The 144,179-nt window shown below is 39.5% G+C and overlaps 8 protein-coding genes and 1 pseudogene across 14 annotated transcripts in view; 5 read left to right on the forward strand and 4 right to left on the reverse strand.

The window, feature by feature from the left end:
• LOC105043517 (probable serine protease EDA2) overlaps positions 1 to 18,066 on the forward strand; it is a 25,713-nt gene extending 7,647 nt beyond the window's left edge. For both annotated transcript variants that reach the window (XM_010921093.4, XM_010921094.3), the window contains 7 exons: positions 1,420 to 1,531; positions 1,666 to 1,762; positions 7,023 to 7,117; positions 10,353 to 10,427; positions 12,799 to 12,882; positions 13,204 to 13,302; positions 17,841 to 18,066. In XM_010921093.4, coding sequence (XP_010919395.1) covers positions 1,420 to 1,531; positions 1,666 to 1,762; positions 7,023 to 7,117; positions 10,353 to 10,427; positions 12,799 to 12,882; positions 13,204 to 13,302; positions 17,841 to 17,866 — 588 coding nt within the window. In that variant the 3' untranslated portion in view covers positions 17,867 to 18,066. The remainder of the gene's footprint in view (positions 1 to 1,419; positions 1,532 to 1,665; positions 1,763 to 7,022; positions 7,118 to 10,352; positions 10,428 to 12,798; positions 12,883 to 13,203; positions 13,303 to 17,840) is intronic.
• A 1,028-nt stretch (positions 18,067 to 19,094) lies between these two features.
• LOC105043516 (fructose-bisphosphate aldolase 1, chloroplastic) lies at positions 19,095 to 21,119 on the reverse strand. The gene is made up of 6 exons (XM_010921092.3): positions 20,828 to 21,119; positions 20,446 to 20,715; positions 20,240 to 20,349; positions 20,067 to 20,157; positions 19,705 to 19,974; positions 19,095 to 19,611 (listed from the first exon to the last, which is right to left on the reverse strand). Exons 1-6 carry the CDS (start codon positions 20,996 to 20,998, stop codon positions 19,333 to 19,335), a joined length of 1,191 nt encoding a protein of 396 aa, XP_010919394.2. The 5' UTR covers positions 20,999 to 21,119; the 3' UTR covers positions 19,095 to 19,332.
• Positions 21,120 to 33,825: 12,706 nt separating this feature from the next.
• LOC105043515 (protein CHAPERONE-LIKE PROTEIN OF POR1, chloroplastic) lies at positions 33,826 to 41,102 on the reverse strand. Its single transcript, XM_010921090.4, is given in 6 exon segments — positions 33,826 to 34,182; positions 36,125 to 36,284; positions 36,287 to 36,568; positions 38,454 to 38,557; positions 38,674 to 38,844; positions 40,899 to 41,102. Coding segments are annotated over 5 exon segments (801 nt in total). The 5' UTR covers positions 38,778 to 38,844; positions 40,899 to 41,102; the 3' UTR covers positions 33,826 to 34,031.
• A 14,448-nt stretch (positions 41,103 to 55,550) lies between these two features.
• LOC105043514 (zinc finger CCCH domain-containing protein 19) lies at positions 55,551 to 87,802 on the forward strand. 3 transcript variants are annotated; one of them, XM_073255774.1, is made up of 11 exons: positions 55,551 to 56,153; positions 56,247 to 56,326; positions 59,730 to 59,917; positions 76,331 to 77,249; positions 77,415 to 77,542; positions 79,861 to 79,920; positions 80,012 to 80,062; positions 80,199 to 80,269; positions 84,319 to 84,467; positions 84,563 to 86,791; positions 86,866 to 87,802. In XM_073255774.1, the coding sequence occupies exons 1-11, from the start codon at positions 55,687 to 55,689 to the stop codon at positions 87,651 to 87,653; spliced, it is 5,130 nt and encodes a 1,709-aa protein (XP_073111875.1). In that variant the 5' UTR covers positions 55,551 to 55,686; the 3' UTR covers positions 87,654 to 87,802. The 3 variants fall into 3 exon arrangements, with proteins under 3 accessions (XP_073111875.1, XP_010919390.1, XP_010919391.1); XM_010921088.4 differs by having other exon boundaries at positions 86,884 to 87,802; XM_010921089.3 differs by having other exon boundaries at positions 86,888 to 87,207.
• A 1,218-nt stretch (positions 87,803 to 89,020) lies between these two features.
• LOC105043567 (uncharacterized) lies at positions 89,021 to 93,634 on the forward strand. Of its 2 annotated transcripts, none has more exons than XM_073255776.1 (2): positions 89,021 to 90,231; positions 92,918 to 93,634. In XM_073255776.1, the coding sequence occupies exons 1-2, from the start codon at positions 89,228 to 89,230 to the stop codon at positions 93,333 to 93,335; spliced, it is 1,422 nt and encodes a 473-aa protein (XP_073111877.1). In that variant the 5' UTR covers positions 89,021 to 89,227; the 3' UTR covers positions 93,336 to 93,634. The 2 variants fall into 2 exon arrangements, with proteins under 2 accessions (XP_073111877.1, XP_073111876.1); XM_073255775.1 differs by having other exon boundaries at positions 89,029 to 90,231; positions 92,855 to 93,634.
• A 2,556-nt stretch (positions 93,635 to 96,190) lies between these two features.
• On the forward strand, positions 96,191 to 103,850 carry LOC105043513 (uncharacterized). 2 transcript variants are annotated; one of them, XM_010921085.4, is made up of 5 exons: positions 96,191 to 96,478; positions 97,548 to 97,717; positions 101,408 to 101,462; positions 103,359 to 103,428; positions 103,522 to 103,850. In XM_010921085.4, exons 1-5 carry the CDS (start codon positions 96,313 to 96,315, stop codon positions 103,637 to 103,639), a joined length of 579 nt encoding a protein of 192 aa, XP_010919387.1. In that variant the 5' UTR covers positions 96,191 to 96,312; the 3' UTR covers positions 103,640 to 103,850. The 2 variants fall into 2 exon arrangements, with proteins under 2 accessions (XP_010919387.1, XP_010919385.1); XM_010921083.3 differs by having other exon boundaries at positions 96,196 to 96,478; positions 101,408 to 101,471.
• A 978-nt stretch (positions 103,851 to 104,828) lies between these two features.
• Positions 104,829 to 114,318, forward strand: LOC105043512 (protein FMP32, mitochondrial). Its single transcript, XM_010921082.4, has 7 exons — positions 104,829 to 105,441; positions 105,525 to 105,656; positions 105,744 to 105,803; positions 112,894 to 112,970; positions 113,065 to 113,121; positions 113,751 to 113,817; positions 113,907 to 114,318. Exons 1-7 carry the CDS (start codon positions 105,274 to 105,276, stop codon positions 114,024 to 114,026), a joined length of 681 nt encoding a protein of 226 aa, XP_010919384.1. The 5' UTR covers positions 104,829 to 105,273; the 3' UTR covers positions 114,027 to 114,318.
• An 8,979-nt stretch (positions 114,319 to 123,297) lies between these two features.
• Positions 123,298 to 126,373, reverse strand: LOC105043511 (cytochrome P450 84A1). Of its 2 annotated transcripts, XR_012140714.1 has the most exons (3): positions 125,176 to 126,373; positions 123,563 to 124,296; positions 123,298 to 123,446 (listed from the first exon to the last, which is right to left on the reverse strand). XR_012140714.1 is itself a non-coding variant. In XM_010921081.4 (2 exons), exons 1-2 carry the CDS (start codon positions 126,094 to 126,096, stop codon positions 123,664 to 123,666), a joined length of 1,554 nt encoding a protein of 517 aa, XP_010919383.1. In that variant the 5' UTR covers positions 126,097 to 126,373; the 3' UTR covers positions 123,443 to 123,663. The 2 variants fall into 2 exon arrangements, 1 of the variants encoding a protein (XP_010919383.1); XM_010921081.4 differs by having other exon boundaries at positions 123,443 to 124,296.
• A 7,702-nt stretch (positions 126,374 to 134,075) lies between these two features.
• Positions 134,076 to 136,187, reverse strand: LOC105043510 (cytochrome P450 84A1-like; annotated as a pseudogene).
• Positions 136,188 to 144,179: the final 7,992 nt, after the last annotated feature.

Raw genomic sequence — 144,179 nt, forward strand, 5'->3', positions numbered from 1 at the left:
ACTGTCCAACTTTATCAGGTTGACCCTCTGACCTAGCAAGCTGATATTGCTATGCAGTTTGACTACCCGCTTTCATCATTTGTTCTGGAGGTCTTTTTGCAAGAACCGGCACTCTGCAGCCTTTATGTTCTCTTCCTTTTACTCAACCTTTCATTTTAGGCAAATATCCCAGGCATGCTTCTAATTTTTCTTCTAAACTTATGTTTCAAAGACATTAATAGGGGTTTGTTTCTTAATATGCTTAGCTTAACCTGCTCAAATCATTTTTTTCTTTGTTAAAGTTAGTTGCATATGGGGTTTTCAGTGCTTAAGAACTGTAAACAAGTTAAAATTTTAAAAGAAGTGGTCTTTACACACTTTCAGTTTCTGTAATCAAATACTAATAGCATGTAACCATATTGCTAGAAGCTCAGTGGTATGTGAAACTTGATGAATTAGACATGATGCACAAGGTCTTATATGCTAAGCTTCGAATGGCTTTTCCACGCTTTAGAGAAGTAATAACACTCTACACTCTTGACCTGCTGGCTGCTAGTAACATTATTGGTATAGATGAAGTTCCACTGGTTCTGTTTATATTCATCTTTTCTATTCAAACAGGCAGAAGAAGGAAATTCCTTCTACTCGCTCAAGAAATACCTATATATATATATATATATAATATAATATAGAGAATTGCAAAAGTAGGGCTCTATACCCATTTTGTTTTCTTTAGCAATAAATAGAATTGCTATGTAGGTCCTTATTTATTCTAGTGAGGTCCATCAGGACTTCTCTTCTAGTTGGGAGAGGTTACAACTTTCCTTAAATAGCTGTGACTAGTGAAAACAGTACTAAAAAGCTAAAATCTTCCATAAACTAGATATTGACTTCTATATTAACTTTGCCTTCTTTTGTATTGCCTAATGGCTCCCAGATTGAAAGACATGGTCGATCAAAATCTTACTCAAAAAGAAACTTTTATTTTGACCTGCCTTTTTGATGCCCCAACGTCATTGTAAGCCCATGTCCATTACATGTGACCAACCCCATGAGCATGTTCGCACTCCCATAGTACTCGTTGAGAGCTTTGTTGTACATCATCATGCCAAAATAGATGCCATATGAGAAAGTTTTGACCTCTGGAAGTTACGGTCACAATCGAGTAATGGATGTGGCAGATCTTCCTCCAAAACCCTGTCCAAGCCTACTTGATGTTGCTAAAATGGTCCACTGCAGATTTGGTGATCCTTGTAGATCATTTTCCATGCAAGTAATACTAAAGCTTCGTATTCTAGCCTAATGATCAGACATCTTGTTATACAGATTGGGCTTGGCTAAGTTATCTTTCATTATATTTTTCATAGTGTAAGCACTTATCAGAAAGTCTTCTTGTTAGCATTTTAAGCTACATCAATCTATTATTAATTGGTCATGCAGGAAACATATGCTAGCTATGTGAAAGATTATTACCTTGGACAATTTGGGGCATCAGTTTTAACTTACGATCAGCAACATTTGAAGAACACAACTCCTGGTGTAGAGGAGAGTGGTAATATGTTAACCTGGGTATTGATTTGGCATGTGTTGCTATGCAAGTAAATGCGGACAATTTGTTGTAAATATGTGCACCATTTTGATTAGCTTTGGCATGTTACATCTGTTGATTATATGTTCTTTTGCCAGCTGATAGACTGTGGTGGTTCCAAGTTTGTACTGAGGTTGCATATTTCCAAGTGGCACCCCAAAATGATAGTGTCCGTTCTTCAAAAATTGATACAAGGTACAGTTTGTTTTAAATTGTTCATATATAACTTCAATTAATTTGTATGATTTAATAGTATTCTACATTTCCTCTACATATGCTGATCTTCTATTATAATTTCATTACTCCAGAAAAAACCCTATATAATTTGTTGGGTTTTTAATTATTTAATAATTAAATAACCTGATTAATTCAAAAATGATAACTTGGTTTCTTTTAACATTTGTATCCATATCCTTCAGATATGATAAAGTTTTATTACCTTAGAGTGACAGATGGAGAACAAGTAAAATGGACACACTTGATATATCATTCTCTAAACAGTTGAAAGAAAATAAAGAAAATGCAAAAATAAATAAAAAGATGAAATATAAGTAAGAATGAAGATGGAACTAGAGGTCTGGAAAGGACTGATCCTAAAATATGCTGTGATGGGGGATGAGTGGGAAGTTTTCAGATTTGTGCATCACAAGCCAGATTGTAGATAGGAGGTTTGAGGAAGGAAATGATTGTTTTAACAGACATTAAGAAAAAAAAGGGAAAACCTACAAGAATCTGTGTAAGATGATGGTGGGGGGGGGGGGGGGGAAGCAAGCTGAACCAAATAAATTCATGCCTTGAGATCGCCTTTGGAGGATCAAAGTGCATATTTGGAAGGAAATAGGCCGACTATATGGTACATACATTAATACGATGAGTATGGTCGTCAACCAGCAAATGCCACATATGGAAAAGTAGCAAATATATTGCAAGGTCCATGTATATGAACTTAATTATATTTTATGTATGTCCACCATAGGGTACCAGGACATTTTATTTTGTGTGCATGAAATAATAAAGGTTGCCTTAGCCCTTAAGGCTAGATTAGAGAGGTTCTTGAATCTATCGTACACAGAGGGGTGCTTTAAGTTTAGGGTATTGTTCAATTGCCTATGTCTTTGGTATAACTACAAGTCCTAATGTCCTACAATGTTGAATATTCCTAAAACATTGAATAGTGTGCGATGAAACATTAAATGATGCCAAAAACTTCAGCTGAACTTAAAAGGCTAGTAAATAGCAAAAAGAATTAGAATAACTGGTAACACAAGACTTCATTATGAAATTAAATGTCTAAAGATCATCTCCAATTATGATTCTAGTGCTTCACATGGAGCAGCAAGTAACCTTCTCAAAATTGTAAGATTGGAAGCGGTACTATGGCTGCAACATATTCATCGGTTAGATGGCAAAGCATGGAGGAGGCTGCCTAATCTAGATGTGATCTTTCAAATAGAGGGATCCATATCACATTAAAAGGAAGTTTTCATGTAGCAACCTTCATCAATCCTTAATCTAAGTGTCTCCATACTTTAACATCTTATGGTTTCTAAGTATTGTTTGGAAGGATCCCTCACGAGTGCGAAATACGGATCCCCCGCCAAAGATCGCTAACCCAGGTGACAATATCGACACTGCAATAGGAAGAAAGAAGATAAATAAAAAGGACACAATTAGATAGGTGGATCAATCCAAGACTTACCTCCACGGGGCATGTAAGCTTTATTATGAAAGAAAATAAATACAAGAGGAGATCACACACTCTTAACTCTTATAAATCTCTCTCTTTCAATAAGAAGCACTCAACCCTTACAATACTCTCCAAGAACCCCAAGAAGGACTTTCTGGCCGCTCTCTATGCTCTATAGCCGCTACACCTTTCTCTCAACCCGTGTACCCCTTTTTATAGGGCCTCAAAACTACTTTGGATCGAAATCAGAGTTATATTAGGACTCAAGAAAACCCTGCAAGCTCCCATGGTCATCTGATCGCACCTGCAAGCTCTCCTGACCTTCATATCGCGCAAAAATACCTCTAGACCATGTGTGGACCGTGCCTTGTGTGAACCGTGGCCTTTTCGTGTGCGCTGCGTATCGCACGCTCGTCCGTGCGTGCATGCGTGAGCTGCGTGAAAATGCATTTGGACCACAGCGGTCCATGGGGAGCGCGTGGACCGCATCTCCTCCCACGGTCCATGGTGGACTGTGTCACAGACCGCGTGGGCGTGCACCTGGGCTGCACGCACTACAGCGGGCCTAAACGCCCGCAGGTGCGCCTGCAGGCCTACCGCCTGCGTCTGCGTGCCTGTGGGCTGGGCTTCTCCTTCTTCGGCCGCTATGGATCGAATTTGAGGTTCCAAAACAAGTATTTTAATGAATATTCAAGAGGTTGGAAGATGGCAACTAGTGATTATCGAACCAATCTGAATTGGACAGCTTAACCCATACCAAATCAAACCGATACCAAATTGGAATGGTTCAGGGGTTCGCTTTGGTTTAGTTATAAAATCTTATACAACTAGCCCAATTCGATTATAAAAATAGCTCACAATGGTTATAAAAATGGCTTATGATGGTTCGAGTGTTCGCCCCCTCCTTTGCTCACCGACCCAAAATCTCTCTCTGAATCCCTCGGCTTCGCATATTTATTAGGGGATTTTTGGATCTATGGATGGATACAGAGGGAGTAGATCTAGGGTTTGGCGGATCGTGCTGGGGGGGTGTTCCTACGGTTTGTTGAGTGATTCCAAGAGATTCCAAGAGCTGATGGACGAATTGATCATGCCATTGGATGATGATTTACTCAATCCCCCATCAGCTGTCACCAATAAGTCTTCCCCCCTTCCTCTTCTCTCTTCCTCTCTCCTTTTCTCTCTCTCCCCCTCCCTCTCCCTATTTTCAATATGCCCCAGAATAGCGCAGTATAGACCCATACCGTATTGAACTGGTTGTCAACCAATACGACCTCTAGCTTTGTTCGGTGAACTTAATGGACAAATTTTAACTCTTAGAATAAGTCATGAATGAATAGGAAAAAAATGAGCTTGCAATATCATGATAAGCAACCAATGAGTCAGTCTACATAATTGGCCTCTAGCATTTTCTTGATGCTCATGATGGACTTGAATTACCAACATGCTTTGCAAATAAGTGTTGGCAAATGTAGAAAAGTGTAATATCCACTATGGAGGGCAATATTAGAGTGCTAGCATAGATTATAATGGTATTAAGCAAAAAAGATCATGGTAGATACTATCTCTTAGATGGAAATCTAGGTTAGCAATCTTGGTATGGGACTATATTTTAGTAGGAGACCGGCACGATATTGGTATCATATAATACCAAGTGTTGGTATCATGGAATGTTGAACTGTGCCAATTGGTTGGTTCAGGGGGTACCAAATCGGATGGTTAATTACTAACACGATTCATTCATTCAATACAAGATAGGAGCCTTACCGCATCAATAGAGAGGAAGGGAGAAGAAGAAAGAAGAGAGAGAGAGAACGAGGCCGAGAGAGAAAGAGAGGAGAGGAAGAGGAAGGGGGGAGAGAGAGAGGCCGAGAGAGAGAGAGAGAGAGAGAGAGAGAGAGAGGGCTCAAAAGCCCCCATCAGAAATTCAATACAAGGAACCCCTTATTTTGTTTCGAAACAGGGGATCCCTAGTTAGAGAATTAGGGTTTTTGAGTTTTCAATTAATAATATTTTTTTATTAATTATTGTTAAAAATAATATCTAATTCAAAAAATCTTTGAAGTTAAATTTTAATTATGGCTGGTGTAGCATCTGATAGAAGGTACCACATATTTTTTTCAGCCCATGTAAATCACTAGTAGCCTAATTGATCTAGGAATTGCATTAAATTTGATCTTTTAGTTGACTAGCAATTGATATGCTAAAAACTGATCAAATTGCTGTTAAAAAAGATAGCAGACAACATGCTATACCCTGAGCATTATACTAATTTTTCAGACCTAACGTCTTCATTATTTTTATTGATTTTTATGCAAAATTATATTTTTATTAAAAAATGAATATCAAAAATCAAAAACTTTTAAGATTAGTAGATCTCACTAATATCTATGACATAAAAAGAAATCATGCCAAAGTTATTTCACATTGCATAGACTCACTAAGATCTACGATATATCATGCTATCATGCCAAAATGCAAAATTTTGCATAATTTTTTCTTATTTTTTAAATCTATGCCCATTTTTGGAGATGTAACCAAAACAAGGGAGAGAATGGGTATGGAAACTATCTTGCTGAATGTTGGATATACGCTTCCTGCTCGCTCTTCTACTTTCTTCCTGTCTTTATCTCCTCTCTTTCTCCTATGCTATATTGCTCACTTGTGAAACATAGATAGAAAGGACATGGTGATCTTTGCCCCCTTAATTATTGGGGGACAATGGCTTAATGGGTGGGTACTAGGCCCTTACTAGGCCAAACTCATCAAAATCAAGCAGTTTCGGGTGGTTTAGCTCGTAATGACCAATTCACACCAGTTTGGGCTTAATATTTGTACCCAGACCACAAACTGTCTCGATTCATGGTCGATATGGTATGGAGGGAGTTGAGCAGTTTGGTCTAGTACAACATTCCTTGGTGGAAACCCCTGGCCTGATCCAATGAGCAAATATGAACCTAACATGAAATTAGCATGTTTTGGTTGGGCATAATCAAGTTTGAGTCATAAGTGGGTTGACACAACTAACCCATTTACTAATCGATCTAGGTTTGGGTTAAGATGCTTGATGGGCTTGACCCTAAATTTCACGAATTTATAAATTAATATATAGATAGGAAATTAGTGGATGGGCATTAGTTAATAGATTAATCATGTTAGTATCGGATAAATGTATCTGCATGGGTTTAAGCATTTTGAGTCAGGTTAGCACATTAACCAAGTCATATTTGACATGACCTATTTATGAAACAGGGTTCTGTTTGGGATACATGCTTAACAAACAAGTTGGTTTTGGTTGGAATTATCAATCTGTTTGTTTAGTGGGTCAGGTTGGTCTCCATCTAACATAAACCTGACCCAACTTGACCCATTGCCACCCCTACTAATCCCTACCAAGTATAGTGATATACGTAAGTTTAGCATTCTACACCTACAACTACAATTTTGTTTTTCAAGAATTTAGATGTTTATTTTAGGACATGGGTTAGCTTTTCTATGAAGGTGAAATTCTTTTCTTTGGGGTTTAATGCAATGTGGCAGTGATTGTAATGTTTGTTTCAGCAAGACGGCAACCTAATCCAGATTGTAGGGTCCTTGTAATCTATAACATGAATCTCAGAGAAAGATGATGGTTCTTACCAGTTTTGCTTTGCAAACAAAGCCAAACTCATGTATTTGATTTGATGCCAAAAAGTGTTAGAATGGTGAGAGGATTCTTTGTCTATGTATCTGTAGATTCTGTACCTTAATTTTTCTTATAAATTGTAGGTACCATTTGGATCTCTGCAAAAATGTTTTTGGAGAAGGAATCTATCCTGATGTGGACATGACCAACATATACTATGGAGGCACAAAAATAGCTGGTCAATGCTTCTGCCATTTAAATTTCTGTTCTAATTTATGCCATTCCTTAATTCTAATGGATCTTCTAGCATCCACTATCTTCAACTCTATACGCTGGACATATTGTTCTATGACAATCCAAAATTTCACATGGTAATGGATACAAACATGATATTTATTTAAATTACAAAACCGATTATTCTTGAAATTCTTCTAAGATTTGATTGTGTATCCACTAATACATCAAAATATGCTTTGAGTATTAAGAATTTGGGATAGATGTAGAAAATGTTAAACCATGTCAATCAACAATGACTAATTTCGATAACTATATGCTAAAGATTGAACTATTTACATTATTGTATATCGGCATTAGTTTTCAAAATTCTGGAGGAATCTCAGTTTCAGAGTACATGAAAAACTTACACAAAGTCGACACATAATTTATTGCTAGTTTGCAGGTGTGTGATAGAGGGAAGCCAACCTGTAAAGTTCTTTAGTTTTCATAGATTTTAATATATACCCATTTTTGAATGATGGCTATATCTATCCTTTAAAATGGTAATATCCCATAAATGTTTACCATAATTTATGTCAGCACACCACTATTATTGAAGATGATGATCTTGTTTTGCTAGTTGCAACCCATCTTTATGTGCGCTGGTTGACATTGTTGTTTGTTTATCAGTTGCTTTGTTTGTTATAGTGAGGATTAATCTTGTGTAGTCATTCATGTTCTTAAGTGGCCAAAATAATTACTATTATCCATCTCAAGTGGCCCTGACATGGTCTTGCCCATGGTTTGCCGTACCATCCGGTATGAGATGTACCTTACCGTACCAGGAGGAAACTGGTATGAAACACCATTTCGAGTCGGTACAAGCCCCATACCGAGGCATACCGATCCGTACGAGTTATGTATCAATTTATACCGACCCAAACTAAGGTGTACTGAGATAAAAATTGAGAAAAATGGTTTGGGAGCTATTTGGGCATAGGATGCATACTGTACTATACCAATCATACCATATGAACCAATAAGGTATCGATACGATATCCGTTACCGAGATAGTGGACCTTGGTCTGGCTTCTTGGCTTAAAAAATACTAATTAGACACTGAAGATTGCTAAAGATACAACTTATATATCTTGCTTAAATCAAAATTTAAATTCAATAGCTTATTATCATAACTAATGTAAAAAATACAAGTTTTAGAAAAAAATTTGCAGTTGGAGATTGGCCAGATAGTTGTGATACAGGCAAACCCTGTGGTTGATGAAGTTAGCAATGAGAGGGATCGTGTACTTGCTATGTTACTCCTGAATAAGCCTTAAGATGGACTGGCAAGCTGATGCTGACGTTAGCAGTCCTCAAAATCTCTAATTGCATTAGTATCAAAAAACCTCTGGTTAACCAAAACAGATGAAAGCTCAGTTGTAATTTCACAGTGCTTAAGAAGATAAATCAGCTATAAAGAGAACCATGGTAGTATCAATGACAATTACAATCCAAGATCCAAAATATTAGAAAACGATCTCTTCAAATACTCAAACTTCATGGTGGCGGAAACAAATTCCTACTGTGAATGTTAGAGGAAAATAATAGTATTTTCAGTATAAAATGAAACAAACTAAAAAGAAATGAGCAATACTGAAGTACAAATTCTCACACAACCACCAAAAAATCACATGTGATGGGAATGATTCAAGGGACTTGATAATGATGTCCATTTAAGAAACCAATAAAAGGCGCATGCATCCTTTTCATCACAAGGAAATAAATGTGTTAATAGTTGGAAAGATATTTAAAGATCAACTATATTATTAAAAATGTTGACATCTCATTGATTTCTCAAATATGCCCATGAAATTGATCCTTTTATTAAAAAAAAAAAAATGAACAGCTGGCTTAAACTACCAAGTCAGTCAGCAAAATGAACAATTTGTCTTTCACATTGTTGCATATATTGTATATGTTGTGCTATTTAAATTTTATATACTGATCCCTGCTCCTGTAGGTTGCAGTATAGACATCAATAGGTTGGTTGAGTTGGAGACACCTTGGAAAAATACATTATATTTTATGTCTATGCATTACCTTCTTAACCCTCAATTTGTGCTCTGTTAGGAAGACATGTCCTTGTAACCCCTGAACTTAGGCATTTCCTGTTACTTCTATAATGCTGAATGATGAAGTTAAAATGAACCAATATAGTAAATCAAAGTCGAAGTTCCACTGCATTGTTCAGATGATGGTGATGGCCAACCAGTTCTTTGGAGGTGAAGGTTCTGTAAAGAATAGTGTCACTTCAAGAAGAAAGTTGATGTCCATGTATCCGATCTAGCAGTGGTTAGGGATCCTGATTTTGACAACAATAAAGGATGACCACGTATAATATTTTGTCATCTATTATTTGGTTAGAAGAGGAGAGAAAAAATGAGGTGTTAGTTCATTTAATGGTTGACCACCGCCATATCTAGTGAAATGAACCAGAGCCATTGCCCTCCTCAGAGTTGGGAACCTTCTGGGCAGCCAGTGGAGAGTACATCAGTAGAATCAAGTTACAGTCTAACGAGTTGGATCAAACATGAATTATACATGAAGTATTACAATGAAGAAAACATCTGATTTATTCCAATTCTGGGGATTCTTCATGGCTATCTGGATCTAGCACATGATTGACAGCAGCTTTGGAGCTTCGGCTGTTTAAAAATTATGTAGATTTCTGCATAGTATAGTATATCTCATTTTTCCTTTTGTTTCTCATGGTGCATGCATGCAAAATGTCATTAGCATGTTTTCAATTTGAAAGTATCAAAGCACATGCACCGATGCTTTTTTTGGTGGGAGGAGGGGGGGGGGTTGGTGAAGGAGGAAAAGAATAGAAATAAGTTTCAATGTTTCATAACTAAGGGGTTTATTATGGATAAAGAAAAGGACTAGTCTTCTGTTTCATTCTCTCTCAGGCATGTTTTATTGGAGAGATGGTCATGGACTAGTGTATTTGCTAAAAAGGGGAGTATTTGTGAAGTACATAGGCTTCACAAAATTTAAGGCTTCTAACTGGCGCATGATTTGGGAATTTCGGTTTTATATAATACAGATTCTTCATGAACATGCATAGCCACATCAGATAACTTCTGTTAGGTATATGTTGCAATTTCAAATTGAATTGTGAAATGAACTAATTCATCCTTTCGTGGCACTTATTTGTCACACTTGAGCTAATGATATATTTCCATATAAATAAGCAGGTTCGAGGATCATATTTACCAATGGCTCACAAGATCCCTGGCGCCACGCCTCCAAGCAAACATCATCCCCAGATTGTGAGCTTATATAGTTCCTTGTTGGCAACTTTGTACAGATGTTATCTTAGAAATAGGGCTTTCGCTTTTTGAATCCAGATTCACTCTTTATCACATCTACTATTTATGTTTATTTTCATATAATTTTTTATACACAAGATATCTTTAAATTGTTGTCTGAGTTCTGTTTTGGCATGTCATACGGTTAATTCAGTAAGTTCCACCAAGTTATATGTCATGATCCAAGAACTTAAGAGATAATTTAGCAGTAATTGATGTTATATTACAGTTATGTTTTTTTGGAGACGAAGCAGTAATTATAAGTGGGACGTGACCAATTTTACATGAAAGAAGAAAGAAAGTAAGCATTTTGTAAGACCAATAATTCAGGATATAAATTTCAGATATTTAAATGTGAATGTCTCTAACTCATACAACAAAAAACTTCCTTGGAAAGCTTGCAAGCCAGTGTCCTGAAACCATATTAAATAGCTAAAACTCCCTCCTCATGTGGCTACTTCATTTCTGCCATTATAAGATTCTATGAAAGCTTCATTATTCACCATAAGTAAATCTCCTTTTATATATTAATTAACTTCCTTCTATCCAAGAACATATTGAGTAATGTATCCATAAACACCCACCATCCACTAAAGCATCCATAAGCACTCCCACACACCCACCATTGCACCCACACTAGTCCCCATTCGCACCTACATGCAACCAAACATACACCAACATTAATCCTCTTTTACACCCATGTACACCAGCATACACACTCGATCCCTATTGCATCTACTACACCCTCGCATATGATCACTTCTTCAATCTCTTAAATTTTTAGAAACAAAACTTCCCATCTACATCCTAACCAACCTAGATCTCCTTGGATTCAGCCTACCCTATGCCCATGGGGATGGATCACATGTTATCTAGCCCACCATGCACTCCACCTAGATCCTGACTACCTCTAACAATTAACAATTAATATTCCTTTTCCCACACTTACCACCTAACCTCATCATACAGTGTTTTACATATGGAATTCTAACCTAATAAGCTAGTCCTATAGAATGGTTAGGGACTCTCTCTCATGACCATCTCTCACAGCCTTCACTAAAATTAAGGAAACCCTGCTGGAGCAACAGTGTGCTTCGTGTTTCCCTCCACACTATGACTCAATTTCCCATAGATCCCCTTCCCATTCACATATCACGAAAATGTCAGACTAGGATTCCTCCTAATACCCACCAAAACCTACAATAAGAGACTCAAAGCTTAGGTTCTCTTCTTCTACCACTTCTCCACACCGTTTAACCATGGCTTCGACCACCCCATAACCTCCATTATTCGTAGATCCTACTCCTACTTCCAAACTGAGGAAGAGGACCTCCCCCTCCACTTTTGTTTGGGTATACTAAGCTGAATTCGTTGAGGAGATGGCCAATGTGGAGCCTGGAGGGTAGGTTATGTCATTCTTGACCATCTTTTTCTCCACTCTTCCCACTCTCTTCTTTTCTTTGTCATTTTTATTTTATGTTTGCTCATTTTAGCTTTTCTTTCAAATCAAACCTAAACTAGCTTAGGGAAAGGGGCTCAGAGGTTCATCTTGGACCTTCGCGTAGCTTAATCTAGACACTACCTTTTTAATTCCACAGAGTAGACTAGTTCTGAGGGTTTTCTTAGGTTTTTCACTCTCTCCAAAAAGACTTAAATAGCGACCTAGGCTTCCTCTTCAAGGTTTCAGCATCTCCAGTGAACTGTTTTGATTCAATTTTCACCAGGATGTATCATGATCAAACTTCTTTAAAATGATGCTTCTGCACCGACTTCCATATGTTTCCAACCAATATTAGTTTCCTTTTCTCAGTCAATATATTTCGTCACATCTAATCTTAATTCCATAACAAATGTGATATCTATCATTTTATCATTTTTGAGTCCCTGAATCAAGTAATTTTGGAAATTCTATAACTAGAATATTATATTATGTTTATTGTGATTATAAATATACATCCTACATATAGCTGCTTCCTTCCACTGAAACTTGAGACCTCTACTCTGCATAGTTCCACTAACTCCTGATTCAGATAGTATGTCAGACTATATAGAAAAGGTAAAGTTTTGAAGTACTTTACCATTCGTAAATCATAATCAAAAGAAGATGTTGAAAGCTCTAGTCTTCTTATATCATGTGACTTACTCTTATTGTAAGGATAAGTCTTTCACCTGTGTTGCATAATCGAAATCAAGCCATATTAATGCCTACACTTTTGTTTACACATAATCTGAGTTGTACATTTTTTTCAGATGTTAATATTGATCGATATAAATGCTTGGACGAATTATTGTCAACTAATGTTTGTCTTTGTGACTGTCTTATGTTGTCCAGTACCATCCTACTTGATCAAATGCCATAATTGTGGACACGGTACTGATCTTAGAGGTTGTCCCCAGTCGCCTCTGAGCATTGAAGGTATAATTATCTTCTCTATTTTTGCTGCTTTCAAGACCACTTGCATACACCTTTTCTGATAGGAAAAGTTTGCCAACATGTTCAGATTGCATTGGGGATCCCAGTGCTGTTGCTTAGATGACATGTGGGATCCTGTTGCTTTTGTGTTTGGGATCTCTGTAACAATTGACTTCCAGAACAAATATTTGTATAAGTTACAGTGTTCCATCTTAGGACAACATTTATGCTTGATGATGATGACTTGCTACTTGAAAATCTGCTGAATAACCTCATCAATGGTTTGTTTCTGACTGCATTGTCTTACACATGTATATTTCTTAGGTAATGCTGAAAACTGCACTTCTCCTGAAGCAGTCCAGAAAGTGAGGCAGCAGATGATAGAAGATATTGACCTGTGGCTCTCAGAGTGCCAAAGTATAGGTAGGAATTCTCGCTGATTGTGATCAATTCATAACCATAATGAAGGTTCATTCATAATAGTACATGATGCCTACTCCACAACTTATTTCTTGGATTGATTTTAACTGGGAATCAGTAGACAAAGAGCACCTATTCATAGATTATGAGTGTCTCTGACTGTACAACAAAGTGATCAACTGTTCTATGTTTTATTTCTCTGTGTTTAAACTTCTTTTTAGTTTTTGCATAGTTACAAGTAGACTCTCTTAAATATTTGCATTTCTACTGATATTTTGGGTCATAGATTTTAATCTGCTTTAAGATTGAATATAGAAAGTTTTAGATTGAGGGATCATTTTTGTTTTCATTTGCCTTGTATTGCTTGGGTTTTAAAGCGTGATGAAATTAATTAATTAAAATACAACACCCTTCATAGTAACAGAGCTCCAATTTTGCCAATTTGCTGTTAGCCAACCTTTGGTTCATTTTTTTGCAGTTTAATAAGATATATTTCCAGTAAAAGGTCACTTACACACCATTTAACCCAGACAAAGATGGGCACAGTATTAATGATACAATTCATGATTTAAAAAAAAGAAATCAAGTTCTTTAATCAGATATGAAATGGCAGCCATCATGCTTTTTCTACATGCATCTCATGTGCCCAACACTAATGCAGCAGAACAAAAAGGTGCATAAAATTAAAATGCTTTAGAATATTCTGTGATCATCAGATGGTGCTGGTGATATATTGGAAAATTAGGGAGAACATGTAACAGTTAAGAGTCCCAAAGCTTGTAGCTATCAGTCAAAAACCCATAAGTTTCAGCTGAAATGTTTCGACCCGAATTTCACAGATAGTTATAGACTGTTTCATGGTAATGCATGCAAGAAAATATTTTTCAATCATTAATGGAGCATAGACATAGGATAACAATTATTACAGAATATCAGAATAATGTATAAGCATGATGTTTAAACAATGTATTTGTTTTAACCACCCAAAATTTTATTTGGTGCGTCTATGTTGTTATATAGTAGACATTAATCAACTATGTGTGTGTGGTTATTGACACGATTGAGCCAAAAATCAACTAACAATTGCCTAAAGTCATAGTTCTATAGCATGGTTTCAAAAATCACTGAAATGGGACAGTACATCCAGTAGTGTAGCATTCCAGCACAAAACCGGCACTAGTACAGATTCCAAGACAATAAAATAGCTATATCGGTGTGATAGTCCTACATCGGTTGTGGAAAAAATGGTTGACCAGTATAAATGACTTAGGTGATCTATTACCAACAACTGGGCTTAAGTATTTTTGGGCTGCGTGGTTTAAGGCCCAAACAAGTTGTTGGGTCAGTGGTCGGTGTGAGGCATGATAGAGTGGTATCAGAGCTTAGATTATGATCATTTGGGGACTATGATATAAGTAATTAGGATTTGACAAAATGGTATCAGAGCCATTCCCAGAGGTACTATCGTGTGGGGCCACGTTGGAATAGACTGCATCTCGGTGATGTACCCTCGATCCGATGGGGGGAGATTGACCATCGAGGATGGTGACAACAGCATGGTGGGCTTGCCTCCGGAGTCGTACATGGATGTATACTGAAAGGGGATACTGGGGCCAAGTGGGCCCTGATGAGGGCGTCAGGGATTTAAATGGGGGGGATTGTGATAGTCCCACATTGGTTGTGGAAAAAGTAGTTGACTAGTATAAATAACTTAGGTGATCTACTACCAACAATTGGGCTTAAGCATTTTTGGGCCGCATGGTTTAAGGCCCAAACAAATTGTTGGGTTAGTGGTTGGTGTGGGGCGTTACAATCGGTATGTACTGGCTGTACCAGTCTATATAGGTGCATACCAGTGGTACCATATTGGCCATACCAGTCGATATCGCCATTTTTCAATTTTTTAAAGATCTGTTAGTTTTGACGCATTCCATTGATACCATTACTATAATGATGTCATACCGTTCCAATGAAAGAACGTACAGCATTATGTACCAGTATTTAAAACTTGGTATCATGAGACGCATTTGTATTTGTAACATATGAATGTATATTGGACTAATAAGTTTTGGGTTTATATCCAACAAATAGGATTTGAGTGCAAGTCCTATTAATCTAACAAGTTAAGGGTTCAAACTTCATTCTGTTGGTCATAAATACCTAAAAACCATAATACATATGTTTAAGAGGTTTCTTGTGTTTGTTTTAAAATGCTTGATTGGGAACTACATGTACCACATCTGTTTCCCATATTTGTTCTCAAGACTTTAAGGCAAAAATAAACCTACTGATTAGAATGTCATGAGGGTGCTTGTTCTCTTGATTGTGATGTGCATCTTGGTGATGACAAGTTGGGTCCCATAGAATTGAACCTTATGAAGCACACAGGTTAGTGAATGCCTTCCCCAAATGCAAGCTTGCTTTTAATTGTTCAAGTTATTCTTTCCTCCATTACAAGTACAGGTGGTAATTATATTAATTAAAAGTAAAAAATGTGTTCATAAACAATAATCTCATAGAGCAAGTTTATGAGACCTTCCCCAGGTTTTGAACTTTGAATGGGGCTGGGCAAGATAGCATGTTCAAACAATATATCTTTGGCCTTGAGCAATCTTCTTGTGCTTGTTTGGGCCACTGAAGAAGCGATTGCATGCTCCGCAAACTGATCCCTGGTCATATATGTTCATCCCTTGGAGTCAATTAATTGATTGCAATTTGAATAAAGTTAAATAAAAGTATGTGGTACTATTTTCCAAAGTATGGTCCAGGTGATGTAAAATAGATATAAAAAATTAAAAATATCATTCAAAATAAAATTAATCAAATTATACTTGAGGTGAAGAAAGTGAAGAAGGAGATGTACTCAACAATTTTCTGATCAAGAAAATAATGCTCAAATATAAATTGAAAGAGCCTTAATGAGTAAGCAATCTAATAAACAAATCTAGATTTAATTCCCTTATAAAATTCATAAAGTTATCAACGTCTACTGAATGAATGCTTTTCTGGTATTATACTAGAAGATGTTACGGGTCTTCTAGATATAATGGTGGTGAATAAGCTGGTTGTGGCTTGCAATTTGATTTTTAGATTGTGTGGATGATTTTAGTGATTGATCATTTTGTTTATGATCAGCCATTAGATGAAACAAATAGAGAAACTAACAAAGAAATAAGATACCTAATGTGGATCATTTTTTCTGTAGTGAATCTTTCAAACCTTGCTCTTAGACCTGTCATTCAGACTCTTCAATATGTCTGACTAGATTGTCATATATCTCGTTCTCTTATCCAAATATATAGGAAGCATCCTTGTAGATCTTCAACAACTAGATCTGCAGAATTGAGCACATTTCATGCATCCTTTTGACTAATTGGTTAAATATTCATAAAGAACATCTGTCGAACACTGCCATCCTATCAATCCATTCTAGCAAACCTGGATTAGATTTAGACATTCCTTCACTAAATCCTAATAATTTAGTGTGGAACACCTCACCTCCTCCACACCACAACACCCCCCCCCCCCCCCCCCCCCATCTCCTGGTGTAAATCTTTGAAGTTACCATCACCGATATTGGACATTAGATACAGCAGTTGGATGCCCAAAGTTCTGAAAGTGTTGATGGTATCTGACAACTATTAATTAAGATAATAATTTTAAGTCAGACTAAAGAAAGAGAAAAGAAATGTGTGTGTGTGTGTGTGAGAGCGAGAGATTAGGTTAAGTCCTTGATCCAGAGGAACAACAAAATATAGGATTGCTATCATACTAAAGAGGAAAAGGAACTTTTATATCTGAAAGTTTATATTTTTTTAAGTTATAGCAGACATGACCCTTTTTATCCTATACGATCTCAGTTTTTCCTTGTTTAAGATAAAAAACATTTTCTGCCTTATCTCTCTAGAAATCATAGATGTAATTAGATCAAAGTAATATTCAGCCCCTGACATAAGAACAGAAGGCAGAAAGTGTGAGCATCGTAAATATCTTTCCTAAATATATAAACCCGTGGTTTTTAGCTTAAGCCTGCGGCAACTTGTTTTTTGGTCTTTCAAAAGTGGTTAGAGGAATTCTGTAAATGTAAAATAAAGAAAATTAGTAAAAAAAAATGTATTATCTGTTTCAACACCTAAAACATCTCATTACAATTGAAAATATATTATAGCACCAATTTAATATTGATAATGAAATTTGAGCCAGTAGCTGCAGCTAGCCTGATGACATGGCATGGGATAAGAGGTCTAGTAGCGGAAACAAGTAAACCAATGTGTTACTCCTGTAGGATTCAGGACACCAGCAAGTAGGAGACAAACCTGATCCAAGCGCAGATATGCCCTGGCAAGCCCTCTCCATTAGACCACATCATGATGCACATGCTAAATATTTCAACCCATGTTATATATGCGAGTGAAAATTCTAATTTCTTACCTTAATATTATTTTGTTGTGTACTTGCATACTAGCTAGTCAAATCAGCAGTTTTTACCCCCGGTATTTTAAGGACATGATGATGATGAACCTGATTTGTTTATATGGCAGAAGGAGGGATGATTTCAAGTGCTTGATTGCTTTCATAATTCAAGTTTATTCTGGAAGCCTAATTCTTCTTCAGTGATAAATTGAACTAGAGAGGAAGAATATATTTGTTAGGTATGCTGCATAAATCATATATCTGAGTGATTAATGATGGACTTGCTCATCTAATTTATGTATTCGCAGAATATTTCTTTGCTCGCAAAATGGCTAAAGTCTTATGACCTTGTAATTGTTATGTCTAAAATTTTATTTGTATAACTAATTGGAAGTATCTAACTTAAAAGGAAAAGAATAAAGATACCAAGGGCCTTTTTATTATTTTTGCCGAGAAAAGGGTTTCCTTATTATTAAAAGTGATGACAGAAAAAATGTTTGGAACGTTGGAAGATCAAAAAAATCTTTGTTCAAGAACCTTTAGTTACGGTTAGAACACAGGTTACGACAAGGCAAAAGACAAGCAATCTAACGCAAGAACGATTTTGGTGGAAGCAACTAAGAGAGAGAGATTACTTGTTTACGGATTGACAAGGTCCATATAAATATTTAAACAAAGTTTTGAAAATCTTATGTTGAAGCTCAAACTTGATGCAAGCTCCCTATTCCGACAATAGAGTGGGAGAAGAAACTTGCAGAGAAGCCTCGTTGAAAAACGAGGCTCCCTTCGCGAGGGAAACATTAGTTTAGTTTTTTTCTGCAGATAAACAATAAGCAACTTCTGTTTCCGTAAAATGATGAAAAGCTTTTCGGGATTTGCTTATATGGTAAACTGAATACTTTTTTGCGTGCTCCCAAAATGAATTTGAGGTGCTAGATCCCCATATTCTCAGCATGTGGTATCAATTCTCTGAACAATAAATATCATTACACTATGTTAATCATCCTACTCTAGTGAATCTCCACTTAAATGGTGCGGGCTGAAGCTCTACATGGGTTGTTCTTTGGGTTGAAGTTGTACATGGCTTCTAGTTTTCTTACAATCTAGATAAGCAGCTCATCAACCGTTAGCTAGCAAAGATCAGAAGCAAAAATAACTTAATCATGATGCATCACCTATTACCCTGTGCAATTTTCAACATACTACTGTTCCTCTATCTCCACCTGGCTCGTGCTCTCAGACTAGTCTCTAAATCGACAGAGCAAGGATGGTAGATACCTTTAACTTTCAGAATCCAATGGGTTCAATGTAGGGACTCGGACGGGGTTTTTGTATTTAAAGTCTGCGACTAGTTAATTATTTCGATCCATCTATAGGCTATGTTTCATAAAGCAATGCAGTTTTATAAAACTACAGCTCGTGTTACTAGACTGGTTGCGCTGCTGCAATTATACATAAACACTGCATTAGCCTCGCAGCGAAGAATTTATGTAGTGGCTCAAGGAATGATGGGGAACAAAAATAGCCTTCCATATCTATGTAGTATAAGCACGAAGAGAGGAAGGTAGCAGTCTTATTCTTTTTAAATCTGTCGAGAGGGGAAGAAGGCTGGGTCAAAGCTTAGTAGGTGTAGCCCTTGACGAACATCCCTTTCTTGGATTCCTCCGACTCGCCCTCGCCAGTGTACTTCCCGAGCTGCGCAAGGGAGTTAGCCTTGGCACGCACCAGCAGTGTCTCCTGAGCTGCCTTCACATTCTCGGGCCGCCCTCCCCATGTCTTCAGGCAGGTGTTCTGAAGGGCTCTTGCGTAAGAGAAGGACACATGCCATGGGTTGGGACTCTGGTTCATGGCGTTCAGGTTCAGAGTCGCCTCCACCTCCGATTGCCCGCCCGACAGAAACTGGCATCCACAGCCATCCAGTTGCGTTATGATCACAAGTCATGCAGAAAACGCTCGAGGAGTTTAGACATTTTAGAGGGACGAGAGACTTGCCATGATTCCGGGGACGGCGGGGGGAATCCTCCGGTGGAGGAGCTTGAGGGTGTACTCTGCCACCTGCTCTGGTGTGGCCCTGTCCTTGCACTCGGCTCCAGGAGTGACCATGCTAGGCTTGAGGAGGATCCCTTCAAACATCACCTTGTTCTCCGCCATGTAGTAGAAGACCTCAGCCCAGACCTTCTGCGCCACCTCGAAGGTGCGTTCGATCCCGTGGTCGCCATCCAGCAGGATCTCCGGCTCCACGATTGGGACAAGGCCATTGTCCTGCAAAGCAAATCCATCCCATACAGAGCGCTCGTGCAGAACATGATGCATAAAAGACTGAAAGAAGAATTCTACAAGTAGAAGACTATTACCTGTGCAATTGCGGCGTAGCGAGCAAGACCCCAGGCAGCTTCGTTCACAGCGAGGGCCGAAGGACCATTGGGAATGCTCACCACCGTCCGCCTATTCGCACAAGAATAGAGTTTATGGATAGCTTTGCATGGAGAAGGTGAGGGGATGAGGTGGGGTTGATGCAAGTTTTTACCATTTGGCAAAGCGAGCACCTTGCTGGTAGTAAGCGGCGGTGCGGGATGCGAGCCCGTCAAGACCTTGGCACCAAGATTCGTCATTCGAGCCAGCAAGAGGCACCAGACCCTGGAACCAGAAATCCAAAGCAATTGAATCGTTTGAGAGGTTTTATGCTGTGAGGAAGTTGAGTTCTTTGATCAATTAGGGAATTTGGTCGCTTACCTTGTCGACCTTGATACCGGGGACGATGTTCTGGGAGACAAGGACGTCGACCATCTTCTTGCCATCAGTGGTGGATTGGTAGAGGGTCTCCTCGAAGAGGATGGCACCGGAGATGTAGTTGCCGAGGCCGGGGGCGGTGACAAGCAGGGTGCGGTAGGCCTGGCGGTTGGCCTCGGTGTTCTCCAGCCCGATGGACGCCAGCCTCTTCCCGCACGTCGCGTTCGACTCGTCCATGGCCAGGATACCACGCCCTGGTGAGGCAATGGTTTTCTAAGCCGTTCGATGGAGCAGTACAGAGACATCAGAACAAGGATAAATGCTAAATTGCTGGTACAGGGAGCAAAAAACAAGTTGGTCATGAGGTGTTCGATGATATGCTTACCGCGGTCTTCACGAGCTCATTGGCGTAGGAGGTGGCGGCGCGGACAGTGAGGGAGGCGGCGGGGTGGCACTTGATGGTCACGGAGGCAGATGGGTGGCGAAGAGACTGGCCCTTCACCCACTCTGACTTGTTGATGACCGGAGAGGTCTTGAGGAGGGATGCCGATGCCATCAAAGTCTTAGAGAGAGAACTCCTTCACTGCGCTCTGGAGGTAAGGTGGATGGAACTCTGGAAGGCAGAGAGCCTCTGCTGGTACCCTCTCTCTTTGCGCGATGAACACGGAGGCATGGGTCTTTCTTGGTGCTGCTCCTCTTGATTTATAATTTGAGGCTGCCACCAAGAGATGGGCCATTTGAGGCTGAGATGAGCTTGCCAATGGGTGGTCACCACCTGTGTGATGCCTCACACGTGGCAGGTGACGGACAAACGTTGAGAGGTGGGCGATCGCGAGGGCTTCTAGTGGGGTGTGAATTTGTGGATTTTGTTCTCTCATTGCGGCTTTCCAAGTTCGGTAGAAGTTTTCTTTGCAAAGAAAATATCGATAAGAAAATTCCAAGCTCTAAACAAGCCAAGCTCAGCTGCTCTAGGGACCGATGAGAACTGGACTGCATGTTGGTGGGCCTGTCTAAAAATCTAATGGACGGTTAGGATTCGTTTCTTATTTCGAGTGGACCCACTGCGATTGGCCTAACCGAGATTTTTTTTTTTCTCTTTCTTTCTTTTAGGGGCCTTTAGCTCAACCCGGACCGTTCAGTTGGGTGTGGGGTGTGGACATGGACCTTCATTTGGTTTAGTTCTAGGCAAGCTGCTTAGAGAATAGTCAGGTTTTCATTTAGATTTGGCATTCTCGTGACCTCGTCTATTGTTCCTGTGGCAGCAACAGCAGCAACAAAGTATTCTCCATTTGGATAAGTTAGAGGACGACTCTAGATGGACAGGATTTCCATTTACAAGCTCGTGTATAGTTTTCAAGAAGTTTTTACCAGTTCATCTCAATGAACAATTTTTACTGCTACCTCTCAAAGAACGAAACCCAACTCCGGCTTGGCACAAGACATCCCTGTTTTCATCACTTGTAAATCCACCACAGCCACAGCCTGAACCTTATACAGAAAACCAGTCCAAATCAGAGCTAACCACATTAACTGGACCCAGAGTGTCCATGGCCAGGCCGAACACCTGAGGAGATTTTTAAGCAGAATCTTATATTGTTGGTTTTCCCTACAGAAAAAACTGGGGGTTTGGGGAGACTAGGGAGTCCATTCCGGTGTTTTGGAAGCTCTAGCTAGGAGCCTAAGGCGTATAATTTTTTTGCTACTATCCTTATTTTTACTCATGGTTCTTTCTCAATTATTTTGTGATGGTCATGGCTTTGGCTTGAGCTCAGAGATCGGGGACCTTGGTGTCAACGGTTAGAGCATTGCCAAGTAGGCAGATGTATGCAACAAGGATGGCCTCATACCACGTGGGACAGGTGAATGCCAGAGGATTTCACGTCCCAAGGTGTTAGCGATCTAGGAAGCTGTCCTTTATCTTAGCCTTCATTCCTTGATTCCTCCAAGTATCGTTCCATCTCGGGCCAGAGACAAGACTTCTAGAAGAAACTGGCCATTTCGGACAACGGATCCCAGCGGAAAATCAACATGAGAAAAAGCAACACTGCTAGCCATACCCATAATCTTGGAGCTTTAAAGATCCTCATGGATGGTCCCATGGAGATATTTAGCTGTTATACTTGCTCTTACGGTCTTACTCCGATGGATAGCCAGTAGTCGATCCGAATCCAACTAAGGACTGTGTCTATGAGTGGGCAGCAAATGTTGGAAGATAATGTGCCGTCATCGAAAAAGATGCACACAGTCAAATCAAGACAAGACGATGATGTAGATGAGAGAGAGATGTGCTGGATTCCGCTCGACGTCGGGAAGAAGAATCTACAAAACAATCCTGTCGGAGATGACTTCGATGAGGACCCTCCGAGCTCAAGTTAGTGAGGTGGTTCGAAAAAAAAGATGACAAAATCTCGGGATCGCAAAAATAATGTGCGCATGCCCCCTTATTTGAGAGGTCCCCGCTCACCTCTATTTATAGAGGGAGCAAAATAAATGGTGAAAAGACAGATGATCATGTCGATCATGTCCTATCGTACGGTGCTGTATGGTGCCGCATGGGCATCTTTAAACGTGATGGCGAGCGTGCCTTCTACTCGGCACGCTTATGACGGCGAACACTACCGGATATGGGATATAATTAATGATCCCGTGGGCATATTTAATGAAATCATATTTTTCCATCACGAGCGCAGCTAGCCGATCAGAATATGGTGTCTGAGTGATATGACCTTAATGTGGCCTGTCAGAATCGTATGATGACCATATTCGGTGCTCAGCTAGTCGACTGAGATCCGTATTGTCAAGTCGGCAGAATGGGATCGTCAGATTGCCTTGTCCTCGATTGACGTAGTCGACCGCTAACCAATATGAACTCGATCATAGGCTGAGCGCCATGGGTGCCAGAAGCCGTGGGTGGCATATTAATCTTAGTCGGACTAGTGCGACCAGGAGGAGCAACTTTAGTCGACTGGGAATCCACATCGGTGCCCAATGTCGACCTTGCGGTCGAGACTCGTCAATCCGAGTTGGATTGATTGAAGACGGCTTGTCGGTGAAGCTTCCTTAGTCAGCTCAGATACGAGAAGTTGGGTAGTCAGCTAAGTGATGGAGATCTACCCCAACACTTTTCCTAACTCTCGAGTCCGACTTTGTGGTTAGTCGGATGAATGAAATTCATCTTCGGTAGATCCGAGTTGCTTTTGCCGACTGCCACTCGATTGTCGCTTTATGGGGTGATCATTGTCTTGTCTTTTCGTAGGACGTGCAGCAGTGCCGTCCCATCGTGGATTGCATGCAATAAAGCCACAAACTTGAGATGATCCTTCGTATTAATGATAGGAGATCGATTGGCAGGACAATAATGAGCAGCGTACCTGAGTCGTCCACATGTCATCTGCTCATTAGTCCAATCCGTGATCACATGGATTGAGCCGACTTAGCAAGATCTAATGGTGGGGAGTCAAACGTAGTCTGATTGGGATTGTTTAAACAACTACGTAATCGTTGACCTCTTACCAATTGATTCTGAGTAACTTTATTGAGATCAAAAGTGAATTGTACGAATTGCGCTAGTTTCAATTTTGATTTGCCAGCTACTTATTTCATGACTTTAATTTGAGTTGCGGATTAAGCTAAAAGTGGATGAGAGAGAGGCTTTTCTATGCTCTCTATGCTATGGTCTTCCCAATTGACTAATCTCAGTTCAAAGACAGTGGAAGGATCCATCCATCAGCTTTTCTATCTCCACAGCTAGACACTCTAAGATCTTTTTCAAATTGCTCCTATTTCGAGTCAAGAGATAGATAAATAGACACATTCTATTGCACTAATCGGGGCGTGTTCTCGATTTGAGCAGCTGAGAGGGATTGATTTGCAACTTCGGTTGAGATTATCGCCACATGTCGTGATCTCCGAGTTAGGCGTGGTACTCGACGTCGATCCTAACCGTCGACGGGACCTATAAATAGGGGTCAATCCCCTTCCATTTTCGGTTCCATTATTTTCGCTCCACCTCAAGTTCGTCCTTCTCCTTTCTTAGCAGAGAGCTTAGCCACTAGCGAGTCATCCCCTCCGGCATCGGTCTTCCGTCGCCGTCATCGTTACTGTTGGTCTCCTTTTCTTTCTTAAAGATTTTCTTCTTAGTCATTTTCTCTTCCTTTTTCGGTCTGTTCTCCTTTTCATGGCTTCTACTGGTAGAGAGTTTGGAGATAAGACTCCGGTCAGTGACCAAAATTCTTGGGCTCCAGCCGCCCAGAGGGTGATCGAGGAGACTGCTCGGGATGAGCCCGATGAAGCATCTTCTCGGGCACTGGCCGAGTTTTGGATTCCAAGAAGTATGAGGACGAGCTCACTAATGCCAGCGCGAACGCGTTCCAGCTCGGGTTCGTGGAATGCAAGAAGCAAGTTTGCCGCCTCGTGCCCAAGATAGATTTGAGCTCCATACAACCTGATAAAGAATCAGATGAGTCGAGCGATGAGGAAGTAGAGGCCGAGGAGGACCGTCCCCATCAATTTTTTAAATTTCTTGTGTACTCTTTTCGGTTTTCAGCCATGAATCTTCTCTTTCTTTTGTAACGAACTCCTCCGAAATGAAATGAAATCTTCTTTTCTTTAATTTGTGAATTGTCCGATTTGATTCTTATGCATGCTTTCCTTCTTCTCTTTCATAGCAATCGTTTCATAAAATTGACTAAGTAATGAAGTCGGTAAAAAAAAAGCAATGCAATCAGTTAGAAATGGCAGGCCGACTAAGTCACGACCGAACTAATAGATTGATAAAATCTTCTAAGTCCTGTAATCAGTAATAAAGCAAAATAGTTGGCAAGAAGCAGCAAATCGAATAGATCGTAGCTGAATTAATGAGCTTGAGAAAATTCTCCAAGTCAGATATTCAGCTTTTGTAGGCGAACTCAGTCAGAGTGAAGTCGTAGTCGTAGATCGTTCACCGCAGATTATCCCGATGTATGGGAACTTATGGAAAGTTTTAGGACCAATAGATCCTTGGCTAGTTGGTGTTGAACCGACTTACTGCAACTTATTTTCGTCGATCGTATGACGAACTGCAGCCCATTTGCTCATGGCCCTTGGCTATTGCGAGTATAGTGGCAGTTGTCGAACCATGCAGCTCCAATAATCGGACATTAGCCGATTAACGTAAAGATTTCGTCTTGATCTCGCGTTCAATCTGGTGCTGTAGCTTTCGACAGGCACACTCATGGTTGAGGGACCCATCCGTTGTTAGGAACGGACCCACTCCCAACTTCGGTAGTCAGGTATGAGTCGACTAACATTTTTTCGGGTACAAGCCGATAAGAGAGTAGTTGCATCATAGTTTTCTGAGAATTTGAACTGTAATGCACATAATATACAGGAAGAAATATCTCTTTATTTGATGAAGGCATTCTTATTGATAGTACATCTATAGATTCTCGACGTTCTAAGTTCGAGGGATCTCGGTGCCATCCAAATTTTCAACTTTGCAGCCTTTGATCGCAGGACTGTCGAGATTCTGTAGGGATCTTCCCAATTTAAAGATAGTTTTCCTTGCTCGATGGGCTTGAAAATTTCTGCTCTTCTGAGGACTAAGTCTCCTACTTAGAAGATTTATGGCTTGACTCGGAGTTGTAATATCGCACTATCCTTTGTCATAGGAGGCCATTCTTAATCGAGCTCGTTCCCAGAATTCTCGAGTAAATCCAAGTTGCTTGTCTCTTGTCCAATTGGTTGATTCGTCGTAGTGTTCCACCTGGATTGAAGGTAGGCCAATTTCAACTGAAATTATGACTTCAGTTCCGAATACTAACTTGAATGGAGTCTCTCCAATCAGGATCCGAAGAATTGTTTGTAAAACCACAGCACACTGTGAAGCTCATCGCCCAGCTTCCTTTAGCTTGATGGATTCTGATTTTCAAGCCCTGAAGAATCATCCTATTGGTCACCTCGCTTTTCCATTAGATTGAGGATGTCCACTGAAGTGAGCTTGTATATAATATGATACTTCGCACAGAACTCTTCAAACTTGGCATTGTTGAACTGTCAGCCGTTGTCAGTGATGATCACTCGGGGTAGATCAAATTACAGATGATAGATTTTTATAAAAAACTAGTAGCTTTCTACTTCGATATCTGTTCTAGTGGCTCAGTTTCGACCTACTTGATGAAGTAGTCGATGTCTACTACAAGAAATCTTCTTTATCCACTGACAGGTAAGAACGGATCGAGTAAGTCGACATCCCATTGGTCGAATGACCAGGATGCCGAAATGGCCATGAGGTGGTTGGATGGAAGCCTCTGGATGTTGATGAACCTTTGACATTGGTCATATTTCTGCACCAAATCGTAGGCATCTTTCTGCATAGTCGGTCAGTAATATCTTGTCGGAGAATTTTATAGGACAGTGATTTGTCCCCAAGTGGTTGCCATAAATGCTTCGTACACCTTCCGAAGAGTATAGTCGGTCTCGAAAGGTCAGAGATACTTAAGCAAGGTAGAGACACTGACTTTCTATAGAGTTGATTGTCAACGATCACATACTGAATTGCAATCTCTTTAGTCGGTGTGCCTTAGTAGGATCATTGGCAAAGTTTCATCCGTCAAGAAGTTGATGAATGGGTCAATCCAACTCGACTCCTATCCGACTTCGACCTGACAGACTTCTTCCTCCGAGTCAATGCTCAGGCTTTCAAGATGCTCGATGAAGATTTTTTCAAGCTCTCCATAACCAAAAGTAGTGAGATGAGACAGAGAGTCGGCTCAGACATTCTCAGAATAAGGGATGTGGAAAATTTTGAAGTGATCAAAATATGATCGTAGGGACTTAAGCCTTTGTAGATATCTGGTGAGAACAGGATCTCGGACCACATATTCTCCTCGAGACTGTCCAACGATGAGTTGCAAATTGATGAATACCCATAAGCATTTCACACCGAAATCTTTAGCGATCTTGAATCCAACTATTAGGGCTTCGTATTCCGCTTGTTTGTTTGAAGCCTTAAAACCGAATCGAAGAGCATACTCGATCACCATTCATCAATATTGGTTAAAATCAGACCCGCATCGCAGTCTTGAGCGTTTGAAGCTCCATCAATGTGTAGAATCCATACAGGCTCCTGAGTGTCTTCCAAGAGTTGTCTTCGACTTGATCATTGTCAGTTAGGGTACACTCGACAATGAAGTTGACGAGAATCTGAAATTTCATCGATGTCATTGAGACAAGAGAAAGATCAAACTCAGTGAGCTCGATGCCCACTTTGCTATTCTCCCCGAGGTGTCCAATTTATGAAGTATAATCCTCAGGGAGAGGTCAGTTAAAATTTTCACTAGATGGGCTTGAAAGTAGGACTGTAACCGTTGAATAGTCATTATGCTCGCAAGATGACCTTCTCAATCCTAGAATATCTTGTCTCGACGTTGCGAGCACCTGACTTATGTAGTATATGGGCCTCTGCACTTTGTCTTCTTCTCAGACCAGCATCGAACTGACGGCTTTTGAAGTGGTCGCCACATACATAAGTAATTCGTCATCGATGCTGGGTTTCATCAGAAGTGGAGGAGAGCTAAGTATTGCTTTAACTCATCCAAAGATTTTTGACACTCCTCCGTCCAGATAAAGTCTTTCATTTGTCCGAGGGTCTTGAAGAAAAGGAGGCACCGTTCCACAGATTTGGAGATGAATCAGCTTAAAGATGCGATACGTCCCGCCAATCTTCGAATGTCCTTTCGAGAATTAGGAGGCTTCATATCGAGAACCGTCTTAATCTTCTCAAGGTTGGCCTCGATGCCTCTCTTTATCACCATAAAGCTGAGAAACTTTACTGACGTGACATCGAAGGTGCACTTAATCGGATTTAGTTTCATCTGGTGCTTTCTCAGGGCGTCAAAAGCTTCAGCCAAGTCACTGATATGGAGGATAGCTTTAGTGGTTTTCACGAGCATGTCGTTAATATAAACCTCTATATTGCATCCGATATGATTTTTAAAGATTTTGTTGACCAACTTTTGATATGTTGCTCCGACGTTCTGGAGGCCAAAGGCATGACTTTGTAGCAGTACAGACCCTTGTCAGTGATAAATGCTGTCTTTTTCTCATCCTCGGATGCCATCCGAATCTGATTAAATTCGAAGAAGGCATCTATGAAGCTGAGCAGCTAATGTTCCGATGTCGCATCAACTAGCTGATATATTCAGAGGAGCGGAAAGCTGTCCTTGAGACAGGTTTTATTCAAGTCGATGGAGTCCATGCAGATCCACCATTTACTGTTTGCTTTCTTGATCATAACTACATTTGCGAGCCAATCCAGATAGGTTGCCTGATGGATGAAGTCCGCCGCCAATAACTTGTTAACCTCTTCATCAATAGCCTTCTGTCGTTCTAAAACGAAGCTTCTCTTCTTTTGCCTCATCGGCTTATAGTCGGAGTCGATGTTTAGTCGGTGGACAATAACTTCCAGAGAGATGCCTGACATTTCGGAAGCAGACCAGGCAAAGACATCGGCATTTCTTCTCAAAAAATCGATCAGCTCCTCTCGTAGTTCCTTGCTTAGTGAAGATCTGACTTAAATAGTTCTGGTCGGATCTCCACCGTATAGAAAAACTGAGATAAGCTACTCCACGGGTTCTCTCCGGCTTTCGATTTCTCTCTGGTCTAATCCGTCATCGATGAGGAGAGCTTCAGCTGGTCTTTTTTCATTGAGAGTAGTTAAGTAACATTGTCGGACCAACTGTTGGTCTCCTCACATCTCGTCGGATCCATTCTTTATCGGGAAGCACACGAGCAGATGATAAGTTGAGATGACTACTCGAAGCGCATTCAATCCGGACCACCTCAAAATAATATTATAGGCAGATGGGACCCAAGCTACAAGAAAGTTGATGTGAATGATCGATTGTCGAGATGGTTGCCCGATCGTGACAGGAAGTTCGATCTCGCCCTCTACTTTGATCGAGTCACCAGTAAATCCGACTAGAGGAACATTAATAGGTTTGAGGAGTTTAGCAGAAAGCCGTTGCATTCGAAAGAAATAGTCATAGAAAATCATGTCAATGAAACTTCCATTATCGACAAGACATCTTCTTATATCATAATTAGCAATTGTCATTGATACAACTACAGCATCATTGTGGGAGTCTGGACTCTCCGCAAATCTGCTTCAGTAAAGATGATGTCGTTATCGGCGCACTGACGCTTGGAAGTGCTTTTGCAGTCGTCTACCCTCCGGAGTCACGGTCCCACCGAGATCATGATGATTATGCCCACTGTTGGTCGAATGTGAGGCTCCTCCTCGAGTTCCGGATGAGGTGGGTCAGAAGGTAGCTGCATAGGTCGTTCCCACGCATACTTCCCGAGATACCCCCGCCTTATCAGATTCTCGATCTCATTTTTCAGTCGGTGGCACTTCTCTGTGTCGTGCCCATGGTCGTGATGGAAGCGATAATAGTGCTTCCAATCACGAGATTTCATCTTCATTGGCCGAGGTTGACGAAGGAAGCTTTCTCCTTCTATCTCCATCAGAATCTGTGATTGAAAAGTAGTCGGAGGAGAGTAGAAGTCATACCTACCCATAAAATTTTTGGACTTCTGGCTTACTCGAAAAAGTGGAGCCTCCTTCTCGGTATGGATCCGATTAGGTTCTCCGAAGCCTCCTCCTTTCCTTGCCTTCTTTTTATGGTTCTTTCCTCGAATTGGCGTCGGTCAGTCGCGACTTCTCGACGTGGATGTATTTCTGCGCACACTCGAAGAGTTCGACGTAGGACCAAGGGAGCATCTTGTCTAGAGAGTAAGTGAACTTGGCATTCCGAAGTCCCCACTTCATCGTCATGATGGCCGTCATCTCATCGAGGTCCTTGACCTCTAAGGTGGCGATATTGAAATGCACCACAAATTCCTACAAGGACTCTCTGTCCTGTTGCCGGACAAAGAAGAGACTGTTAGTAGTTTTGGGCACTCTCCAATTTATGCCGAAGTATGCCACGAACAGTTGCTTGAACTGTTCAAAAGAATTGATGCTTCTTGACTGCAGGCCTGAGTACCACGCTCGGACGATTTTTTGGAGTGTAATCGAGAAGGCAATACAGAGAAAGACGTCAGATGCCCCTTGTAGAAGTATGAGGACTTTATAGTTCTCAAGATGGTCGAGTAGGTCAGTGGAGCTATCGTACGGTTCAATTTACGGTATTTTGAACCGACTAAGAATTAGCTCGTTAAGGATCCATCTTGAGAATGGTGGACTCATACTGATGTCGAATTTGTTGGTCGGGTCTCGATGGATGGTCTGGAGTCATTCTAGATGGTGATCTATCTCTTTCAGTTTTTGATCATACTCGTCCAGCCGTTGTTGCGACACATCGGGATACCGCGAGTAGCCTGGAGTGAAACCTTCCCCAAAAGAAGAAGATCTTGACAGAGACCGCAGCCTCTTCCCCTTGTACTGAGTTCACCGAGGGAAAAGTGGAGACCGACGGTCATCAGGATCCGCATGCGAAGCACGTCGAGACTTCGAATGCGGTTGTCGTTGGGCGGGTGGAGAACTCGCTCGACGAGAATGCCGTGTAGAGTGGTGGGTTGGAGATCGCGGACGATGGCTGCGCCTGGAAGGTGCATCATATGGTGCGAGCTCCTCCAGCTATCGTTGTTATTGTTATTGTTGTTGTTGGAGATCTTGAACAGCCTCCGTCAGGTTTTTCACCTGCTGCATGAGGACAGCAAATTAGGATCTGTCATCATCGGTAATTGTGAAGCACTCGGCTCTCCACAAGTCACCGGGGGTGTCATACCGCGACGAGCGTTGAACAGAACCAGCAAAGACATTCTGTGCCTTTATCTTGGCCATGAAGGTCCTTGAGAGAGAAGATTTTTCTCTGCTCTATGCACCCCCTTCTTGGTACACTAAATTGTTGTGGCCTTACTTCAGTGGATAGTCGATAATCGATCCGAAGCCGACTAAGGGTTGCGCCTGTGAGTAGACGGTGAGATCGTCGGAAGATAACGTGCCGTCATCAAAAAAAATGCACACGGCCAGAGCCGAGACCAAGGGCGATAATGTGGATGAGACAGAGAGAGATGGTGCTGGGCTCCGCTCGACGCCAGGGAAGAAGAACCTGCAAAACAAGTCCCGTCAGAGGTGACTCCAGTGAGATCCTCCAATGCTCAAGTCAGTGAGGTGATTCAAGAAGGAAGAGTGATAGGTCTCTGGATCGCAAAAATAGTGTGCGCATGCCCCCTTACCTTGAGAGGTCTTCGATCATTATATTTATAGAGGGAGCAAAATGAATAGTGAGGGGACAGATAATCATGTCAATCATGTCCTATCGTACGTTGTCGCATGGGCATCTTTAAATACTGAAGATGGGCGTGCTTTCTACTCAGCACGCTTATAACGCGGATGCTATCGGATGTAGGGTATAATTAATGATCCTGTAGGCATATTTAATGAAATTATAATTTTCCAACATGGTGCGCAGCTAGCCGACCAGAGTATGGTGTCTGAATGACATGATCTTAATGTGGCCTGCAAAATCGTATGATGGTCATATTCGGTGCTCAGCTAGTTGGCTGAGACCCATATTGTCGGAGTCGACAGAATGGAACCATCGGTTGCCTTATCTTCGATTAGCGTAGTCGGCCGCTAATGAGTATGAACTCGATCACAGGCCAAGCGCTGCTGGGTGCCAGAAGCCGTGGGTGGCATATTAATCTTAATCGGACTAGTGCCGACCAGGAGAGCAAACTTTAGTCGGCTAGAAATCCACATCGATGCCCATGTCAATCTTGTCGGTCGGGACTCATCAGTCCGAGTTGGATTGATTGAAGGCGGCTTAGTCGATGAAGTTTTTTAGTCGGTTCAGATACAAGAAGCTGGATAGTCGCTAATGACGGGATCTACCCCAACACTTGCATAGCTTTGTATTTCGCAATTAAATAAGATAATGTAAGGACACTTTGCATCACCATTGGTGCAAGGCCCTAAACCCCTGGAGCCCAACTAGCTTGGCATGCCTTGCATGGCTCGCAGTTCCATCCTATCTTCGCCCAGGGGACATAAAGAAAATTCTTTGTACACCACCTTCGATACAGAAAATTCTATGTGGAGCACACCACCTCGCGGGATTGATTCATGTAGCTATCACTTCCCAACATGCATTTAATGTCTACAGTCTTATTTTTTCATTTAAAATTTTGAATGATGAAAATATCCCCTCTTTGGATAAAATTATGACATCCTATGATCATATTATGACATGATCAAATTATGATTTCCTACAAAGAAGTCATAATTTGATCCTAAAATATCATAATATAGAGGAATTTTTATTCAACCATTTCCAACGTACATTTAATGTTTGCAGTTTCGTTTTTGCGTTTGAAATTTTTGAATGACAAAAATCCTCCCACATCTAAAAAATTATGACATCCTATGTCATATTATGATATCTTATGATGAAATTATGAATTCTATATATGAAGTCATAATTTTTTTCACAGCATATCATAATAAGCGAGTAATTTTGCTATTCAAAATTTTAAAATTTTTAATAAGGAAAATACCCTTCCCACTTTATGACTTCTAGAAAAAAATTATAACATCCATGTAGAAAATCATAATTTGACTGTAAAATATTATAATATCATCATAGGATATTTTTTTTTTTTTTAGAAGAAGAAAAACATTTTGTCATTCAAAATTTTAAATAAAAAAATAAAACTGCAGGCATTAAATACATATACTGCAGGCATTAAATATGTATTGAAACGTGATGGCTACATGATCCAATCAGATTAGGTGGTATATTTTTTTACATCCGAGGTGGTGTATAAAAAAATTCTCTACGGTAAATCTTGTCTTCTCAAGCAGCATCCGCAAAATGGGAGCAAAAGAAAAGAGAGCCTTAGACGCTGAGGAAAAATTATTGGTTGGACCAAATGATAGACCAGTTCAACCATAAAGGCACGCACAAACACATCTATATTACTTCATTTTTCTCATCTTTTTTTTTGAAAAATCATTAGTTAGAACAATTCTACCATAAGTATTTGGATCATTCAATAATAAATCAACACATTATCTATTAATAAAAAAAGCTATAGTGTTATTCAAGCTTGATTGAAAATTTTAAATGCAAGCTTGATTAAATAATTTCTGGAGGGTCAGGTGGAGCAACATGGCCATAGGTCCCAAGAAAAAAAAACAGGTTTGAACTTTTACTGAATTTGTGGATTGGGAATTAGTAATTTCTTCAGCTTGCCAATGGGAACATTGGTTTAGTTCCCTTTCGGCAAGTTGCAAAGAAAACAAAATGGACACCAACAAATCTACAGTTAAATATAGCAAAATGACAAACAATCTGCCTGGAGGCCACAGCAATCCATGCATGGACAGAAATCAAAGCCTACAATACAAAATGGCTGCCTTTCCCATCAATTCACAGGTAGCAAGTCATACACTATGAACAACGAATATACTTTTCCAAAGCGTCTATCAAATATTAAGAAAGCATGAAAAGTACCACATTTCAGGGAAACTCACGGTAGCAGTCAAGTCATGATAATTTGCCTCACTGACTTCAAGAACAAAGATTCGAATGGCAGAAGAATTTCTACTTCACATAGGTGGAAGACACCCATAGAAGTATGTAGCTTATCAGAGAAGTGCTGACCTCCAAACTCCGCGGACCTTGAAGTAGAGGTGGAACGACAGAAACCATCAAGAAGGTGCCCAACAGCCATGAACCAAAGAAAGCCCCAATCCTGAAGGAAACCGCAATATCAGATTTAAGAGAAAGAATCTTAAAATAATGACCAAAGACAAATGCATCACAATTTAATGACATAACCGGTTCAACATTTACATGGAATCTTGATCTAGCTAGAAGCCTAAGACTAAAAATCTAATTAATATATTCCAGCATCTCAAGTAATTTATCAGTGGCAGATAAGATCATTATACACCTAAGCATCGGCAAATCAATGTATCAATCTTAGATTTATGGTGGAGAATCCCTTGAATTTAAAAATACACCAAGAACATTTTTGTCTTTAAAAGGAAAAGCTACAAAGACATATAATGACAACAAAAAAAATAGTGTTCTTTTTCTCTTGCAAAATGACTGTGTAATTGCATGCTCTTTTTTTCTTTTATTTTTTCTTTTTTTTGATTGAGACGGACAGTTCATACAATAAGAGTATAGGTACATCCAAAAAAATCAAAAATAAAATATTGCTAAAAACTCTTGGAGCCGCCGCCACATCAGTCCAACCATATAGCTTGATGAGGGTCACAGCATACTATTCCCATCCACTACTTTTAAAGATTCAAACAACTGTATTAGCTGCTCTTCCAGACAGTTTAATTTCCAAGTATCAACTCTCTGAATCTGTTAGCATTATCCCCTGTCAACTTTAAAGACTGAGAAGTCCAGTGAACCTTGAGGGACCTCAAGTTTATTTTGGATAACCTCCACAGAATCTGCACTTCTTTACCAAAGTTTGGCCAACAGTGAAAGTGATTTGTTCTCTGACTACAACATTTCTTCATGTCTGATCTTCTGTCTGAGGGAATGGAACATCAATGATACTGCTCCCATTTTAATATTCACAAGCTCCAAAGAACTACAGATCACTACAAATATGAGCCCTTACAATGTCTTGCTTAAATTTTATCTTGAGATCTTGTGCTTTGCAAAATGATTAAAAGTCGGTATTGAATTAGGACATAATTAGGGATAATCTACGATTAGCACATGGGTTGGTGCACTCAATGCATCAGGATGACAAGCACACCTGATTGATTGCAATGTGACATGGAGAAAGCTTCCTGACTGAATGAAGTAGAGCATAATAGCCTTCAGCAAGGGGATTACTAAATTGCGTCTGCAGATACTCCTATATGGTTAGCATGGCAAGTGTATCACTAGACATGGATCTGCCTGCACCCAAAGTGTAAGCCATAAGTTGGATGTGTGCCATACCAAAGCTGAACTCCAAGTTGCCTAGCTCCTTGCCTGATCATCGAAACTGAGCCAAGATAGGAAAAAGAAAAGTTCCCGAAAATAGTTCCAAGCCCTTGAATTTAGACCACATCTGACCTAACTTATCAAGCAGGCAGGTCATGTCCGGGTCTATATGATAGGCCCTTAGACATTTATAGTCGAGTCACCATATATGTGAACTTAATAAACCAATACTGAAACAGAAATTATACAGTTTTCAGTTACCTGAAACTGGTTGTCATTTAACTCATTTGTTGTTAGTTAGTAATTGCAGGTTGATATGCAAAGAAGCCATTCCTATAAACTTGTGTGTTATTCCATGCTGAGGAGTTGCCATATTTGAGATAGCCTCTGTCCCCTTGTATCATCTACTATAATCAGCAGGGAACTCCAAGAAGGGACTGAAAATTCATAAAATCCCTTGTGATATAACCACTTGGTATATTTACATGCAAGACCCACTCTTCATGATTCAGATAAAATATTTCACAATTATACGTTTTTAAGTGTGCATGCATATGCTATCAACATATTCTTGAGAAAAACACTGATACAAACAAAGAGGAGACTGACTGAAGAGACCATTCAAAGGAATGCTACATATCTAGTGACTTCATATGGTACTAAATTTAACATATGTGAGCATGTAGCTGCAAAGCAAGAACAGAAATCTATGTGTGCTAGTGAAAGAGGAAGCATACCCATATAAGAAGGCTCGGAGTCGACTCTTAAGCCTCTGGTATATGAAATATATGGTTACTATAAGAGAAATGGCCACTTGGAGTGTTGGCCCTTCTTCCGTTGGAAATAGAACAGTGAGTATCCCGAGCACTATGAATGCACTGGCTGTCTTTAAAATACATTTGTCGATGGAGCTTCAAACCTACTTGCAATGGCCTTGACAACACGTGATTGAGTAACTTCCCTTATTTTTTTGTTGATGTTGATTTTTGGGTTTTTCCTCTCAAGAAAGCTCTGCATGATGATTTTGTCATGAGCTGATTCTATTGCATCAACACTAGGTTTGTGTCCAGCATATTTATTTATCAAAAAGTTCCTGGCAGCTTGAATTTCTTCTTCAGATGCTTCCCTGCTAATTCCAAGTCGTTTGTATGGGTCCTTCACATCAATCCTGGGGAAGATAGCTGAATGAATATGAATGATCAGGAAAGAAATTAAGAGAATGATGAAGGGACATAACAGATATTAAATCAACATGTAATATTCACTAAGAAAAACAATACAAGCTGAATAATGTGTGCAGCAGCAGCAGCAGCTGATTGAATGCAACCATATTAAAGGCCTTTGGAGAAGAAATTTAGGGAACAGAATTTTTGAAAAAATGATGTAGAGTTTAACTATTACACAAGGTTACTTGCCATTGAATACATAATGTACAGAACTCTAGGCTTACATTTACACCAACCATTACAGACTATGTCGGTTACATATTCAAATCATATCTGGTCAATTTTTTAAATAGAAATATGATTTCTTACCACAACTAATTTCTGGTCACTGCCAACTAAAATTTAGCTTGTTGAACTCTTTTACTTTTAGCCATTTTTTCATCAATGTCTTCTGTGGCACCACCTAATCAGCAAATTTTCTGGGCTGCAACTGAGAAGCTTATAATCCCCATGTGGATCCCCCGCAGACCAATAAAGGTGAGAATCTAAAGCCCATAAATCAGCAAAAGACTTGTCTAGTTGAATGTCTGTGGATGAGTGTCAGCATTCAAAAATCAGCTCTCATGGAGAATGGCTTTCAACAAAGGGATCTAATTGGGAGGGTACATATAACATCTGCAGGACTTTCTCTCTCTCTGAACAGGTACGCCATCTTTATTGTATTGCTATTGCATTCTAATATGAGGCTGTCATCCCTAGTGTGAGAGGGTAAGCTCAAGGGGGGAATAATACTAAAAAAGTTGGAATTGGACTCTTAGTTTAGGAGCCATCGTCTTAACATGTCCATCAGTTCTCAAATTGTGATCATAACTTTCTTACCTCTATTTGTATACAACATGATGACCATCTGAGATGATCATAAATATAAATTTTGTTAACAAGTAAATTTTTCTTGGTCAAGATGAAAACTGTTAGTCTGTATTCAGGTCTTATGGATGCTTATACTTTGAAGTAGACATGCTCACTTACCAGGTCAATTTTCAATGATCATCAAGTTCGCTAGACAACTAGTTTATTGTCCACATAGCCAATCAGCGTCATATAAAGCTTCAACTGAACAACTGTGACTAGCACTTCAATCCTGCACACAATCATTATCTTCTGTAGTTTTGTAGTTCACCTCCCCGGTCTACACTCTAACAACTATGTTATAGTTCTGGGCATCATTTGCCCTCTTTCAACCATGATCACTTGTTAACTTTCTCGAATCATCTCTTCTCCATTGAAATTGTGAGAATGCTTATTGCTCATTCATCAGTGGTTTCCATTTCTCTTCTTAAATTTTACTTGTCTTGAAGAAGACTGAGCAGGACATTTTTGCAATAAATGTTAGCACTAAATGGTTGGTATTACTTCTTAAGTCATTTGGCTTCAGTGTTTACTTTTTGATATCAATTATACTGTTGGGATACATGCTTTCATTTATTATAACCACTGAAGTGTTACTTAAACCACTAGCAACTCAATATCCCACATTACACCATGAATAACTAGATAATTCATCATTTTTTGTTCAGCATCAATATATCAATGATAAAGCCTTCTTCATCCACTGTACATCTTGTCAACTGCTTTAGGAAGTCACAAGCCACTGAATGCATCACGCATGGTTCAAAGTATTTAATGAATATTGATAGCAGACCACGACCCTCCATGACCAATGAATGCATCATTGTATCTTCTGAATTTTATTTGATCAAGGTGCAACCAAAAAAGTAGATTATTGTTCATAACATATCTTGAAGGCTATACATTTCAAACTTGTAATGCGATACTCACAATACAAATAGAACAATAAAGGTCAAAAAGCAATCAAGAAGATGCATACAGGACTTCTTACCAGTTGAATCATCAGCCATATCACCAAATGATGCATATATTCTACTCCTGATTTTGTCATTTCTTGTAGCTGAATGTTTATGGACCAGAGGTGTTAAATAGTTCCTGCAGGTAAAAGGTAACATCCCTTGGAAAGTCATCCAAATGATCGAGCTCAAAAATTTCTTAACAAAAATAAGCTAACAAGGATTCACAATTATAAATAATAAATCATATATTACCTGTCTATACAGGATAAATGCTTCACCCTTTCCCAACAGCTCCTGCTTTTAGTAAAAGGTGAAGCTAATCCATGTAATGAACTTGATTTTCTTGCAGATACCATACAAGAGGAAATTCTTGAGGGACTACAACTCAAGCCACATGCAGCATCTTGAAGTATAATCAAATAGCTGCCACCAATGTGCTAGGATAAGTTTTCAGAGATAGACTGAAAGGAGGCAGCATTAAAAAATTCAAACATTTTATTGATCAATTTATGTCTTCAACCCCTTAAATCATAATTAGGATACTCATGCATGAAAAAGTCAGCAAATATTCCACATCTATGAGTCAAAAAATAATAATTGTTACTGACAAAAGCAACAAACAAAAAGATCATAGGTATGCAAACAAGAAATACACCATATCTACTGAACCTAGTACTCTGAATCAACAGAAAAAGATGGTTCGATTAAAAGTGCATTACAAATATAAATATTGTTGGGGAAAGCATATAAATGTAAGGCATTATATGCATCCAAATCATAAAACACACACATTTTTGGATTATAACCACAAAACCATTTATTTTCTTGGACTAAACAGATCGAAGTAGCATGCTTATGCTTATGATAGATCCCATCATAAGTTCACTGGCTAGTGGTTGTGGATTAGTAGACAAACTAAATATAAAAAGGCTGATACAGTTGGATACTCAAGATATGGAAGTAGCATTTAAAATATTTCATAGATAATTTGATCACCTAGGGTAATTGCAATTGAAAACTACAGAAACTGCTATGCAGGATTAGATTGCGAACTAGATTAGAAACTTGCTAGCAAATTTTGGTGAATGAAAAAGAGAGAAGGTTTCATATCAAGATACCAAATGAAGTGATTTTGAGGTTCTAAAAGGTGTCAAAAAAACAAGGTTTTAGGAATGGCAGAAATTAAATAAAGCTGAAGATTAGGGATATGTTTGGCTAACACATGATTGACAAATGTGGATGCACAAAATCAAGTTGAGTACTCCCATTCTGCTCTATCTTTTCTCTTCTCCTCTCAGCCCTCTGTTTCTTCCTTTTATTCTTTCATATCACCTTTTTTGAGGATATATGTCAAAACTACCTTCGGCTCATATCAGTGGACTTAGAATCCTGAGAAATTCCATAAATGTGCAAGTTTATTAAAATCCTGAACTCATTCTCCCTTTCAAGAATTCCTTTGAATGACCATAAGAGAAATCCTCTTGGAAGATTTTACATACACGCCATCATACGAGCATGCCCTATGTAGTGAGTGATAATTTAGCAAATAGCATTTCCACATTCTATCAATCAAACCCTCTCTATAGAGCTACTAAAACAAGCAGCAACCTTTCTAATATCAAAACAGTGCCGTGCTGGAGATTGTCCGGAACTTTGAACGAACTACACTTTATCACCTTCTGCTTCCAAGACGTCTTCACAAAAACCTTGATGACAAGCAGACTATTAATATAAAGGAGCTTGTTTAGAATAGTGTAGATAACGTAATATGAGATACTTGTAATGTTCCCTCGCATTATTATGAGTAATATTCCCAGCAGTATTTTTCTTGGTACAGCTTAATCCATTGTGATCTCGACAACAAGAAGGAAGGACCAGACAAGGTAAATTGTTGAGAGGAGCCATTTCCCTTTATAAAAAACGCCGTTCTTGGTAACACTTCTGGGCTCCAGCTAAACCACGAAGGTCGCAATAGCAATGTCAGGAAGGTACGAATCACGGATACTAGATTGCATATATTAACTTGGAATCGATCATCATCTTCACAGGTACCTGATGCGATAGTGACTCTCCTCGATCACGATTTTCTTTTCTACTGATATACAAAAGATGACATTTTAAATGGTTTTCCAGGAGAGACCAGAATGAGGAGAGAGGGGAAAAAAAAAAAAGAAAAAGAAAACGAAGGCATGTATCTGACTCCCTACAATTTAAAGAAATAAGCAAAAAGAAGCATGTTTGAAGCATCTCAAAAAAGGCTCACAACATTGCTTCACGACAGCATCTGAGAATCAAAAGCTCCATAAGAAAATGCCAAAAAAAAAAGGCAATAAAGCGAAATAGCTTCCTTAATCATAGAGGGTTTCTCCATGGCGACACCCACATCCCAGCACAGTCCTTCTTCCGTTGAACATCGAAGGAAAACGCGATTTGAGGGAGAATTGAAGTGGATAAGGTTATGGCTTAGCAAAGCGCACCTGTGGAAACCCTAGGCGAACATGTAGAGGGTTAAACAAAATTGGGAGTCCCTTTTCGCGAAAGGTGTACTCGCTTCTTCTTCGACCACTCTCCGTCCGCCGGCTCGGAGAGAGCGAGGGAGCACCCGCACGACTACCCAGCAGAAGAGGGGCAACGAGAGCGAGAGCCGAGAGGGCATATGGGTCGGGTTGTTGGATTGCCTCGCCAAGGGCAACTGATAGGCTGCAAAGGGGCTAGGTCAACCCATGGCCTGACCCGACCTGACCCAACTAGATCCAACCTAACCTATGTTTGAAGGTACCTGAATCGATCAAAAATTAGGCCTGATTGGAAAGGAGGGTAAGGTCAAGGATTTATAATTTCAGATCCAAATCTAACCTAACCTCTCTTGTATATGCCCAAAATCTCAAACCATATAAAACTGCCTTCTCCTTACCCCGAATTATATTCTTCAATAAATATATTTTCTAAGATAAACTCTCATCCAGACTAGTTCCCCAGTGTCCATCCTAACAACCTCCTTCTATCTCACCTACTCTTGTTTGATTACGTTTAAGCATTAATTTTTTTAAGAAAATAAATTCTTGAGAATGTTATACAAAAATACAACCAAGATGCGAATTAGTATTTGCACAATGTTCTCAGATATATAACTATTTATTCTTTGAAAATTTTAGTTTGTAAACTTGCATCTTGTATGATTGTCTTAGGAATAATAGTTTTATTTCATCAAATTAAGAACATATTTGAATGAAAATTCATGTTTAATCTGACATTTGTTTAGTTTCATTAAGATTTTTAGAAATTTCATATTTGATTATCAATTATTATACTTTAGTTGTGAGAAATGAGAGACAAATGCTTGATTAGGATTACATACGTGACCTAGCCTGCTCCTAACCCAAACTCATTTTTTTTGGATTGGGTTTGGATCATGCTTGGCCTTAACTCGATTTCATAGACCCATTTGGGATCTAAAAGTAGATCTAAGGTCTTGTTCATGAGTTTGATCGCACCCAACCTGGTTATCGATCAGGGGGTCTATGTCCAAAATCAAGATCCAGAAATGAAATTAAGTGGACTCAAGATCAAGTATATCTTTACTTGACCCAACCTATTTGTAATCCTACCAACAAGATTGTAGAAATTGACCTAACCCAACCACGACATGATCCTATTTAGATGGGGTTAACACTGGAAGATTTTTAGGATCGTCACCAAGACCAACCCTAGGTCGTATATGAACCCACTTCAGATCCAAATAGATCTACAGGTTGAATGTGTATCCACAATAGACTTGTGAAACTTTTTGGGTTGACGGTCTACGTGAAGTTAAAGTCTCCTCAACCCATACCAAAATTTGAAATGGGATTTATTCTTATAAATTCGGCCTAAAATTTGCACATGAAAATTTACCTCATGTGAAATGTATACTTTTACCCCGACACCACTTTAGAATTATGTCATTATTAACTGATTACTAAGGGAGTCAAGGGATAAGAGATTCCAATAATGGGACTTGCTTGGGACTTGATACTACCCAATTTAAACTTGGTGGATGCTGGATGGTGTATGGGTTGCCACATATTGGAACCTAACCCATAAACCTAACATGCTGGGGCTTAATCCTCTCCTCCTCGAACTCTGACACAATTGAAACATTTTTGGAGAGGAAGTGGATCACATTTAGACCCTACCTTCAATTCAGATAGAGATGCAAATGGATCGGATCAAATCGGATCATGAGTGACTCTGATCTAATCCGATTCTTTAATTGAGTCTTGATATTGGATCCAGACCCAACACAATAGAAAATTAGGTTGGATCAGATTAGATTCATGATCAAATTTTTTGATCCAACAGATAATTTGGATCAGATCGGATCTATGTATAATCCGATTCTAATCCATAAAATACCGATTCAAATTCGAATTGGGTCTGAGTTGGATTATGAATCAAATTAACTAACATGCATCAACTATAACTATTCAATCGATTTCCATGAGTGAAGTTGAATCTGATCTTGCAAGTTTGCCATCAAATGACACTCGCGACATAATAATTTTTGAAGTGGTCATCAACATATGATCATTATATCATAGGAAATTGCTAAGATGTACCTCATGTACAGATGGAAGCTAGTCATAGGATACAATTGAAAGTAAAATATCTTTTTTTCTACTAATCCTCTAAATTTTTTGAATTGAAAATGTTATGTAGGTTTGATGCAAAAGATTTCTCGTAGAGATAGAAAGGAAAGAAGATAATATTTGTTGGGGACTCCATCAGCTTGAACTAGTGGATGCCACTCAATTATTGGGGTAAAAAAGAAAGAAGATAATACTGTGTAGATGGGTAATCTGTTGTAATTTGTGTCTAGTCTATGCTTCCATATAATAGATTTGAATCATATAATGGGTTCGGATCAAATCGGATCATTCAGCATAAGATCCACAAAAATTCAAAAATTCAAATGTGTCAGATCGGATCAAATCAAAATTTAATAAATTCAAATTCGATATGAAAAATAGAACATATCTGATTTTATAACTCGATTCGGATTCACAGATCCTTTTAAATGGTTCGGATCGGATCTCTGTGGATCAGGTTGGATCGAGTCACTGATCAACCTGATCTATTTGCAACCTTAATTTCAGAACCTGTTGGTATCTTCACCCAACACTGTTTGGTAGCATTTATTGGGTCTCCAGTAAAGGTCAAATTGTTGAAATAGATTTCAAGTGTTCATGTACAAGATAGACATTGGGTGGATTTTTTTCTTTCTTTCTTTCATTGGATCAAGTCAGCTTGATTGGGTCTTTGACCTGTTGGTTGCAGTTTGAAATATGTAAGAGTCGGGATAGGTTGTGTTAAATGGGTTGAGTCGGTATGAGTGGGGTTGGGTTGCAATGGCATGCGGAGAATAGAAAGATGCAGGTTGTTATAGGTCCAATCAAAGATGTCTATATAGGACATGTTTGATTTAAGAAGCCTTGACTTGGTATGAGTTTAGGCGAATGGGGGTTAATATCACCAAAATCGATGAAAAGCAACCATTTCACTTATTGTTGACGGCACAATCCTACTATACTAGCTAGCCAGTTAGCCGCTTGGTTCTCTCTACGTGAACAATAAATATTTAGCCATCATAGAGATTTACTAGATATCACAAAGAAGGGAGTGAATTGAGATTGACTCGTCTCCTTTAATGCTAGAATGGTACATCTTTCTTTTAAGAAAAAATAAAAAAATCCCATTTCTTCAACATTATTTCTATTTTTATTTTTCTACTATTATAATGAGAACTCTTCCATTTCAACTCAACCTCAATTAAGCACTCTATTGTTTTAATATTTTATTGATATGATAGCATGCACTCTCTCCCGGGTATTTCATTGAACTTCTTTCCCAATATTGGAATCTAATATTTCATTATATAGTTCATTTTTTTTTTCTAAGGGGTAATCCTTAATATTTTTGTTCTTTACAAAGTCATGTACATTTCAAGTGCACAATACAGTCCATTAAAATAATCATAATTTTTTTTTGGAAAAGAATACGAACAAAAGATGTGAAAACCCATAGAGATCAATAATCATGGTCAAGGTAGGGCTTGAACCCCTAAATCCAAGACATCCGACCCTTAATGATTTTAATTACTAATTATTCATCATCTCAACGTGTTAAATGACCTCTCAATTGTTTACAAATCTAGTATTATAATAATAATATATTCTGATCAAACTTAGGTTGAAAAAAATAGATAACAATAGTTAAAATCATGATCATATTTCATGTTACAATAAATCATCACATATAAATATGTATGTGCATGTATAAAATTGCCATATGATACCCGACCAGTTTTTACATAGCAAAAGTAGCAGTTGCTATCATATAAATACCTAGTTTTCAGCACTGATGATTTTTTTCATATAACAAAACTTTTATTATTATATTTGTTGGGTATAAAATACCCCCAGCCGAAGTCCTCCACAGAATCAACGGCTCCGTCAACAAGGCCAACCTCAAAAGAAGCCTCCGCCTGGACTCCCACGGGAGCCGGGCTTCATCTTCGACGACCAACGGCTGCAGACAGACTGCGTCCGGACTCCTACGGGAGCCGGGCCCCGCCGACGACTCCAACAGCTCCAAACGGACTGCGTCCGGACTCCTACGGGAGCCGGGCCCCGCCGACGACTCCAACGGCTGCAGACAGACTGCGTCCGGACTCCTACGGGAGCCGGGTCCCGCCGACGACTCCAATGGCTGCAGACAGACTGCGTCCGGATCCTTACGGGAGCCGGACTCCGCCGATAACTTCAGCAACAAGTGTGCTCCGTCCGGACTCTTACGGGAGCCGGGCTCCGACCTCAACGTCAACTGCTGGTAAGTCCCGTCCGGACTCCTACGGGAGCCGGACTTCACCTTTAACTTTGATTGCAGGGAGGCTCCGCCCGGACTCTTACGGGAGCCGGGCTCCGATCTCAACTGCTGGTAAGCCTCGTCCGGACTTCGACGGGAGCCGGACTTTGCCTTTAACCTTGATTGCAGGAGGACTTCGCCCGGACTCCTACGGGAGCCAAACTTCGTCCTCGACTCCAAACGGACCTCGCCCGGACTCCTACGGGAGTCGAACTTCGTCCTCGACTCCAAACGGACCTCGTCCGGACTCCTACGGGAGCCGGACTCCGCATCTGATTTTGATTGCAGGGGACTCCGCCCGGACTCCTACGGGAGCCGGGCTCCGTCCACAACTTCAGATCCGAGAGGGTTCTTCCCGGACTCCCAAGGAAGCCGGGCTCCACCCACGACCCCAACCACAAGGAGGACTCCGCCCGGACTCCTACAGGAGCCGGGCTCCGCCCACAACTTCAGATCCGAGAGGGTTCTTCCCGGACTCCCAAGGAAGCCGGGCTCCACCCACGACCCCAACCGCAAGGAGGACTCCGTCCAGACCTCTATAGAGACCGGACTCCGATCGCTGCCGAGCTGCAACCGGCAGATCCGTGCCCCCAGACAGGTTACAATAACAACCATGATCCTGTTCCACTTCCTGTAGCGGATTCCGCGCGGCTCCATCACTCCCTGTAGCGGATCCACTACTCTCTGACAGGCTGTGACAGTGGCCACGATTCTGCTCCACTCCCTGCGGCAGGTGCTGCGCGACTCCACTACTCCCTGACAGCTAGCGGCAACGGACGCTGCTCCACTACCTGCAACAGGCTCTACGTGGCAGGCCATAGCAATAGCCACGAGTCTCCTCCACTATCCTTCGCAATAAATTCTCCTGACCATGGGCGGCTCACTGCCAGACGGTTACAAACGCCACCATCAATCCGTTGCCTCCTCCGCCTATAAAAGGGGACCCAGATACGTTATTCTATAAGCTCATTTCTTATCTCAAAACTCTGCTAAATTCTCCGTTCGAGCACTCCATTCTTGTTGAGACAGAGAACTGACTTGAGCGTCGGAGGGTCTTGCCGGAGCAACCCCACCTCCGGTTTAGACTTCCTTTGCAAGTCCCGACGGCGACCGCGGCTTCCCCGACTCCAGCTTCTCCGGCGCAAGCAGATTTTTGCACCAACAGGATTGGCGCTAGAAGGAGGGCGTAAACCTTCGCGGTACCCTTGTTCTTAAAGGAGTGCTCAACGGATCCGCTTCCGGCCATCTTTTCCGGCACCCACTCCTCCTTCCCTCATCTGATGCCTTCTCACGAGGTCTCTGCACAACCGCCTCCGACTATGGTCACCGATGAGGAGTGGCCGGGTGATTGGCCTTTGTCGGGTTCCGTCAATACCGTCTCGAGGAATTTCGGCGGGAGGCAACCAACGTACCAGCTGCATCCCAAAAGCGGCAAAAGGTTGAAGAACCCATAACCTTCACCGAAGAAGACACCCAGGGAGTCCAATTCCCTCATAACGATGCGATCGTGGTTTCTTTGAACGTAGCAAATTACGACGTCCGTCGCATTCTCGTCGACAACGGGAGTTCGGCCGACATCTTGTTCTACAACGCCTTTTCAAGAATGACCACTCTCGACGGTCATCTGAGACCGATTTGCTCCCCCTTGATAGGGTTTACCGGTGACGCCGTTCCGACGAAAGGAATGATAGCTCTGACTGTGACCGCGGGTCAGTATCCAAAGCAGTCCAGAGCTCTGGTGAATTTTCTGGTGGTAAAGGCGCCATCTGCCTACAATGCAATCCTTGGCCGACCTGGCCTCAATACCCTCAGAGCTGTCGTTTCAACCTACCATTTGAAGTTGAAGTTCCCCACCAACCAGGAGATCGGAGAGGTCCGGGGAGACCAAGCCCTGGCCAGACACTGCTACAGCATCGCCTTGCAAAGAAGCGATCAGACGGACCTCTGTCCGGTCGATGGATTGGATGCTCGCGATGACCTCACTGAAGAGAGGGGCGGTCCAATCGAAGATCTAATACCAATCCCTTTGAATGATGGGAACACGGAGCATGTGGTGTTAATTGGCTCCAACCTGGGGGAGAAGGTGCGGACGCGTCTTGTTGATTTCCTCCGAAGGAATGCAGACGTTTTCGCATGGGTCCCGGCGGATATGCAGGGGATCGACACAGAAGTCATGGAACATCATCTGGCAGTCGACCCGAAACATCGGCCGACAAAAGAAAAAATCTGGAGTCATGCCCCGGAGAGGCAGAAGGCGATAGCCGAGGAAGTGGATAAGCTTCTCAAGGCCGGATTTATTAAGGAAGTCAATTATCCTGAGTGGATTTCCAATGTTGTTTTGGTCAAAAAAGCAAACGGCAAGTGGAGGATGTGTATAGACTTCAAAAAGCTGAATAAGGCTTGCCCAAAGGACAGCTACCCCCTTCCCAGGATCGACCAACTGGTGGACGCTACCTCAGGCCATGAGCTCCTCACTTTTATGGACGTGTTCTCCGGCTATAATCAGATTAGAATGGCATCGGAAGATGAAGAAAAGATAGCTTTCATCACTAATCGCGGCCTTTACTGCTACAGGGTCATGCCATTCGGCCTCAAGAACGCGGGCGCAACCTACCAACGACTGGTGAACAAAATCTTCAAAGAGCAGATTGGCCGAAACATGGAGGTTTACGTGGATGATATGCTTGTAAAAAGCAGGTCTTCCAGAAATCATGTCACCGACCTCGAGGAAGCCTTTGACGCTCTTCGAAAGTATAGAATGAAGCTGAACCCAACCAAATGCGCTTTTGGGGTAACCTCAGGAAAGTTCCTGGGCTTCATGGTATCGGGGCGCGGGATTGAGGCCAATCCAGAGAAAATTCACGCCATCCAAGAGATGACCGTCCCAAGGTCAATCAAGGAGGTTCAGTGTCTCACAGGAAGGATAGCGGCTCTTAATCGCTTTGTCGCGAGGTCGGCCGAACGATGTTTGCCCTTCTTTCAAACCCTCAAGCAGCCGAAGAACTTCTGTTGGACCTCTGAATGCCAACAGACGTTCGAAGAATTAAAAAGCTACCTTAGCTCACCCCCGCTGCTGGCGAAGCCTGAACCTGGGGAGGAACTATTTTTGTACCTGGCGGTCTCTCCCACGGCCCTCGCAGCTGTCCTTGTCAAAGAAGAAACGAAAGTCCAGCGACCAGTCTACTACATTAGCCGCGCGCTGAGGGACGCCGAGACCAGGTATACTAAATTAGAAAAACTGACCTACGCCTTGTTGGTTGCAGCTCGGAGACTCCGACCTTACTTTCAAGGGCACACTGTGACGCTACTCACCGATCAACCGATCAAGGCGGTCTTGCACCGAGCTGATACCTCCGGAAGGATGGCAAAATGGGCGATCGAGCTCACGGAATTCGACATCAACTACAGACCTAGGCCAGCAGTAAAGGCCCAAATATTGGCAGATTTCATTGTAGAGTGCACCATCCCAGAGGAGGCCGAACCTGAGCAAAGCAGAGTTGACGACCTGAAGTCTCAACCGAACTCCCCCAACGAAGAGGCCAGTCCCTCTGATTGCTTTTGGACCCTCTATGTGGATGGATCCTCCAACATGGCAGGCGCAGGTGCAGGCCTGATCTTGGTCAGCCCGGAGGGAGTCATCGCGGAATACGCTCTGCGTTTCGAGTTTCCCGCAACAAACAATGGAGCGGAATATGAGGCTCTGATTGCAGGATTAAGGATCGCCAAAGAGCTGGGAATAGGTCAACTCCGGGTGCACAGCGATTCCCAACTTGTGGTGGGACAAGTCAGCGGGAGTTATGAGGCGCGGGAGGACAGTATGGCCAGGTACCTTGAGAAAGTGAAGGAGCTTGCCCCCGCCTTTAGCAACTTCGACATTAGGCAAATTCCAAGGTCGGAGAATACCAGAGCCGACCTTCTCTCCAAGCTGGCCACGTCGGCTCCGGCCGAATTGCCCAAAGGCGTCCTCTTTGAAGTTCTAAAACATCCGAGTACAGAAGAATCACGGTCTGTAATGGAAATCGACCACGAGCCCAGCTGGATCGACCCGCTGATAACCTATCTTAGAGATGGAGTTCTTCTCCGGGATGCAAAGGAGGCTCGGAAGCTCCGAAATCAAGCCTCCCGGTACATCCTTTATGAGGGCAAATTGTCAAAAGATCATACTCCTTGCCCCTCTTAAGGTGCCTCCGGCCCTCAGAAGCTGACTACGCTTTATGGGAAGTACACGAGGGAGCTTGCGGAAACCATTTGGGTGCCAGATCTTTATCCCACAAGCTACTCCGCCAAGGGTATTACTGGCCAACGATGCATCATGATTCGATTGAATATGTCAAAAAGTACGATCGATGCCAAAGATACGCCAACGTCCAGAGACAGCCCGCCACTGAGCTCACACCCCTAAGCGCCCCATGGCCTTTTGCACAATGGGGGATGGACATCCTTGGTCCCTTTCCCATGGCGTCTGGGCAAAGGAAGTTCCTCCTTGTGGCGATTGACTACTTCACCAAATGGGTTGAAGCCGAACCACTAGCAAAAATCACAGAAGCAAAAGTACAAGATTTCATCTGGAAGTCAATTGTGTGCAGGTTCGGTCTACCTAGAACCCTAATCACTGATAACGGACGGCAATTCGCGGGAGCAAGATTCGCCGAATTCTGTGAAGATCTAAACATCTCCCACAACTTCACATCAGTAGCCCATCCTCAGGCGAACGGCGAAGCTGAGGTAACTAACAGAACCCTTTTGCAGGAAATTAAGACAAGGCTTGAAAAAGCAAAAGGAACTTGGGCGGACGAGCTTTATCACGTACTATGGGCGTATCGAACTACCCAGAGGTTACCTACAAGGGAGACTCCCTTTGCTTTAGCCTTTGGTACGGAAGCCGTCATCCCGATCGAGCTTAAACTCCCGTCGGCACGAGTCGTGGCATTCGACGAACCCCAAAATGCACAAAGTCTCAGAGCCAATCTCGATCTACTGAAAGAAAGACGGAAGATTGCTCAGGTTCGAATGGCAGCCTACAGACAGAAAGTTGCTCGATATCACAACGCCCGGGTCAAGAACAAAGCCTTTAAAACAGGAGATCTAGTGCTTCGACGAGCTGCTGTCTCGCAACCTCAGGACCGGAGGAAGCTCGCCCCGAACTGGGAGGGACCTTATGAGGTCAAAGAAGTAGTTCGGCCCGGAACTTATTATCTCAAGGAGCTCGGAGGAGCCGACCTCCCGCGACCGTGGAACTCAGAAAACTTACGGATGTACTACCAGTGACTTCGTTTTAATCGAAAATCACACACCCATGTGTCTTTGGACAATTCAAGCAAACTGTATCAAAAACAAAAGGGCAATCTCATAAAGTCGAAGGCCTGGTTCCTTTTAGACCGGATGGGGGAGAGGCCTTACAACGCCCTTATGTGCCCCCACAGCCCTATTAGGGACAGGAGGAGAACCTCGCCCTAACTTGAGCAAAGTCGAAGGCCCGGTTCCTTTTAGACCGGATGGGGGGAGAGGCCTTACAACACCCTTATGTGCCCCCACAGCCCTGTTAGGGACAGGAGGAGAACCTCGCCCTAACTTGAGCAAAGTCGAAGACCCGGTTCCTTTTAGACCGGATGGGGGGAGAGGCCTTACAACGCCCTTATATGCCCCCACAGCCCTGTTAGGGACAGGAGGAGAACCTCGCCCTAACTTGAGCAAAGTCGAAGGCCCGGTTCCTTTTAGACCGGATGGGGGGAGAGGCCTTACAATGCCCTTATGTGCCCCCACAGCCCTGTTAGGGACAGGAGGAGAACCTCGCCCTAACTTGAGCAAAGTCGAAGGCCCGATCCTTCTAGACCGGGTGGGGGAAGGCCTTGCAACGCCCATATGCGACCCCCAAGAGGAAAACCTCGCCCTGACTTGAGCAAAGTCGAAGGCCCGATCCTTCTAGACCGGGTGGGGGAAGGCCTTGCAACACCCATATGCGACCCCCAAGAGGAAAACCCTGCCCTAACTTAAGCTACTTCGATCGATGGTAAGCCCAGCCCGGACTCCTACGGGAGCCGGGCTCCAGTCGCCGACATCAACTACAGGACAACCTCGCCCGGACTCCTACGGGAGCCGGGCTCCGCTAACAACAGCAACCGCCGATAAGCCTTGTCCGGACTCCTACGGGAGCCGGACTTTGCCTATGATTTTGATTGCAGGAAGACTTCGCCCGGACTCCTACAGGAGCCGGGCTCTGTCCACGACGCCAAGAAAGGCTCCACCCGGACTCCTACGAGAGCCGGGCTCCGTCCACAACTCCAACTTCAGGAGGGATTCTCCGTTCGGACTCCCAAGGGGGCCGAACTCAGCTTCGACTTCAGCGAAAAAAAAAAAAAACTCCAAGCAAAAAAGGAAAGCAAACAGTGCCTGAGAGCAATGGAAATTCGGATCTCCGAATTCAAGCCCTAGGAGAAACCTCGGGCCCAAATGGCCCCAAGTGAACCTGCGGCCATCAACGGAATGACAATTGGGTATCTTCGAACGGCGTAAAAGCCGAAAAGAAGCTCGACAAATGACAACCCTACATGAATAGAAGAGGTCGTCGATGACCTTGGGACAATGTGAAAAAGAAAAGAAGAAGAGAAGGAAGAAAGAGGAAAGAAAAATGAAGAAGTTCGACAGACGACTATTTAATGCGAGATGCAGACGAGGTAACAAAATCTTCTTTCCATTTAACAAAAATATACGTTACAAGACCTGGTGGATCAAGAAAAAAAAAAAGAAGAAGGAGATACACATCGTCGCAAGCCTCGCGAACACAGTTCGGGAAGGATGAACCGGAGGCCGCTCCGAGCTGCAAACTCCTCTTCCCGTCTCTGTCCTTCTCAGCCGTGTTCTCCAGTACGTGTAACAGCTCTCGCCCCACCTCGCTTCACTCTATCTCCGAAGTCCCAACCCTAGGGAGAAAAGGGTGGGATAGATCCCCGGGGGCGGTAAGGGCAACGGCGGCAGCGGCGAAGACCTGTTTCAAGAAGAACCGGAGTCGCCCTGGAAGCAGTAGTGATGCCAGAGATATGCTTCATCTCCGAGTGCTCCACGACAGCCGCCACCCAAAATGCTCTGGCAAGGTCGGCATGGCTACTTCCACCGTCCCCGCAACAAGTTCCACTGCCCCACCGTCGACGCCGACCACCTCTGGTCTCTCGGCCCCGACGGCATCAAGGATCCCGCCACAGCTTATGACGACAGCTCTGCCCTCTTGACCGATATCACCCCACCTTGCTACTCCGAAATTTGCAGGCAGAATAACTTCACCAACAGCCCCCGTTATTAAACTCCTGTTGTTGAAGGAATTCTTCCTTGAGCCCCCTTCAAAACGACGGAGATTCTCGTCGGCCGCCGTTCTCCTCCTCACCTTCCTCCAAACCTTAGACATCCCTTCAAGAATGGCCTCTGGGGTAGAGGACATGGCGTAGGAACCCTCAGGGAGAATTGGGGGGCTGAAGAGGGCAAGGACTGGTGCGAGGGAAGCAGCTGAGGAGCAAGGCTCTCAAGCGAAAGAAAGGCGCCAGGATGAAGCCATGAAGGGATTAGGGGGTTTAAATAGCCGGCGGATCCTGGCGCAGTTATGGCGGCGGATGTTCCTGGACCAACTGGTGCGTGCCACGTGCCGCGCTTATCCCCCTCATCGCTATCGAGGGTTGACCGTTCGCAAATTCCCGTGGTACGATGCTTGGGATCGCGTTCCGATGGGGGTTCCGAAAAGACTCTCCAGGTCACCTTCATCGGAAAGCGGGCTCTGACGTGCGCACATTAAATGCTAAAATATCTGGGGGCGACGGTGCGCAGGATTCGAAGGGACGGCTTCGGCTGTGTCCATCTCTCTGTACTTCCTTCGCTCGAAATTCAAACTCGAAAGTAGGGGGACTGGTGTTGGGTATAAAATACCCCCAGCCGAAGTCCTCCACAGAATCAACGGCTCCGTCAACAAGGCCAACCTCAAAAGAAGCCTCCGCCTGGACTCCCACGGGAGCCGGGCTTCATCTTCGACGACCAACGGCTGCAGACAGACTGCGTCCGGACTCCTACGGGAGCCGGGCCCCGCCGACGACTCCAACGGCTCCAAACGGACTGCGTCCGGACTCCTACGGGAGCCGAGCCCCACCGACGACTCCAACGGCTGCAGACAGACTGCGTCCGGATCCTTACGGGAGCCGGACTCCGCCGATAACTTCAGCAACAAGTGTGCTCCGTCCGGACTCTTACGGGAGCCGGGCTCCGACCTCAACGTCAACTGCTGGTAAGCCCCGTCCGGACTCCTACGGGAGCCGGACTTCACCTTTAACTTTGATTGCAGGGAGGCTCCGCCCGGACTCTTACGGGAGCCGGGCTCCGATCTCAACTGCTGGTAAGCCTCGTCCGGACTCCGACGGGAGCCGGACTTTGCCTTTAACCTTGATTGCAGGAGGACTTCGCCCGGACTCCTACGGGAGCCGAACTTCGTCCTCGACTCCAAACGGACCTCGTCCGGACTCCTACGGGAGCCGAACTTCGTCCTCGACTCCAAACGGACCTCGTCCGGACTCCTACGGGAGCCGGACTCCGCATCTGATTTTGATTGCAGGGGACTCCACCCGGACTCCTACAGGAGCCGGGCTCCGCCCACAACTTCAGATCCGAGAGGGTTCTTCCCGGACTCCCAAGGAAGCCGGGCTCCACCCACGACCCCAACCGCAAGGAGGACTCCGCCCGGACTCCTACAGGAGCCGGGCTCCGCCCACAACTTCAGATCCGAGAGGGTTCTTCCCGGACTCCCAAGGAAGCCGGGCTCCACCCACGACCCCAACCGCAAGGAGGACTCCGCCCAGACCTCTATAGAGACCGGACTCCGATCGCTGCCGAGCTGCAACCGGCAGATCCGCGCCCCCAGACAGGTTACAATAACAACCATGGTCCTGTTCCACTTTCTGTAGCGGATTCCGCGCGGCTCCATCACTCCCTGCAGCGGACCCATTACTCTCTGACAGGCTGTGACAGTGGCCACGATTCTGCTCCACTCCCTGCGGCAGGTGCTGCGCGACTCCACTACTCCCTGACAGCTAGCGGCAACGGACGCCGCTCCACTACCTGCAACAGGCTCTACGTGGCAGGCCATAGCAATAGCCACGAGTCTCCTCCACTACCCTTCGCAATAAATTCCCCTGACCATGGGTGGCTCACTGCCAGACGGTTACAAACGCCACCATCAATCCGTTGCCTCCTCCACCTATAAAAGGGGACCCAGATACGTTATTCTATAAGCTCATTTCTTATCTCAAAACTCTGCTAAATTCTCCGTTCGAGCACTCCATTCTTGTTGAGACAGAGAACTGACTTGAGCGTCGGAGGATCTTGCCGGAGCAACCCCACCTCCGGTTTAGACTTTCTTTGCAGGTCCCGGCAGCGACCGCGGCTTCCCCGACTCCAGCTTTTCCGGTGCAAGCAGATTTTTGCACCAACAATATTATTTTATTTTTCAATAAAAATATTTATTACTATCTTCGAGCTCAACTTAAATATGTTTTATTTCCAAACAAAAGGATTGGTGCTATGGCAATCACCATAAGCAATTATAACCGGAAAAATTAGAAGACGTAAATCATAATCAATTATTTAATTGTACCTAGAATAAAATTATTTTAAAAAATCAAAATGAATTTTTATTTTTTAATCCATTTTCTTCATTAAAAAGATTAAGTAACCATGATTATTCACATAATATTGGAATCATTATGTTAAAATAGCCATCAGACTTATAACCTATATATTGTTAACATCATAAAAAAATTGAAAATATTAATGCATAGCTTTTGTTATTCTAATCTTAATTATAATATTCATTATTATATTAAAATGCTGTTATCGTAAATCATTATCAGAAGCTAGGTTTGCATTCCATATTTCCAATTCCGAAAGCGGCTATCCATGACATTATTCGATTTTAACCGTCTGTTTCCATCCCAAGCGCCCGACGTCCGGACACTATAAAACCAAAAATAGAAAACAAAGTTGGATGTCTGACTCCTAAATTATTCTTCAAAATCAGACATATAAATTCCTCACCCACGGTCGCACCCTCACCCCGCCGCTCGTGTGGCGCTGGGCGTCATTCTCACTCACGAGAACCGACCGTCCTCAACTCTCTTTGCCGAACCCACCACCGAAAAGGGGGATCCACATGTTACCAAGAAAAAAAAAAAGAGAGAGCCATTAAAAAACTCATTATCAAAATCCCATCCTACCTCAGCAATCGCTTCCTCGTCTCGCCGACGGAGTGCCTTCGCAACCAAACAACAAAACTCCCCACACAATAGCGAAGGGCGAACGCCCAGGTTTCGTCTAAACCCTAGATCTCGATCCATGAACGGCGAAGAAGACGAGCTTCTGGATGTTCGTACCCTCGACCAGATCGGGGAGGAGCCGCCGCTCCCGCCCCTGCCGGAGAGCGAGGAGACCACCCTTCCCCACTGGGAGGACGAGGGGGAGGGGGGAGCAGCGATGATTGGAGCAACCGAGGTGGACGACTCGCAGCTCCTCTTCTCTCCCTCTGCCGGCCCGTCACCCCTGATCGGAGACGAGGAGGAGGCTTCTGCCTTCGATCCGGCCGCTCCCGGAGATTCTGCTGCTGGAGAGGAGGCCCCTAAGATGGGCGCGGCAATTGCGGACCCCAGAGCCGAGGCCGCGAGCCAGGGCATCGGAAAGCGGAAACGCGGCCGACCGCCTAAGGCCCAGGGCGGCGGAAGGGCGCTGCCAGCGAAGAGGAAGGAGGAGGAGGAAGTGTGCTTCATATGCTTCGATGGGGGTAATCTTGTGGTCTGCGATCGTAGGTGAGTTGGTTTTGTCTCTCGGTGTGTCATTTTTAGGGTCTCGATGATGGTTTTGTTGAGATCTTCTGGTTCAAATGATGTTTTTTGTTCTAGGGGTTGTTCAAAGGTGTATCACCCGGCATGTGTCAACCGGGACGATGCCTTCTTTCGCACAAGAGGACGGTGGAATTGTGGTAAGTTTTCCATGTTGTTATCGGTATTTGTTTGTGAGACGTGTATGTTGACTCTTTAGTGTGGAGTTGGATTTTGGAATGGGCCATTTCAGTTGGCAATTAGTTGGTTACATAGTATTGTAGAGATGTTGTTCGTGGTGTGTTGAAATCAAGAAAAACATTTTGAGCAAATGATTCATGACTGCAGGCTATGTGAGTTTAGCTTCTTCATTTCTGTGATAGTGAAATTTCACTTTTGTTTGACCAACAGTATTGAGCTGGACAATGTACCTTCTCGGCTCGATCACTTTGTTTCTTTTATAAAGGTTGCTCAGATAAATACATTTCTCCAGAGCCAGATACATCAAAGAAAAGTTAATAGCATGAAGCAAGTCAAGGAATTGAGAGGGTACCAAAGTACGTTCCATGCATTTGTTCTGAGGATTGATGTTTTAGCTTAATTCAGGATGCATTGATGGTTTCCTTAACCTCGATTGGGAACAGCTTCTGTTTATTGGCAAGATAGCATCCAATTAGCTACTTCCATGCCAACATTACTCTCTTTAGATTCAATTTTCTTGGAACACAGAACAGATGTAAAAGTAAGGCAAGCTCTATGAATCCATTAATGAATAAGTGGTAATTGATGTTATGGTCATGCGAGAATGCAAAGTCACTTTCTTTTGCAATGGAATTAAGAGATGAAAATGAAGTTTCATATGACTATACCAATGAATTTGTAACTATTGTGGCAAAAACCCAAATGTAAGGTTCTATAGGCAGTAAGAAATGACCATAGGAAACAAGTCACATGTTAAAAAGAGAAAGGGAAAAAAAATACTTGTGATTCGGCACTAGGGGTATGCCCATTGGCGGGACAACAGCAGAAGCTTTACTATTATATGGATTATAAAGGTGGTTGATTTCTTGAAATTACAAAATCTCTTACAAATCCTAATGCGTTGCTACTCAAAACTCCAAAATTCAAAGAAGATACCCTAAATCCTAAAGTGTCAAACACACATAGACATCTGCGCGACATCTAATTAAGATCTAGCCACTAGGATGAAGGTTCATGGAGAGGCTGTTCTCTTTGTTGATGTCTAAGTACAAGACGCCAATGCAGCAATCTCTACCTGGGCTTGTAAGCCCCACGGATGTGCCTCTATTGTCTCATCCACAAAGCTTTGTAGGGACACCATTTTGCTACTTCAAATATCAATCAAGTCCAAGAAGTACTTGAACTTACTAACAGCCACAAGGACAATCTTGGTCATCATATTTATTGGTTATGTGTTGTATGATAGATACCCTTCAGCCACATTCTTGATGAAGTGATTTCACACATGAATGCTCTTGGCCATCTCATGATATATCTGATTTTTAGTTAAACCTATGACAAGTATTTCACATTTGACAACCATTTCATCTTGTTGCAAACCTAGATCATCAATCACAAGAGATTCTCGATTTATTTTTGTATTTGACCTGTAAATAGGTTTTCCCTAAAACATTTTTCAAAGTATGTGTTGATGGCGATAGACTGTTGAATCATGCACATTTGAAGATCATGAAAGAAAGGTGTACAAAGGGACAAAATGCATTGAAGTGTCAAAAAATTGTAGTACTGCTGAATGGATTGACCTTCACATTGTCACTGAATCCAGGCTTGGTCATTATGCCCAAACTAATAAGTTGGATATTTAGTGAGCATTGTCCAATATGGGGATATGATAAAGCACACTAGTGGTTCATCAAGGAAGTATGGAAAAAGAAGAAGAAGAAGAGAAACTGCAGAATGATGTTTCTTGGATTCATTTTGTCTAATGGCTTGGTTGGATGTTGGTATTCGCCATCCACATTAAAAAAACTTATCAATGGAATATCATAGAGATGGAGAAAATATAGAAATTGGATTACCATCCAGGCTGCTAACTATTCTTAAGGGATGACAAAATCCACACAAAAATTGAAGGGTTTATTGTGATTGGTGGGTTCCGTCACCTCTCTGACCTTTCATTTGGAAATGTCACACCCTTTGCTCTGGAGTTATCCCCTTAGATCAGGGGTTTTGGACTTCTGGTAGCCAAAAAGGCCATAAGTGAAGAGTTTATACAAGGCTATAACTTTCATTAGTTTTTTTTTCAAGGGATTTGAGTTTTAATAAGATTTGTAAGATTTGTCATAAAGGATTAGAAAGATAATGGATCTGTAAGATCTGTGATAGAATGAAGGCGCTAATTGGAATTGGTGGGTTTCATCACCTCTTTATCCTTTCATTTGGAAATGGCACACCCTTTGTTCCTGAGTTATCCCCTTAGATTAGGGGTTTCATTAGCCAAAAAGGCCATAAGTGAAGAGTTTATACACATCTATAAATTTTGGTAGTGCTTTTCCATGGGATTTGTGAGTTTTAATAAGTTTTGTAAGAATTGGGATAACATATCAGAAAGATATTTAGATTAGTTATTCATTATCAATTTGCCTATTCTCAAGCTCAAATCTCATAGGCATTTTGATTACCTTGTGTTAAATTATCATCATACAGTACAGCAGTATTAGAATTAATTTGAAAATATATTTTTTTAAAATCCTTGTTTATTTTTAAAGATTTTTATGTATTTTATAGAACCACAAAATTCATACCCTAAAGCTACCAAGCAAAATGACTTGAAATGATATGTCATCCACTTTTCTTGACTATTTACTTTCCTTTATTTTTATATTTTCTAGTTATGAAATTTGCGGTTTTTTTTATCATATCTTTTGGCTGAAGCTGTAAATATTTGTGCATTCTTATCAAATTAATTAGCTCATCCATGATATATATTACCAGAAGCAAATCAAGGAAGAAAACACATGCAGCCACACTTTCATTCGTGCATTAGATGCTTAACTTTCATGAGGAATGGGTTGGAGTTGTTATGGAAATGGCATGCTAACATTTTTATATACGATATTTTTTGATGTAAATTTAATAAGAGGTAATTTATATAGCTGCTCTACAGTAAGGGTTCCTAAAGTCAAAAAAGGGAAAAGAATCTCTTGGGCAGAAAGTTGAGAATGCAGAAAAGGCATTTTACAAGTATTTGCAAGGAGGGTAGTTAGAGAAGCATTGTAAATTTAAGATCTAATCAGTCAGTTGCTCTTACTTGTTCTCTTGATAATTCTCATAACTTATGGTTGCCTTTGGCTTTAATATGCATCAAAGTTTATTTTTGTGTTTTCTTTTGCAAATTTCTCATATTTCCTTTCCTGTGGAATATTGTCCTTGATAGCAAAATATTGGGTCAATAAAATAGGGCATTGCTGTTATTCTCTATATCTAGATATTTTTGGTTTATAAAATTGTTGGAACTTTTCTATGGTTTTACTACGTGCTGGATCTTTGTCAACATCTGGTTGTTTTCACTTTGCATATCAGGTTGGCATATATGTAGCATATGTGAAAAGGCAGCTCAGTACATGTGCTATACCTGTACCTATTCTCTGTGCAAAGTTTGCATTCGAGAAGCTAATTTTTTTTCTGTTAGAGGGAGCAAAGGCTTCTGTGAGACTTGCTATAGCACTGTAATATTGATAGAATCAAATGAGAATGGAAATGAGAATAAGGTATGTTCTTGATCTGACTTATACATGATACATTGTATATTCCTTCCTGAAAATTTAATAGTTATTCTTGGATTTATTGGTTCCTTTTAAAGAAGAATATATCTGAAATAATACATTTAACTTTCAAATGGCAAGTCACAATCAAAAGTGTGCTCTCTAAATTTGAGAGAATAATTGATTGATTTTTTTTCCTTTTCGATTTCCTTGTAATATGAGCTTGGGAATCTGCTATTTCTGTCCTAATTGGTTGCTTGCATGTCAGATTTATATAATATATTTGCTATTTTGTTGCACTTGCATCACCTGAAACTGTTATTCTCATGTCAAAGTCATCCAGATGCCTTAAGGTGCCCAGATAAAAGGCTATTAAGATGCCTTATTGGTCTGGAGTGGCTTGGCAAGCCCTGGGTGGCAATATAAGGGAAATGGACTTCCCCCAGTTGTGCAGACCAAGAATAAAGAGGATAATATTTGATAAAAGGCTACTGAAACTTGTAATCTATTAGGTAGCAGGTTTAGATGGATTCCAAAAAGTTGTGCTTCTTGAAATCTAGTGTTGTATGTACATGTAGAATTTCAGTCATTAGGCATGTTACTTTTCATATTAATTGTTAAAGTTTTGACATGGGACCTTTATTCTGCAATTTTTTTTAAAAAGTTTGACACGGTAAACCAAAAGATGTCTTATTTGCATGAAACTGAATAATTTTAGCAAACAGTCCAGATTCATGAAGCACCACTGGTATCAGATCTATGGTGATTGAGATTTAGATGTCACTCGGCCATACTGTTGTATGAATGAAGATGATATTACTACCAATAATTCACTCTTGACAAAGTTAAGATGAATTTGAAGAATAATATTCCTAGACAAGAAACTATATGTTTTGGAGATTCTTGCCTATGCATCAATCCTTCCCAGATAAGTAGTTCTAGTGACACAACATGATGTTTTGGTTTTGAGACAACATGATGCAAAGGGAAGAGGTGTCCAGGACTTTTTCTACTTAAGTTATATATTTAAAAATCAGTTGGCCTTTGGATGGAGCCATACTGGACCATCGATCCCAAATTGACCAGTTGCAGCCAATTAATTGTAGGTCTTAGGTGAATCGTGATCTTTGGTCTTGAAGCCTTATTGAAATTCCAAATTACAGTAGTTGATCATCCAAGTGCTTTTCATATTGATCAACCACAGTTGGATCTTCTTTGTCCAATATTTCATCGTGGTGTGACACATCAAATAGGGTTACTAGGATTTACTAATAAATAAGAGTATGGGGAATCATGCTTCACGTTTAGGTGTGGATGGAAAATATTTAATAGGACTTCAATGGACTTGAAGAAAAAAATTGATCAGGCTAGCATGCATCATTTGTAGAGAAGCAAAACTAGCACATGAAAGACAAGTGAGTGCTTAGTTCAAGATAGTTCAACATCACTTTGATCTGATGTTGATGTAATGCCATGGTCAAAAGACAATAATCCACTCGTATTCAGGGGCTGGACATGGGTTTGTAGTTGTTGATCTTGGTGTGGAATCAAGGATCTAAGGAAGGATGATGGGACAAAGTATTTGGAGGTGATAAGTGAGCATTTACTGAAGGGTTGTATGTGGTTATAATCTTGGACAGCTTGCTGAAATGGGGCTTGGTGATGGATTTCAGGTTTTGAAAGATTGGGTAAGGGCAAAATGGTTGTTTCAGTTTAAGTGGAGAAGAAGTTGGGAGGTAGAGGGGAGCCTCTGTCTTGCTTTAAGAGGGGATCAATGATCTCACACCACTCAAAAGTTGAATGCAAGAAAGAAACTCTTGTTCGTTCATCTGTGATCAGAACTTACACCATTATTTGGCTTTTGTAGCATCTCCTTATCATCTACAAAATGGAAGGTACAAGAAAATAAAGGGGAAAAAAACAAAAAGGAATAATGATGGGCAATATAAATTTTGCATGGATCTTGGTACATGTGGATTCTCTCCTCTTTTTACATATCCGTCTTGATTGAAAGGCTTTCTTTGTCTCCCATATTTGATAGAATCTTTGGATTAAATATTATTCCATTTTTGTTCAAATCTTGGGGATCATCCTTGGTTCGGCATCCTTCCATATTTGGTTGATCATTGATTGGAGATCACCTTTGATTGGCGAATTTTTGATTGTACTTATTGTAGATTACCTTCCATAAGTAGCTGACCTTTCCTTTGTCTTCTACATGTTGTTTGCCTTCCAAAAAAAATGATCTCTAGCCATTGAATGAGATTCAATATTAACCATCGGTATAATGTGTCCTTGGACAAATAAAATGTTGCCATGTGCCAACTTGTTCAATTGCGTAAAAAGCCATACTAAAGATTCTTTATTATGGTGGGGTCTTTTTTTTTGGGGGGGGGGAGGGGTGGGGATTGTGCTTGAAAGGTCCAAAGGAAAGCTAAAAGACTCAAGATCTAATTATAATATCGTCAAGCTCTAGTGAAGCTAAAGATGTGAAGCTAAAGATGCTTTTGTCATCAACCTATAGTTACCACTCTTCTTCCTCCACCTTGTGGACACACAGATGGCCTCCTCCCATTTCATGATTAAGTATGATATTGGGTTGGTTTTGGTTTAAGTCCTTCCAAACCAGCCTTGGACAAATAGGGGTTCATGTCTAAATTTTTTTAACTGTAACCCTACCCGTCAAAGTATATAGTTAGTCTAGGTCAGAATAGTCACGTTTTCATCAGATCCATTGGTTCTATAGGTCGAGCCTAGGTATGTTAGGAACCATATGATCCAACACTCATCAGGTTTTGATCAGGTATAGACTGGACAGGATCTGGTCTCAAGCGGGTAGCATTGTTTAGTTAATTTAATTCCCATCACGTCCTTAAAACAATTTACCACTGACATATGTTGTGCAATTGACAGATTTCATGAGAAATGTGATGGATATTTGTAAAACTATATATTATCTATGGGCAAAACTTATGTTTGGAACAGGACTGGATTAAACACAGAATTGGATCAGACCTGGTTCATAAGATCCATCTCATGCTGTAGCATATAGTATGACCAGGTGGGGCCTGGTTTGGGTTGGACACACTTTTACAAGACTTGGACTTGGATCCAATTTTTTTTTTTGATTGGTCCATTTTTGGACCCATAACCAACCCCTGGGCCTATATGTGGATGGGATCCAAGTCTCAGTGACGACCTTATAATCATTATTTGTGTTTGTTAAATGCTAAAGAGGTTGCTCAGACTTGTGCTTCGCCATTAGAATCTTACCATTTTGATGCAAAACTTTCCACGAGATCTGGAACTACTATAGATCTGATTTTCCCATCAGATTTTAATGATAAGCAAACCAAAATAATAGGGTCCATCCTCGAGCCAATTAAAGCCTAGATCTAAGTACATGGAAGCCATCATGCAAGGGAACAAGGGGTAATACTGGAAATAACTAGAAGTTTTCTGAATGCTATTTAACAAATTGATTATAGTTTTCCTTGTCTACGGTGGAGTCCATCATGCAAGAGAAAAAGGGCTTATAAGACTATTTAATACTATTTTCTCATAAAAAAAGTTAGTCAAGATTCACTGTCTCAGTATTAGATCTTGTACCGGTACCATCTTATTATAGTGTTGGGATGTGGTTTAGTACGGTACAGGACAGCATATCGAATGTCAATATAGTATGAGACACTATATTGGTACGATATAAGTATGCCCAGTATCGGATGGTAAGAGGTATTATGCGAAATTCTTTGTGCACCGTGAGCGGTGTAGAAAATCCGACGTAGAGTACACCACTTTATGTGATCGGTCCACATAGCCATCGCTTTCCAACGCGTATTTAATGCTTGCAGTTTCGCTTTTTGGTTTGAAAATTTTAAATGACAAAAATATTTTTGTCCTTTGTAAAAAATAATGACATCTTATATCCATATTATGACATCCTACGTGCACAAAGTCGTAATTTTGACGCAGGATGTCATAATTTTTTTCAAAGAACAGAGGTATTTTCGTCATTCAAAATTTTCAAACGAAAATGTAGAATTGTAGACATTAAATGCGTGTTGGAAAGTGGTTGGACAAAAACGTTCCTTCTATATTATGACATTCTGGACCATATTATGACATCTTGGACCATATTATGGCATCCTGCATGCAGGAAGTCATAATGCAGAAAGTCATAATTTGACGCAGGATGTCATAATATGCTACAGAATGTCATAATTTTTTGGGCCGTATTATGACATCGTGCATGTAGAAAGTTATAATATGCCACAGGAAGTCATAATTTTTTCAAAGAGTAGGGGTATTTTCGTCATGCAAAATTTTTAAATGAAAAAACGAAATTGTAGGCATTAAATGTTGGGAATAGTGTCCCAAAGCCAATCATCAGCCTGTTGACGATTGTGCTCCTTTTGTATTAGTACATGAATTATAAATAAATAAAAGTTATTTTGGCATTTTTTCATCACAAATGTTTCATCTTCTAATGAACTCCTGTGTTGTGGTGAAGTCCTTAGGACTATTTAGACTCGACAAAGGAGGATTTGTCGCTTAATCCTTAAACCTATTTGCGATCAAATGATACGTTGTTACCAAGGACGACAACGTTTATCGAGCATAGGTCGTTGTGTGCCATATGAGTTGGTTATCCTCATAACCAAGGAGTGTGGAGATACTGGTATGGCATACAGGTGAAATGTAATGGTACATCTGCACTGAACGTGACCGACTCCGGAGTTATTTCTGCTGTCAAGATTTGCTCCGATGGGATATGGGTATAAATGTCCCTCCGACCTGAGACCGCCACGGTGACTTGCAAGCAACTCACTGCACTTAGGCACTGGACTACCTGAATTTCTAATTCAGTGACGGAAGGCTGCTGGGTGTAGTCAAGTACTTGACTTGTCGGTGCGTGTGTCAAGATGGAATTGACTACTCCAGTTTAGGAGCTGTGTACAGTCGTGTTTCAATTTAGCAAAACCTTGGCCAGGGTAGTCCTAGTGAGGAGTCACAGGACTGTTTGAGTTGAACACGACTCGGATGATCTAATCAGGGTTGACAGTTTAATCCTGAGTCGTCCTAAACACAGGGGTCAAAAGGGATGAATTATACGGTAACCATATTCACGTAGGTTCTGAATGTTGCGATTGCGACTATTCGACCTATCCGGTCGTTGGGTACCATTGCTAGATGGTTACTTCGATTAGTACAGGAATTGGTTCCTGTGCTACCGGTTTAGGTTCGAACCTGCGGGATCACACACATTAGAGGTTCCTTTCTGATCTGATGGCTGATTATGAGTCTTATGTGTCTGGGACTCTATGATTGAGAATTAGGATTCTCTGATCATGAGTTCCATATATTTTGGGTACCGGGGTCAAAATTTTGAATTTCAAATTTTGAATTTGAAATTTGAACTCTTCGATCAAGGTTTCATATTGATGGACTTTGATATCCGATTGCCCATCGGATTTGGACTTAATAATTATGAGAGGTTTTATTAGTGATTTGATTGCTAATTAACTCAATTTGATTGAGTAATTATTTTTGGATCAAGTCCAATTGAATTGGATTCAGTTGGGTTTGACCCGATTAGGTTAAGAGTTGACCTAATCGTCGAGATGGTTTGGTCCCTGATTTGATCAGGGGTTGGGCTTAGTCAATTTCTGATTTGATTAGGATTTTATTGAGCCTAATTAAGCCTAATTAAGTTGGATTTAATTTAGTCTAATTGTGCTTAACCTATTTTGATTAGGTTGGTTCAATTAAGATCAAACCACCATTTGAATTTGAATCCTTGCACCACCTTAAATCTCTGCGCCCATTTGAATTCACGAGAAGAAACTTCTCGTAAATTTTTTCTCACGCAAAGCCCTTCTCATGCCCACTTTTGTGCACCATATGGATGGATAAAGCTGATTAGTTAACCATTCAAATTCAAAGCGTGTTTGAATTTGAATGGATAACTTATCTCTTTTGCCTTCAAGCTTATCCATCTTGTGCGCCACATAATTCACACGAGAAAGAGTTTCTCGTGAAACCTTTCCACGCACAAAGAGTCCACGCACAAAAAGTGGATAGGGATGAGTTGGTTTTCATTTGAATTCAAATTTGATTTGAATTCAAATGTGTAACCACTTGTCTTTATCCTCTCACGCGGATAAGACACATTTTGAACTATTTTAAAAGAGATAGGAAGCTGGGGCATGCGTAAAAGAAAAATTCTGAGAAAGAAAGTGGGGCGTGAGGAAGCCTTGTGCGTGAGGTGAAGGTCCAAAACCTTCCGAGAAAAAAGAAAGAAAAGAAAGAAAATTGGGCGCAGGATTTTTGGTGTGTACCCCTAGGGTTTCTACCTAGGGTTCGGGAAGTGAGATTGGTGTGCCACGAGTGTCGTGAGTCCATCAAATTTCAGGGAGAGATCCATCAGCCTCTCAACCAATCGTGCAGACGATCTGGAGCATTCGAAGAGTCGGCACACATCGATCGAAGGAGTTCGATCAACATCAGCGATTAAAAGGGTGAAATCACGAACTAGCATTCGTGAGGAGCCGATCAGACGGGAGCTTCGTGTGGACGATCTGCAGAGGCCAGACACTAGTGTGGCTGCGACGTGACGATCAGAGCCCTCCGACGGTGATCAGATTGCGGTGATCGACTACCCGCAAAAGATGATGTGTTCTGAACACAGTACAGTAAAAGTTTACTGTTTCAAATTTGAATTTCAAATTTAAATGCATGCTGTTGTATCATATTTAGATCCTAGTGTAGGGTTAATTAGTATTAATTAATGAGATTAATTAATAATTTCGCTGTAAAATAGTAATTTTAAAAAAGTTTTAAAATTATCATTTTACCCCTGCACTGAATTTTCGCTTCAAATGGTATCAGAGCATGGTTCTAGAATATAATATACATATGCATGCATAGATTAAGGTGTAATCTATAAGTTCAAATTTGAAATTTGAAATTTGAATTTTAAAATTTGAAATTTGAAATTTGAAATTTGTTTGAAATTTTAAATTTGAAATTTGAAATTCGAAATTTGAAATTCAAAATTCAAAATTTAAAATTCAAAGATTGAAAATTCAAAATTTGAAATTTGGTTGAAATCTCGAATTTGAAATTCGAAATTTGAAATTCAAAATTCAAAATTTAAAATTCAAAGATTGGAAATTCGAAATTTGAAATTTGGTTGAAATCTCAAATTTGAAATTTGAAATTTGAAATTCAAAATTTAAATTTTAAAATTGGTATATTTAGATATACTTGATCCAAGTAGCAAGTAATCTAATTGGGTTGGTTGCCATGGCCGTCCGGTCATAGAAGAAAAGTAGGGTTTAAAGGCCCTCTCTTCCCATTCGATAGGGTCTCCTATGGTGGTAGGGGTGCCGATGCAATTATATCCCATACCGATGAAGCAGCGAAAGGACTTAATTATAAAATTTATCATGAATGTGTTAGATTAGATCTAAAAGAAAATTCATGATTTATTTTGAGTTATTTTCTGTTATGAAATGAGCAATAGGATTGCTGTTTATGAATTGTGCTGACCCGTTTGTGAAATGAGTCAACACATTTGGTGAACAGAAAATAAAATCTTTCAAAATTTGAAAATTATTTTCGAAATGCCAAACCCTGACCCATCAACCCAAGTACTTAATTAAAAGAATTAAGTGTTGTCTAGTAGGTCTAGAATTGTGAATTAAGACCTAAGACAATTGCATAAACTTGTGGGTCAATGGGTTAGTTGAATTAGGTCCATAATTGGGTTAGACCTAAGGTTAGCTTAAAAATGGACTAAATGGAGTAATTGGTCAAATCTAATCAAAAGTTGAATTAGATTAGGTCAAGGATACTCTAGACTCAACTTCAATAGTTGTAGTTGAATGGGTCCATGTCTTTAAGTAGACCAAGATGGACTTAATTCATGGCTACGCGGTGGAGCCCTATTTATTAAGTTGATCAAAATTAAAACTAATGAACCGGTTGGTGTCTAAGGTAAGTTTGGCAGTTTTGACCAGTGGTTCTTAAGCGGGAGCTACTCGCATTGATTCGATCATTGACGAGTTAATGGCAAATCCCCACCACTGATCTCACTTACCTGGTCAATCTGGTAAGTTAGATTTTGATTAGATCACTTGGTGATTAGAGCTCACCCATGTCATTAGGTAAATCAGTGTGACTGATTTAGGTGCTCCTAATGCCAGCTTTAATTAAATCCTTTTTAATCTGACTTGGTGAAGTTAGTAGGAGGATTGAAATTGGATGGATAATTTTTTCTCTACTATCCTTTAATAAAATCTTCAAAAATTATTAGGTCCCTAAAATAATTAAGTTATAATGATAACTAAGTCAATGCCTCCTATTAAGTGAGTGATAATGAGTCCATTAGTTCAATGATCATTGGAGGCCCAAAGGCCTGGTGCTCATTGGCTAATGGAATTATCATTCATAATATGATAATTTGGTTGAGTCTTTCTGATGGTGGTTAGGTTGGCCGGCCAAAATCGGACCTGATTATTTATTGGTCTGATTCACCAAATTAAGTCATGTTAATGGTTGGACCTAACCAGATTTTTTCAGTGGAGGCCAAAGCCTACTGATTAGGTTCTGGGGCAAAATCGATTACTAGAAGTTGTTTAGAGAAACAACTGGTTAAGAACCTACCCATAGATGCACATGGGTTGACTAACCAAAGTTGGGCTCGTGTGTAGTCTGTGTGGATTCTAGTACCCATTAAGGAATTAAAGTAATTCCTCGAATTGGAGGTTGAGGCTACCAGTTTGTAAAAATATTGGGAAAAACTTTAGACTAAAGTTCAAGTCTTTGGTATTAATTTATGTACTAATAGAGGTCTGGTTTTCCTTTATACAGCTATGGCCACTACCCTGTCGCTCCGGTCATTATTAGATAATGACAAGCTCATGGGACCTAATTTCGATAGCTGGTATCGAAAATTGAAAATCGTCCTTGAGCATGAGCGGATCCTTTATGTAGTAACGGATCCAGCACCTGAGGAGCCAGCTCCGAACGCTAGTAAGACGATCAGAGATACTTACCAGAAGTGGCTCAATGACCGCACCACCGTCCGATATATTATGCTGGCAGCAATGAATGACGAGTTCAGCCGCAGGTTTGAGAACGCCCAGCCACAGGAGATGCTTCAAATGTTGAACGACTCCTTTGGCACGCCTGACGACGTTGAAAGGCACAAAACTAGTTGTGCCATTTTCAATGCTCGGATGAGGGATGGGGCCTCAGTCACTGATCATGTACTGTACATGATCGAGATGATTGAGCGCCTAAGCAAATTGGGTTTTCCTCTGCACGAGCAGCTCGGTAAGGATGCGATCCTTAATTCCTTGCCCAAGTCCTTCCTCCCATTCCTTACTCATTTTCGAATGACAAAGCCTGCAGTAAACTACCACGGGTTGTTGGGGTTGCTGCAGAACTTTGAGAAAGATCACCAGCTCCATAAGGAGTCGGTGAATGTAGTGGGAGGGTCTTCTTCTCGTCGTCGACCCTTTGGGAAGGGGAAAAAGAATAAGAAGAAGAAGAACAAGAAGGTGCAGCCTCATGCTGGGACGGTTGCACAGGGTCAGACCAAGAAGCGCAAGCCCGACCAGGTGCCAGGCGGAGTGCTTCTTTTGCAAGAAGCAGGGGCATTGGAAGAGGAACTGTCCTCAATACATTGCCTCCCTGGACCCGAACAGGCCGAAGAAGAAGCAAGGTAATTATATGATAACTCCTTGCAACTTTTTCATTTGTGATACTACTGCTTGGGTATTGGATACCGGAAGCCCTTATCATATTTATAATTCGATGCAGGGTCTGCAGATCAGTAAGAGATTTGATGAAGGCGAGAGGTTCCTGAACGTTGGAGATGGAAGCAAAGTTCCAGTTCTAGCTTTAGGAATCATGAGTCTTGTAATCAATTCTCGTAATGTAATTCTGAGTGAATGTCACTATTGTCCAAGTTTTTTATTAAATATTATTTCTGTAGGCCTTTTGGCCATGTACGTTATGATTTTTTAATAAAAAGAAATATTTGCAATATCATTTTGAATGGTGTTACAATGTTTGTTGGACAATTAAATAATGGAATTTACTTACTATCACAGCCTGTTAATGTGGTTCAAAACTTCGGTAAACGCCCTAGAATAGATAATGTGTCAGAAGTCTACCTTTGGCACTGTAGGCTAGGTCATATCAATAAGAATAGGGTAAACAGGTTGGCTCAAGAAGGAATTCTTGAACTTGGTGATTGTGAATCACTTCCAACCTGTGAGTCTTGTCTTCTTGGAAAGATGATCAAGTCACCTTTTACTGAAAAAGGTGAGCGAGCCAGTGAACTCTTGGGTCTGGTACATTCTGATGTATGTGGACCTATGAGCTCAAATGCAAGAGGTGGATATTTCTACTTCATAACCTTCACAGACGACCTATCGAGGTATGGGTATGTCTACTTAATGAAGCATAAGTCGGAGTCGTTTGAAATGTTCAAACTATTTCAAAATGAGGTAGAAAAACAAACTGGGAAGTGTATTAAAATTCTTCGATCTGATCGAGGAGGTGAATACCTTTCCAATGAGTTTCTGACATATCTAGAGGAGAATGGGATTCTCTCTCAGTGGACTTCTCCTGGAACACCACAGCATAATGGTGTGTCTGAAAGGAGGAATCGGACCTTATTGGACATGGTTCGATCCATGATGGGGTTTGCTGGTCTGCCGATCTCCCTCTGGGGATATGCGCTCGAATCGGCTTGTTACCTTCTAAATAGAGTTCCGAGTAAGTCTGTAGCCAAAACACCATATGAGATATGGATAGGACGTAAGCCAGTACTCTCGCACCTTAGGGTTTGGGGGTGTCCGACTTATGTTAAATGTTTAATTACAGACAAGCTTGGACCTAGGTCTGACAATTGTAATTTTATAGGGTACCCAAAAGAGACCAAAGGGTATTATTTCTATCTTGCTGATGAGCAAAAGGTGTTTGTCAGCCTTAAGGCAATTTTTTAGAAAAGGAGTTCCTTCAAAGGAACTGTTGCCTCTAAGGTCGAACTTGACGAAGTTCGATAGGTGGAAAATCCGACACATGTTACTGAACCTGAACCGGATTTGATTAGATCAGATCCGGAGCCCATTGATTATGCACCCTTAAAGCGGTCTGGTAGAGTACCACATCAACCGGACAGATACTATGGTTTCTTGGTCCGGGATGGCGATCCTGTCGAACTTGATGAAAACGATGAGGATCCGATCACCTACATGGATGCAATGCAGAGACTTGACTCTGAGAAATGGCTAGAGGCCATGAAATCCGAAATGGAGTCCATGAAGGTCAACGATGGTGGACATTGGTTGACTCACCCGAAGGAGTGAAACCCATAGGGTGTAAGTGGGTCTTCAAGAGGAAGAGGGGTGCAGACGGAAAGGTGGAGACCTATAAAGCCCGTCTGGTTGCCAAGGGATATCGTCAACGTTATAGTATAGACTATGACGAGACGTTTTCTCCTGTGGCAATGCTCAAATCCATTCGGATTATGCTTGCGATAGCTGCCCATCTAGACTATGAAATCTGGCAGATGGATGTGAAGACAGCTTTCCTAAACGGAGAGCTGGACGAAGAGGTGTATATGATACAACCTGAAGGGTTCACATCCACAGATGAGTCTAAGGTATGCAAGCTACAAAGGTCCATTTATGGACTTAAGCAGGCATCTCGGAGTTGGAACATACGTTTTGATAGGACGATCAAAACGTATGGCTTTGTTAAGAACGGAGAAGAGTCCTGCATTTATAAGTGGGCTAATGGTCCAGTAGTAGTATTTCTTGTATTGTATGTGGATGATATTCTCTTAATCGAGAATGATGTCCCTGCATTACAGGGAATAAAGATTTGGCTGTCGTCACAGTTCTCCATGAAGGATCTGGGAGAAGCTTCCTACATCCTAGGGATGAGGATCTATAGGGATAGATCCAAAAGATTGCTTGGCTTATCCCAGTCCATGTACATTGATACTATGCTGAAAAGGTTCAGCATGGAGAATTTCAAGAAAGGCTATCTACCGATAGGCCATGGAATTTCTCTCTCGAAAAGGGATTGTTCGACAACACCTCAAGAGAGAAAGCGTATGGGTAGGATTCCATATGCTTCGGCAGTGAGATCTATCATGTACGCCATGACATGTACACGACCAGATGTGGCATACTCACTAGGGGTAGTGAGTAGATACCAATCTGATCCAGGGGAGAATCATTGGAAGGTTGTTAAAACCATCCTGAAGTATTTAAGAAATACTAAGGACCAGTGGCTTGTTTATGGTGAATCGGACTTGAGACTTATAGGGTTTACAGACTCTAGTTTCCAGTCTGATCGCGATGACAGCAAGAGTGTGTCAGGATTTATTTTTACCCTTAATGGTGGGGCTATCTGCTGGAAGAGTTCCAAGCAGCACACTGTGGCTGATTCAGTATGCGAGGCGGAGTATATTGCTGCATCAGATGCTGTCAAAGAAGCGGTGTGGCTGAGAAAATTCATCACTGAGTTCGGAGTAGCACCCTCCCTTGTTGGTCCAGTTTTGCTCTACTGTGACAGCTCTGGAGCCATTGCTCAGGCGAAGGAACCGAAGGCACACCAGCGGACGAAGCATATTCTGCACCGCTACCATCTCATCCGGGAGATCGTGGATCGAGGTGACGTCGACCTTCAGAAGATCGACGGGAAGGAGAACCTGGCCGACCCATTCACTAAAGCCATTGCGGTGAAGGAGTTCAACGACTACAAGTCGAAGATGGGTATTAGATACTGCACCGATTGGCTTTAGGCCAAGTGGGAGATTGTTGGGAATAGTATTCCAAAGCCAATCGTCAGCCTGTTGACGGTTGTGCTCCTTTTGTATTAGTGCATGAATTATAAATAAATAAAAGTTATTTTGGCATTTTTTCATCACAAATGTTTCATCTTCTAATGAACTCCTGTGTTGTGGTGAAGTCCTTAGGACTATTTAGACTCGACAAAGGAGGATTTGTCGCTTAGTCCTTAAACCTGTTCGCGACCAAATGATACGTTGTTACCAAGGACGACAACGTTTATCGAGCATAGGTCGTTGTGTGCCATATGGGTTGGTTATCCTCATAACCAAAGAGTGTGGAGACACTGGTATGGCATACAGGTGAAATGTAATGGTACATCTGCACTGAACGTGACCGACTCCGGAGCTATTTCTGCTGTCAAGATTTGCTCCGATGGGATATGGGTATAAATGTCCCTCCGACCTGAGACCGCCACGGTGACTTGCAAGCAACTCACTGCACTTACGCACTGGACTACCTGAATTTCTAATTTAGTGACGGAAAGCTGCTGGGTGTAGTCAAGTACTTGACTTGTCGGTGCGTGTGTCAAGATGGGATTGACCACTCCAGTTTAGGAGCTGTGTACAGTCGTGTTTCAATTTAGCAAAACCTTGGCCAGGGTAGTCCTAGTGAGGAGTCACAGGATTGTTTGAGTTGAACACGACTCGGATAATCTAATCAGGGTTGACAGTTTAACCCTGAGTCGTCCTAAACACAGGGGTCAAAAGGGATGAATTATACGGTAATCATATTCACGTAGGTTCTGAATGTTGCTATTGCGACTATTCGACCTATCCAGTCGTTGGGTATCATTGCTAGATGGTCACTTCGATTAGTACAGGAATTAGTTCCTGTGCTACCGGCTTAGGTTCGAACCTGCGGGGTCACACACATTAGAGGTTCCTTTCTGATTTGATGGCTGATTATGAGTCTTATGTGTCTGGGACTCTATGATTGAGAATTAGGATTCTCTGATCATGAGTTCCACATATTTTGGGTACCGGGGTCAAAATTTTGAATTTCAAATTTTGAATTTGAAATTTGAACTCTTCGATCAAGGTTTCATATTGATGGACTTTGATACCCGATTGTCCATCGGATTTGGACTCAATAATTATGAGAGGTTTTATTAGTGATTTGATCGCTAATTAACTCAATTTGATTGAGTAATTATTTTTGGATCAAGTCCAATTGAATTGGATTCAGTTGGGTTTGACCCGATTAGGTTAAGAGTTGACCTAATCGTCGAGATGGTTTGGTCTCTGATTTGATCAGGGGTTGGGCTTAGTCAATTTCTGATTTGATTAGGATTTTATTGAGCCTAATTAAGCCTAATTAAGTTGGGTTTAATTTAGTCTAATTGTGCTTAACCTATTTTGATTAGGTTGGTTCAATTAAGATCAAACCACCATTTGAATTTGAATCCCTGCACCACCTTAAATCTCTACGCCCATTTGAATTCACGAGAAGAAACTTCTCGTAAATTTTTTCTCACGCAAAGCCCTTCTCACGCCCACTTTTGTGCACCATATGGATGGATAAAGCTGATTAGTTAACCATTCAAATTCAAAGCGTGTTTGAATTTGAATGGGTAACTTATCTCTTTTGCCTTCAAGCTTATCCATCTTGTGCGCCACATAATTCACACGAGAAAGAGTTTCTCGTGAAACCTTTCCACGCACAAAGAGTCCACGCACAAAAAGTGGATAGGGATGAGTTGGTTTTCATTTGAATTCAAATTTGATTTGAATTCAAATGTGTAACCACTTGTCTTGATCCTCTCACGTGGATAAGACACATTTTGAACTATTTTAAAAGAGATAGGGAGTTGGGGCGTGCGTAAAAGAAAAATTCTGAGAAAGAAAGTGGGGCGTGAGGAAGCCTTGTGCGTGAGGTGAAGGTCCAAAACCTTCCGAGAGAAAAAGAAAGAAAAGAAAGAAAATTGGGCGCAGGGTTTTTGGTGTGTACCCCTAGGGTTTCTACCTAGGGTTCGGGAAGTGAGATTGGTGTGCCACGAGTGTCGTGAGTCCACCAAATTTCAGGGAGAGATCCATCAGCCTCTCAACCAATCGTGCAGACGATCCGGAGCATCCGAGGAGTCGGCACACATCGATCGAAGGAGTTCGATCAACATCAGCGATCAAAAGGGTGAAATCACGAACTAGCATTCGTGAGGAGCTGATCAGACGGGAGCTTCGTGTGGACGATCCACAGAGGCCAGACACTAGTGTGGCTGCGACGTGACGATCAGAGCCCCCGACGGTGATCAGATTGCGGTGATCGACTACCCGTAAAAGGTGATGTGTTCTGAACACAGTACAGTAAAAGTTTACTGTTTCAAATTTGAATTTTAAATTTAAATGCATGCTGTTGTATCATATTTAGATCCTAGTATAGGGTTAATTAGTATTAATTAATAAGATTAATTAATAATTCCGCTGTAAAATAGTAATTTTAAAAAAGTTTTAAAATTATCATTTTGCCCCTGCATTGAATTTTCGCTTCATTAAATGCGTGTGGGAAAGCGGTGGTTACGTGGACCAATCACATAAAGCGGTGCGCTCCACGTCGGATTTTCTACAGTACCTGCGGTGCACAAAGAATTTCTCGGGGCATTATAAGCCATGCTTTCAGTATAGATTTAAATAATAGCTACTATAATAACTGCCTTTAATTTTGAAGATGACCTACCGGAAGTTGTCCTGATATAACTATTGTTAGGAACAACTAATGGACTTGAGGTTCAAATATTTAGACAAACCTGCTCATAAAAGCAAGACACGAGGACTTTTTAAGAGAAACAAGATAATTAGACTGAGAGTGCCTGAAAGAATCGAACTTGGCAGGACTTTCACGATGATCCAAATCCCTAGGTCATTCTCTTGGAGGCTTTCTTTGGCGAACCTTGGGGATTGGTTTGCACTTTGGTCTGAGAATTCATACATTTCCTGCACATCTACTTGATATAAATGAATCATGTTACCCTGGCTCTTTGTACGTGTATATGTGACCTGGTCATGTTATATGATATGCATGTGACTCATATTTGCAGGTCCATGTGCTGGTAACTTCAGATATAAGATCCTTCCTTTAAGAGGTTATTGATGTATTTTGGGGGTCTTAATAGCAATATCTCACATAGGCTTCGGTGCCTAGCCAAATGGTATATTTATATCATGTATTACTAACAGAAATTGCTATATCTAGATTCCAGTGCCAGTATTTTAAAAAAGTGTATTGCTCCAAGTAAGCAATAGCTTCAGTCTCTGAAAATGATAGTGTAGAATCAACATTTGGGTGGTGAATTGTTAACAGAAGTCATAAGTATTGCAACCAATGCTTTATTATTAATGTTCTTTATACTCTTATCAAGCCATTGATTGTAGCTGTGGAATTACATGTGCCTGTATTGTTGCTAAACCCTTTACAGATGTCGTGAATTGCCCCATCTTTTACTTATTTGCATTAAATCAGAATGACTTTAGTATAAATCCAACATGCATTTTAATAGCCCTATAGTTTATTTTTTTCATGTCTTGCTCCTTTGTATTTGCTACAGGCTGCTGTTGATTTTAATGATAGGAATAGTTGGGAATATCTGTTCAAGGAATATTGGTTAGATCAGAAAAGAAAACTAGTATTAACATTAGAAGAGCTGAAAAATGCTAAAAATCTGTGGAAAGGATCTGGTGTTTCTGCATACAATGGGGAATCTTCTGATGAATTATATAATGCTAATGATGACCAAGAAGATAGCTCTGAGAGCTCCTCAGGATACCATGATGGCAGTGCTTCTTCCAGAAAAAAAGTGAGAAAGCATCGGAATACTGTTGATGATGAAAGTTCAGCCAAAGAAGTAGATGGTGAAATGACATCCATGCCTGAATATCCTGAGTGGGCTTCGCAAGAGCTTTTAGAATTTGTGGTACACATGAAAAATGGTGATAAATCTGTTCTGACACAGTTTGATGTTCAGGCTCTTTTGCTTGAGTATATAAAACGAAATAACCTTCGTGATCCTCGTAAAAAAAGTCAAATTGTTTGTGATCAACGGCTTCAGAACTTATTTGGGAAAGCCCGTGTGGGGCATTTTGAAATGTTAAAGCTTCTAGAGTCACACTTTCTTATAAAAGAGGCATCACAGGCAGATGCAGATGACAATCAAGCGGTAGTTATAGATCCTGATTCTGGTCAAGTTGATGCTGAAGGATACAGTGATACGACAGCAAGAATGAGTTTAGATAAGAGAAGGAAGTGCCGCAAAAAGATTGAAGAGAGAGAACCACAGACCAATCTTGATGATTATGCAGCGATAGATGTTCATAACATCAATCTCATTTACCTCCGTCGCAACTTGATGGAGAATTTGATTGACGATATTGACAGTTTCAATGAGAAAGTTGTTGGGTCCTTTGTAAGGATAAGGATTCCTGGTACAGGTCAGCGGCAAGACATGTATCGCCTTGTGCAAGTTGTTGGTAAGTTCTTTTTCTTGCTAAGTATGGATTCTCAGTGAATGATATCGCAAAGCTGAACAAATTGTTGGGACAAGGCTTGATGGTTATGGTTATTTATCCTTTTTATTCATGCAAATTGAGCTCAGAATGTCTAAAGATGACCAATTGTCAATCTTTTCTGCGCAGGGACACAAATGTTTGCAGAAAAATACAAAATTGGAAAAAAAACAACAGATATTGCACTGCAGATATTAAATTTAGACAAGACAGAGGTTGCAACTATTGATATCATCTCAAATCAGGACTTCACTGAGGTCGGTATTTGTTTTCTCTCTGTAGTTTCTGCTTTCTGTCTGACCTTGTCCAGCAACACAACCAAGAAAATGAGTATACAAGCGTAATGGTTTCTGTGTATTTCATGATGTTAATCTTTAAATGGTTGAAGCAGCCCCAGTGCCATGAAGCATGGATGTGGATACAGAATATGGATGAAACAAGAGATGGATACATTGATGCAACAAATATTGAAAAGTAGGACACGATATGGCTAGGAATGCCGATGAATATATGTGCATATGTTGTACATACATGTATGTATGCATAAATACATATATTCATGTATATATATAAAAGAAAAATCTATAAAGTATGGTAGATAATTAAAATAAGATGGTCTATACTTTAGAATTTAGATGGTAGCATTAACTTTCACAAGCTCATCATTTTGGTTAACAATCAAATCTATAAATTCCAATCCATACTTCATATTTTAGTATCAACATCTTAGCATTTGAAAAAAAAGAAAAAACATGTTCCTTCCCCCTCATACTGGGAGGTATTGGGGAAGTATCTTGAGTGCATCAGGGAAGTTCCATTTTTTTAACAAAAAAACTTTGAAAAATATGATGCTTTACAGAAGTATTGGACATGCATCTGAGAAGTATTCAATGAGTATCAGTTGCTGATATGTGTCTGATATGGACATGGCATGTGATTTGAAGTATTTGTGCATCCTAGTCTAACTGTCCGTTTTCTCACTTTTGCTAACATGCGGCTCAGACATCTGTTCTACACTGGAATGGAATCCAGCATAGGAGTTTACAAGTCAATAAAATAATAATCTATTAGAAGATTTTGGCTAAAAGATGTAGTGTGGATGCCAAATAGGAGATTCCTTTGGCATCCGCATCACTTCTTGCAATTAAGTGATCAATTATCGTGCTGATTGGTGATTATATTTATTTATTTATTTATATTTTGCTTTATACTGTTCCCATTTTGATTGTGGTGTCTTGTGCATAATTTTCCACAGTGTCATTTTTATTTTAAACTTGTGCATGTGTCCTCCAGCCAAGGGTTAAGGCTTCACTTAAATTATTTTGTTTGTCCATACACAAAGCTTGAGCCGGGATGGGTAGTGGTGTACTGTCCCTTACCATGCAAAATACTAGCACACAACAATAACAGGTGCAAATGGCACTATTGAACTAAATGATATAGGCATGCTTAGATACTCGTGAGATGCCATTTTTCTCCAAGAAGCCGACATGATTTTTAAAATTAAAAAATGAATATTTAACCTTCTAGATAAAATTAGGAACTTGAGTTATTTTAAAATTGCAACTCTTTTTGGGGGGGTTTGATATGCAATAACCTATATATGCAGCTTGTACATGCAAAACCCCTATTTCTTATTCTTTCTTTAGGTTTGTTAAGTGTATTTAATGTAGTTGGCTAAATATGAGGTTATTATTTTATACAAATATAATGTACAGTTTTTTTCTCTCTTGTATGTTTTAAACTGAATAGATGTATCTGTACATTTAAGCCCATACTGGAAATGGTTGTCTCTATATACTTTGCTGGAAGAATAGGAGCTGGAAAGCAAGCATAATATATGGGTAAACAATGTGGGGAACTGGGATGTTTGTAACTGTATGACCAAGTTCAGAAACTTTAGTTCCAGTTTTGGCTTTGATTTCAGTTGGGCCTGTTAATTCCAGTAGTGGTATATCTAAATCCTAAATCCTGATCTAACCTCTAGATCTTTTTTTAAATTTTGATCTAGGATTTTGAGATATATTAATTTATATTAAGTTGTAGATTTATAATTTGTGTATTGGTGCTTGGTGCTTGATGTGATGGTATCTTTTCATTTTACTTTTTTAAATATTTGTGCAGTTAGGTATGAGATAATTTTTATTATTTGGATTGTAGTATGGTTATAAGATTTATTATAATTTTAAGATTTTCAGCCTGAAATGTTCAAGCCATATCATACATCCTGTGATTCCAAACAAATATAAAACATTCTAAAATTTTGTGATATTATGTTTTCTGATGGTTTTGTTTTTCCTAATTTTAATCTGATTTTTCGGATCTCTTTTATACTAAAACTCTGAAACTAGGACCAAAATTCTGAAATTAAAACATGGCGAGCCCAACTCAAACCAAGTTTTTGAAAATTTGCTTCCAAGATTCCCGTGTTGGAAAAGTTCCTTTCCTTCTCTGTCTTGCTTGAAAGGAACGAAAAAGGCATATATTACATTTGGTATCATCCACTTTCAAGTAATCATGTTTATCTAAGTTTCCTTTTGTTCGTTCTTTTGACTGATCAGTGTTATATTTGTAGGAGGAGTGCAAACGTTTAAGGCAGAGCATAAAATGTGGTTTGATTAGTCGGCTAACAGTGGTAATACTATATGAACTTCAAATTCTGTTGTTCAGCATATCTTGTTCTTCATTGTCCTATCTGATAATGACTTTCACTTGAATTTCTTTAGGGAGATATCCAGAAGAAAGCTAGGGTTCTTCAAGCTGTGAGAGTTGATGATGTGAGTACTTATCCAGTACACTAAGTATTTTTACTATCGTTTCCTATCATTTTTAGGTTTCAGCTATATGTTCCTCCGCAAATGATAATTATTTCCCTACTTCAGAATTTACATTTGTCATGTTCCTTTTTCTCAGTGGTTGGAAAGTGAGAAGTTGCGGCTTGGTCACCTTCGTGATCGTGCAAGTGAAACAGGTCGTAGAAAGGAATATCCTTTCAATATAAAATTTATGGTTTTATATTTTAATAGGAAATTTGATGCTTGCTTATTGCATTGGAATTATAAAATGTTCTTTTCTAGGTTAGCGTTCTTTTAAATTTTTTCTTCTGTTAGAGATGTGGTCTTCAGCTTAATCAGTATCCATATATCAAGTTGAATTTACTTTATGTTATGCATATCTAGTTAAGTACTTATTTTTTAATTCTTTGAATAATTTGTTTTCCATTTATCTCCATCTGTTCTCAGTTGATGACTTCTTATATCATGGATTAGCATTCTTGTTGCACTTTTCCTAATTTCCCCCTAAACTTTAATTGCATCAGGTTCATAAAGAGAATAAATTTGATACTCTGCATCTTCTGAATGCCTTTTGTTTATGAAAACAGCATTGTCTTGTCTCAAGCTTCACCTTAGCTCTTTGCACTGGGGAGAGGCTTTGATATCTTGTACGTAATACATGGTAATACTCGTTTGTATGTCCAAGAAATCTCTTTCCTTTAGCCTTTTGAGTATGACTATGCATGATTCTTGATTTCAAAATACCTGTGGTTCACATTGTGCTTACATTGAACTCAGGATTGGTAAGGCCTATGATTTCCTGCGATGTTGTTGTTAGTGTCATAGCTTTGCATCTTAAAATTATCTAACATTTTCCAATCATTCTTGATGCACCTAGAGTCATATAGAGTACCACATAAGGGTGTTGGACTGGATAGCCTCGGCCTATTTAAATTGCTTAGGTATGCCCTTGATTGATCATGACACACCGTCTTACCCCTATCCTATACAAGTATGAGAGACTGCACTTATTTAGCCTCTATTAATACAGCATTGTTTTCCACTCATATCTATTAACCCTTTATTGGTTAATTGATGTCCGTGATTCGTTAATTGATGTCCCCCTCAAGGGACACTAGATCTTAGGGATCTTGCTGCAGCCTTGATCTCGTTGAGCCATGTAAGTTTATCAGAACATTGATTTTCATCTTATTCGTCATTGCCCTTCCAACATGACATGCCTTCTCTGATAACCAGCCATGCATATCATTATCATCCAGGTTCCGTATTCTTGATACTGGTACTGTACTAGTACCATACTGATTCGGTTCAGTATGGTACAATAAGGTAGGGGCGAATACGCCTTGGTATGGGTCAGTGCACTCCTCAGCATGCCTATGCAAGCGGTGTTATGGGATGGTATAGGACTTGTACCGACCTGGACTTGACTTTCGTACTGGTTCCCAAGCGATACGATGTGGTATGCCCAATGTTGGGTGGTATAGGATGGTATGGCAATCCATGTTATCATCCACAAACTTCTCATATCATATGTAGGCTATAACTTGTGCACTTAATATCTCAAAACCTAGAAGCTTCTCAATGCTTGTAAATGTAAGTAGATATCCTTACCTTTCTCAATATTAGAGCTGTTTTTACTCCTATGGTTAGGCCATTACTAAGGGCCATTTATGTGCACGCAATTCTAATGTTGTGATTGGAATCTTAGTTGCAAAAATTGTTTGTCTGGGTTTTTTTAATTGAAAGTTGCAAAAGCAACTACTGTTGTTTGGTTGTTTGATGCTGAAAGAGATATTGTAATCCTGCAAATGATCTGCTAAGTTTTACCCCCTTGAAAAAAGTAAACTATTTACTGTTCTTGTTACACTATAATGGTCATTTTATTTTTATAATTATAATATAAAATATAATAATACTATAAAGTTATCATTGAATTATTATGTTAATAGTTGGCATAGTAATTATATCACTATAAAATTGTTTGATATTGTAAAATTAGATATATATATATATATATATATATATATATATATATATATATTATACTTATAGATGTATACTTATGATACTTAATATTATAATAACTAGTAAGTAGTAATTATTATATAATAGTATAATGATATAGTGATGATTCTTATTATAATGTTTTATAAAGATTATAATAAGAATCATTATGATACAATAACATTTAATTAAGTATATTACATTTGTCAAAATAATATTTTTTACTATTAATATAATATTATAAAATTTGTTTGATATTATGATAATGATGTATATCATACAATAATAAATTTATATTTTATAATATATCTATTAAACTGATTAATATTTAGTATGTGAAATTATATAAAATTAAATTTCTGTTATTGGATAATGATAAAGGGATTCTCCAAAAGGCTGCTTCCAGTTATGACTTTTGATTGGACTAGCGGCCAATTTTGCATGCATTTCCAATTGTAGGATTTTGGCCATTTTTTGCAATGCAAATGCAGCCTATAGTTGCAACTGCAGGCATCCAAAAAGTCATTTTAGATGCTTGCAGCTTATAGTTGCAACTGCAGGCATCCAAAACATCATTTTAGATGCTTCCCATTCAATTGCAGCTTGCCTAACCACAGGCAAACATGCTGCTTTTAGGAGCTTATTGATCTCAAACACACATTGCATGCTTACCAGGTGTTGTATTCATGATCAAGCCATGTATCTTATCCTTTTGGATATTTTCTGTATGAGGAAGTCCTTGCTCTTAAAGAAAAGCCTATGCATTTCAAATTTTTTGAGCAGTTTGTGTTTTAGTGATGAGGAGGCCTCTATTTAAGGCAATGACAATGCATTTTTGCCTTATTGTAATATAACATTGTCCATTAGGGATATGACTGTTGCTTATGACTTCACCTGCTTACTAACAAAAGTCTCCAACTCAGCATCTTGGGATCCATTTTACGAACTTATATTTGAAAATCATATGCTGAGCCCTCTATTAGTTTTTATATCTATCGCACAACCAAAAGTTGTGACCAAGGTGTACCATATTGGAATTGGCACACATGCCGGTAGGTTGGTGGCACAGTATGGTATCCCCTCATGCCATGCCATTCCAACATTAACTGATAGGAAAACTGGTAGAGGGGGAGAGAAGAAAGAGAGGAAGAGAGTGAGAGAGGGAGGGAGGGAGAGGGAGAGGGAGAGGGAGAGTGTGGCGGGCGGAGGCGGAGGGAGGAGAGGGAAAAGGAAAGAGTGGAAACAGACATTGCCAACTTCACTTCAAAAGTCAACCAAAAAAAAAAAAAAGAAAAGAAAAGAAAAGGGGGCCAAAGCCCCTATTTCCTTTTGAAACAAGGGCTTTGCCCCGGTTCCGATGAATGGAGAACAGAAGCCCTCTCTCCCCCCTCCTTCGGCCTTGTTCTGGCAGCCGCTGCTCATCATTGCCCTCTCCCTCCCCCCCCTCTCTCTTCTCCTCTCTTTCCTTCGCCCTCCTTGATTGCTCGCTGGTTTCATGATTTTATTGCCGGAACTGTCACAGTCCGCTGCTGGTACAGCTCATTATGCTTCGAAGTTCGAACCAAATGGTTCGGGACGGTTCTGCCTTCCTTGGGATGGTGTTAATAGGACAGACTGCCACATGTCCCGCACAACACCCATCAAAATAACTGAACATGGTAACCCTCTTTTACAGCATATAATCATACGTTTTGCTATAGGATGAAGTTAATTAACCCTTTCATTTGTTTATTATTTTGCATTATAGATAAAAACAATGGCTCTTTGCTATTAGGACTAGTCCCCACACTTGAATTAAGCTGTGAGGCACTTGTGTTAACACTTGGCACTCTGAATTAAGAAGAATCTACACTTGCAGTGAAGTGTCCAAAATAGTCTTCATGCTGTTTGTGCAATGCTCTCCACTTCCGGAGCACACTATATATAACTGCTACAATTTTTATCTACACTCCTTTTAATGCATGAAAAAGCTTTTTCTCCCAAAAAAAGATTTGATATTTGCATTTTGGATTTGAAATTTTTTACAAGATAGTTGTTATATTAACCATTCCTATAATGCTCCTTTATGTTATTGTTCAACCACTCATGATCTACTGCCTGTTTTACTTCAATGGAAGTATATGTGATCTAAATTGGTTTCTGTAAAATTGGTTAGCTACATCTCATTTATCAAAAACTTTGTCCTAAAAAAAACATATAAAAGCAATGATTCAGTAATCCTTGACCATTTTCACGCTTAGAGAATGTGTAGAAAAGTTGCAGATTCTGAGCACCCCGGAGGAACGCATGCGTAGACTAAATGAAGTTCCTGAAATACATGTTGACCCACATATGGATCCAGATTATGAGTCTGCTGAAGAAGAAGTGGATGACAAAAAAGGAGGTGCCTTGTCTCTCTGGCTTGGTGCATTCTAGTTGCAGCTTTGGCATCAATTTCTTACATTCTAAATTATGGTACTTTGCTTTGTATATGTGCAGATAAGTACAGTCGGTTGAGGGAATCTCTGTCTCGTAGGAAGGGAAGGGATTTATTTCCTCCTGGCAGAGTGTCAGGATCAAATTATAATGGGACTGGTGCGTCAATAAGTTCAAGCAGTTTGAACAGAGGTTCACGGACAGAAGATGCACAAGACAAGTTGGATGCATATAGTGGTGGGGATAGGACAAATGAATTGTCCTGGAATCAAGGTAAGGATGCACAATGGACAAAAAGCTGGGGAATGCCAAATACCCAAACAAGTGCGACAGATCTGGAGGCTGGCATTTGGAATAATAACCAACTTGCTACAAAACCTGGAAGTACACATGGTGTTGTAAGCGAAACATCCGCATCTGTACCTTCTAGACTTTCTGTACCATCAAATGGCAATGAGAATGATAAGGTCTGGCACTATCAAGACCCAGCTGGAATTGTCCAGGGGCCATTTTCAATGGCACAGTTGCGCAAGTGGAATAAATTCTTTCCACCTGACTTGAGAATTTGGCTAACAACTGAGAAGCAAGAAAATTCTGTATTATTGATGGATGCTCTGAAGTCCCAGAATGGTTTGCCACAGCAGGACACTCAGCATAATGGCCATCTTCAGCCTGCAAATTTTGCAGGTCCAAAGGGCAATAGAGATAGTAAATATGAAGGTGGTTGGAGAGGGGCTAATAATTCTACATGGGTAGGCATGCAGAATGGGAGCAACTGGAGTGTGAGCCAGAATAATGCTACTTTCTCCACTGCTGGTAATACCCTGGCAAATGCTGGTAGATGGGCTACACAGTCAGCTAACTTGTCTGCACTTGAAATGGAGGCGGTCAAGGGTAATGATGCTTGGTTTGGCCAGCCCAATGGTCAGAGAAGCCCCAGATCTACAGCCCCATTTTCTGGGAATCCATACCAACAGCCATCGTATCAAGGTGGAGGGGATCAAGGAAATGCTGTTGTATGGAATAGAGGCCCGGATCATGGAATTGCATGGAATTCAGACAGGTCCAGGGGGTCAAGGACTGGTGGTCAGGGTTATGAAAGACAGCATTCTAGTTGGAGCTTTCTAAACCAGCAATCTCAACAAACTTCTGGAGAACCTTGGAAGGCCCGACCAACAAATGATTCTAATCTACATGTTCCCACCCAACAGCCAAGTAGGACAGACTGGACTAGTGTTCAAGGTTCTTTACATGCATCTGCATCTACAGCTGCTTCTATTCAACCTATAAGCTCTGGCTGGGGCACCACTCAAGGTACTGGATTCAGTGGGCCACATAAATTACCCACAGTGAATCCTGATGGGGATCGGAATGTGCTAAACCAATCAGATAGTGGGGGTTCATGGTCTGTCGCATCTGCTTCTGTGCCTAGTATGAGTAGAATGGCTGATGTTGGTGGTGCCCAGATTCTTGAGACGGTAGATCAGTTTGGTAATCCTCCACTATCCAGTCAGCAGAAACCTACTGAATCTAATGCTCCAAAGATTTTGGTAAACCAATCAGCTCTTTTCCTCAAAAAGAAGGAAATAATTTCTTCAGATGATGCTACAGTTTCAGGTGGCCCTGCCATGAATAAGAGTCAGAGCTTTGAAAGTGGTTATCCTAGTCCAACTCCTCAATCTGATAGGCAGGAGTTTTCTGTAGACGAGCCTAATGAATCTGATCCTGCCAAGAAGTGGCCTCAAGCACATGATAGCTCAGCTTCTATAAGTCAGGGGTCTGATCCTGATCCCGCTTCTCTTGCATTCAGACCATTGGATCCACATGCCCACCTTTCACCTAAGGTAGGTAACATGCAATTGCTGTCAAGGAATTCAGATGAAGATGTGGCAGATAAAGGAATCATAAGTGAGATGCAAAACTTATCTGCTCAGAAATCTCTCTCTGAAGAGCAGAACAAGCAGCCTCCTCTAGCAGTTGTGGAAGAGAAGCTAGTTGATCCTGCCTCAAGCATTAAACCGACAGTTGAATCTGATATGTTGGAGCTCTCTTCAGCTCAAAGATCAGAAACCGCATCAGCTTCCAAGCCGCTGTCTGAATTGCAGGAACCAAATGGTTCTAGTATAGTTCCTGCACCCTCAGGGAGAGAGCTGCACTTCTCAGGTCCTGATCCTATAAAATATTCTGATTTGGAAGGCACACAAGATACAACCACCAGTGAATGGTCATTGCCATCTCCAACCCCAGGTTCCAGGCCTTCTGGATGGGATATCGGTGCTGATTCTACCTCAGGTAACATCCAAATCTATCAATTGGTCTAGTTTTTGATGGATTTAATACGCTGAAAGCTTTTCCATTGAATAAAGGTTCATCTGTTGAATTAGGAAGATTACCAAACCCTGGCTGGGGCACCAAGGCAAAAGATGTTCCGAGTTGGGGAGGGGCTCCACAACTCAATGTAGGTACAGGACCAGCACAACAAAGTGAAAACAGGGGTTGGGCAACAGCAATACAAGGACATGCACATGCAGATAGTGGAGCACCAACCCAGGTAAACACAAATACCAACGCAGGTTGGGGAACATTAGGACAGGTAAGTAACAATGCAAAAATTGACTGTGGAGCACAAGTACAGGGAAATACAAATGCAAACTTACGTTGGGAACCTCCAGCTTGGGGGAACTTAACGAGTCCGAGTTTGGGAGCACCCTTCCAGGGAAACTCAAACCCAAATACTAGTTGGTGCGCACCTATCCAAGGAAACTCAAACCAGTTTTCTGGTTGGGGAGTACCACCAACAGGAAATGGGAATCAGAATCTTGGGTGGGGTGCACAAGCACAGCAGGTTAATAGAGATGCAAGTGCTGGTTGGGGAACAGGGAGCAATAGGAGCTGGAATTTGCCAGCCGGAGATCCTGATAGCTGGGGCACTCAACGGATGCATCATGGAGAAAACCACCCTGAGGGTGGGGAATCAAGGCATGGTGGTGGGAGAAGCTTATGGAACAGGAGCCAGTCTGCTAGCAGTGGGGGGTCATCACGAATACCTCCGAGAGGAGAAGGGCCGAAAGGCCAAGGGCAGAGAGGAGTGTGTAGATTCCATGAGAATGGGCACTGCAAGAAGGGTGCATCCTGTAATTATCTGCATCCATGATTGGAATTTTTAATTTTCCGTCTCTTTTCTTGTACAGCATAATCACCTTGGTAGCTGATATGAGATCATGAAAGCTCTGCTTTGTCATGCCATGTAGAATTTTTGTGCAGGTAGTAGAGTGTATACAATTTTCTTTCCAGCTCTTTGCACTCCATTCTGTTTGTATGATGATGTACCTTGAGCAGTGAAAGAAGATAGACATGCAGCTCCTTGCTCAGATAAACTGGCTGTAGATACTGGATGGCTTGTCAGGATTTAGCACTGTAGAAATCTCATGCTAAAGCTGGCATTTGTGGCATCCAACCGTGACGGCTGGTACTGGTTTCTGGATTACGATAGAAAAACTAATTGACCCATTTGGTTCTTTCTCATTCCTCAGAACACTGGATACAAAAGAATAGCGAACATCTAATTGGTTACTGAGTTCTTATCCTGCTGCCTGATAAGCATCTTTGAACAGATCATCCATTAACCATACCTTTTGGTCGTCGGTATGGAAGCAACGTATTTGGTGCAAATCGAACATTCTTCTTGAAACAAGAGTTGCTTTCCGGCGTTGAGCTTTAATTTGCCGATGACCTCTAACTTTAGTTATTGCCAGAATCAATTCTTAATCCTGGAATAATTTCTCTTGGACAAAACGTTTCACCAGTAGCGAGAGGACTGCTTTGCCAATATAAATATTGGCAATAATGAAGGAACCAATAGATAGGTAGGGAAGTTGCGTGTCCGCTTTGTATCTCCGTTGTATGAGATATCTCTGCTTTGCTAGAGCTGCTCTAGATCTACAGATGGGTTTGATTGTCAAAAAAGTGCAAGGTAACAAGGTCTATAAAGCTTAATGTTACGAATGAAATTAAGCAAGATTCATTTCTCAATTCACCTATAATTTCAACAACGGTATTAGTGGCCTTGGCCGAACCTGTCAGGCTTCAAGTTTTATCTATTTCCAGGTGTACATTTGTAAACTATCCACAGGCTCTTCTCAAGAAAACAAAAACCATCTGCAGGCGCACCTAGAAGGTCAGTAAAATTTGGGAACGGCGAACAACAGGTTCAATGACCTTTGCCGTGAAGCTTTGTGCTATCAACCCAACGTGTTTAGAATTACACAATATTAGCCGAGGCCCCTATTCTTATGAAGTGATGCTGTTTACATCATATCAACTTTCATGAATGATGACAACCATTTATCCCCAAAATGTTATAGGGGCAATATCTTGCTAAACAAATGCCAAGCAGCCGAAGCTTGGCTCAGGGCATTTTTAAGCCACCCAGAAGCCAACACGTTGCATACGCTCTTTTTAGCAGACCCTCGTTCTGGTTGCTGTTGGTTTCCCGCCAAATCGCTTCCGCTCTGTCCCCCTACATTTCTCTAAACGAAGGAATGCCCACCAGTATGTGCATCAGCAGCACCCAGACACAAGCCCACAAATAACCAATTAAACGCCATCTGAGTGGCGGTCAACAGTTCAGCCGGACCAACAGAACTCCTACTCCAACTCCCCTCTTCTCTTCTTTAACCTCGTCTCCTCTCTCCTCCACCCCCATCCCCCCTCACCACTATACCCAATATGGCCCCTAGCTCTAAACTGAAGCAATCATCTATAGACTCCTTCCTTCGCTCCAAACAAACCACCTCTATTCCTCCACTCACCCCCCAACCCGCCACCGCTGCCGCCTCAGAGTACGAGCGAATCCGGCAGGAGACCATCCGCCGGAACCAAGAATTCCTCCAGAAGCTCGGTATCGCGGCCCCCAAAAACCCAACTCCCCTACCCCCCAAACGAACCCCCAAACCCCATCCTTCCCCCGCCCCCTCGCCCTCCCTGCGCCGCAGCACCAGAAAACGCCCTTTCCCGGCCCCCTCCTCCTCTGATGACGGCGCCGACGCCGACGCCGACCCCGCAGCCCCGCCCGATCCTTCCGAGCCCAGCTTCGTCGATTCCTCTGTCTTCCGTTATGCCTGCGATGCCTCCGATGACTCCTCTGTCCTTTCATCTAAAGTTCACCCATCGTCTTCTTCTATTATGGGTTTCAGAACTGTCGGTAAGGCGTTCCGTGATCCCTCGCTTGCCAAGATTTACTCCATTGATGTGTGCTTCTTGAATAAAAATCGGTTCTTGCTCGCCGCTTGTGGCCATGGGGGCTTTTTGTCGGTCTACGGAGGAGGAGGAGGAGAGGATGGTTGTGATGGAGACGTTGAAGGGGAAGAGAAAGGCGAAAGGGTAGAGCCGCTTCTGAGCTGGAAGGGCAGCTGGAGCTGGATATCGGGGGTGAACTTTGTCGAGGATAATCCGATGTTGATGGTCTCGAGTTCGAATGATGGGTTTGTTGTCGTTTGGGATATCACAAAGCAGCCAGCTTTGTCATCATCTTGCTCCCCTCCTGTTGTTGCCAAATTGATGGAGCTGCATGCGGGTGGGATCTTTGCCATGGACCGACTGGGTTGCTCGATTGCCACAGCTTCCAAGGACTCTTCTGTGGGAATTTCCAGGCTCACACCAGCAGGGAAGCTCGTGGCAGAGCGAAAAGTTACCAGCCATCACTCGGGAGTGATTAGGGGTGTTTGTTTTGGGTAACCTTTACATCCTCTTCATAACATTTTTGACAATCTTCAAATTCTACTTTTTTTTTAGGTTTATATCTTCATGGTTGGGCTATCATAATATTTATTTGGATTCAGGCTATGGGTTTATGCTTGTACCATCTTTTTATCTTTAAATATGGTGTGCATTGCTTGCTGTTAAAATTACCTTCCAAAAACCCATACACTAGCACTTCCCCCCCTTTTATACAACAGTAATCGTTGGTTTAGTCTCAAAAACACCAATTTTCCAAAACATTTTGGCCTTCTATCCTAAACCAGGCTAAAAGCAAACGTCAGTTGTCAGGTACTGATCGTAGGTAGCCTAAATATGGAGCTTCCTAGAAGATGATACAAACTAAATGGCACCTTTATATTCGAATTAAAAGATCACTGGGAATCTCTTCTTTTAGGTGAAGTGCCTGCAAATGCTGATCATTATATTTAGGGAGGAAATCAAATCCTTTTAGGAATCCTTTCACTTGAGTAACCCTTCTTATTTCATTTTTATGTCACTATATGTACAAAATAGTGTTTAGCTTAGCTAGTAGTTGTCAGTCTAATAGCTAAGACGTTGATTGACTAATCAACCCCTAGAACGAGCATTTCATGAACAACTCAAGTTAGGCTTGAGTTTTGTAGGATTATGGCTTGAGCTTGAGAATTAGGTTCAAAATTATGATTGACTAGTGCAAGCTCAGCACTTGGAGTTTGAGCCAAGTTAAAACTGGATGGAATTCCTGGAAAACTTGTTCTGGCTCATACAAACATGGTTTATGGCACAACTACTATGATGGAATTCCTTGAAAAGCTGGATGCTTAATATTTAATTACTCGCTGTAGATGAAATTACTAGGCAACCATGGCATGCTGTCAAGCCCTGCGTTACATTATTATCCATGGAATGTGTCACCTCCCATTTCCTTCATCTTTTCAAAGAACTTAATGATCTATGCTCCTCACCAGCTCTCTGGTTGTCGTTGACCAGACCATAAAAAAAAAAAGAAGGTAAATCTTTAATATAAAAGTTCTAGATACATTTGGTTATCCCTGAGCAATACATTGTTAGCAAACTAAAAGGTGGATACATTCAGAGCACCACAAGACAAAGAGATGGTTAGCGTGTTCAACCACTGATCACCCATCCCTGAGAGTTATTTGGCGATCCTTTTTCTCTGATTTATTAGCACCTGAACCAAAATTTTGATTTAATCTTCAAATTGCCTGGAATTATCTTTGTAATATAAGTCTATAACTGAAGCCTTGTTCACTTTGCTTTAAGATCAATCTGATGCATCAAAAATCTGTATATGAGCTCAGCCCACCGTTTGATTAGTCTCTCAACCCTTAACTAGTTTCTCATTATGTCATGGTCTATCTATCTTTCTGGTGATTAATCTATATTCTTCTATATTTTGAGTTCAACAAATGCATATTTGCAACCTAGGGTTGGCTTACTGCTGCTAAAATTTGTCCTTTAATCTTTTGTTGAATCCACTGATCATATGCTATGAGTCAGAGTTAGTTTCGTGTCATTGTCTTCTGAAAAACCATGGTTTTAGCTTCTCATTTCTTCAGTCTTATCACTGGTGGATTATGGATAGAAGTCTTCACTCTCTTTTTAAGAGTCAAGTCTCTTTCCTTTCATAGATCCTCCTTATAGGATGTCATATTGCTAATATTATTTGCTTTACACCATAAGTGCCCCATGATACTGCATTCAACAATTATGAGACGAATGATGAGGGGGCTATATGTTATAAGTGTGTTGAAGAGAAAAGAATTAAGTTGTACTTTGAAGCCCCTAATATTGCAACTTGACATGTCCTTATATAATGGCAAGTTAATGTCAATTCTGAAAACACAATAATAAAATAAAAGAAAAAGTCCAACCGAAGATTTTGAGCAATCATTGCTTACAGGTAATTGTTTCGAAAAAAACAAGATTCCACATTATTATTAACATCAAATTGTTGGAGCTATAAGATTCAATAAACTTGAGTTTTGAAACTTGTGAGAAGTGAAAATACTGTAATAGGCTAAGAGCATACTCACCCGCCATTTATTGCATTAGTATGAATTACATGCATTAATTATTTATTTCCTTTGATGATTTCTTGACTAGCTAGTTTTCAGCAGTCTTGGGGCTTTAGTAAAGAATCCATATCTCTTGCTTTATGAAATGGTTAAAACAATATGGTACATATTTCTTTTAAGGTTGATGGTCATCTTAGAATTTTCGAAATAGGTTACATCAGTTCTGAATAATCTGTGCACAAAAATTTGTTACAAGCAGACATGTATATGTGCTGGCAATGAGTTTGAAAGCATCATGATCTTATGTCAACCATGACCCTTTTCAAGGTTTAGACATTTTGCAAATGTGTCTTGCATCTGATTTTTGCTCTTTTACACCTCCCTGAATGTTTTGATGGACAATCATTCAGATAGTTCAAGGTTCTATATTGGTCGGGCTTGGCAAATTAACCTTACCTGCATTGTATTCTCATTGCTAATGCTTGGTCTTGGGAATAAACTGCATTCACTTATTTGCCACTCATTCATACTTGTTCTCAACCATCTATAAGATATTATCCTTAACATATATTTGCAGAGATGATGTGAATAAACTTGCCGATTGTGGAGCTGATGGTTGCATCTGTGTCCTTGATACAAGGTTGCCAGAACCTTGTGCTCTTACCATTAAATCGGAGCACTCAACAGGCATCAACACTGTGGAGTGGTGTACAAGAAAGTCTCTACTTCTTTCTGCTAGTAAAGATCCAACATTGCATCTTTATGATGTTAGAAACTCTGCTGGACCAGTTCTTAAACTTGAAGGCCATGTTGAGTCAACTACTAGAAGTTGTTACCAAATTTATAGACCCTGTTTTGTAGAAGGTGGGAAGACAATAGCTACACCTGGGCAAGGATCGAGAAAGATATCTTTGTATGATGTTGACAGTGGAACAATGATAAGCCAGGGGATGATTGGGTATGATGCTAATTTGGTTGTTTTTACAGACGGTGAAGAACATCCAAGACTTTGGTCAGCAGGAAGGCAAATAAACCAATTATGCCCATTGACAGTTTGACACAATCTAAATGTCTCAAACATGAAGATCTTTAGCCGCATTGTGGTCTTGTTTCAGTTAGGTTGACTTATTTAATGTAGATCAGAAATCTCAAGGTCCTTATCACATGTTCTTACACATTTTTGTTTAAGCATGCTATTGTTCTTACGAACTTGTAATGCTTTCAAAATTTTGTAATGCATATTTAGTTCAATACAGGACGTGGACTGTCCATGTGCCAAAAACAAGTGCTTGATGATTAAATATAAGACTGACTAATAATCCAGACCTTCAGCAAGCCTTGATTATATTATTTGATATGCTCGACTGTTTTATTAATATTCCACAGCTGAATGCCATATTGTATTTCACCATTGCTTTTCAATGTTTTTATAAATAATGGAGGAATTAAACATCCACTTAGACATTCTTTACATGTTTTCTGTGTTTGAAAGTGGAAGGTGGCTACAATTATTGATAGTGTCCATCGATTTTAAGGCAAAGCTCAGTTCTTCAGATCTTTTGTAGCCTAGCAGCTGTACATAATATCAAATGGTCACTACCTTGACAACAGTAAAAACTAGGCCAATGCAAAGTTCAGTGGCAGGTCCATGCTATCCACATTTAGTTGAGGTTGATCGGTAATATAATTGATGTTTATATTATCGTAGAATTTATTATGACAGGTATCAATTAACACAATTATTGTGACAAGATTTCTGGGTTCAGCATGAAGGTTCATGGCTCTGACCATGATTTCATGTGTAGTTAATGTCTCCTGACATACAGATGTATAGTTAAAACACCTTAATTTTCATTCTGCTCTTTGAGTCGACTAGATTTGAACCTGACATGAAGCAACAAATTTCCAGTGCTTCAAGACTGAGATTTGTTTTGTATAAAATGTTTCCCCCTGGAGAACTATCATGATGCTCAAAAGCCCACTATCATTCTCACTGTACGCGCAAAGTACATATACCTTGCATGGAAAGTCACTCCACGTATCCAGTCATTTGTAGAATATGTAGGTGTTTGGTTGGAGGGAGTTGGGGCTTGGAATAGGAATGGGTGACTTCCATTCCAACCATTTGTTTGGAAGGAGTTCTATTTTGATTCGAATTTTAGGGTAGATTGGGAATGAGCCCATCCTCCTAAAATCCAATCCTAACTTTTTTTAAGAATTCAGGTCTCTATTCTAATTTCAATTATGGTTACGAACCAAATACTATGATCATTCCGATTCTCATCTCAATCTATTCCAATTCTGGTTCTGATTGCGAATCAAACATCTCCTATATTTTCAAATCTCTTAGGAATCATTTGCAACAAAGTGAAAGGGTTTCATGGAACTATTATCTCCAAAAAAAAAAAAAAAAAAAGAAAAACTGTTTATAGCACCAGATAGTACTAGGAAACGCATATTTGAGTGAAAAAAAATAATTAGAGTGCGATTTTTTGAAACTACTGGATCTTCCCATATTTTAGACTGCTAAGCATGACTCCACGAGAATATGTCAAATAGGTCTAGCTTATGAGTTTAATCAGGCTAAACCTTTAACTGGAACAAACACATGCTACATTACCCATCAAGCTCAATAAGATGATCCAAAAAGGACTACTGGAAACCTAGTAAGGAATATATGCTGAAGCATTCACCTAATAGATTGATAGTCCTGATCCTTGCATAAAGATCTCTGGTCATTTGGGGTTTAGACTTGCATGGTTGATAAGTGATAACGAAGCTAATGATTTTCAGGCGAAACACCTCACTAAAACGGGAGATAATTTGTCGTCCTTCTTGTCAACTGGTAAATAAAGCTGAAAGGAGTCAACCATTAGAAACCAATAAATCTTGTCATGAGTATGGCATTGGATGTTAGGATAGCCTAAGTGGTCCCAAGCTTTTTTTTGTTGTTCAGATAACTTCCTCGGGGTGCTGCAAAAGTTTTTTCAGATTGAAGGAAAAGGCCTTTTCATTTAGCAATTAAAATATTTCCATGTTGCTTTTGATTAGTCCTCCATGCCTTTGTACATCATCCAAAATTTAAAGATCAAATTGTATTGTTGGGCACGATGTGCCAATAATAGACATTAAAAATCCTGTGGTGTTTCATGCTAATTTTGTTGTAGTTGCCGCAGATATTAAAAGTTGTCACCATTTCTATGCAAATTGCGCCATTAAAAGCTTTTTCATAAATTTTTTTAAAAGAATTTGTATATCACTGTAGGAAAAAAAAAAAAGGTTTTTTATAATGATTACAGTGACGGTGGAGAAAAAAACATAGAGCAAAATATTATCTTAGTATCACTTGATGCAGATATCTTCGATTTGTAGAAATTAAAAAATTTTAAAAAATTTAATTATGATAGAAAAAAAATATGATTATCTGTCATGGGCAACACTTTAAGTTGGCTTAGAGAAATCAGGGCCAGTGCACTTGGCCTTCAATCCAAATGAGCCTGCCTTCTCCCTCGGCATATGGATAGGTTCATGATAAATTATCTATTTGTTCTTAGTCACTTGGAAGCATAAATATCATTTTATGTCTGGTCGGCTCTATTTAAACGGATCCTTATCTCACCATTTTATGACACAAACGTTTCAAAACATATATCATTTGCTTAGCGAGAGTTGAATCAATTTTATTATTATTATTTTATCTCTTGAATATTTTTTTTAAAAAAATTGATAATGAAATTAAAAAAAATAATATGAATTAATAAAATTATAAATAAAATTAAATATTTAGATATGGATGTTGATGTTAGTCGGTTGGTTAAACTTCTGTTCGCAACCAAATAGATTCCGATATCAAAATGAAAATGGACGGATATTATCCGGTCCACTCTCACCCCTAAGAGGCGGCTATAAAGCCCTGCCCACGAGGCCCAGGCGATGTCGCTCTCGTCTTATTCGTTCTACTCCGCCATCATCATCGGACTTTAGAGCAAAGGGCGAATTGGGGCAAAAGATAGGGAGAGAAATCCATCTCGCGCGATGGAGGAGGATTCATCGGTTGGTGGTGGCGATCCACGGCAAAGCCCCGGCCATGTCCCAAACCCCAAGGCGAAGTCCTGCAAAGGATGCCTCTTCTACTCTTCTGTCCTCAAATCAGAGGCCCGCAACCCCCTCTGCGTCGGCATCAGCAGGAACCTGCAGCAAGGTTCGCTTTCTTTCGCCCTTTTTTCCCCCCGGTCTTTCTCTCTTTTTTCGACTAGATTCTTTGGGTTCTTGATTTGATTTTATTAAATTGTTTTCAATGATTCAAAAAGAAGATCTTCTTGGTTTTTGTGCTTCTGAAAGAACCAATTAAAAGAGGAATTAATGATGCGTGCAGATGAATAGGAGGCCGAACAATTGATTTCGTGAGAGTAGAGGAAATAGGGTGAGTTTCAAGAGATCTATTCAGTATTCTTTCGTTTGTGGGAGTGCGCTTGATGAATTGTGAAGTGCCGTTTTCGTTTGAACCTTGTATTTGCTCGTGCCTTTAAGGTTCCGGAAAAGATATCAATTCACGAATCAAGAAATATTGACGTTGATGGTCATGTAAAGGACTGTTCTTGCCGTTAATCGTGTTGCTTAACCAGATTTGATTTCATCAAATGAGGAACAAAACCAGGATAAATGCTGTCGGACAATGTATTTTAGGAAAATCCTGGGAGCACCTCTGGCTTTTCTTGCTCTGTATGACTTGTTTCTTGTTTTATGCATCCTTTTTTCCCCAAGGATTACCTTGTTACAATTTCTAGGTTATTTTGGAAATAAGATTGGCATAAAATTAGATAGTGCATCTGCTGGTGATGAAGTGGGTGGAAAGAACTGGTTTCAATTACCACATAGGATGCAGAATCTTATGAACAAATGCTAATTATGTGGATGTTCAAATTCAGACAACAATCTTTTTGTATTTTTTCTTTTTTATATGGTTCTTAAACTTGTAGATTCACAGGACATAGTGTGACAGGTGTGGTTGCTTAATCTTCTTTTGTTGCCCTTCATTTTCCCCTCCACCCCACCTTTTTTTTTTTCACCAAAAAAAAAAAACTTCTGCTATATTTTGCACCTTAACTTTATTATTCACTATAATCTGATTAAGGAACTATATAGAAAATACATTTTTTCGTAATTTCAGTTATTCAACTCTATTCTTGTGATCTCTTGCTAGTAAGCTTGTGTCATGCAATTTTATTTTGGAAGCAACTAAATATTCTTACATGTGAACCTTTTGACAGTACCTAACTACATGATTGGGGAGTCAGAGATTGAAGCTACTCAAGAAGATCGTAACCTGTCTGACTTCAAATATGCTTGTGTTGGTTACTCGGTATTCTTAAATAACAAAGACAGCTCTATGGAGAAGGGAGAGAAGCAACCCGAGTTGCCACTTTGTGCTGGCCTGGAGGTTCTTATTAGACATAATTCTCTCTATTTATTTATTTATTTATTTATGGTTTCTTAGATGAAATTTCTGTAATTTTTCTACATTTATTGCTACCTTATATGTGAAATATCATATTTCTACATGTATAATAGGATCAATATGCACAGGCATTCCAAAGTTATAAATAATATGCCATATCTGCATTGTGAATGTTGATCTAATAATTTCATCAACACAACTTTTGTTTTCACTTGTGTTGTCAATTATGGCTGTAGAGTTGCCACTAACCATTTAGCCTCACCACTCATCAATAGAAGCACCAATTTCATGCTTTTGCTAGTTAGGGTGCCAAATATATATATACCATATCAACCACTCGGTGGTGAAAGGTACATAAGTTGAATATTAAGATATGAAGAGAAAAAGCTTTTCATTTTCCATGAGGCTATAACTACTTTTATAGTTGATAGGATACATGGAGAGGCATGGTTTTGAAGACTCAAATACGACTTCTAACCCATTATGCCAAATATAGCATCATCAGTCATCCTAAAGATGTGTGTTAATTATTGATGAACTTGTGCTGGACATGTGCACTTCTCTAAGGAAATTCTAAACCACAAGCTAAAACAAACTACCATTATGTTATATCACACAGACAAATGCAAAATAATTTCAATTTATATGTAAAATTCATAAGAAGTTATATGATTACTTTAAAGATGCTAAGATGTGATCTGATCATGCATAGATGATGCAACTAGTGATTAAACAATATGAAGCAGGCTAAGCATGAAATGTAAGTGGTGTAACATTTGGTTTACACCTAGGTATATTGCATCGACTTGATGTGACAAATGCCATCATTATCACACACTATGCAACAACTTTATCATGACTCTTCATTAGCATGATACTTGCTGCACTTAATGTAATATGGAAATCAGTAATTAGTAAATGATTTAAAGCTCTCAGAGGATAACATGTTTGTATATATTTCTGTTCAGCTGCAGGGCACTGTCCTTATAAAAATAGTTTCTTGAATTTGAATTCTTACCTTTTGATGTTTCCATCTTCAGAATTCAGTTAAACCCTGTGTTTGATTCAGGGTTAAAGTGGAATAAGACCATTTTAACTAGTGACACCTAGGCCAAGTTCAGATCGAATGACTCTCAACCCATGCCTGAACCATTTATGATCAGGTTGGAGAATGTAAAACCACAGCCATTTATTCTATATGAACCCCTATCGACCTACCAACCTATTTAAATTTTCACTCAATCATACATATAACTAAAAAATAAAGCATAATTATATAAACCTATGTCCATCTTGTTCATCACTCCATAACACCTTGCGACCCATTTATAGTTGGTTTATTTCAAGTTGATCCGGAGTGGATGTGATTTTAAAGAAATCTCACCCAAACACATTTATTTCGGGCAGGTTCGTGCAGGTTGGATTTTGCTGGCCCTAATTTTAGCATGACGAAATAAACTCTTTTGCAAGCCACTTGATCCAAGGACAAAATGAGTATTTTGGAAGTAAGCAGAGTTATGTTTAGGGATAATTCATAGTAAACTATTCCACCTGATATGGTGGAGAAGATTACTCCAAAATAAAGTTATTTCCAAATATGTTAACCCATTTACTCTAGAATAACTTCACAACCAGAGACAGCTTTACCTTTAGGCATTTTGCCGCAATACAACCACCATATTTGTTGTTTTGCCAAGTTCAGGCATTGGATGTTATTTTCTTTTTCTTATATACTACCACTAAGCTAGTTTATGGAGCATAATTTAAACATAATGTGGATTATTGTTTTTTCTAGGGCACATAATTTTTTCTTCTATCAGTGTCAGTAGATTCTCCAGTTATATATTATTTTCTAGCCTTGCTTCTTATTTGAAGAACCTTTTTCGCATGTGATTTTGCTATCAGCTCTTCATCTTGCACTGACTTGGATATTTAAGTCTAATCATTTATGAGAAATGTTACAAAATAATTAAATAAGGCTGAAACATGAGGTAAAATGTTTTTCCCCAAAAAAAGCAAAGGAATCTCTAATTCGTATTTGGTGTCTGTGAAATGAGAAATGTATTGCTTCACCGGAGGATAGCATAAGAGGCAGTAACTCTGAGACTGTTCTCTTGGATTATATTGATCCACAATTTATGATTTTTGCACGAGCACACTTTTTTTTTTCTGCAGAGTATAACTGAAGGATGAGAGAACACATCCATTGTTTCTACTGGAGCTGAACGCACACGTGGTTAAACATGTACCTATAATAAAAGCATTTAAGAACCTCATGTAAATTTTATATGCTAAAGTCACCTATGTTATTAGCTCAAGAGGATATGCAACTGCAATCTAGATAATACTGATTAGTTGACAAAATTATCTTGAATAAGATATGATACATACTCTTTTCTGTTTATATGTTTTTTATTTACTTGTTGCAACAAAATTATTTGGGTGTACAGATTGGTATGTGCCAAAACATACCAGTATTGTACTTCTGCCAAACCTATCAAGTATCAACTCATCAGATTTATCAGCACATGCTGGATTTTCTGAATTGAAACATTATCCATGGTTCAGCATGACATTCTGTCAAATAAGCAAATATGAGTTACTTGTTGTTGTATCTACAATTTACAGTCTTTTGCAGGCTTTTAATCTAGGTGTGCTTGAAATCATAGAATATATGAGAGAAATGATGTCCCATATAAGTCACATTCTTAATGGATTGTGTTTGGATGTTTAAGGCCATGATTATCTGGTTTTAATTTTTTACCAATTGATAAATCTGGTTATGGCAAATATGATCCTGCATAATATTTTTATTCAAGCAACTTTGCCTTTCACCAATCATTTGGCCATATTCTGTTTTGTAATTTCCATTATTTATTTCTTCAATGGTTCTTCTATATCAACGACTTTCTACTCCACATATTTTGTGTTTTAAACTGTTTAGTGCTTTTTTGCATTTATGTACCTCATGGCGCCAATCTCTCCCTGCAAAGCTTTGATATAGTAATTATATCTTATCTTCCTTCATTGTAATTATTTGATAATTATGTCTCCCTTCATCGTAATGTTATTATCCAGACAACTTTGAATTTCATTTGTTTTCATTTCATCGCTTCTTGTTTGTTTCATTCTACTTTTCTGCTCATGATGCTTTCTTTATCAATGACTTTATATGCTACTCTTTGCATTTCATATTTTAAGCTGTCTGCTGATGGTCAGTGTACGTCATGAATCAATGAAAGCTTTGATTTTCTATTACTTGTAATTTACAGATTTTATAGCTGTCAGCAGTTTTAATTCTTCTCTAACAGTCCTGTTCCTTTTGGAATTTATGCTATTTCTAGTCATGAGCACTGGTTTTACTATGTATTCTATCTGGTTGCCTTGGATGGTACTTATATTTACTCTTCAGAGTGCACCAATTAGAAATCTTTGTCAAAAGCAGTCATATTTATCAAGCCATCTGTTTTTTTTTTTTTTTCCCGAAATATAGAACTGCTGAGATTTCTATTCTTACTGATATTTTATCAAGCTTTTCAGCATGCACTGAGCTGTTTAAAATATGTTTTTTACGCTACATGCAAAAAGTATAACTTTGAGTGCTATCTTTATATAACTTCGAGTGCTATCTTTTTACTGCTTATTTAATAATTGAAGTAAAACTTGTTGCAGATATTAATGGATAGAAGAACATCAACTGCTGATCATATGCCTGCTCATGTTCACAGTAAGGAAGGTATTTTAATATATGGAATACTTTATTTATATGGAAACACAACCAGTGCTTGTATATATGCTTAGAGGCATGTGCCTTGAACTGATGAAATCTATCAACTACAAGCTTGTGATGCATATCATAGAGATATTTAATAAGCATGTCTTTATCAGTTGGTTGAGGCTTTGGGATGTAAAGCTGGACCTTGGAAAAGTTCAGTTTCATTGAAAGCTAGGCAAATGATAAAACCTTGGAGCTTTTGTGGGATTTAAATGTGTTACTTCCTTTGTAGTGGAAAGATGGGAAATGGAAGTGGTAATATTTTCCCTAATTTCCTGAGTGTCCTTTTTGTCATGGGACACACTTGCCTAGGGTAGACATGTCATGGAACAATGGTCCAGTCTGTAGCCTCCATGAATATTTAACAACTAACCTCTTGGGGTAGATCTTTTAATTCTGTTAATCTAAGAGGAAGTTAGAAAAGATGATAGTATCAAACATTGAAAGAAGCAAGAAGAAACTGTGTGAAAAACAGAATGGAGTCATGGACAGTACTTAATGATGTAAATAGTCTTTTTTGAAAATTTCTTAAAATCTAGAATTTCTTTTTTTTTTTTTTGGGATAACTTCTGATCCTAAGAGCACTTGATTTAAGCCCTAGTAGTTCCTCCTAATATTTTGATGCCTAGCTTGAGCTTTATTAAGGCTGTTCCTGCAGCATCATTTGTATTATTAGGAAGAAACTTCCTTTCTCCTTTTGATGATGTTCAAAGAGGTAGGAGAACACACTCTTCCTGGTGGACATTTGAACTGAGTAATGGAGGTCTGGAGCTCCAGAACAATCGGTGTGTGCTCTACTGCAGGCCAGGAAATGGTAGATCCTTTTAAATCTTGATTTAGGTTGCTTTCTACCTCCCTAGGATTTCACCACAAAAAAGGAAGGGTGGGATATATCCTCATCATTTGTCGTTCAAGAGAAATCAGAAACCTCCACCTGTTATGGAAAAGGTGTGTGTGTGTGTTTTTTTTTTTAAATTTTATTGTGGTTTGTTTGGTGGGGTGGGGTTTTTTTTTTTTTTTTTGTTTGTGGGGGGGGGGCATGTCGGAGCCCAGTGGAAACCAAAAAAAACAGAAAAACCAAAAAAAAAAAAAGGCCGCCAAAACCCACCATCTGCTTACATGGAAAAAAAGAAAAGAAAAACTGTATGTAGCATTGTATATTAATTAGCAACTGAAAAGGAAAAGAGAAAAAAAGCCAAAATCACTCATAGACCAAAATATATCAGTTTCTCACATGGATTCAAATACTGATGAAACAGCATGGTACAGTAAATATTGAACCGTTTCGATGTGAAACCACTGTTGGTATGGGTTCCGGGATCCTAAAACCTTCCATTCTAGTATGTACCAACCATTCCACTTTATACCAGTGCATGCTGATAGTATCATGCTAACTGTATTGGTTGCCTTTTTTTTTTCTTTTTGATGCTGTTACTTTCAATATGTATCATTGGTACTGGTATCATACTGTTTCGGTATTGGTATCTAAGGCCTTGGTTTTCCTATATAAGTATATATTTGATGCATCATAGCAATCCTGAAACAATATCTCCTAATTCTAAAAAGATACTGACTCATTTTAAGATGAGCATACATCTTATGTGTATGTTCACTCTGAATCCAGTTCTCATCAGCCTAGAACTGCATGTCAAATATGAAGGATCTCTTAGCGACAAGATCCTTTCAACTTTTGCTGTGAATGACATATTACAGAAGTTTGAGGACACCTAAGAAATTTAATTCAAGCAGTAATGCCTTACCTGCAGACTATGAGTTCTTCTTACTTTAAGTTGATTTTACGCTCCCAAAAGGCTGTTATTGTGACCTGATGCCTCGACAATCTTGTAGATGCTCCAGTTCATTCTCAACCACAAGGTTACGGACCGACAACATCATCAGGACAGGACTTCTTTAGCAAGTAAGCATGTGGATTGTATTTTCATTTTACAGTCTTTGCTTTTGGTGATCATTAAAAGGAAAATTATTAGTGCTGAAACTTATGATGATGTAGGTTTGCTAGGAATGCTGGACTGGTGGCTTCAGGTGTGGCCAGGAACCTTATCAGAGTAGGCAACCAGATTAAAGATAGCTTTGATGACATATTGTATGACCGCAGGCGTCCCAAGTAGAAACCTAAACCTCAAATGTAAAATCACAGCTGGAACTATTCATTTCCATTTTGTAATCGGTTTATTTAATTTTGTAATTGCTAGAGAACAATTACAAAATGTATGGACATCAGGTCTATGATGTATTAGACCTCAGATCTATGATGTGTTTGCTTGCTGATGGTGGCAAACCTGCAAATATTCCTGTCTTCTATAAAGCTCCATTTTGTAATTTCAGAAGGGTATGGACGGGAGATCTATGATGTCTTGTCTTTCTGATCATGGCAAGATGATCCTGTTCTTTGTGAAGCACCAATGTGCTCTTCCTCATCTACATACATCCATTTGTCATGCAGCAATTTATTTTAAACATTTACTGGATTACCTTCCTGTTATGTATGAGGACCATGCATTGTCGCTTCGCTTGTTCTTCGAGTTAGTTTGATGGACCTTCTTTACTGTTCCACTTCAGCACCGGGATGTCCTAAGGCAAGGACGCAGCGGAATAATGCCATGGTGGATCTTGGCAGCTCGCTATGCTTGAACTGGCATGTTGAGTGGGGACGGTGGCGTTATTGGGTGTCTGAATTAATATTTTACTTCGGGCTCTATAATTTTTAAAAAATGATTCGTGTCGCTAGCTGGGTCCTATCATGATCGCATCGGTGTCATGGTACCATAAAACTCGCATCTCTTTTTTTTTTTTTATAGAAAAAAATACCTATCTTTTGGTAGATGCAATCTTCGATCCTAACATGAAGAGAATGGCTTCTAGTTACGAATTTATCATCGCAGCTGACGGGTATCATCGTCAAAAACAACAGTCCAAACGTTCGGACAGGTGCCCTTGTTTATTGACGTGTCCTCAAATTATTTTTAAATTTCTTTAAAATTAATTATTGATATCTATTTGAAATTTCTTTTTTTTAAAAAAAAAATCTCAATTTGTTCGTGTAGGTTCGTGTGATTTTTTACCCTCTGAGTGGAGTGCCCATGCAAGCATTTCTGGAAAAACAAGATAATGTGATAATAAACTATAGCAAAGCCATCATTTGGAATTTATTAATTGTCAAAGCATTGCTAAATTAACCCAAAAAAGAAAACCCTCATCACGGCAAAAGCCGCAAAGATTTACAAAATGCAAATAGGAAAAAAAATGCAATCAATAAACGAAGAAACGACCAAGCTGCCGAAGGGCACGGGAAACCCCACGGTATGGGCTATCGCCCTCAAGGCGGGCGCAGAGAAAAAGGAGGACCGACAAATATTTTCCATTAATAAAAGGAAACTGGAAAGCCTCTTCTCCGCGAGGCGAGTCAAAAAGAAGAAAGCAGGAAAGAGACCGGCAAAACGGAGGTGGCGAATTCTCTTTCCGGTTTCCACGCCTCGCCGCCGCGTTTTCCATGTTCGATCTTCTTTCTTTCCCCGAAGAAACAAACGTTTCTTAGAGATCGTGAGACAAAGGCTGGGGCAGGGAGAGGGCCGGAAGCAAACTGAGAGGGGAATATAAACAAACAGATAGAGGGATGTCTTCATGTCTTGCTGGCCAAGAAGCCATCCAGCCCACCACCAACATCTGATGGGAGTTTGGAATTTGGATTCATAATAGTTTGTACCAAAAAAAAAAAAAAATTTTTCTTCCTCGCATCCTTTCGATGTCTGCTACTGCTGCTTTCAAGAGAGGAGGTTCGCTTCTCCATATCAACCAGAGCCCTCGATGGGCTCTATTCCCTGCGAGGAACGGTAACACCGTTTCACGCCCTATGTCCCAGCTCATCAAGTCCAACGGAAAGCGAGCGTTTCTCGTCGACACGTTAGCGTTGGTATGTTTATCCTCTTCCCCCATTCTCGGGTTCGGATTCCTTTTGATCGTGCCGGTAATGGAATCTTCTTGTTTGGTTTGCAGGTGAGGCGGCTGGAGGCGGAGGGCGTGCCCTCAAAGCATGCGGAGGCCATCACCTCGGCAATCACTGAAGTATTGAATGATAGCTTGGAGAATGTGTCACAGTCTTTCGTCTCCAAGGGAGAGATGCAGAAGGTAAGTTGTTTCGAAACCTCCGAGATATTTAGTTCATTGTTTGGAGTGGGATGCCATGCCTGCTGAATGTAGTGGGATGATGTGTAGAGTGAGATGATCCAGGATGCCAGTCTTTCCAAATTCAAATCTGAAGTGAAAAGCTCCCAGGTACTGATTTGTTCTTTTGCTACTGCCATGATAAAATAGATATATAAAAGCATTTTTGGTTTTGTTAGTTGAGTCCTGGATCGGGAAAGTAGAAAAAATGCCTTTTTTTTCTTTTTCTCCTACACTGAATAAAGTATTGAAAAAAAATGCTTGATGTCATCTGCACCATCCAAATGGTCACTTGTGATAATCATATTGTCGACGTATAGAAGAAGTGACACAAATCCCATAGTTGTTTTGTAGATGAATATGGATGTACCACATTAGTTCAAATGCAAAATTTTCGGACAAGCATATAGCTCATGATAAAGCCTATTGGCTGTCTTATTGACGAGGCAACCCAGAGGGCAGTACCATTAAGCAAATGTTTCTTTATGATCAATTCCATATTTAGGACTAATACTTGGCTACTAATTGAGCTTTACACTTTTCACTGGATCCATAAAATTTTGTTTTTGATTCTATATGCCCATTTGCATTTTACTGAACAGGTAGTTGGGTAATCCAATAGGGTCCAATGTGTTGGTTTTTAAAAAACAATGATCTCTGGAGGCATAGCATACTGTATGGCAGTTATAACCATGGAGATACATGGGCTTGTGCCTGTCACGTAGATGGTAGTGACCTCTATTGTTGGATCACTGATTTTAGGTTATTGGAGTTAGAGATGGGCCTCATTTTGGTTAGAAATGAACTTAGAATATCTTGAGGTGGCTGATATATAACAAGCCCAGTATGTACAGAGAGCTAACTTTTATAATATGACACTTCTTATGTTTGGAAAACCATTTTGTTCTGGTGTATCAGTATAAGATAGCTGTCCTATAGTCAGTGAAGCACTGAAACACTTAGATGAATATTCACCATTGTAGTCAAAGCAAATAGAAGTTATTGGAAATAGCTTTTTTAATATGTTTAGGATTATAGAAAATTTGGAATGCAAATGCAACATATCTACTATATCTAATGGAAAATATGGAGTTGGTCATGTTAAGCTGGACTCCAACAGTGAACTCCCATGCCACTCATATGCGTTGTCCTATAAATATGTTATTTTTTTTTCTATTAAAGAATCCCCAACAAATGCCTCTTAAATGTGGTATCTTTCCCTCTCAAAGAAATCCCAAGTGAATTAGTTCTCTCTCTCAAATAATCTCTCCCCCTCCCTGTTTTTCTTTTTCTTAATACGCATATATAGCATATGTAAGATACTAGTATATGTGTAAGTGTGCAGCAACAGGTATAACATGTGGGTGTTTCATCCCATAAAGACAATAGTAGCAGGCCTCCACAAATCAAAAGGAGCAGAAGATGCATATCACTAAGATTAAAAGGAAGAGCAGAATTGTAGCTCTGCTAAAGTATAGAACACATATTGTGTTCAAGCAACATCAAAGTGGGTACGAAATCATTAAGGAATATGGTGTTAAGGAAGAACAATGGCTGGCTTTATGTCCTTTCCCATTTTGCTTCCTAATCAACAAATCCTGCATTCAACAGCCTAAGGGCAAAAGGTCAATGGTGAGACCTTGTTCACACAACTTTCTAATGGATACTGAATTCATTGAAAATTTTGGAATAAGGAATTCACCAGAAAGAGTCCTTTCATTAGAGAGAAGTTTAACAAAACCATCACAAGTAGCAAAGATTGCAGAGCTATAAACAGTGTGATATTAATAAAGGGGGAAAGATGTCAATCAATTGAAAGTAGCATTACATTTCATGTATCTAGAAACACCAAAGTGAAAATTTATCCATCAATTCAGAAAATGCTTTGATGAGTGTAGAGAGAAGAAGGAATTAGATGAATGAAAAAGAAGGAATGAATTTGACATGTCAGAAACACTGAAATCTGTCCATTCGAATATGTGCTAGAGTGTTTGCTTGATCATGTCTTGCACAACATCCAGAGTAAGTGGATTAGAGGTTGTAGATGGTGTTAACAGAAGACTGATTTGGAGCAAGGGCTTCTGCAAACCTCTATTCACTAGAGGATCCTTGTTAACCTTCACATTTTTCATTCTGGGCAAGTTGCAATTTTTGACAACTTGACCAAACAATGATACTTGCAGATGGAAATCAAAAAGAGTCTAGCCCTTCCTTTGTTTCATCATATCAATTTTCATTTCCAACTTATTTGTATGAAAAAGGTTGTTTTCTTGCATCTCATATGAGAAATTCCTCGACTCATTTTATAATATTAAATTTCTTTAACTGCATACATATTTGATATTTCTGTTCTTAAACCTGTCAGTATTATTCATTGCTTTCACTTGTCACATGCTATCAAAGGCTTTTTGCTTTCATGATGGTTTCAAGAGAAAAGATCACTGGTTGTTTTGTTGCCCTAAAGTTTAACAAAGATGGGTTAAAAAGAGTTGGGAACTGCAAGGAACAACTATTGAATAATAAACTAACATTGATGTGAGTGTCAGATGTGAAAAGTGTCAATTTGCATTCTACCAACAATCTGTTTTGACTATAAGGAGGCTGAGGAGAGCTTTAGACATAATCTTTTGTGATTATATGGGTTTTGAGCAAATAGGAGGTTGATAGAAAAAAATAAAGGAAGAGGAGAGATAAAGGCATGTGCTCAAAGGAGGGGTATGAAGGTGTAAAGAAGGGGAACAAATGGTTGAAGAGGGGTCTATGAAGTCTGGTTAAACAAGGGTTCTGTTGTCAAGGGAGAAGTTTAAAAGGTGTTGGGTGAGATTGCCAAAGTTTGTCTTAGAGGCTAAGGAAACAAATGAAGTTATGGTGATGATATTGTATAAAAATTGTGCCACATGCTAAAATTTTGGCCTTTGCTTGTTTTGGCAATTGTTGTGAGTTGCTTTTGGTAGAGAGAAATCAGTTACGGTGGATTTGAAGAATATGTTAATCATAAACAAAGAAATAATGATCGAGAGAGTGTTCCGATCATGAGCAGCCAGCAAGCAGTATTGAGCTCACAATTTTGATACCATGGAAACTGGGATAGATGGTGTATTTCATAATAATTGTCCGTAATAATTTACTTTTTATGAGTCCCATCAGATGTACATGGTAAATGTATAATTTAGTTGTAGATATACATGGTAGAAATCTTAGGCCATTTATGGTATCTAATACCTCCTATACTATCGGCTACCTAAAGGTATTTTTGACAGTCATACATGGGAAAGTACTGAACTACTGAGTATTAACAGCAACATACATGGTAGATTAACATCTGTTGCACACATGTGTTTAGGGGGGAGGAGTTGGAGATTCCTTCACTGTACTTTTCATTCAATAATTATTTTAGGGTTTTAGTCAAGGAAGAGTAATTATTAAGTAGCGTTGAATGTGCTCAATGTGGTTTGCAAAAGTTTTAATTAACTAGCAGCAATGAATTTGATGATAGTTCCATATTCAATAGATTGTTTGGTCTAGAATAGGCTAGCCTTATTCTGAGGTCATTGTGAAATTTCTGTTGGCCTGCATTGGATGAAGGGATCAAGGTGGCAAGGGATGGATTAATTCTTGATGAAGGGTAAAAGGAAACCAAGCAAAATTAATTATATTAGTGCTAAAAATTGTGCACCCCTAAATGTATTTTGTGTAGAAAACAAGAGAAACTTTAAAGCTGTCAATTGGAAGAGAGAACCTTGGTAACAGGTTAAGACAGAGGACCCTAGCAGAAGCTTTAAAATTTAGAGGTTGGGATGAGGAATGTGGAGCCAATGGGTTTAATGAGAAGTCAAAAGCCAAACTTTTTTGGGGGGTAGGGGAAGGCTAACTAAATTATGTAATGCAACATGAGGACTTACAACAGTCAAAGAAAAAGAAAGACTAACAGTCTTGTCATTATAATTATTATGAAACCGTTGTATGGATGGAAATAGGCTTTTTTTTCCGGGCGACTTGAATGATGATTGTGTTACTTGGTTTGGTGAATCATCTTATGAGGTGATGAGGTTTTGAGTACTTATTAGAGCACAGATGATCAGATTTATGGAGCTTGGTGGAAAACCAATATGTCTGTTATTGTTTTTAAGAAAAATGGAGCTTCAAGTAGTAGGCAATTAAGCATGTGGACTTAATGAAAAAGATCTTTTTCTACAGGTTGAAAATTTAATGTATTTCATTTCCTTTTATTTTGGTTAAAGGATGAACCACACTAAGTAAAAGAAAAGATGCAAGATTTATTGTTTATCATAAAAAAAAAAGTAATTAACCTTGTTGTGTGTTTTAGTTGCAGGGAGGAACCTGCTAGGGGAAAATTGATTTCCCATAATTGGGAGTCTTACCCTTTCTTTTTCTTTTTTCTTCTTTCTTTTTTGTGATCTGAGCTTTCTAAAGCTCCTTTCCCTTGATCATATTATGGTTTTCTTGGACTTCCACAGGAGAAAATCAGTCTCCTACTTTATTTAAGTTTGTGTGCACATGGTCAAAGGACCTCAATATTGGTGCAGAAAGTCCAAGGGAGTGATTTGTTGTGGGAACAGATTTTTTCGAGGATGTTGGCCAATGCTTGAATAATCTCCTATAAAAGATTAATGCTTTTGATGTGAAAGCGGAAGAACAAAAACTTTCTTAAAAATGAATTTACTAGAAAATAAAAAATATCCTTTATATAGTACATGGAGTAGATAATAAAATAAGAACAAGCATAGTGAGACATATTTGAAACAGACGGACTGAAAAATGGGCTATACATATGAGGTTTTTTTCTTTTAGGTAAATAAATGGCGGATAAGTTTAATCAGGTAGACTGAGCTTATTGTTGAGGGGTTGAGAAAGTTTTGTGTCAAACTCTGTTCAGTAATATGAAGTCTGTTTCAGAGTTGTGATGACTTGTCTAAGAAAACTTGCAATTAGAAAGTTTTGTGTGTCAAAGTCTGCTCCAGAAAGATTTCCTAAATGGCTGAGCACCCATTGAGTTATGCATCTAAACGGGCGAATGAGCTGGGGATATCTGAGAGTTGCAGGTACTATTTGCAGCACTTCCAAGAAGGAATTCCACTCTTTTCATATTATTTTAGCAACAAGGTTTCAAATTTTGGTTTTGGATCCTTTTCTGGCCAAGCTACAACAGATGTTTTGGATAGCATTGTGACATATCCTATTTCAGCTGAACAAGTTTGAAACTGACGTTATCATTTGATACCTTTTCCTATAATATTATTTTTAAAGTGTAAACTCTACATTGTGAGAGCCAATTGTAATTTAATTTCAATGGGGTTGAATGCACAAGTAACTGTCCACTGACAGATGGTAAGATTTCAAGTTTATATTCTTTGTTTTATTTCAAGTTTCTTTCAACTGACAGATGGAATTTTCATAAAGTTTTGGAAGTAATATTCCAAATTTTACTGCTGTACTAGCATGATATATTATGCTTTTATATTGACACATGGTGCACTATTGAAATCAGCACAACAAATAGTAAATATGTTGGTTGGGGGTTGTACTGACGAGCCCTGTTCCAGTACTGATAGCCTCCCAGGTTGGTACAGCATACCTCATAACATCTGGTAGGAGAATCTGTTTAGGAGATTTGCACATCTGTTAGGAGAAAAATTGGATTTTTTTTTTTTTTTTTGGAGAGAAAAATTTGGTTACTTTGGGAAAAATTAGGAGATGATATCCAATTTAACATATTTGCCAGACCTCTCTGTAGGGCTATTCTAAAGAGAGAGATTGTACACACAATTTGTTTCTATGCATCAGCTGATTCAGATGTGCATTAGGAATCAGCTTGATGCTAAAAGAAAGGAAAAGTGATGCAGAGGTGCTATTTAATGGTCTGAATGGGAATGATTGGGAAAGAATCATGGACATGATGGTTATAGTTATGATTTTGTATGAAGTATGCAAGACTTCTATTTATTATATGCAAGTGGAATGTTAGTTCTATGAGGTCTTTTTGAGGCAACTTTGCAATGGTGGTTGCCATAGAGAACGGAGGTGGACCGCAAGGTGATGTGCATCCTAAACCAGCTAAATATAAGGTAGAACCAGTCAGGTTGTTGCAAGCAGAAGGTATGAAAGACCAAGGTAAAACACAGAATAAGTCTAGGATTTCTTGTTACTATTGATTGGAGGGTTGCCTAGTAGATGGATGGAAGATGGCCTGAATCAGATTGAGATTCATATAAACAGGTCATATGCTACTAAATGATAGGGAGGTATGGTTCTACACAAGGTTTCAAAAAGTGGCTATGGCATCCAAGCGGTCAAGGTACTGCTTAACCACCTAAAGCAGCATTGGCTGCTTAGGTGGCAATGCTGCTTAGGTGGGTGCCTATGTGGTTTGTATTTAAAAATTTCCCATAATAAATAAAAGAATAGAAAACTTTGAAACATTTTAGTAAAATTCAGATGAAAACTAAGAAAAATTGTAGAGGAGGTGGAGGCCACATATTCAGGGCTTTGGCTTATGCAGTTCACTTGGGCACCCGCTTGGTGTCCAATTTACAGAGGTGGCTTATGCACGATGCTGGGTGCTCTGGAATGCTGCATGCCCATGTGCGGCTGCATAAGTTGCTTATCAAACAGTGGTCTATGTTTTTTAACATGTCCTTTTGTGTAATAGAGATGTTTCCCGACTGCCCAATCAAATAGCCTATAATTGATTTATTGTTCTAGGTGACGACAGGTTTGTAGGATATCCACTGGTATGCTGCTGGTATGGTGACTGGAATTTAATAAGTGCTTTGACTTGAAAGTTTTTCTGCTTATTTTAATGTGCAGGACTTGAGCGTCTATCTTATTTTCACTGTTCAAGAACTTGTGGTTCTACTTCTTTGAGAAGACATCATATGTTAATCCAATTCTTGTTCTACTTCTAGATCTTGATTTGCTTTTCATCTTATTCAAATCTGATGTAAATGAACCATGTTTTGATCGTGTTTGAGAATATACAGTCAACGTGCCTTAATATTGTATCTGCGCAAACATGTATTCTCAAAGGATCAGCAAAAGTAGGAAATTTGTTGCACATGTACTGCTAATGAACTGTTAGCCAATCCAAGAGAGCTAATATATGCAATCTTTTAGATGATTTATTAGTTCTAGGATAGACATTCAGTGACTGCTGTAAAGTAATTATGTTATCTGGATGCAGGAGCACCATTTTTCTTTGTTGCAACGTGAGACGGAAAAACTTCGAGGTGACATTGAGAAAATGCGTAGTGAACTTAGGTCTGGTTTTTATATTTGAAAAATTAAATGTTATTGCTCTATATGAAGTACAACTAAAAGCATTTTCACACCAAGTTCCATCTTTCCGAGACAGGTATGAGATTGACAAAGTTACTGCTGGACAACGTTTGGATCTAAACCTTGAAAGAGGGTAAGGAAAAAAGAGGAACGCCATTTCATCCTGAGTCATGTTCCTGTTTCATCTTCCAATATTCTTTGCTTTTTCTTGCAGTTGAAGGCACAATGGCCATACTTTGGCCATTTAATGAATGCCAATATAATTAAAAGAAATGTATTTGTATTTTTCCCCATATTTTGGTGATAGGACTGAAGACATTTATGTTAGGGTGTTAAATATGATGCGGACCATCTGGATCAGAAAATCATCTAACACTGGGCTACTGCTGACCAGCTGAGATCAGTTTCTGCAAGATTTCTGAAGTTAAAATATTAAAGGATGTAGTCTTATCAGGTTTAGAGATAAATGGGCATGCTCTTTTCCAGCATGCACTTGTTATTATTCTCAAAAGCAGTAAACGTATCCAGCTTGAGATCAGCATCCAAGTTAATTTAGCCACTTGGGGATGGATCTTGTTTGTTTTATGGTTGACCTAAGCCCATCTGAGTTTTTGATCAACTTTTTGATGCTCCTAGTACTGCAAATTGCAACCAGCAATAAAAAATTATAACAGCTTAGTCTGGGCTTTATTTGTATATATTAAAATTTGCCCTTTTTTTCTGTACAGAATATGTAATGTTTCTTTAAACTAATGAGTGCAGGCGTATACGTGATGAACTGGCCAAGCAGAGTGCAGAAACTACGGATCTCACTACAAAGCTTGACCGGGTAAAGTCTATTAGGGGAAAAAAAATAATTACGTAATGTCTGAATTATAATCTTTTAGTGACAAATGTATCTGGCAACTTTTTATGCAGGAAATTCATACATTACGGGCTCAGCTAGAGGCAGCAAAATATGAGGTTATAAAGTACTGCATTGGTACTCTTGTTTCAATATCTGCCGTTGGCCTTGCTGTTGTCCGCATCCTGATGTAAAAGCAACTTTTTTTCATCGCCAAATTAAATTTTGCACCACCAAAAATCTCATTATGTTCAATTTTTTAATGATATTGGACTCCATGATGTATCATTTGGTGGTCCAATCAATTTTTTTTTTTCCCTTGGAAATTGTAACTTGAGGTTTCATGATACCGAATTCAGTTTACGTTACTTGCTGCTTATTTTGGAAATGATGGGGAACTCACTATTTTCATGAAAAGGAAAAAAAAAAAGGAAAAAAGAAAAAGCTGAAAACAAAATGAAATTTCATTCTGTGCATATTGGCTTCCTTCTCTTCTTTCATCTTTGGTGGAGACAGTCTGGTTTTAAAGGTCTAAAAGGGAAAATTGCACGTTTAATCTAATTTGTACAATAAATTTTGTGTTGGAATAATCACAATTAGCAGCTACGAAGAGAAAAATGAAGCGCTTGATGTTGCGTGGCATCTTTATGACCTGAACACTTAAGGTTCCTCACAGCTCGTTAAGCTGGCCTTGCCAAATACAGTGTCAAGACAAGATCGATGTGGTCGGCCATCCATCGTCTGAAGTATGTGATGAGAGCACAACCATCCATTCTATTAAAACATTTCATTTACCAGGTGGGATCGTAGTTATCCATCGTGTACTGTTTCCTCTCTAAACAGTCCGACAGGATCATGATACACCAAATGCTTGTTTCCTGGATAAGAAGAGAAACCAATTCATGCATTTACTTTTATGTGATGCTGCTTTCAGGTCGACGCATGCAGAATATATAAAAAGAAGCCGTTCCTTCGTTGCTTCTGTCAGACCTCCGGCCCTCATTTACCTGTTCAAATTGCATGGGCAGCAGCAGGCAGAATTTTGTGATGCGAAGCCAGGGTTTCCCTCAGCGAAAGCTCAACGCCACCACTCCATTCGGCAGTCACAGCACCAGCTTTCGCGACAAAGAAGGATTCACCGATTTACCTTCCCTTGAGGCGAATCCACTGTAAGATCTGTGCAGATGGATTGATGACGGAATGCGGAGGGCTTTGAGAGCTGTGCGGTGGGTGATCCAACGGTAGCTTCGCCTGAAGGATGGTGAATCCTTGTTTCGCGCGAAAGACACAACCCTGCTCCGGTCTGTCACCCATGTCGTGACCCTCATGTGCCGCGCCAATCCACGACTGGCACAAAAGACGGGTGCTGCGATGCAGTGCTCTCTCCCACTACGTGCTTTGAAGGGGTAGGGAAGTGCTGTCCCCTTTGTAAGGGTGGCTCGTTGTTTTACCAATATATTCATGGGTTGGGTAGGACTCTTTATGAACCTGGTATTCCCTTTTTTTAATGTAAAAGATGATATGAACCCGTCAGCTACAATTTGGTAACCTCTTTGGGAAGTTACGTTACCAAAGAGAAGTGCATGAATTTTTTTTTTTGTTAATATCGGAGGCACTTTTTTTTTTCTTTTTGAATATATAGTGGGGCACTTTGGAGACTGGGCCTAGAGATAGAATGACACATGTCCATCGGTCTTGCGGAATCTTTTCTATCTTAATTTTATGGGTTGCTCTCATATCAGAATGATGTGACTGTCTGCTTATATCAAAAAAAAAAAAAAGAAAATTCACCATAAAAATTAGACGTTATACAATCTCCAAAACTGTGGTGTCTTAGATTTTGGGTATTAAAATATACTGGGGCAAACAAGAGGGACCTCCTTTTTTTTTTTTTTTGCTCTGGCCCTAGAAAGGCTCTTCTGCAAGCTTTTAGATCCAAGGAATGACACTCCTTGCTCTCTCCTCCAAGTCTTGTCCTCGGCTTGGGTACGAGAACTCTCTCTCTCTCTCTCTTCTTCTTTTTCTTCTTCTTCCGGCCATCTCACCTAAATAAGGAAGCACCTCATGGGCTGAACCCATCCATGTCACAACAGGTCCAAAACAGTGTAAGCCTCCTCGTGATTGGATCCATGGAACAAGATGGAATACCGGTGAAGTTAAGCCTCCTCAAAGGGCTGGACCCTATGCCATACACCCAACGCAAAGTCAGGCGTCTGCACAGGACCGGACCAAATGACATACACCCAACAGAGATGACTTGCCATCTATTTAGAGAAGCATGGTTCCTATTTGTTCAGAAACGCAAGTACTCATTTCAAGTTTGTTCTAAGAAAGTCTATCATTGTAGAATCGTTTAACGAGCACCGTCAAAGTTCAAAGACAAATTCCCCTACCCTATCACAGTCACAGCGTCCCAACCCTTGGTCGTTAGTCCCAATACAAATGGCTTCACAAGCCTATCCATACTGAAAGCATCATGGATGTAGGTATGGAAACCTAGTTTCCACTGAGCCTGCTTCTCATACACGGACTTCGAGATATTTTTTAGCCATCTATACGTTGACAATATATTAAAAACTTGGTTTGGAGATGTCTTTAAATCTAAAAATTCACCCTCCATGGTTGCGATAGGTCAGATGATTAATGCCTTCGAGGCTTCAGCAGCCCTGCACTTCCAATCATTGAAGAAGTCGTCCTCTACCACTTCAATATCGACCTCTGAATTTAAAATAGACACTAACGGCTCAAATTATGTGCACGGTCGGCTAAATTTTGTAGCGTTATTAAACTCGCCTTGCCTCACATCCACGTGAGCCTGACATCACACTGCTATTGGCTTGGTAAAAGTCGGATTAATGTGGGAAATTGTGGTGGTCCAACTCAGTATACTCCACAAGGATATCCATTCTTGGAAAGCCATGGTGAATGGCACGGAAGCGTTTTCCTATCCACATCATGGGCCATCTATTGGTGCCCAAAAGTCCAAAGTTGATGGGATGAAATTTTGTCTCCACTGTACCAAGGCTTTCCACACTGCAGCACTGCCTCCGTCGGAAAGCCAATGTGCATATTATCCAAGATAGCATGTTGATTTCCAAATTGCCACACTAGGGTCCATTGGCTCCACAAAATTTTGAATCATTTGAATTGTCTTGATCAAAGTTCGAACTTGGAAATCAGGAAAAATAATAGTTTTAGCAAATCTATAAGATATTGTGTTGCAATCATAGTATTAGGATTCATGAATGTGCCCAATCGGTTGTCTAAGCTGACCTAGAATGCAATTCTAGTCATCCATGTATAGTCCTTGCTTTGGTTTTCCTTTTCTTAAGTGTGATGTTATAGATGAAAGTGATAAAGATGTGGTTATTAATTATTTGTATGCGCCCGCCTTCTTGAAAGGTAGCCTTCTTCTCAATGAGGTGCACAGACAAATTCTATTGTCGTTAAGGAGTACCCATAATTGATCAAATATCTAAAATTTTAGTGAAGAAGTGCTCTAATATGTGGGGTTCACCGAAGACATTTAGACATGCATGTGATCTCGTATTGTCCCATATCTCATGTTGTATCAAATTAACAAGGTCCCCTTCATGTATGTGGATTAATGGATAGCGCAAGCTAGTAGCTGATTTAATGAATCGGTTTATAATTTTTAACTAATAATGCATCTCAACACCAAGAATAAAAAAAATACATATGGAAATTAATATCATTTCATAGTGCGTCACAAGATTCATCATTCATAAGATTACGTGGAATCTCTAATATAATATAATATAGTATGATATGATATGATACACGATTGAATACAATAATAATAATGCCGTTTTCATATCATTATCAAGTATCACTAGTCAAATTAGGGAAGGGTCCTATCATCAAAGGAAGCACATATTTTATGCAGTAATAAATTACACACCATAGCACATGTGGCCCTGGTCGAGAGTGAGATATATAGATGCTGTATTCAATTCATCAGAAACTTCTCCTCCATGTGTCAAATAAACAACTATTTTGGTGGAAATCTGAATGCATGTTCCCACTATGGATAGGTGTAGACACACACAATTTGTACACGATAACTATCCAAGATCACATTGATGGATTACCTGAAGAAATTGTGTTGCGTTACTACAATTAGAAGATAACGCTGCAATAGTTGACGTGAGAAGTATGGGTCCGATGGTGTCATACATCTTATGAATTTGAATATAACTTAAGATTTTCTGTCTATACAACCACATGTAAATAGTACTAATCTGTCATACATCAATTTTCTCTTTCGAGAAGAAAACTGATAACTTTTAAATTAAGCAGACCAATCAAGAAATTAAGCAAAAGACAAACCATGAGTTGAGAGCTCATCGTGTTGGCTAGTTAATTTCCAACACGTAGTGCAACGGTAAAGAAGGCTGCTGATGGAAGCTACGCACTTGATGACTGAGGTGGGATAGCCATTGCCCCTATCAAAGTAAATCCTAAGCCATCACCCTTTTTCCTATTAATTCAACATTCTTTATCATGTTAAATTTTCTACTTTTGTTATAGTCTATCCACATGCTTGTTTGTTTGTGTTCCTGGGTGAAATAATTGATGTCACTGCATCTCTTTTCTTCATCTTTAGCCAACCTAATTCTCACCAAATCCAATGTCATTAAGATATCAACAGAAAGGAAAAGCTAGCTATAAGTTTGATTCATCAGATATCAACAAGAAGGAAACGCCAGGAGTTCGATTCAATCGATAATAGTTTTACTATTTGACCACCTTTTTAGATTTCGGGAGGATATGGTGCGAACCAATGAGCCCCACCACAACAATAATAGCAATTATTCTTTGGACGTGTTCCGATCCTTAGGTTGCGGCTCTTGGCTGGGGTCTGACTTAGCTGGAATTTATTTTGTTAGCTTGCTATTGGCCGAGTCCAGAACTACAGATAAAATTTTATCACCGAATTGATTATGAAAAAATTATGACCGAGCTATTATCGTCTGTTATATAAAATATTAAAAAAATAATAAATAAATTTTAAAAATATTTGAACAGTTTAGATAAATATCACATAATTGTTCATTTTTTGATGGATGTCCCAATATATATATGCTCCAATCATAATTTTTTTATGATCAGTCTGATTATAAATTTTTTTTTTCAAAACTACCCTACCGCCTATGATAAGATAATCTTATTTGGAGAAAAAGAAAATATTACTCTATTCTCTTGGTTCCATGATTACACATCCTAAATGCCTTTTAACAAAGTTTGAAATACCAACTGTTGTTGGACCCATGGGTAGGACTGTTAATTCAGTTTTAACCGGTTCGATTCGATTTGAACCGATCCGATCTAAAAATTAAATAATAAAAAAAAAAAATAAAAAATCGATCCGAATAAGAGAGGAATCGAATCGAAATCGAATTGAGAATTTCGATTCGATTTGGTTCGATTTTTTTTTTTTATAATTTTTTTATTTTTAATTATCTATTTTTGATACAACATATTCAAATAATTATTGTTGATCCATTGTTAGTTTGTTACATTATATTTAATTAAATTCAAGATCTGTTGAGATAATTTCTTCCATTAAAAATCAATAATTGATAAGTAATGACATATTGATATTTGATAAATGATAAATTGATAATAAATAAAATATAATATATCAAAAATCACATCATCTATAATATAAGTAAGTAATCAAACATCATAGTAAATTATAACAATAGACTAAATTTTAATATTCAATCATCCATCGATATAACTAATAAGTTCTCAACATAATAAACAACGTAAATTTAAATTATGATTTTCATTTTTAATTTAATTTTTAATTTTTTATTTTTAATCGAACTAAATTGAAAATTAAAATTTTTAAAAATAAAAATAAAAAATTAAGTTGAATTATATTTAATTTAATTTTTTAAAAAAAATTTAAAATTAAATTATGAACAATCCTATCGAATGGCATCTTTATAATTCTTAGTAAGCTCAAGAAAGACGCTGCATCATCACGTTCAACCGAATCCATCACCTTTTTAATTACAAGCACAGCTTCTCACCCGTCATAAATTAAACTTTAATCTAAAAGCTTTTGAACTGCCCCAAGACCAAAGTTAGATGCCTATCAAACTCTCCTTTCCGACAGCAACAGATTAATAACTTTTTTAAATAAATCTTTGATGCCATTGCTATATATATATATATATACACACACCGCGCGCACACACATAAATGCACACATCGACCCTATTTAATCAGTACAAATTGAATCCTATACTTAGTCAAAAGAATTATTCATTAAATAGGCCCATCAATAATGTACTAGTTCAATCATCTATGTAAAAAAAAAATTGATATAAAAATTATTTTTTTTAAATATTATCGATCATCCTACCATATATATCTTACACCATCCAATAACAACTAGCATACTATCCAATAAAATAAATTTTTTTATTTAAAATAATATAAATTATCAATTGATCAATCATAGTTAACAATAATTTTTTTATTTTAAAATTTTTAATCAAGTTATATACTATTATATTTTTAAATAATAAATGATGTATTAATTTATTATTGAATGGTGTAGGATAGATATATATTATAAAATTATTCTAATCAATATTTTTTCTACCGTATACGTACGTTGGAAGCATATGGGTCCCGACAGCGAGCCACACTGAATGATAGTGTAGCTGGAGTGCCCAGCGACTTTTTCGTCGCTACGCCGGCCCCTTCTCGCTTCGCGGAGAAATTATTGCATGCACCAGGTGCAGGTGAACCCGGGCAAATCCCGAAGCATGTGCACGGTGGAGAGTGCGCAATCGAGAATCGGTGAGACCCAAGGGGTGGGCCCCGGTTGATAACGGGGTTGGTGCGTGGAGGTGACTCCACCATCGGCCACTCCCGTACACAAGTTGGGGCGCCCATCCGTCCAAGCATCAGACAAACGTGCAGCTCCCCCAAAATACGGCACACGTTAGAACGAGGTAAGTGAGCTAACTTGGCTCCAAGTGCATGCACCGCTTCTCTTAGTCAAATAGATAATAAATTCTCTCTCAGCGTTGGACAGCGCTTTTGATATTTTTGAAATAAAAATATAAATTTTCAAAAAATAACTATTCATCATCTTTATTTCAGATTTCTATTTAATTAAAAACCTATTATTTCATCAAAAATAAAATATAATTAATATAATATTATTTTTTAATTTAAAATAAAATATAATTAATTTTCATTAAAAATTTAGAATAGACTTTTTCATGATCTATGGAATAGCTTATTCAAAATAAATAAAAATAAAATATAATTAATATATAATTAATATAGATTGATTAAAATTGTTATTTTTACGGAGCTCATCATTATTTTAGAAGTGGTTTGAAAAAATAAGATGAAATAACATCTAATTCCATCTAGAATAAGGATAATTAAATATTATATATATATATATATATATATTTATATTTGATGAGGATACGAGTTATGTACGATCATTATAGTGAAATAATGCCTAAGTATAATAATCATTATAATGAGCATCATGGTATTATCATAGCTGTTATATATTGTAGGTCATTAGCTTAATACGAACATATCGTAGTCCGATCTCAAACGTCGGTAGCTCTGTCTCGAGCTTTTTTCATTTTCGCTCCATTATAGTATCAATCTACATCATATGTGATGCTATCCTATCGCTAGCAAGATGTCAAATTAACGATGAACGTGTTTTTTTTTTTTTTTTTTTTTTTTGAAGGAGACTCCATTCTTCTTTGGACCACTCCACTCATCGCAATTCTTTTGTTTCCAAAAAATACTAATTGAATGCTGAATTTTGCGGCTTGACGGTGGATTCTATACTTTCGAGCCACTTGTCTCGGCCACAAAGTATGTCAGCACACTCCCAACCAAGAGTCAAATATTATTTTAATAAAAAATCAAAAGATTGTAGAGAAAATCTTTATGAAGCAAGTATGCAAATCCTTTCAGAGATGTAACATCATCCGCTGGCGGTTGTCAGAAACGTCCAATGTATTTTCTAACACGAGGAGAAATTTTGAGGTTAGATGTTGTTACGGTGTAGAAAAAATATTTTTAATCTCACATCGTTATAAGAAGAAAAAAAATATAATTTATATAGATTAAATTTTTTTTTTAACATAAATATTTTTTTAAGAATAAAAATATGAGATTCTAAATGATCAAAATCTATCGAAGTCGGTAGCTCACTGAAATCTAAAGATAGTCATAAATCAAAATGGACAATACACACATATACAATACGGAGTCAATATAATTATCTGAGCCATTCGATCCTTTGATTCTTGATCGCAAAGTGTGAATGTAAATTGCTTCTAAGATAATTCAATCATTTTTAACATTATCTAAAATAATGCAAGGAAAAATAAGATGAACAAAAATCAACTGAGATACAATCTAGCTATTCTATTCATGCGAGTGCTATTTGTAGGAGGTTTTTATATATTCAATTCTTGTCAGGAGATTGCATAATAGTTTTTACTTTAATAATTTAAACATTGTAATATTATTTCAAAATATAAAAAAAATATTAATAATCATATTGAGATTTACTGCCGAGTGCTAATCTTATTTTTAAAAATTTATTTAGTATTATATCATAGTTTGAATTTTAGTTCCATGCTAGTCCATTTTAATTAGATTGGGCTTTAGGCATGATATATTAGATATTATTATTTAGTTTGAAAAAGATGACAATGTTTCCATCCTTTAACGGTGTTTCTGTTTTTTAATGGAAGAGACATGTTTTTATTTTATTGACTTTGAGGTAGGAGTTTTTTTGTTTTTATTTTTTTTTTGTTTTAGGCATCTTTGCGAAAGAGAATAAAACCATCATGCTGGCTCTTCTTAATTTTCTTTTGAATAATTTATTTTTCTTTGTAAAATTTTTTCTTCCATTATTTTTGCTTGAATTTTTTTGTATTTATTCTAAACCTTGGGCCGATAATTTTGATCAATACCAGGAACTTGACGTTCTATATGGTACTAGAGCCGGTTTTAAAATTAGTGGTTCTATATCTATGGCTTTTTATGGTATTTGGTCCATAGATTTTAAGATTGATGACTTGTGTGTTTGTAGTTTGATTTGATTGAACAGCTTCTAATAATTTGCTGTGCAGTAATACAAATATATAAATTTTTATTTTGATAATTCAATAAACAAATCATCATGACTAATGCTACTATCATATCTTACATTGGGATCAATATGCTCAATTTCACCAACATCAATATGGTTTTTTTGGTATCATCATTTATCGATCCCGTAAGCTGAATGATATGCTGTTATCTAATTTGGAAATCTATAATCAAATCATATTTAATCGGATGAGATTTATGGATGGTCTAGAAGAATCATAGATAATGCCGATGGACACCGTGAATAATGCAATTACAAAAAAAAGAAAGTAAAATCTGAAGTTTAAGAAGATGATATGGATGATTCATGCTATAATTGATAGAGAAAATTATCTTGATATCTAAAATATAGAGAAGCCTAAGAAAATATGAAATATTTTTGCAGCTTTTCTCTGAAGATCCAGCAAGACATGATCTCCAACAGCAGTTGCCTGTAGAGTGGATTTATAAATAATATATAAGAATCCTCACACGAATACATGTCACGTATGTCACAGTACCCTAAAATCTGAAAGCTTATTTTATGGACATTGGGAGATGAACTAACCTCCACCTTCCCAACTTGATCTTCTCCCTCTACTTTCCAAACAACCACCAAATTAAGATAGAACTTCATAACACCGACCAGCCCAACCACCAGAGTGCTGCTTAGTATAGTGCACAAGAGAGTCGTGGAGTGGGCACTGCAGTGAGCCGGACCGCCCTCGGCGCGGTGAGCCCAAAGACATCCCCCATGTCGAGCTCGCTCGGCTTCATGTCATCCGGCAGGGCCCAATTGAAGCAGTGCAGGAGCTGCGCCACCGCCAGCTCCAGTGCGTACAGTCCCAGCTGCATCCCCGGGCATGACCGCCGCCCCGACCCGAACGGTATGAGCTCGAAGAAGTTCCCCTTGAAGTCGATGCCCGTGCTGTCGCCGCCCGAGGCGAACCTCGATGGCCGGAACTTGTCAGCATCCCTCCATGCCGATTTGTCGCGGCCGATGGCCCAGGCGTTGATCATGACTCTTGATTTCTTAGGGATAAAGTAGCCGTCGACCTTGCAGTCCACGGCGGTCTCATGAAGGAGGAGTGGGATCGGAGGGTGGAGGCGGAGAGTCTCTTTGGTGGCACACTTGAGGAACAGGAGCCTGTCGAGGTCGTTCTCGTGGACTTTGCGGTCCAGGCCAATTATGTCAGCCAGCTCTCGCTGCACCCGCTTTAGGTCGTCGGGGCTCCTCATTAGCTCTGCCATGGTCCATTCTATCGCCGAGGCCACAGTCTCCGTGCCACCGAACATCACATCCTGTCCGATTAAATGAATTCGTTTAGATGATGAAGCTAGGAGCTAAAGGACGCAACATCTTGTTTGCTTGTTAAGGAAAATGATAAGGAAAGAGATAGTGGTTTTGGTTTTGCCAAAATAAGTAAGCAGGAGTCTAGAGATGCTAGCATATCTTTTTTTTTTTTCCTTTTTTATTTGGTAAAAGAGAAGCATATCTTTTGAGGATGGAAGCTTGTTGGGATAACAAAGGTGATTTATTAAGGTTGCGAGGAATGGAAGACGTATGTCATCTGGCGAAGATTCAAGTCCCAGGAAGGAGACAAAAGCTAATGTTAATTGGTTTAGAAGAAAATGTGACTTTCACATTCGCCAGGTGGCACTTGCTTTTAAATCAGAAAATGACGAACGCCTGACGCTTTGGAATTACTGATACATAGACGAGAAAGAAAACTAAAGAAAAGTAAAGGGGATTATTTTGCACTTTTCATGTTCCCGCTATATATGAAATTAAAGAAAGTTGGAATGGGGTTTAATTGAACTCCCGGATTAAAAGTTGTAGCCAAGTCAACGAACGGAACAGCTATCAGAGAGAAGATGAAAGAGAGAGGGGAATATGCATGTTTGCCAGAAAAATGGAGATAGGGAGAGGGGCATACATTTTCTTTACTTAAAAACACACAAGGATGGAAAATCTTGGCATGAGGCCAATCTGGATAGTTCCTCTTGCAATAAGGATAAGTTACTATAGTATATTATTATTATGTAGCCTATCAAAGTGGTATATGCTCGCTTTTGTATGGAGCAAGAAATATTAATGATATCATTACCGTAGATCTATATGCCAGCTGGAGGAAAAAAAAAAAAAAAAGAGAGCAAGCAAAAACGATTGGCAACATATACCATGATTATAGCCTTGATGTTATCCCTGGTGAGCTTGAGGTTTCCCTGGAGCTCATCCTTCTCACCACCTTGCTTGCTAACACGAGAATGATCATCTAGGAACGCGAGCATGTCGTCGACCATGTCGGCGTCCTCCGCATCGGTCGCCTTCGGGTTCGCCATGTGCTCGTCGATGATCTTGTCGATGAAGCGGTCGAGGGCGGCCCGCGCAACGTTGAGCCTCTTGTTGATGCCTTGGGGGTCCATCCAGCTGAGCCACGGGATGAAGTCCCCGATGTTGAAGGCGCCGAAGAGCTTGGAGAACTCTTGTAGTATTGAGACGAACTCATCCTGGTTCTCGTGGTTCGGGGTTCCGAAAGCTGCTCGGAAGGTGATGTTCATGGTGAGGTTGAAGATGAGCTCGCCGAGGTTGACGGTGGTGCCTTTCCGGCCAGCGACGGCATGGATCATGACTTCGATCTCTTCGCGGACGGCGGCCCACGACATGGCGCACTTGCGGCTGAAGAGCTTCATGACACAGAGCTTGCGCATCTGGCGCCAGAAGGGACCGTAGTGGGCGAAGGCCATATCGGAGCGGTCGTAGGTGAGATAGGTGATGGCCATGGTGGCCGGTCGGTTGGAGAAGACGTTGTCCTGAACCTGGAGGACTTCTCGGGCCATCTCCGGCGTCGACACCGCGAAGGCATGGAGGTAGCCGAGGCGGAGGTGGCACAGGCCACCGTACTTGTCTGCGAGCTTGGCGAGGCCGCGGTGGGTCAGCTGGTCCATCATCAGCATGTTTCCGATGATCGGCAGTTGACGGGGCCCCGGCGGAAACAGGAGCTCCCGCCGGCGCCTCGTGGAGAGAACAAACAAGAGAGCTAGAGGTATCAAGAAGAATAATATGAAGCTCATGATAGTAGACTCTTGGAGCCAATCCATATCTTCGTTTTCTGCTACTACTGTTCAACTACTACAACAACACGCAAAAAAACAATCAAAAAAGGAGAAAAAGGGAAAAGAGGAAAGGGGGAAGGGATAAGGAGAAGCTAGAAAAGGTGGAGAATCACTCTCTCTCTTCCTCTGATCTCTCTCTCTCTCATCTCTTTCGTTTCCCTAAAAGGTATTTCTCTTCCTGAGAATGAAAAGGAGGGGGGAAGGCAGTATATATAGCTTTTAACAAATTTGCCAAGGTGAAAGAATGGATATGTGAGAACAGCAGGGAGAATAGAGAAGATATATATATATATATATATATATTGGAAGTGGTTAATTTAAAAAATTTGTGGCCATTTTCCTTTCTCTTGATGGTGCTTCAGTCTATAGATATTTTTCCCTTATCAATGCTTTTACATGAATGGTACACTCTTGCTTTTCATTTGTTAATTATTAAATTAAGCCAAGACCTGGTCTACATGACGGAAAGAATGCACTGTGGGTAATGGTCAGCGCTCGGCAAAACTGGGCATGTATGTGCGTGGCCCGCTTGTCTGACGGCTGGTCTGACGAATTCACACGTAGCGAAGGGGGAAGGGGGGTCGGTTGAAGCAGATTTCAGGCCTAGTGCTAAATCTCTCACCAAACCTCAGCTTCTTTTTTTTTCTTACCAAAAAATAATATGTTTACCTACTTTACCCCAGTTTCTGTATAATATTCTTCTTAGATTATTTAGAGCCACATCCTGCTGGAATCGGTGCAGTCATCGATGGCTGGCCAACCAGAACCACAAAGTTATGTTAAAAGAGGATCTTTTCTACGTTTGGTTTATGGGCCTCAAATTTTTCTCAGCCTATGCTTTACTTATCATGGTCTAAAATTTCATCCAAAAAATCCAGTTAAAAAATATTATTTAGATTTTTTGGTTTTGGAGATATACCTAGAATCTACCATCTAGTAGATACTAGAAATAGAAATAAATTAATACAAACTTGTATGGTACCTCATACACTACATTCGCTACACAAGCTCCACTCCAGAAAAAGGTCCTCTCTTGTCTCTCTAAGATTTGTAAACACGAGATATATCCAACAAGTACGTGCTGATAAATAACCATTTTAATTATCAAGGGATTAGATTACCTTTTCATGTTAATAATCTTAATAAAAATAATATTTGGTTCGTATCATAAAAAGCTATTTTTTATATATCTTTTTGAAGGTATGAATGCAAAAGAGTAATCAAGTCATTCTACATTTAAAATGGTTATTTATTAATATCAATAGCTAAAATTCCAACAAGTTGTGTTATCATTACAAAAATAGAATAAGTCAGAGAGGTACAGATATATGTAAGATATGTATCTCTCTCTCTCTCTCTCTCTCTCTCTCTATATATATATCTATATATATATATATATATATATATATATATATGCAAATAATGGTTTTTAAAGATAATGAGAGAGTTAAAATGCGAGAGTTTTCATTATTATATTAGATCAATAATAATTATCAAGATTTGTGAGATCGATTTGAGATTTACTCAACACCATTACAATTATCTAAACTATTTTTCCATTAATTGTTCTTCCATAAAAGCCTTCTCCCCTTATCGCAAAGCTTTAGCTCGAACAGTACCACTACCTCTCTTCCTTGCCAATACCACCTCTCTCCCTGTTGGCAAGGGATCAAGGTTGATCCAAGAGACCGGCCCTCTTTTGGGATTGTTCCTTGGCAAGACTTAATCTCAAAACAACAAGACGGTTTTCTCCCTAGTTATACAATGATAATTGGCATTTGCGAGAAATTAGATTTATTGAAATTTAAATCATAAAAAAAATAACTGCCTTTAATATAAGAATCCTTCCATAAAAGTCTTCATAAACAATTTAGATCACCATATATGACAGATGGTGAGATGAAGACATGGATAAAAATCTTTTGGACTCTTTTTTCTTTTTTTTATGTAAAGGGAGGATTAATCACCCAATTTATTTATTAGTTTATGAACAAGTTTTTACAAAGAAGAAGTGTGTTATATTGCCTGCAGCCGAGATGGCTTAGACATATATAAAACAACCAAAGGCTAACTCCCAAAACTACAGTGCTCGCTAAGATCCGTAGTTTGTAAACCTTATACTTCAGCCTTCTACAAATTAAAGTGCTTATAAACGTCAGTGCACTTCTCGCTGACGTACGTTGCATCTTAGATCGTTTAGTATCTTTAAGATGTTCGACTGATGCTTGCTATCAACGATCCGAGACTCTCTCGATTACAACTAACTCATTTCTCGCGCTAACTACTTCTTAAGTTTAGGCCCAACTGATGGTTTATTTCTTTTGGATATTGGATTTCCTTGTCATCCTCTATGTTGATAAAGATCTCAGGTCTATTCGGAAGTTTAGTTTATGACTATCCGGATCGCAAGATTTGGGGTATACTCGAGAAATAAACCACAAGCTTGGCAATTTTTTTTCATTTTTTGATCCTTTATACCCGATCGGCACGGCCTTCCCGCAGATAGGAGAATGGACAAGTAATACCGTGTCCAACTCCTCGCTCGTGTCATGTGAGCCCGGTTTTGTATTTTCAAAATTTTACTGCAATTATCTTCTCGGGGCTTCTAGGAGTAGGAGTTTTCATTATATAGGGATGGGCAAACCAAGCATTTATGAGAAACTTGACCCAACAAAACCGGAATTGAAAGGGACCTTGGTGCACAATTACTAATCTCCCACTTGCACAGCTCGGATTTCTCTCAAAGATGATAGTTTCGTATATAAACTTCTTCTAAAAAATTATTTAATAAAGTAAGTACCACCTAAGAGGCCTTGGAATTTTTGATTTTTGATCAGAGGACCCTTTATTACCCTAAAAGTGATTTAATCTATATATTCTTCAAATTATAAAGATTGTGACATGTGGATTATGTCATTTTTTATTCATTTAAGAAGCAGGGGAGGTGCATTGGAGGGTTGGCAACGCCGTCACCATCACGAGAGGTGATGATGAAGGACGCGCCTTACCTTTTTTGTTCGTGGTTAAAAGAATCCAAAACAATCCCGTTTCATCATATAACAAACAGAGATAGTTGCTATTAATCAAGGATATAGTTGCTGCGTGGCTTCCCATAAGCATGATGCGGTAATTCTCTCAAAAATTAATTGATAGAACGAGTATTATTAGTTGGAGTATGTGTTTCCGGTAAAATCATCTGAAAAAATTGTTTGATTCATTATATGATTATGTTAGATGAGTTCAAGCTTTTAAAAAGTCAGAAATCACCATGAAGTTGGAATTAGGGGTTAGCGTCAAATTTTTGGGATTAATGTTGTTAAACCAAGTAATAGTTGCAAGCTTAATATTGCATCCTCTTTAGATGTTGCTTGAGAATAAAGGGGACATAAAAGGATTAATTGCCTTTTTGATATTCATCTTTTTTATTTTTTGCTCTTTGGAGTATTTTTTTAATTAATAATAGTATTATATATTTAAGAATTATATATATTAAACATGTTTACAGTACTATGCTAATATAACATGTAATAAAATATATAATATAACAACGCTCTATAATATGCCTTCCGTTGTTATGATACATGACTTATTATTTTTTTTTGTGTTATGATGTACAAAATATATCTTCACATTACAAAAATATTATATATTATATCGGTGATATATGATTGCATAAAAATTTTAATATAGAAAAAGAATATAAGTTCATGGAGATTATTCTTGTAAAAACAAGAATTAGCAAATGTAAGAATAGAAAACACTACCAAATATAATATAAACCCACCAACCAATGAATTGCATCATTAATTTATAACTTTTAAAAGTTTCTTGAATCAATCATGAACAGTGGATACACTTCCCCTACTCTCTAAGGGTGTTAGTTTTGCTCCACATGTACTGGTGCTGCATCAAGCGAAGCGAGCACCGAAAAATGGGGAATAGCACCCAAGCTGCATGCTTAATTATCTGGCGATAAGTATTGATGCTGAGCCCATGAGCGGTGCCCCACTGCGAGTGCTTCCTCATCCCTATCTAAATATTGACTCACCAATCGGACTTTTGCTCCGCAGGATAACAATTTGGGAAGGTGAAATGAACTCGAGGAGAGCGAGTCTCCATCAAACAATCGTTTTTCTCAGCAACTTTGAAGTGGGGCCATCGGATAGTGCTCGCATCCTCAATATGTATCAATTGGATAATGTTTGGCTCTTCAATTGGATTCACCATTCTAAGAGATCCATGGCCAGTGCCGGTACGTAACGCTTAACTCAAGTTATGAATCAAAACAGTCCATGCTTCCTTTCTTCACATGCATTAAACAAGTTCACTTCTGGTGACACTTAATTCTAGGGAAACGTGGCATATTGGAATTTTTTTGTTGCAACTTACAAGCCACCCATCTCCAAAAGAGTTGAGTTACCAATCCCAAGCATTTTAGCACGCATTAATATTTGTGGTGCATCAAAAGTCCGAACCATATACAATTGATCCTTAGATTCCACGTAAGCCAGCAAACAGTTGCATAAGCGTTTCATGGTACCGGTCATTCGATCAAAAATTTCGCATGCATCTTGGAATCCTATATTTTCAACTAAATTGCACTCGTCCTTGTTAAGGCTCACATGCATCATAAGAATCTTTGGATCATCCAGACAAAAATTTAGGCGATGAGTTTCTATGGGTAATATATTAAGTTTGAGTCTCACAATTGTAGGAAAATAATCCTTCATTTCTTTTACATGTGCATCGCAACAGGGGAAAATCTTTTTTACTCAACGCCCACTTAAAAGCAGATGGAAGGGAATTATCTTTCTCTTTATTTCTTGAAATGTTATGCACGCTTCAATATGTGATAAGATTAATCCCAACAACAAGCTTCATTGCACATAAGATACTGCTGAATATGTTCTCATGATTTCCGATGAAGATATTATACAAACCAATTTCATGACAACCTATGCATGCCGTCATACCAGTTGACGCAAAAAAACAGATTACCAACAGCGTGTCAAAATTAGTAAGCACAAGGTGTCAGCACAAGTGATTACAAGTAGGAACTCTTCGCCCCTAGCGATTCCAGCTGATGAATAGAGGCAAAAGAGCAACAAGGAGAACTCCTCCAAAGGATGCATGGATATGTCAGAAATCTTTGTTCCGTGAACAAAAAATTTTCACCATACATGGTGAGAATGCACAACTTAGAAGGGAGCTCCAACTCTATGCGCGATGCATATTAATAACAATTTTCTAGAGCTAAATAAGTTCTTAAAAGAAATTTAGCTTTTGATCAACCACCAATCGCCAAACTAGCCAAAGAAAAATTTGGAAATTTTTTTAAAAAAAATGCACTTCAGAAATTTGAATGATGAGAGGACCCAACATGGAATTCGCCTAAAATTGAGTAGCTTGGTTAGATTCTGTTGGGCTTGGAGATTCAGATTTCTTTGATCAGGCTTCCACAGAATTGGTCCATTGACAGCTTCAGTGCCATTTGCACATTTCATTTCCAAAAAAAAAAAAAAAATTGATCCTACACATAACCCTTAAAGAGTTGGAGTCCTTTCCTATTCAGGGTTCAATTGAAAAGATCTAATTCTAGTTCATCCATTATCTGTATGTTGTAGAACGATAGATGATCAAATAGACTACGCCATCTATGTATTGCAGAATGGATGGACCTTGTTTAACGACTACCAATTCCACAATTTTTCAAGCATAACGGGTGACGTAGAGTTGGATCTATAGTTGGCAACACCCCTCGCTTCCCATACTCTAGAATGGAATTTTGGGTTCTCACTTGAAAGAGAGCATTGTCATCATCTTTAAAAAATTAAAAAATAATAATAAAAAAAAAACCCCTCAATGACTGGCGTAATAGCATCTTTTTTTTCGTTCACTTGCACGCGTAGTGTTTAGTGTTTTTTTTCTTTTTTTTTTATTTTATTAAAAAAAACTATTATCCCATTAGAGGCCATCAGCTTCAAATCTAATGTAAATGTTGCAAATGGTCCCCCCCCCCAAAAAAAAAAAAAACATCATCAAAAATTTATACCAAAGTACTTACCTTTCATTACGCGAATCCATCTTTGGGTCACCTATATTGATCGCTTTGAGATCCACACAGATAGAATTTGGAGTGCTTTGAGGTTTGTGCGATGGGTAATCCAACGGTAGATTTGTAGAAAGGTATATATAGGTGAATCCCCGTATCGTGCAAACGATACAACCCTTTCCTTACGGTGTCCATGTGAATTGTGCTAGCATTGGTGCAAGAAAAACGTGACGTTTGGAATATAACTCTTACAAGTTTTGGGCACAAAAAAAATTAAATTTAAAACAGATCTAAATCCGACTTAAAATAAATATAGTTTAACTTACAGGCCCAGCTAGTGATCAGCTATAATTTGGAGTCGAACACCCTTGACGAGCCTCGACCCTTCTTCGATGCAAAGTTTATCCTGAAAGCTAACATCATCACCATCAAGTCTAGAGTGAAAGAGGATACGAGCCACGTATGTGGACTGTAAGTTCTTTCATAATCTTCTAGAATAAAGTCCTTTCTTTCTTCGAACCACCTACTCATCCTGATTGGGCTGGATGCTAGCCAATAATTAAGAATAGAAATTCTACATAAAGTCCTCTATAATGCATCATTTAAAGGGCTTTTTCTGTTACACCAGTCGTACAATGCCAGCCAGCCAGTAGGGCCTTTCCTGAGATGCCGGTTGAAGTACTAGCACTAAAATAAATAAATAAATATAAGTATTGGGACCGACATCTTTTCATCACGCTAAGGGAGGTCTTTTTGGTAGGTATCTCAGGATCCATGAAGGATTCGGCTGTCTCTTTTTCCAAAAAAAAAAAAAAAAAAACGTCTGACCGTTAGATTACACATCTTCTATATGTTTTAAAGTATTTCAGTCTTTTTCTTTCACTGATATAGGTTACTGGGGATGTCATGTGCGTGATTTGATGGTTGACGTCACATAAGAAGGTAAAACATTCTTTTTAGTGTAAGATACAAGCTGAACGCATACATGAATTTCAATAATTCAAATTATAGGGCTCATTAAATCTGTAGGAAAATTTTTTTTCTGAGGAGTTGATCTATGAAAGTAGTTTTGATTCCCTTAAAAACTCCAACTAAACAAAAGAAGTCCTATCCCTTTTTTTTATACTTAACCATATTTTCTCTTTTTCATTTGGTGAACCAAATTTATGTGAGTTGTTGAGCCCTAGAAGACTCTTTATGATAGTGGGGGCTCACGAAAAGTACTAAAAAAACCCATCACGAGTGAACCATTTTTTTCTAGAATCAATGTGCATAATCTTGGGTTATTTATTTTTTTATTTGTTTTTGTTTTCTAATGCATACATTTGCATATTAAGATGCAGAGCAAACAAATCTCAAAATGAAAAGCAATCCCCATAGTTGAATAACTACAGTTTTTGAAAACATTTTTCTGCGGGGCATGGACGCATAGTAGATCTTGTTGGAATTTTAGGACAATAAATATAAAATATTATAATAAACACATATAAATACAAATAAATAAATAATTAGAAATAAACATATATGAATAAATTTGGTTGCAAAGTATAGGGTTGCATCGTTTTTTAAGATAGATTTTGTGTTCTTAATGATTTAGTGCGAAGAGCCCCAAGACGTCGACCTTTCAGGGTTCAACCATAGCGGCAACTTTCTGAGAATGCACTCCCAAGTTTACAAATGTTTAATTGAGCTGTTTCTGATTGTCTATTGCTTCAAGAATTAGATATAATGAAATTTTGCAAAATAAATAAATAAATAAAAGGCTTTCCTGCGGAGAAAAGAAAAGGGAAACAGAAAATCCAATGAAAGTGATTGTCCAATGAAAGAAACAGAGAGAAAAGAAGAAGAGATTTTACAGTAATTTAAACCAACGGAACAATCGTTCAATTCCACGGTAGCGACGGTAAAATCCTTAAAAGATAAAGCATAAAACAGCTATTTTTCATATGCACGAAGACAACGGAATTTAGGATGTTTTGAAACATTTAAAAAACGACCAACATATCCAACTTCTGGTCATTGTTTCAGCTCTCTGAAGAATTTACGACATTCCACCTCCTGCCGTGAATCAGAACAGTGGACAATTGAGCCGTGGAGTCGGAACAGCGACGAGCCGGACCGCCCGGGGAGCGGTGAGCCCGAACATATCCCCCACGTCGAGCTCGCTGGGCTTCATCCCGTCTGGCAGGGACCAGTCGAAGCAGAGCTGCGCCATCGCCAACTCCAACGCGTACATCCCCAGCTGCAACCCCGGGCATGACCGCCTGCCCGAGCCGAACGGTAGGAGCTCGAAGTAGTTCCCCCTGAAGTCGACGCCAGCGCATTCGCCATCAGGGGCGAACCTCGACGGCCGGAACGTCTCGGCGTCCTTCCATGCTCCCTTGTCGTGGCCGATGGCCCAGACGTAGATCATGATTCTTGATTTCTTTGGGATGGAGTAGCCGGCGACCTCGCAGTCCTGGGCAGTCTCGCGGAGGGGGAGGGGGATGGGGGTGGAGGCGGAGGGTGGCGCACTTGAAATAGGGCAGCTTGTCGACGTCGCTCTCCTGTACTTTGCGATTAAGTCCCACCACGTCGCTCAGCTCTTGCTGCACCCGCTTTAGCTCTTCGGGGTTCCTTATTAACTCGGACATGGCCCACTCAATTGCGGAGGCCACCGTCTTCATGCCACCGAACATCACATCCTGATCCAATCAGGGAATTAGTTCAATATTTGAAAGTTAGTTGTGAGACAAATTAGAACTTTTTCATTAATTTGTATGTTAAGTGAGAAAGAAAGTAAAAGAATAGCTTTGAAGGGGAAAAAAAAAAGGCAAAATGGGAGAAGAAGCTCCATTGTTTCGAAGCTGGAGACTGATCAGTAATCTGTGGTAGCAATGGAACCTTTGTCGTGTGTTTGCATGGGTGCGATATGGTTGGTTGACAGAAGAAAGAAAGTGACGATAATGAATAAGTCTAGTTATTTAGAGAATGAAAAGGGTTAAAAAAAGGGAAAATGAAAGAAATTTACATTAGACGTTAAATACAAGCGCTCGGAGAAAAATAGTTACGATGGAGGAGACTCGCTAGATTTTTTTTTTTTTTTTTTTTTGAGGGAAGACTCGCTAGACTGTTAACATACCATGATTGTGGCCTTTATGTTATCCCTGGTTAGCTTCATATTTCCCTGGATATCACCTCCCTCCCCACCTTTGCCCGCCGGAGAGTCCTCAAGGAATGCAAGCATGTCGTCGACCATGTCGGCATCCCCGGCGTCGGCCACCTTCGGGTTCGCCAAGTGCTTGTCGATGAAGCGGTCGAGGGCCCCCCGCGCCGCCTTGAGCCTCTTGTTGATCCCCTGCATGTCCATCCAGCTGAGCCAAGGGATGAAGTCACCGATGTTGAACGCGCCGAAGAGCTTCGAGAACTCCTGGAGGATTCCGATGAACTCATCCTGGCCCTCATGGCTTTGCGACCCGAAAGCGGCCCGGAAGATGATGTTCTTGGTGAGGTTGGAGACGAGCTCCCCGATGTTCACAGGTTCGCCGCTCTTGTCAGACGCGGCCCGGAGGGTGGCGTCGACCTCGTCACGGACGGAAGCCCAGGACTCGGCACGCTTGCTACTGAAGAACTTCATGACACAGAGCTTGCGCATCTGGTGCCAGAAGGGGCCGTAGTGGGCGAAGGCCATGTCAGCGCGGTCGTAGGTGAGGTAGCTGAAGGCTATGGTGGCCGGCCGGTTGGAGAAGACGTTGTCCTGCACCTGGAGGACCTGTCGGTCCATGTCGGGCGTCGACACCGCGAAGGCATGAAGGAAGCCGAGGCAGAGGTGGAAGAGCCCGCCGAACTTGTCCGCAAGCTTGGCGAGGCCGCGATGCGTCAGCTGGTCCATCATCAGCATGTTGCCGATGATCGGCAGCAGCTTCGGCCCTGGCGGAAGCCGGAGCTTCCGCCGCTGCCGAAAAGAAAGTGCAAAGATGAGAGATAAAGGTACAAGGAAGAACGTTACGAAACGTATTGTGGTCGGCTCTTGTCGGCACTCCATTGTTGCTCTTTCTTTAAAATAAAAAAAAAATAACTTAGAGGGAAAAGGGGAGAGGTGAAGGAAAGTGTCGTCCATCCGATACTAGATTGTAAGTCGAAGATCATGACAATCACTGCATATTTATAAAAAACTCTTCCAACAAACATGCAAAACATATTATCAAGCTATCATAAAACAACAATTGAATAATTAGTCAATAATTTAAATAAAAAATATAACAATCTAAATTTCAACTTTAATATCTCAATAAATTCAACAATATTCAATAGGCTTTACATCAATTTCAATAAGACTTTCAATCTAAAATAAATGTATAGAGATTCTGCCTCCGATCACTTTTTCATTCATATCTTGTATCATCTTAATTTCTCAACATCTGTAAAAATAGTAAAATAACAGATAACGAGCTAGACAGCCCAATAAGCAATAATCACTTTAAATAGATTTCATCAAGTATTAAAGTAAATAATAATTTATAAAAAATAAGTATATAGAGTTTATCAATTTGAAATCAATTTCGATTATACAATATAATTCATGCCAATTTTATTTTTTTTCAAAATTTTGAGTTTCTTTCGAGATTTTAATTTCTTTCATTTTCAAGTTCTTTCTATCAACCATGAGCTATGATCACATTTTTTCTTTGGCAAGGTCATAACACAGCATATCATCTTGCAGTGAGCTGCGAATCATCTGGCAGCAAAGTCTTTCAGAATCACTGATCTCGCTGGCGGTTTGTCGTTGGTCTTGCTGGCGACATGTCGTTGGTCTCACTGACGACATAAATCCTCAGGATAAATCAATTACCAACATATATGCCCTTATTGGTGGGGTCTTTTACATAGTCAGGTTGTCAGTTCATATTGTTCTTATATCAAAATTCTTCATAAGTCATATCTTTTTTTCTAATTCGATAAGAAAACATATAATCATGTGGTATCGAAATCAATCGACATAATGCATCATAAAATCAAAATATTCAATCATGCTTCATCATAACATTTCAAATAAGATATTTTTTATAATAAAGTATTATTCATCCAATTCATTCATCATTCCACAAATCATATCAGAAAAATATATTATAATTTATCGATAAATTTAGAAAAGGTGAAGCATTACTTACCTCGAACGCATTCTAATAAATCCACATAATTCTATAAATATTTTTTCAAAATTTTTAGTTTATAGTTCATATCGCGGTATCCCATGATCAACATCCACAACCCTATACAGGATCAATTTCAATAATTAAAAAAAATATAAATAATTAAAAAAGATAAAATTGATGAATACCCATATCCTATCGTCCAGATTGGTCCGATCATCTAATTTCATTTTGTCAAAATTCAATTAGGATATAGATAGTCGAAAGTTTGACTATCGGATCAAATCAGATTCGAAGTGATAGGACTGAAAATCTTTCATTTAGTATACGAATCCAATAGAGAGAAAAATTTAGAGGAGAGAAAAACTATGAAGATAAATCTGGACTAATCAAACTATATGGTTCAACAAATCCGATCGATCAAATCAAGATAATTTAATCAAATCATGCTGAAATTACCATATGGACAATTCAATAAAATCATGGGTGATGAAATCTAAAGGTATCTGATCTGATCAAAGTGGGTGCCGCTACACTGTCCGACGATCACAGATCAAAACCCTTCACTAGCATCATTTAAATTAATCATCAATCTTTTCAAAGATGTAGAAAGTCCTAGGAGAAAAATAATGAAGAGAGAAATAAATTTCTATAGAGAGAAAATTTTAGAGAGAGAAAGAGAGAACAGAGGAGAGAGAGTCTTTTTTTTCTTTTTTCTTTTTTTTTCTTTTCTTCTTTTTTTTCAAAGAAATCCGACGATTGTCGACCGAACATTGGGATTTAAAGGCTGAGGAAGATGGCAAGAAAAATTAGAGAGAGTTCTTACTCTTTTTCCAACGATCAACAGTCTTGATTTCGGTGAACTCGATGAAAACTTCTCAAGAGAAGAAGGAGACGAACACGAGTCTTCCGACAATGGGAGAGAGGGATCTTGGCATCTTTTTGACGGTGGATGCTTACGGAAGGGAAAAAATAAGGGTCTCCACTTATAGAGGAGTCCTAGAGTTTGGCTCAAACTCGTCTTCATCAGAGAAGAGGACTTCCATCGGGAGTCTTCTTCCAAATATTTCTTCTCTCTTTTTTTGATGCTTTAAAAGCTATGCATAGTTGGGTTACTCTTTGAAGTTGGGCTGGATTAGCTCTGATTTGGGATATCATGGGAAGCTTGCATGTTTTGTCTAGGGGGGTTTTTGCTCTTCTCTAAGGGAGACGGGGTGGGAAGGCTATATATATATATATATATATATATATAGTTTCATGAAATTGGGAAGAAAAAAGTTGTAATGGATCAGAATGAATGAGAGGAGGTCAAGAGGAGGCGGGTGACGTAATTTTATTATATTATAATAAATAATATTATATTATGTAGAGTTATTAATAATATTAATAATTGATAATATAAATATTATATAATTTATAATAATAAATAATAATATTATTATTAATTAAATACTACCATTAATAATAAAATATTTTTTTTTTTTTTTGGTGATCATAAAAGATCGTCATACAGGACAGGGCGAGGGGCAGAATGATAATTAAAGGGGTAAGAACTAAGAAGGCTCCAACTCAGGTCCTGCCCACTTCTCCACCTGCCAGCTTCCCATCTGTTCTAAACGTACTTTGGGGTTGGGGGGCTTGCGCGCGTCTATATATATATATATATATATATATATATATATATATATATCACACATCAAGAAGGAAGCCATGCACAGAACGAAACCCCTGATTTATTTCAAACAAGCTTGTAGTAAGACATGATCATTAGATCATTATGGATCACTGTAGACCCGTGAGGTTCAAAAGCACCCGTTACACGCTTTTGAATCTTGTTACAAAAAAATAATATCAAATCTAAAATATCCGAAAAAGAAAAGACCAATTGGATCCGGCACGTCACACGTATATATGGTGGTTGGCCTATTTCATTGGTAGTGTAGCCTTTTCTCGAAGTTTATAACATCCGGACAGAGTGAGTGGCACCACCGGTGACATGGTCGCATGCGAGCTGATGAAGGCGGCTCCTTACCTTCGTCCCAATTTTGTTTCTTTTGCGTATTCCATAGTCGCAAGGAGGAAATGAATACTCCGATGCGCTTATTAATGATTGGGATCTCACGAGTTTTTGCCCTATAATTAATATGATTGTATGCCGCCTATGGTCGAAGATCATGAGAAGTTTTTTTTTAAAAAATAAAAAATAAAAATAAACATGATGACATGACATGCCCAATTAGCTTAATTTGGAGCTAATGTGGGGCTCTGTATGGTAGAACAAAGCTCACCATGATCAGGTTGAGAAGCTAGGCAAGTATTAGTCCTCCAAGATGAAAACTCACGGCACGAGGCTCTGTATCGATCTCAATACTCTCAGGTTTGCTATTGATTTTTCCATCCTATGTGAGAGAGTATTTCCTCTATCAAGTCAGAGATAAAGATTATTATAATAATCTTCGATGATTACATCAAATCTTCAGATAATTATAGCATAACTTCAGATGGTTTATAGTATGACTCCAAACTATTAAGATACAATGTGCAGCATATTTGGGATCCTGCAGCAATAAATAGCCCATGAGCCCTTGAAAAAATGTATGAATCCTCTAACGATGGAAGCATCTCTAATATTCGGCATTACTCTCCATTCTCTGTCTTCTTTCTCATCTTCTATCAAGAAATTCTTTTTGACTTAAATATTGGAGGGCCCAGTCAAACCTAATATTCCAGTGAGCTCTCTAACTTTGTTTTTTTGCCTTGTAGATCCCTAGAAGCAGATTATGTCGTCGATTTAGGATCGACAGCAACAAAAAGGGAGGCAAGAATTGCCACCTAGATTTTATTATAACCAGAAGAATTTACAAGGGAATAGGTACAAGAAGGTGAACAATCACAGCTGGATCACATGGTCAGAAATAGAGTGGAGACAAATTGCTTAACATACAATAGAGATGGCTACAGCAACCGGAGCAAGATAATAAATTCAGAAAGCAGCAGAATCTTCTTTGGGAGCCCTCCCTTGGATTTGTATCTGAAATTAAAAAGTAATTATCCACCGAAGAGGATAAGATGTCCCGTCTTCATACAACAGCAACATCAGATGAATAGAAGCAAAATATTCCGCTACAATCCTTCATGCTGCTGCGTAAAAAAGGTGTGGAGCTTTTATTGTGCATTATGAAGAATGGACAAACGCTACCAGTTCACATATCAAGAAGGAGAACGAACCGATGTTGCCAGTTTGCTCCAAATCATGCCATGACTATCAACCAATCTTCTTGCCCAAACTGCTGGTCTCCTACCTGGCCTTCTTACTAAAGAATCTAAAGTTTTGGTTCTCATCCAAGCCATCCAGAGACCCTGAAGATTGGAAAGCTAACGCCTAATTCTCAGATGTATTTCGATAGCTGTCCCAATGCCACTTGTAAAGAGACAGACACTTAATTAATAGGTGGTTTATGGATTCCGATCTTGCTCCACAAATTACACATCTGGAGCTTACCTGCCATCCTTTTCTTGAAAGAATTTCCCGCGCATGGAGCTTATTACGCAATGGAAGCCATAAAAAGGCCTTCACTTTCTTCAGAATGGATGCCTTCCAGATAACTTTGTAAAATGGGCAGATGAGACATCCATTATTAATGAATCAACAGGAATCCCCGGAGAAGATGCCGTGTAACCCGTGTTGGGATGTCAAAGATCCGAGTTGATCTCGCACTAGCTGAACTGTTACAAAGCACCTCCAACTATCTTGTTAGAAGCAAAGTCAAGGGGCCGCGAACCTTATGTTCCGTGGATGATATCTCTAAGATCCGCTAAGAGGCAACTAAGCAATTCAGTTTCAAAGCTAGAGAGTACAAGTTTTGGAAGAGGTAGGAATGTGCAGTTGGACTTCGCCAAGTGTCTTCCGAAAGCCGAATTTTAGATCCATTCTCTGGCTTGAATGATAAGTAACTCTAAAAGGCACTTAGCTGCTTGCTTATAAATCCCCAGACAAGTGACATCCTATTAGTGCCCCTTTTTTTTGCTCTCATCCCAAAATTATTCCTTGCATAAAAAGCTCTGCATAGGAAGCATTATTTAGAAACGATTATCTTTTGTTTGAAAGGCTTCACATGAGTCTCAGGAAAATTTCTCACATCCATTCAATTAGGAGATGAATATTATTTCCTTCATTTGTTTTCTTGTTACCCAAGTTATACCAATTAGGATATGGCAACCAAATTCACGACCGACTTGGACTAGATCTATGTTTCAATGCCAAACAAAAATTATATGGAGGTGTGATCGAATCAGGGCAAGATAAGGATGCCCTGCAAATTACGAGGGTTCACACATGTCTCACAGGTAACGTGGCATGGCTTGGCAAAGGTAGCATCTTGGTGAACAGATATGACTAGTTACCAATGCTTTAACCTGAATGGTACACTACTAGTTTTCACTTGCTAAGTAATAAATTAAGCCAATACCGGATCTAAATGTGGAAAGAATGCGCTGTGGGCAATGATTAATGCTTGGTGGAACTGGGAATTTGGTGGGTGGCTTGTCTTACGGCTGGTTTGACGAATTTACACGTAGCGAACGGGAGGGGGATCTATTGACAAAGGAGACTGTAGGCCCAGTGATAAATATCCCACCAAACCCCAGCTTCTTTTTCTTACCAAATATTAATGCGTTCACCTATTTTTCCCCAGTTTTTGTATAATATTCTTTACTTGAGAGTATTTAGAGTTAACAATTCTGCTGGTATCAGTGCAGTCAGTGACAGATGGCAAACCGGGAAACACGAAGTTATGTTAAAAGGGGGCCTATGTTCTATTTTTAGTTTATGGGCCTCGAATTTTACTAAGCGTAGGATGTACTAATGATGGCCCAAAACTCCATCCAATAAAATGCTAACACAAGCCCCTGTAGATCCTTACATACTCTACCGTTTTAAGCCCTCACACCCTCACTAGGCTAGGAGTTTAAATATAGTCAATATAATCACAAACATCACAATCAGTCCATACCCCCAGTCCACATAGTTCTTGAGTTAGATTTACCTTTATATTATTTATAATAACCCAAAAAAGCTAAACAAAAAGTATATCTGAGTTTATTAGCTTTGCCACGTGGATCCCAACACTTTTTGTCCATTTAAACTATAGCATTCTTGCAAAGCACACAATCCAAATCCAGTAAAATCTAACCATAGATATTACAACTAGTTTATAAGTAGTTCCAAATAGACCTTTGCATTTATGTCCTCCAGCTCATGTGAGCTCAGAGATCATTTAATTTCATGCCAATTACAACGACTTAGGATTTTATCCACAAAGACTGATCAGAAAGTATTATTTATATTTTTAGCCTCGTATATGCACTCAAGATCCATCAAAGATGTAATCAATTTAGAACTAAATATATTCTGTATAGATCCTTACGCACTTCCTTTAAGTTCTACGATTTTGCCCGAATCAATAGTTCAAATCCTATCACAAACACCACAATAGATCATAGTTAACCCTAGGGTTCCTAGTTCACAATAAGCCATGGGTTGGGCCACTCCGACATCATTTACAACAACTCATGATCTTATCCTAAAAAATTAGTGGTAGATATTATTTAGACTCCTTAGTAATGTTAAGCATTCAAGATATCCTCCGCATGGTGGTATGGATCCCCATAATAGTTTCTAAGACTGATATTGTCTTAATCTGCACTCTTGTTTAATATTAGCTCATCCAATGATGGGACTCGTCGAGGGGAAAGCAAACTAAGGCCCAAGGCAATTATATGTTCTTATGAAACATAGTATAGTATTAGTAGAGTTAGTAATAATCTTAATAATTAATAATATAAATATTATATAATAATCTTAATAATAAATAGTATTATTCTTATTGGTTAAATACTACTAATAATAAAAAATATCATTATTTTTTTATGCTCATAAAATATCATTATTTTTAAGGATATAGAATAGGAGCAAGAGGTAATTAGAGGGACGAAAAGGATTCGTATCTCACCGAATCACAACAAATTCTAGGATGTACGAAACGGTTATCCCTAAGCTCCGTCACATATCCTGGGTGCCGTGGCCTCCAACCATCGCCTATATAAATTTGTTCGGAAGGTTCTCCAGACAAGTCCAAACAAGTCTTCCAAGCCCAAATACTTCCAAGCACCCGCAAGTCCGTATAAATGTTTTTCCAAAGTCCTAACAGATACCGAGCTTTCTGTTTAAATAGGAGAATCAAGAATCCTCAAGCGAGTCATTCATATTAATTTTTTCTCAAAAATTTTTCTTTGTTTCACCATTGCCTAAATTTCGGCTAACTTGAGCGTCGAAAATTTCTATTGAAATATTTCCAGCAAGTATAGTTGATTTTCACATCAGTTTGGAGTCTAGATGGCCATATATCCAGATCCCCATCTCACCACTCTCTCTCTCTCTTTTTCCCTTCGGAGTCTCGGATTCCAGCGGCACAGCATGTTATTAGGTTCTCAGTCATGGACCACATGGGCCCTTCCCGTCTCCAACTACTCCCTCGTGTCATGCGAGCGCTGTTTCGTATTTTTCAAAACTTTTACCGTAATTATTTTTCTTGAGGCTTCACTCTGTTTCTCACGCAGCCGATTCCAGGAGTAGGAGTTTTCATCATGCAGGGATGGGCCACCCAAGCTTTTATGAGAAACTTGACCCGACAAAACTGCAACTGAAAAGGACCTTGGTGCAGAATCAGTGATTTCCCACTTGCACATGTCGGATTCCTGTCAAAGATGATAATTTACTTTATAAACATCCTTGGAAATCTTGATTTTTCATCAGAGATCCTTTTATTGCTCTAAAAGTGATTTAATCTATGCCATTCCCCAAATTATAAAGATTCTGACATGTT

Source organism: Elaeis guineensis, chromosome 4 (assembly GCF_000442705.2).
Source record: "Elaeis guineensis isolate ETL-2024a chromosome 4, EG11, whole genome shotgun sequence".
Lineage (NCBI taxonomy): Eukaryota > Viridiplantae > Streptophyta > Magnoliopsida > Arecales > Arecaceae > Elaeis > Elaeis guineensis.

What these genes read in the sequence shown, in the direction of transcription:
- LOC105043567 (XM_073255775.1), top strand. Translation starts at nt 89,228, where the DNA reads ATGGCCCCTAGCTCTAAACTGAAGCAATCATCTATAGACTCCTTCCTT. An exon ending in ATTAGGGGTGTTTGTTTTGG is followed by an intron (nt 90,232 to 92,854) that starts GTAACCTTTACA and finishes ATATATTTGCAG; the next exon opens with AGATGATGTGAATAAACTTG.
- LOC105043512 (XM_010921082.4), top strand. Translation starts at nt 105,274, where the DNA reads ATGTCTGCTACTGCTGCTTTCAAGAGAGGAGGTTCGCTTCTCCATATC. An exon ending in TCGTCGACACGTTAGCGTTG is followed by an intron (nt 105,442 to 105,524) that starts GTATGTTTATCC and finishes TTTGGTTTGCAG; the next exon opens with GTGAGGCGGCTGGAGGCGGA. An exon ending in CTGAAGTGAAAAGCTCCCAG is followed by an intron (nt 105,804 to 112,893) that starts GTACTGATTTGT and finishes ATCTGGATGCAG; the next exon opens with GAGCACCATTTTTCTTTGTT.
- LOC105043513 (XM_010921083.3), top strand. Translation starts at nt 96,313, where the DNA reads ATGGAGGAGGATTCATCGGTTGGTGGTGGCGATCCACGGCAAAGCCCC. An exon ending in CACTTTGTGCTGGCCTGGAG is followed by an intron (nt 97,718 to 101,407) that starts GTTCTTATTAGA and finishes AACTTGTTGCAG; the next exon opens with ATATTAATGGATAGAAGAAC. An exon ending in TCATGTTCACAGTAAGGAAG is followed by an intron (nt 101,472 to 103,358) that starts GTATTTTAATAT and finishes ACAATCTTGTAG; the next exon opens with ATGCTCCAGTTCATTCTCAA.
- LOC105043511 (XM_010921081.4), bottom strand. Translation starts at nt 126,096, where the DNA reads ATGGATTGGCTCCAAGAGTCTACTATCATGAGCTTCATATTATTCTTC. An exon ending in ACATCAAGGCTATAATCATG is followed by an intron (nt 124,297 to 125,175) that starts GTATATGTTGCC and finishes TTAATCGGACAG; the next exon opens with GATGTGATGTTCGGTGGCAC.
- LOC105043516 (XM_010921092.3), bottom strand. Translation starts at nt 20,998, where the DNA reads ATGGCATCGGCATCCCTCCTCAAGACCTCTCCGGTCATCAACAAGTCA. An exon ending in CCGGTATCAAGGTCGACAAG is followed by an intron (nt 20,350 to 20,445) that starts GTAAGCGACCAA and finishes TTCTGGTTCCAG; the next exon opens with GGTCTGGTGCCTCTTGCTGG. An exon ending in CCGCCGTCCCCGGAATCATG is followed by an intron (nt 19,612 to 19,704) that starts GCAAGTCTCTCG and finishes TGTGGATGCCAG; the next exon opens with TTTCTGTCGGGCGGGCAATC.
- LOC105043514 (XM_073255774.1), top strand. Translation starts at nt 55,687, where the DNA reads ATGAACGGCGAAGAAGACGAGCTTCTGGATGTTCGTACCCTCGACCAG. An exon ending in TGATTAGTCGGCTAACAGTG is followed by an intron (nt 79,921 to 80,011) that starts GTAATACTATAT and finishes GAATTTCTTTAG; the next exon opens with GGAGATATCCAGAAGAAAGC. An exon ending in GAAACAGGTCGTAGAAAGGA is followed by an intron (nt 80,270 to 84,318) that starts ATATCCTTTCAA and finishes GACCATTTTCAC; the next exon opens with GCTTAGAGAATGTGTAGAAA.